The sequence below is a fragment of the Hyperoodon ampullatus genome (assembly GCF_949752795.1).
Source record: "Hyperoodon ampullatus genome assembly, chromosome: 8".
NCBI lineage: Eukaryota > Metazoa > Chordata > Mammalia > Artiodactyla > Ziphiidae > Hyperoodon > Hyperoodon ampullatus.
This window is the reverse complement of record NC_136921.1, coordinates 36,135,750-36,253,494: the sequence shown is the minus strand read 5'-3', so window position 1 is coordinate 36,253,494 and position 117,745 is coordinate 36,135,750. Positions and strand designations below refer to the sequence as shown.

The following is a 117,745-nucleotide window of genomic DNA, read 5'->3' as shown; positions in this document are numbered from 1 at the left end:
GCCCAGAGATAAACCCACACACCTATGGTCAACTAATCTATGACGAAGGAGGCAAGGATATACAATGGAGAAAAGACAGTCTCTTCAATAAGTGGTGCTGGGAAAACTGGACAGCTACATGTAAAAGAATGAAATTAGAACACTCCCTAACACCACACACAAAAATGAACTCAAAATGGATTTAAGACCTAAATGTGAGACCGGACACTATAAAACTCTTTAGAGGAAAACATGGGAAGAACACTCTTTGACATAAATCAAGGAAGAACAGTCTCTGACATAAATCACAGCAAGATCTTTTTTGATCCACCTCCTAGAGTAATGGAAATAAAAACAAAAATAAACAAATGGGACCTAATCCTTACAACAATCCCTATGCAGTTGCTATGTTTATCTCCACTTTATAAATGAGTAACACAGAGGGTTGAAGTAACTTCCTCAAGGTCACACCGTTCTTAGGTGGCAGAGCTGACATTCAAGCCCAGACTGTTTAATTAGTGGCATAAGTTACATCAATGATATCCATTAAATTGTGGATGACCAAAGTGATGTGTATAGCTAAAATTGTAAAGTTATAGATTTGGTATCCAAAAAAAGAAAAAAGAAACTCTAATAGACTGGAAAAATTAGCCAAATGAATAAAGATAAAATTAATTTGAGTCAAATATAAACTCATACACTTAAGTTCCAAATAACTCAACTGCAAACGTAAAGATTGGGGAGATGGGACCTACTAATAGATCAAATGAGGAAGTCTTGGGAGTTTCATTTAATACAGGCTCATTATGACCGATGTACAGTGTGATTATCAACAAAATGCAATCTTAGAGCAAAATTTAAAAACGTTGTTCTTCTTCCCATTGATAATTTTCCACCCCATTTGACTTTCTTTTTTAACCAAGTCAGCTTTACATTTTTTTTTTTTTTTTTTTTTTTTTTTTTTTTTTTTTTGGTACGCAGGCTTCTCACTGCCGTGGCCTCTCCCGCCGCGGAGCACAGGCTCCGGACGCACAGGCCCAGCGGCCATGGCTCACGGGCCCAGCCGCTCCGCGGCACGTGGGATCCTCCCGGACCGGGGCACGAACCCGTGCCCCCTGCATCGGCAGGCGGACTCTCAACCACTGCGCCACCAGGGAAGCCCCTAGCTTTACATTTTTTATTCTAATTCTAGGGAATACTAAGGTTTCTAATTTGGAATGAACCCACTAAATACTTTTCAGACGATTCCCTTTATTTTCATTGAACCAAAATAATGGCAGCAGACTAGTGGAATAAGCACAAGCTTGGGAGTCACTCCCAGAGGTTGAGTCCCCTCCTTGCTGTTGACTGGCTCTGGGGTCTTGGCCTTAACGTCTGTACGCCTAGTTCCCTCATCTAGAAAATGGCGATAATAATGCCTACCTTGCAGGAGCATCCTGAGGACTCAGGGAAGTAGACATAAAGAGATAAAATCATCAAAGTGTGGTGCCCGAGGGTGTTTCATTTGGTTCACTGTTGTAGCCCCATCATGTAGGCCAGTGCCTGGCACAGAGGAGGTGCTCAGAGGTGTTTGCTAAGTGAATACTGAATGAATGAATGAATGGATGAGTGAATGAATGTGTTCAGTAGAGAATAGTTCTTACTAAAGGCATGGCAGTGTTTTCAGATGTGAGAAGTCTTTGTAAAGCAAGAGACTGATTATTCACAGGTTTGAAGAAGGGGAATGCTTTGCCATAGCTAAGTTTACTTTTTCCCATCATGCAGCGTAGCTTCAGGATTTTTTGAAAATTAAAGTAAAACTGTGACCATTAGGTCGTCTTTGTAGTGTTTCTTCAGTCCTTACAGCATTCTTCCATGAGGTATCTAGAGAGGTCTCATTCTGCCTAGTCAGATATTGTTTGAAAGCTTGAAATGAAAAATGAAACCAAGTTAAGTCTGGCTGGTAGCCATTCAGAAATAGATTTTTTTTTTTTAAAGTAGATTAATTTTCAAAGACACTTTTCCTCTTTAAGACTTCCTTGTTTTTAAAGAAGCATTTAATAAAACAGGAATATCTTTTCAGTGTCTGGTTATCTCTTTTTCAAGACTGAGTTTGGTAAATTACATAGTATTAGCTGTTGGTCATCTTCCGGGTAAAAAATAAAACCAAATGAAGTCTTTAATGTAATTTATGAGTTTCTCTCCTAGAGCTAAGTGAAACTCAGCTTCATAGCTTTTATTTGTTTTGGGGCCTTTAATATTAGTCAGATTAAAGCTTATGTTTTTATAAAACTGTAAGGACAAAGAATTATGTTAAAATAGCTAAAAAAACAAAAAAAAAAATCTCCAGTGTCTGATTCAGCATGTCAAGAATAACGGAGAAAATAGGGTCTGGTTTCAGAACCTTGTAACCAAAAATGACAGTGTGGTGGGATGGGGAGTTGGTGTGGGGTTCGGATGAGCAGAAACTCTCGCATTCGCTAAAAGGAAAACGAAAGAAGGATGTTAACTCTTAGCTGTATTATGAACAGGACACGTGTATAATTGAAACCAAATTGTGAACACCTTTTCACATACTGCCTTCTGATGTCATCTAATTACTTACTGCCTGCTAATCTTATCTCCCTCAGGAGCCGATCTTAAAATTACACTGCGTTGCAATTAGCTAAACACATTGCACGTAGTCAAGGCACATAGTGGACTCCCAGTAAATATTTGTTGAATGACTTCTGTGCACTATGCAGGTGGGTTTTCTTTCTGATCTCATGCATGACTTACTTGTTTCCACCAGAGAGGTTTCAGTTTTGCTCTTTCTCTTACCTGAAATGGCATTCCCATCATTGGCAATACTGCCTCAATGCAGTGCAAAAGAACACCTCCTCCTAGAAGCCTTCTCTGATTAACCCACCTGAACTAAAGCCATCTCACCCATCGAGAAGCCCCTTTTATAAACATGGTTGTAGTCATTTCAGAATGATTTAAGATTCTTATTTCTCTTGGCTCTGACATCCCCCATGCCCCACAATATACACACATCAAGAATAGGCATTGAGTCTTATTTCCCACAGGGACACCCCTGCACATGCAGTGTCCACCTATGGAAAGCACACTCAAAGGATGTGTACTACAGCTAGGTAATGAAATTTTTAACATTAGTGTAGAAAACCAGGCAACCGTGATTGCTTGTCTCTATCGGTCTGCCAAGAATGGGTATAAATGGAATCAAGGCTGTGAGAGATGGATCTTTTTCATCAGACAAGTGATCAAAACCTAATACATTTACACCTCAAAATTGCTTTAAAGGAGATTGGATGACTAACAGAAAGTCTTCCAAAGGGAAATAATATATGGTATTATATTTAATTGAGAGACCTGTACAATATTTGAACTACTGTACAAAACCCAGTTTCAATTCATTCAATCTTTAGAAAAATGATTTGGAAGAGATTAAACTACATATTGCTATGGCTTATAGACCATCATAAGCCTTTGGTACCTTCCAAACTTCCCCCAGTGTGAGTTGAGCCATAGGTCAGGCTGGGACTCAGAGCAAGGTGTATGCTTTCAGGCAGGATTTTGATTGCTGTAAACTAAAGGGATAAGCAGACAGGTTGTGAGAAGGTTTACAAAGAACCCATAGAGTGCATAAGGGTGTCAACAGCAATAAAAATCCCTATGTATAGGTGGAGTTACAGGGTATATATTGGTGAGGTTAGTGGTTAAATGTGTTTAGCATTGGGTTGGAAACCACTTTTTTCCCCTTGTATTCCACAGAAAGGATAAATTTTCGGCCTATCTCTTTTAGACAGAGCATAGGCTTTGGTGCAGGGGAACTAGAGGGCTAGCCTAGTGACCTGATTATCCCGAATACGAGGCTCTGAGTTAAGAAATAAAATAAGTAGGAGATGCTGGGGAAGTTACCTGGTTAAAGACATGGGCTACGTGGGGTCCAACACAGGAAGATGTAGAGGGCTTCAGCGCTCATGATTCGACCTTGACTCTGAGAATGACTGAAACACTACTGGGTTGGAGATATGGGGGGAGGAGGCAGAAGGGGTGGATTGGAGGGGTGTAAGGAGATGTGGCTAGAGCAGCATTTGACAATGCTGGTTTTAATGGTGGCATTTAAAGTGATACTCCAGCACTAGATGTTGAAACCTGGGGAATAAATTACTGAAGACTCACTGAAACCAAGAAAGGAAAAATAAAATGAGAGGACATTCACTCCTCTTTTCCACATGTCTTTATTGAACATTTAAAAGGCCAAAGGCACTCTCCTAGGTACTTTGGAAAAGGGAAAGGAGAAGTGGAATTGATCAGAGACAGGCTTTTTAAAAGGAAGAAATTCTTTTTGTGATTCATTAAATCTATTAATATCTCATATATTTGAAGCACTTTAAAAACAGTTATTAATTTCCCCAAAACAGCATATATTTCAGGTGACAAATTTCTATTTTTTTATTATAGTTAGAAATTGAAATAAAATTCACTAAGGCAGTGAATATGACCTCTAGAATTTTGACCATATCATAAAATGGTCAAAATGAGTTTTATTATCTGTGATTGCGTTAGAATAAATTCAAGGGCATTAAAATCATGTTAATTCTCTTTTATCCATCTTGATACAATTACCTGAAATCAGCACGTATGAAAGGAGATTTTGTAATTTTTAGGCTGTTCTGTTATTAGCTCTAAGACTTTATTATACTTTGTTCTTTCCATGTTATAACTGCTTATTGTCTTCTAAAGACAAGTACCTTAGCTGTGAACTTGGTCACTAGAGCACTGACCACATCTGGTAGCCACAAGACAGGAAACCGTGACCTGGCATGGGTTTCTGAGCCATTCTACAAGGAAGAGGTATTATAGTCTTGGATTCACTTTTGCCTGTGCTGAAAATTTAAGAACATGATAAACAAATGACCCTGTGGACACTGAGCCCTGGAAGTCTCTATCTCTCTCAGCAGTGCTGCAGTCAGGCCTCAGCCTTGGACTGCTACCCACACCTCTCTAGAATTGCCCTAGGCTTCCCTTAAGGTGGCAGTGTCCATGGTGAGGGAAAGGTGTATCCAGATGAGGGCAACTTGTGGTCAGAAGGTTGTGTTTCAAGGGCCAGTTCCATCACTGGCTAGATGCATGACCATAACTTCTTCCACCTTAGTTTCTCACCTGCAAAATGAGGATGGAGGGGAAAGCAACCACATAAGCTATGGAGGAATCGAATGAGATTATTTATTTATATTTATTTTATAGCACATAATGTGTGCTAAGCACTGTTTTAATCGCTTTACAAATATGAACTCATTTCATCCAAATTACTACCCCATGAGGTAGTTACTATAATCATTCTCAGTTTACCTGTGAGGAAGTGAAGATGTAGAGAGGTTGAATAACTTGCTCAAATCCCAAAACCAGTAAGAGGCAGAGTTGAGATTCAAACTTGGCAAATTGTAGTTACTTATCTTCTATCATAAGAGGATAAGGAAGAATTTGAATAGCAGAAATGGGCAGTGTTTCCTGTTTGCGATCATTTGGGGGCCCAAGATCCTGTGTGGTGGTGACAGAGGCACAGTAATTAATGTAGATGTCTCTGCCACAGGGCTGGCTCTAGGGGCTCCCGGGCTGACTGCCTGTGGACGGTGAGCAAGATGGTGGGTGAGAGGCCTGACCCTAAAGAGAAACAGTGCCTTTCTAAGAACATGTTGAATTTACGAGTTAATTTTTTTTAAGAATCAAACCAGCAAACAAACATAGATAGGACTGAGGTGCCTGTAGGTGGCGCAGGGCTGACAGGCCTTCTCCATTCTGCTCCCCCAATGGTTATCCCCACTCCCGTGCTCCTCACACTAGCTTTTCCCTGGTGAAATTCACCATGAAAACTTCCTTCCTTTGGGTGAGGGCATGACCCCTAATAAACTGTATATAACCCTGGACACAGTAGTACATTATTCATTTAGTGTAAAATTAGCCAGCAGATGCAGATGCCTCTGGTTAGGTCTAGAACCAGGAACAGGTTTTAGAATGGGGAGGGGAGAGAGAAAGGTTCAGGGTGCAGTGCTAGGAATGTTTGCTAATTGATTGATCTGCCTGTACTGCTGTCACTGGACGATTAGAAGCCCTTGGCTGACTCCCACTCTCAGGAACTGACCTTTGGAACGATGACTGCGGTCCCAGCCCATACTGTCTCTTAGCCTCCGGGGCGGTCCGTGTAAAGTTCGCAAGTGCAGTCTTACGGCTATGTGATTCCCAAGAGGAGAAGAACGACGAACTGGGCATTCGCTACCAGGGGCCTGAAGGCAAAAGCACGGGGCAGTTTTACAAAAAGGAAACAAGTCTTTTCGAAGTAGGTGAGTCCCTCTGAGCCTCAGGTGGCCTCAGCCACCCCCAGGGTCCTGCTACCTCCCCCAGTCGCTGACTCCACCTGCCTCGCTGTTGAGATAACTTGACGCAGTAAAAGCAAGTTGATAAGGTGGCCAATTCAGGGACAGGCCATCTGTCTATCTGTCTATCGAGAAAAGGCAGGCAAGCCGTGCGCTGGAAGCCCTGATTTGGAACACCAGGACACCTTACCAAGTGAGTCGAGATGGATTTTGTTGGAACGGCTTAGGAGCAGTAGTACTGGGTCGGGGGAGGAGGCGTGAGAGGGGCTGGCTGCCTGTAGTTCTCTTCTGCCTCAGTCCCCTAGCACTGCTCTCCCAGCAAACGCCAGTGCCTGTAAGTTAGAACATCACAGACTGTTTTGATTCAGCCAGTGCCAGTGACGGACGTTTCAAGGTAGTAGAAGGGACCTGACTTGCTCTGCTGCTTTGAGAAAACCATTAAATGTTTACTAGGAGGGTTCTGACTTAATGAACCAGGGATATTGTGAGTACCTTAGAACAGGGGTTTTTGAAACCAGAATATCCTCAGGAGAGACCCTGGCTTCCTTTACCAGGTGTTTATTCCATGACATGAGCGTGCTTGCCCAGAGTTGGCTGTGAACGTAGAGCTTTTGTTTGCCAGGTTTTGTCAGGGTTTCTCTTTGCCAGGCCAGAGCTATAGTGCAGAACCACAGTTCATGTTTTCTTTGGAGATGAATATCAGTGTTTTCCTTCAAAATTTGCCGTAAAATCTTTTAAAAAGTATGCAGCCTCCACTTCCAGCCCACCCCCTCTAACTGCGAGCCCACCTCTAACCCTCTGGGAAGCCCGGTCTTTGGGGTGAGACTGGCCACCTGGGCAGATCACAGCACCAGCATTGCTCTGCCCAGAGCCTTGAATTCCTAGTCTAATTTCCTGAGTTCACACGCTGATTTCCTTTCCCACCTCCTCTTTTCTGTGTTTTTGCTTGTATATCTGTCTTCATCAGAGGGTTTAAGCTCCTTTGGGGGCAGGAGCGCTGCAGTCAGGAGGTCCAAGTTCAGATCTCAGCTCAGGCACTTACTGGCAGTGTGACTTGAGTAGCTCGCCTCTCTGTGCTGGCATTTCTTTTTCTATAAAATGAGGGCTGACATACTCCATATGGGTCTTTATGAGAATTAAATGCGTTCATACATGGAAGGTGCCAGGTATACAGCAAGAGTTGCATAAGTGGTATTTTGTAACCATTGCCAGCATTCCCCTTAGAGCCCGGCACATTGTAGGTGTTTAGTAAATGTTTGTCACATACTAATAAAAATCATTGCCCTTTGTGTAGGAATTGCCATAGCTGGTTGAAGAGCTGGGGGAAAGGAAAAAAAAGAAAGAGAAGGCATGGTATTTCCTTTTCAACGTTTGGGGAGTTGGCATGAGGTAGTTTGGTGCTCAGAGGTGTGAAGGAGAACTGTGCTTAGTCTTTTGTCTAAACCCCTCTGGAGTTTGGGATTTGTTCTGCGGGCGGGCAGTAGGGGATGGTGGGCAAGGCGGTGCGATCTGTGGGGAGAGAGCCTATTATGGCATGCTTGGAGAGAGTGGAATTTATTCCTCCGAGCCTTGTAACGCTGGCCACTTCACCTTTCCCGAGGCGTCTCTGAGGATAGGCCTGTTTTAAAGACTTGAGCTGACATCATCGCATCTTAAAAGAACTGAGCATAATTGAATTGCTGATACAAGTGGGTACTTGCATCGGGCCCAGGTCACCCACATCTCTATGGAAACACATGTTTGCTTGAAAGCCCAGCAATCAGAAGCAGAGCCTTCCAGGAGCCAGCATCGGGTCACTTTTAGAAAAAGGCATTTATTTATATTCTCGAGCTGTCAGAGACCTATGCAATGAAATAATTTCAAATTAAATAGAGAAATCAGGCCGCAGATGAATGCTAATAGAGCCTGCCGTGCGCCCTCCCCCTGTGCGCCCTCCCCCTGTGCTGGCGGTGCCTCAGATCTGCACGTTTATTTTAGCTGTCCTTTGCTCTTTTCCGCCCATTTGCATTCTGCTGCCTTGGGGAGGTGGTTTGGCACTTTATGCAAAAATGGTTAATCTTCATTCATACGCGTGTGCCGGTACTAAAATGGAAAATGCAAAGCCGGGCCTGCCGTAAAGTGTGCGTTGTGCTCTTCCCGGCGGCTCTGTGTGTGCAGCATGTCCAAGGGCGCACAGTCCCGATGACCCTGCTTCCTAGGCAAGCACTCGGGGCTGTTGAGTCAAGACATTCTCTCATAAAGGTCTGAAACTTGCATCAGCACATCTTGCCCTAGATGTGCTCAAGTGATATCCTAAGTGATTGGAAGCTTTTATCTGCCTCTGGAAGCAGGATTTTTCGAGTAAGTATTGACTGTTAATGACCTGTTTAAAGAAAACATTCAATTTTCTTTCTTCCCCCCACAAAGAACTTAGTAGGCAGTGACATTTCTAAACCAAAGGCTAACCCTGCTTTTCAAAAGGGGCAGAGACAGGGCTTTTAAAAGTGAGATTTTTTTTCCTGACATTTGCCCTTAAAATGCTTTTCAGTGAAGTTGTTCTAACAGTGGGTTTAGAACACTGAAGTGTCTTTGAATAAAAATGCAACCTTGAGATTTTTTTTTCCCCCTTCAAATTAAACAAAAAAGTTTAGGTAAGAGTCTTCATATGAAATTCATATTTCAGTCACTATTCTCTGTTTCATTGTTTATGTGTCTTCATTCCCAATAATTTTTTTTATTAGTTTCTGCTTTATAACAAAGTGAATCAGTCATACACATACACCATTCCCAATAATTAAAGCAACTTTCCTCCGAGGAGCAAGGCACTGCACAAGAACCTTTATTAAACTGTGGGAATTAAACCACAGAAAAAAGAGCTGAAGTACTTAGATTATGAGAGACCTCAGTAATTACAAGACCAGATAAGGAACAGCTAAGGTAGGAGTGAAAGGGAAGAGGACACAAAATGGAAGAGAGAGAAGATTAGGCAATGGAAGAGTTAAGCAACAGAAAACCTATATGATGTTATTGATACATTTAGGCAAAGTCCCAGTTTTATAGAGGGAGCACTGTTTTCCTCTCCAGCTGGCATGTAAGTGCCCTTGACTGTGCTTAGGGGACTGGACAGTTAGTCCTTGACCAGTTTAAAGGTGATCTTTACAGAGAAATAGCCTAGTACATGGGAGACAGCACCCACGTCTTTTTTTTTTTTTTTTTTTTAAGGTGAATTTTCAGCTTTCAGCTACCCTGGCTACTAAGTGCTTGCATCACCCCCAGGGCCCTTACAGACTTGAATACCTGAGAGCTGAAAAGGACCACAGAGGTCCTGTGCTCTGAAGGCTAGAGAAGATGCCACCCCAAAATACGGCAGTGGTGGTTCAGGACATGGTACCCCAAATATGCCGCTTTGGCGTATTGATGATTGTGAGATGCGGGCCCTTGAAAAACAGCAAATGCGGGCTTCCCTGATGGTGCAGTGGTTGAGAGTCCGCCTGCCGATGCAGGGGGCGCGGGTTCGTGCCCCGGTCTGGGAAGATCCCACATGCCGCGGAGCGGCTGGGCCCGTGAGCCATGGCCGCTGAGCCTGCGCGTCCGGAGCCTGTGCTCCGCAACGGGAGAGGCCACAGCAGTGAGAGGCCCGCGTACCGCAAAGGAAAAAAAAAAAAAGAAAAAAACCCCCAGCAAATGCAGGAAGAGGCTTTCCTCCCCTTTTCTGCTTAAAGACAGATCGTCCAAAAGGAGCTCAGTTGTCATAAATTCCCTCCCCGGGAGTTTCACCAGCCAGGGAGGATGTTGACTTTCATCACAGGAGGGGAGACTAGAGAATGGACACCACACTCAGCAGACCTTGTCACAAGCTACCATACCTCCATGTGCTCTTCTAAGGGCTCATTCATCTTTCCTAAAAGTCATTTACTCTCCCCTCTGCTTGTCCTGTTAAGATGGTATTTAATCCTGATTCTAGGCCACCTCGGGGGCGTTCTTCATTTTTCCCTGAGTATCTCCCATGTGTATGTGAGATATACATGCTAATAAACGTCTGTTTGTTTTTCACGTATTCATCTTTTATTACACGGGTCCCAGCTAAGAACTCAAAGGGTAGAGGGAAACTTGTTTTTCTTCCCCTACAGCTCCAATCTCTTTTTCTGCAACTGAGTGCCTGAGGCCCTCATGCTCTACTCTGACAATCTAGAACCTTTACTCAGATGTTCCATCAGGGCAAATGGTGGCCCACATAGACAGATGTGCAGGCTTCCCCAAGCTCTCTGTCAACATTTCCCTGTCCTGTTTCCCATTCTCTCAGAGCACCACTGTCTGCTAAGGGCCAAATGATGGCAGTAGAGAATGAAATAAATGAATGTGTGAAATTGCACCTTCTTCCAGAGGTGGTAGTAACCCATAAGCTGAGTAAAAATGTAGACATCTCTTAAGAAGTTTCCCCAGGTGAGGAGCTGGCTCTCTGGGAGACTGTGGGACGCTCTGTTTTGACGGAGAGGCTTTTTGCTGCTTCTCCAATCACATCGCATAATTGACTTCCTTCCCACAAGATCAGTCCCGATTCTTCCTCTCTGAGGCAGCCATGAGAAAATGTCTCAGGATCTATGTGATCAAAACACTGTCTAGGCTGTACCAAAATCAAATACAGAGGCACTTTAATTACTTTAACTTAGAAAGATGGAGTAGTTAAACATTAGACCCTGGAATGTCGTGGAGCCTCTGGGCAACGTTGTAGAACCAGGAAAGCAGCTTGTTGGTCAAGGGCCCACTAAGTGAAGCTTCTAACATTCTCATCTGAGGTAGAAGCCACAGGAAAACAGCCATCTCTTTATAATAGGTACATTCCCTCCCATTCCTGTGAGACTTTAAGTGCTTTGCTCTGCAGTCTGTGTGCCCTGCGAATGTACAAAGCATACGTCACATGCCTGACCGGCTGGAGAAGGCAGCGCCCGGGACCGCTTTTATTCTCCTTGCAGAGTTCTTACTGCAGTTCTTATACAATGAGCCCCATGACTTGTTTATGATGCTTTTTTGTTGTTGTTGTTGTTGTTGTTTTATTAGTTTCTGCTTTATAACAAAGTGAATCAGTCATACATATACATCTGTTCCCACATCCCTTCCCTCATGCATCTCCCTCCCTCCCACCCTCCCCATCCCACCCCTCCAGGCGGTCACAAAGCACCGAGCTGATCTCCCTGTGCTCTGCGGCTGCTTCCCACTATCTATCTACCTTACGTTTGAGGTGCTATCAGCACAATGGCTCTGGGCTCCAGAGCTTCAGACTGCCTGGGGTTGAGTCCTGGCCCTGCCACTTACCGTGGGACCCTGGGTGGGTTACTGAATCTCTGTGCCTCAGCTTTCACGTGTATGAAAGGAAGATAATCACAGTTTCTACTTTATGGGGGTATGAGGGTTAAATGAATAAATACGTGTCAAGCACTTAGCAGAGTGCCTGGCACAATCTAAGTGCTTCATATTATTATTATTATTAATATGTTGGTGAAAAGACCATTCCCTAACGAAACTAGCTCCCCACCCATTTATCTATCTAGGCATCTGGAGAACCTGTTTGTTGTGTGTGGTGATTGGGATCAAGGAAGTGGCCCATTCTTAATATTCCCAGGCCAGAGACTATAAAGCAGTGGTTCTCACAGTTTGGTTTGCGTGTGTCTGAATGCCCTGGAGGGCGGGTTAGAGCACTGACTGCTGTGCCCCCCTCCCAGAGCTTCCGATCCAGTCCTTCTGGAGAGGGGCAGGGATTTACATTTCTAACAAGTTCCCAGATGCTGCTGTTGCTGCTTCTCTGGGAATCCCACTTTAAGAGCCACTGTTCTAGGACAGCAGTTTCCAGTAGAAGTATGATGTCAGCAACATAAGCCCTTTAAAATTTTCTAGTAGTAACATTAAAAAAGTAAAAAGAAATGGGTGAAGTTAATTTTAATGTTATATTTTATTTAACTCAACATGTCAAATATTATCATTTCAACACACAACTGACATAAAAATCTATTGAGACAGTTTACATTCCTTTTCTGTAGCAAGCCTTTGAAATCCAGGATGTATTTTACGCTCCCAGGACATTATGGTTCAGACCAGCCACATTCAAATCTGACTTTGCAAGAAAATGACCCGAGGAAGTTTCTTTTTTCTGGCCTCCACCTCCCCCCCATACCAACTGGCATTCTCTATTTTTATGTTTTTTATAAATCATGGGAAAACTTTGCATAAATGACCTTGAAAAAATTGTTAAAATCATTATTTAAAATTTTTTCTTATGTATTTCCTCTGGCTCTCTAAATTCCATTCAAGAAAAGTGATATGACACCTGAGAACAGGAAAGTCAGTCCAAGAGCAGTAATAGGTTTCAGAGAAACAAAAGTGAAACTTTATTACTGTCTACATAGTGAAACAGGAGGGAAAACGGAGATTGGTAAATCAGAAAGCAATTGGCATTTCAATATACTGTTTTAACTTTTTATAGTTTATATGATTGCATGAGAAATATAAACATATACATATCTTTTTTAAACTCCAAGCTTGGTAGTTGATCAGATTGTGGTATATATTAAACTTCTCTGAATTGTATTAATTAGAAATACTGAAACAAATGTATGTGCCGGAATTTGCACTATTCAGGTGTATTTTTCATAAAGAATATTTGTCTTTTTTACAAACTAATAGATTTTCTGACTAGCATTAATGCATATTAAGATCTTTGCATAAGTAAGTTCAGTTTGATGGTAACTATAGTTGTGGATTATTAATTTTACACTGGAGACGTGTATAGATGATATATTGGTGATAGATTAATGGTGAAATGCTTTTCTTTGGGATTGACATCTTTCCTAATAAGTTTTTGACTATGGAACATATATCTAAACTGAGGTGAGAGATCAATCTGAGATTTCATAAATAAAATTTCAGTCAACAGTTTCCTTGATCTTTATTTTTCTCTAGGATATGTGTAAAACTTAGATGATGTATATGTATGTTTGTAATGTTATTACTGAAGGCTGAGGTGTAATTATAGGGAAAAAATTTCAAACAATACCTAAGCTGTTAAAATGTTGCACCAATATCAGGACTTGTATTTCTGGCAATCTTCATTTTCTATTGATTATTTATATGCATGGGACATGTATGTGTGGATTTGAATAGTTAGGCCCCAATTATTTATATGCATGGGACATGTATGTGTGGATTTGAATAGTTAGGCCCCAGTAATTGGTCTGTTCTAAGAACAATCGTAGTGATAATAGGAATTAGAAACCAGGTTCTTCCCCAAGAAGTCAGAGATCGTTGTACCTTTCTTATGGACTTAAAAGCTCTTGAGATCAAGCTGTGTTAGAGATAGATCATCAAGCATGGTGACCAAGCGTGATGAGAAGGAAATAGGAGGTCCGTTGGCCCCAAACATGTCAACTTACTCACAGCCTCAAAGGCTTCTCGGGTTAACCCAGGGGGTCTGCAGCTTTGAGGGATGGAGTTTCAAGTTGCTGAACTCTGGGCCTGTCATTTAGGAGGAGGTGACAATATATTGTTTCTTAGAGGAAAAGTTCCTTAACTATTTAAGTTAAACAGTTAAGATTCAGATTAAGTGGATCTGGCTTTCCCGATATAGTTCAGAGCAGAGAACAGAATCCCAGAAGAATAGGGGCACAGCACAGTTTCATTTTCCTAGGGGTGAGGGAGTCAGAGGAAAGGTAATGGGCATGTGATGCCATGCCAGGGCGAGGTGTGCTTCTGAATATTCTGGAAGGGCTAGTGCCAATCTGAGGTGTGGACACTCAGGAAGGGCCTTTGACGCTGAAGGTCAATCTTGTCCCTGTTGTTTGTCCTTATCAATAGAACCCAATTTAACTATCTAGCCACTTAAATTCTCAATTCTTAAAGCAAATCAGATTTATTTTCTATTTATATTGAAATCTTTCATTTAGTTTCCATAACTGGAGCTGGAGCTGATTTCTCAATCTCTCTGTTATATACCAGCCAGCGGAAAGCCTTGATGTGCAAAGGCCATAGGAATCCAGCTGGAAGGAATTGCCTGTAGAGATAGCACACAGGGGGGGGAAATAAAGAGTAAAATGGACAAAGAAGAGCTCCCTACCAATTATTTTTATCTTATCTTCCCATCTGAGGAACCTGTAATAGCCCCATTCTACTCTCACAGCCAGCCTTTTCCTTCCACAAAAAAAATAATATTGTAATCAATCTTGCTGGCATCACAACCAAAGAAGAGTCTTCCTTGACTTAGACACCGAAGCAATGAGAAAGGGAATTGCCGAGGAAATATATGTATTCCTATGAATCTAGCTCAGTACTGCCACTTACTCAGATCTCAGAAATTTTCTGTCCCCTGTGGAATTCCTCCCTGATTTCTCTATAGATTATAACACTCCAGCTTTAGAAAATGCTGCACACCCAAATCCTAGACATCAAAGCAAAACAAAAACAAAACCCTTTCTCTATCAGATTTCACACATCTATAATGGCAGCAGTTGATGTGTCCAGAAGATGCAGCTAATCCAGTCTAATGAGAGGAATTGTGGCTCAGATCCATCTTAACAAATTGCCGCAAGTGCTGCTATCTCCTTTGAGCCTTCCTCACTCCATAGCCACAGCCTGTGTCTCTTTCTCTGTCTTCCCCATCTTCATTCTCTCACATACATACATACACTATCACATGTAGAAAAATCTATGTATATGCAGTGTATGTTTACATAATGCCAGAACTTCCATTTGAATAAGGAAATCAACCATTCAAATGTCTTCAGATATCACGCTTATAGACTACCTTGCAGGCATTGTGATGACTGATCAAAGGTTTCACATCTATGGCTTGTAAACAAAAACACCTGATTATTTGTCCTTATACTTCACATACCATCTCTATTCACTGTTATGGATAATCAGAAAATAATCCTAATGTCTTTTACTAGTAACTCTCAGGGGCAAGAATAATGAGAATGAAATTCAGACATTATTTGCCAGCTAGCATTATTTACTTTCTCCCTTATGCCAAGGCAGAGGATATAGCATTTACCATTGGGAAGAATTATTTAAATGGAAGGTGTATCCAGTGGGATGGGCACTCTTTGCACAGTATATGGGAAGGAGCTGTCTTACTGGAGATTGAGTATGCAGGGTCTCCCCTGCCACCGTGCCCAAATGCATGTATCAGTGGCAATGTCATTTGGAAACTTGTAAAAATAAAATTTTACTGTTTCTAATATTTAACAATATAGTAGATAATAGTATATGGATTCCTATTTGAGTGGTAATAGAGTTAAGATTACATATTGCCAAGCTTTCATCCTAAATCAACAAAAGGTAATGGATCTGAATTTATGCTTTATTTAAGACCTAGGCTTAAAAGAAAATGGTGGGGAGAAATCAGAGAATTTTTGCAAGTTATCCCTGAAATGTTATCAATTCTAGATACACTCTTTGTAGCCAAAGTCAAAAAGGATATAAGAAAGAGTTTCAGTGGTTCTTGATTGACAAAAAGCATTAAACATGCAAATAGGTAATATACTGATATCTTGGCCTGTCTAGCTGCTAACTTCTGAACCAATCTGTTTGCCCATTGTAAGTCAGTTATGCCCTATTTCAAAAAGAGATTGAAACTATTAAAGACTTAAGATGTAGCTTCTATAATAATGGTAAAAGATTTAGACCGGATGAGAAGAAGAAAAACAGCTTGATATTAAGAATACAGATCTTCTCATAGTGGGCAACTTTTCAAAGAAGATTGGACGCCAAAGGCCGAAAACCTAAAGAATTTAGGAAAACAGAAGGGTTATGGGCAGTTTTAAGAGTACATTTGAGACTACAGATCATGAATTTATGGTCATTAAAAATATGATACAGGTATATATGTGTTGACCTGGAAGAATGTGCATATATTGATAAGTGAAAACGCAAGTTTAAAAACTATTATGTGTTTCTTATGTTTTAATCTGGAACCTTTCTCTTGTTTCTTCCTGGAGTGTTTTGGTGTAGTTACATACATGCAGGAAAGACTCAATCAATGTTTGCTATATTGACTAGAGACTAATAAAAACATTGGAACAGTAAAGGTTGTGATGACAATGCTTAGTTAAAATAGGTACACTTTCTTCCTCTCACCGTTTTTGACCACCGTTCTTTTACATAATAAGAAACAAAGTTTAGGTCCATACCCATCTGTGTTTGTCATTTTCCATGTTGGTACAGTATGAATAAAATATTTTACATTGTCATCTGGAGTTATCATAACATGCTTTTAGAGCATATCTAAGACAAGTGCTTAGCTTGAAAGTATTTTTATATTCTAAATTGGTATTTATGATTATGGCTGAATGAAATTGTTTACTATATTGGAAGAGAGCATAAAAATAACACATTGAGAAATCAATTTTAAAACTTTAAAGTTAATCATTTTTTTTTCCCCCTTCTTGGTAGGGCTTATTCCACTAGAAGCAAGATGGCTGAACTCAATACTCATGTGAATGTCAAGGAAAAGGTAAGATATAGTTAAATATTGGCTTGCAGATACTCCAAACTGGATAATGTAGTCTCTAGCTAGTAAAAACTCAATTATAATGGAAGAAGGGAAAAATGGTTTGGGAGAATACATAGTAAGCTTGACACACGAGAAAGCCATTCCACAGAATCATAAGTAGCATTTACTAAATGGGTGTTATGCATATTATATTCATTTTCTCATTTAGTCTTGACTATAACGCCATGTAGTTATTTTCATTTTACAGAGGGTGGAATTGAGACACAGAGAAGGTAAGTACTTTGCCTGAGGTCACACAGCTAGGAAGCAACAGAGCTGGGATTTGAACCCAGCCGTGCTATTCTACAGCTCATACTCTTAACCACCATGCTGGGTTCCATCTAAGAGCGGGGGCATTATGCTACATCTCCAAAAACAGCCTCGTAGAGATATCCAAAGCATTCCCTAGTGGTCGTGCTGGGTAGCCTTTACAGTTTCTTTCAACACTGAGGGTTCATGACTCTGAAAATCCTCCCTCCTCATTATTCGTTGGAGGCTGAGTGTACTTCAGAGCCCTTCCAAGTCTTGTCCTCCTCTGTGAATTTTCTCCGCTTAGGGTCACAACCCCTCCCTTGCCATATATGCTCCCTTGCACTGTTAGCTTTTTTTTTTTTGCGGTACGCGGGCTTCTCACTGTTGTGGGCTCTCCCGTTGCGGAGCACAGGCTCCGGACGCGCAGGCTCAGCGGCCATGGCTCACGGGCCCAGCCGCTCCTTGGCATGTGGGATCTTCCCGGACCAGGGCACGAACCCGCGTCCCCTGCATTGGCAGGCGGACTCTCAACCACTGCGCCACCAGGGAAGCCCGCACTGTTAGCTCTTAAATGATCATACACTGTAGATCCCATGAGACCAGGGAGTTAAATTTGTCCAAACCATTCGTCTGGCACCAGGGGAGCTGAGGCCCTAGAAGGGGTTTGTCCATGGTCACAAAGCAAAGTGAGAGAGCCTCACCTGGAACTCACTCCAGCCTTCCACAGGTCCACCTCCCACCTCCATTAGGCTAACTACTTGGGGGCTGGAGTTGGTCTTTCATCTCTTTGTATCCCACAGTGCCTAAAACCCTGAATGAAGGATGAGAGAAGTAACATTACTGGAATCCTCAGTAATTTTTCTTTCCTTTAGCCAGGATGTATCAGACTCCTGTTTTGTCCCAAACACTATTCTGGATACTGATGATGTGGCACTGAACGTGTAGACGAGGTTCCTGCTCCCATGGAGCTTGTTTTCTAAGGCAGGGAAACAGAAAGTAAACACAAGAACATATAAATGAACATGACTACTTCATATAGTGACGTCTACGATGAGGAAAATACAGCAGGGCGGCACGGGCAGGTGGCTACTTTAGATGGGGTTGGTCAGGGCAGCCCTCTCAGAGGAGGTGATATTTGATCTGAGATAGAGAAAACAGGAAAGAAACACCATGCAGTGATCCAAGGGCAGAGCATTCCAGGTAGATAAGCAAAAGCAGGTGCCTGAGGAAGACTAAAGTTCATCGTGTTTGAAGAGCAAGTGGTTGAGTGGCCGGTGTGGCCAGAGTGTGGTAGGCAGAGGGGTGGTGATGGGAGATGAGGGCAGAGAGTACGCCAGGAACCGGAACTGGTAGAATACTGACCCTTCACCTGTTTCCTCATCCTCCACAGCATCCAGGGGTGGAAGCCAGGGTTTCACAAAGTTGGATGAAAATAAAAAATGAATTTTCATCTTTACTCATATGTAAATGATATTTAGCATTTCCTTCAATCATGAATCTAGGCAAGGGAGAAAAACAACCCACAGGAGTAGCAGGAGTACCTGTGACTTTCACAACTAGAAATCACAGGTGTCTTCATATCAAATTACATTGGTTGCAGATATCCTGAAAAGCTGTTTGTTCATCACTACTTCAAAATTACTGTAATTACAGAACCTGCCTCTGTGTTGTGTTATTTGATGTTGACAGAGAAGCACGTACATCACTGTAGCATAAAATTTTTTATTAATACTTTAATGTTATTTCAATATGAGTGGTTTCCTCTGTAATCGTGCATGTTTTATTTAACCATTATTCTGAGAGGGACCCCCGAGGCTTCACCAGACTGCCCAAGGGGGTCTGTGCCCCAAAAGGTTTAGAAGCTGAGACAGAAACATGTAAGGTTTTATTCAAAGGGCGAAAGTAGCTGTTGAAAGGAATTAAGCAGGAACATGACTTGGTGTGGTATATTTTTAAAACGTCCCCCAGCTTTGCCAGCTGCTGTACTACTTATTTTATAGATCTTCATATTAAATAACTTTTCTGTTGGATGAGGACACAGAGGCTTGAGATAAAGTGATTTGGTCAAAGTCAGAGTCTCAGGGAATATGAAACAGCAAGGATTCAAACTCAGCTCTGTCTGGTTCTAAAGCTCATGCTCTTCCCACTGTATTACTGCTTCCCAGAGTTTTCCACCAAAATAACCCCAGGGCACAGAAGAACAAACTTGCTACTTTGGGACATGGTCAAAACCAACTTCCACATATAATTTCTTTGGAGTCTTCTGTGTGATCTTAAAAATGGATGCAATCTTTTTATCCATTGTATTCCGTAATATATTCCATATATTATATTAATACAGAACTGTTTTCACTTATCGACCATTGAGCAAACAGTGGCAGAAGTCTGGGCCCTTTTACATTGTGGCTTCATATTCTCTGTGACTCACAGTCATACACTCGGGTGAGACTATGTGTTCCCAGTTTGAGAAGCTGGGTCCGGCACCACAGTGCTGACCAAATATTGGCCCCTTTCCAAGTATCTGTTGATGGATGGGTTGAACAGCTCCTAAAGTTGGGTTATGGGAAGGAAAAGCACTTTAAAGAATCAGTCATAGTAATTGATTCCCTGCAAAACATGGCCAGTGGACAGACCAGTATGGTAGGCTCAGCAGATAGAGTGTCTTATTCAAAACAGAGGTGGCCTCGAGCCAAAATGGGGAAGGAGGCCGATCTGTGATCTCACAGACCACAGAGGTTCAGTGTGAATGCTCCGTGCATGGGCTCAGGCGCCACATTCATCCACTTGTCATGACCAGTGTCACATACACATACGAAGAGTAACAGGAGATGGTGTTTTTGCCATTGCACTTCAGCAACTTATCAAAATGTTGACATCGTTTTGAAAGAGGGTGATGTTTAAGTTGTAAATATTATCCATCTGCATGACAATGGAAGTAAAACTCCTCTAACTCAGTTAGTAAATTCCATCTTCCCGTATCAAAAGGTTAATAGATTTCTCAGCTCAATAAAATAAATCATAATAAACAACGGAAAATTCTGATCATTTGTAATTTTACATTGATTTATTTTCGTACTTTTATTTCCTTTAGTGATTAGCTTTTATGGCCTTTTTATGATTAGTTTGTTTCCCAATCTGTCACACAGCAATGACATTTTAGTTCTGAAAATTAAGAATAATAACTGTTATGTCTTAAGTTATAAATTATAAGCTTTTAGAGATGTGAGAACAGATCCATGTGGTGTTTTTATACACTAGCTAGCCAAGCACTGTGGGAAATTAAATACTTAGTAAAAAGTCTTGCAGTGAAATGAGTTCATCAGTTATCTCTATTGGATGAATTGGAAAGGGAGAGGTGCTTTGGTGAGAGAATCATTTCTGTCCTCATGTGGCTTAACTTAAGGTCTCTCATATCCCAGAATGAAATTTACAGTTGACACTCTTTGTGACTCTTTTAAAGTATCTCTATATTATTGGACTATAACTGAAAGGATTTAAATTGGAAATATCCTTGAAGTCAAAGTTTGATCTCCTTAGGAGTGTGACACCCATCCTCTGTGTGAGCTGACCCTGTTTACATTTCCACCTTTATCAGTAGCCACTTCTCTTCTCTCCCTTCAACACAGCCATCCTGACCATGAATGTTGCTGCCTCCAGGCCTTTGCAAAGGCAGTTTCCTCTCTCTGGGACATCCTCCACAGGGACCCGAGCCTCACTCACCTCCCTTTTAGGAAGCCTTTCAGATGGCTCCTTTCTCTGCCCTCCTGCCTCTCCTGAATTATTGGCCCTGCCTCTGTTCTCCTTTGTGCTTCAGTGAGGCTCTCTGCCTTCTGCCTCCATACCATGATGGTTAGTGGTCTGTCTCCCCAAGGGAGACTGTGTGCTCCTTGGGGGCAGGCACTGGGCCTTTCTCATGTTCGTACTCTTGGGTTTGACACATAGTTGACCCCAGTTCGATTTAGATAAATGAATGGATAACGAATGAATGAACACACCTGCTTGAATTGTTACGTTCTTTAGGGACAGATTTCCCATTCACGATATTTTGCAAAAACTTCAAGCCTTCCTTTTTTTTTTTTCTTTTCGGTACGCGGGCCTCTCACTGTTGTGGCCTCTCCCATTGTGGAGCACAGGCTCCGGACAGGTAGGCTCAGAGGCCATGGCTCACGGGCCTAGCCGCTCTGCGGCATGTGGGATCTTCCCGGACCGGGGCACGAACCCGTGTCCCCTGCATCGGCAGGCGGACTCTCAACTATTGCGCCACCAGGGAAGCCCCCTCAAGCCTTCTTGAAAACTGAAATGTAGGTTAATGGAAGTGTCATCTTATTTTGGTACTCTCTTTGCTATTAAATAAAGCAAGTTTTAAATTGCTTCTAAAAACAACCTTAGGTTACTTAGGTTGACTACCTGTGGTTCTGCAGAAAAGCAGCGTCTTTTTCAGATAGTTATCAAATACTGGTGCTCTCAGGTAGGTTTTGCCAATAGCAGATGAGGTCCTTTGGTGAGTAACCAGTCACATCCCACTGTACCCCCTCCAAAAAAAAAAAAAAATGAAAAAAATCTCTATATCTCATTTTATTAAGGAAAGATACCAGAACAAAACCTTCAGGCTAATCAGGGATCCCATATTTAGGGCCAATTCAATTTCTACAGCTCTTTTCTAAGTAACGTATTTTTTAAAAAGAAATTTAACACTAGAACCTCATAGATGAGTTAAGGATAGGGCTCAGTAGTGACTATTACATTATTCTCATGTGAAGCACTAGGGTACGAACCTAAATTGATTTATAAAGTTTTAGATGTAATTCTCAACTGAGTAAGAAAGGATTATTGGAACTGTCATGCACGAAATAACATTTTCAGTCAGATATTTTCATGCATTATTATAAATCAGTTTATATAGAATACAATTCAGCAGTACAATTTGGTGATGGAAATCCAAGGGTATCCTTGTTTGTAAAACGGGATTACAAATGGAGTTACAAAATAATATTTGCTGAATGTCTAGTTATGGTCTGATAACTAATTCCAACAAAAAGTGCTCCTTAAGCCACTGTAGGGAATCAAGTATGCTTGGGAAGTGATCTCCAGCAAGGTAAAGTCATGGAAGGAGCTTGGAGTTTGGAGACAGTAGCAGAGATAAGTAGCTCCCTGATTACTAGCTGAGCAGCCTAGAGAAGTCACTTAACTTTTCTGGGCCTCAGTTTTCTAATCTGTAGATTGGACATGAAAACAAAACCTACCTGACAAAATCATCAAATACAGTAATAAAAGTAGAGCTGCTTTATGAGCTCTTAATCCTATAAACTATAAAGGATCTGGGGGAGCTCATCTGTGTATTTTACAATTAAAAAATGGAAAAGGAGCCCTAGTTAATGTTTTTGTTAGTAACTCAAAATATAAATTCACATAGAACTGAGATTAGAAAGAAAACACAATAAAAAGCCCACATGAGAAAAAGAACATAAAACTGGACTTGACTTTTTCAAACTTTTATAGCTATTGCTGAGCCTCACACAAAATAAGTGGGATTAGAAAATATGATGATATGGAAATGGGGAATCACTTAGTCTATAATATCCTCGCTGCAATGTGCCACTTATTATGAATAGCTTTTTGAGCTGTTAAAGTTATGGAAGTAAATTGGGTTGTAAACAATAATCATATAGACTCATGAAAATGGATGGGACTAGACAAGGGAAGAGGAGCCTTTTGTCCACAGTGGGAACAGGGAGGGGCCATCTCAACATTTGTGCAGGTGACTGACATAGACTCTGTGTCCTGGAGTCTGTCCTCAGCAGGTGGACAGATGTCCCATTTTATTTTATTTTTTCCTGTAACTGTCTTGATTTATGTTTTATAAAGTACTGAAATATGGCTCAAGTCTTTATGTGGAGGAGTGTTGTCAGAAAAACCCAAGAGTTTGATTAAAGAGATTTTTAACAGGATCAGAGAAAGTACAAAAGAAACCCATCATCAAGCATCTTTAAAATATTAACTCCCTTTGGGGCCTCCCTGGTGGCGCAGTGGTTGAGAGTCCGCCTGCCGATGCAGGGGATACGGGTTCGTGCCCCTGTCTGGGAGGATCCCATATGCCGCGGAGCGGCTGGGCCCGTGAGCCATGGCTGCTGAGCCTGCGCATCCGGAGCCTGTGCTCCGCAACGGGAGAGGCCACAACAGTGAGAGGCCCGCGTACCACAAAAAAAAAAAAAAAAAAAAAAAAAAAAAAAAAAAAAAAAAAAATATTAACTCCCTTTAATAGTGAACTCATTTTATGGGAAGTGGTACAAGTTTTAATGATATGCAGTTGTTTTTAAAGACCAAACCATGCAAGCTTTGGAGCGAGTCTTAATTTCATCATTTTGTACGAGTGTTTACTTCACTTTAGCCCAGTCCTTGGATTCCAACAGCAAAAACACAAACCACACACACAGCTTTTAGGTTTCACCATGAATAGGTTCTTGTCATCATTTTCTCATAGGAAAGGGTCATTAAATTTCCCTTTCAAAGAACGGAGAAACACTGACAATAGTTATTGCCTAATGCTTATGTACAGAACTGCTGTTATTGTTGCTTGGCAACTAGAAGAGATCTGACAAGGAGTCTAAAGGAACTGAATGAATAAATGGAAATGTCAGCATCAGTTTCTGCAGATAAGAAGAAATTTACTATTGTAGGATTAGCATCACATTGTTTTTTTTCCCAAGCTACACAATCGGAATTCACAGTGTTTCTGTTCTGCTTCTCCTGCCCTCCCGCCCCCACTGCTTCCAGCCTTTCATCACAGCCCCTTTTGCACTCTGGCTGAGAGTTACATACAAGGTAGAGGGTTAATGCTAAACAATACAAGAGCATGTCAAAATTAAAACCTTTGGTGACAGGAAAAAAGTTACCTCTGTTGGCAATCCCTTGGAATTTATGTGTACTTTACCAATATTCTAGTTATTTTTCACAGTGATCCTTCCTATTAAATTATCCAATTTTTACAAATTAAAAAAAATGATAAAGCTGCAGTGGTTTCTTCTCTTCTGACCTTGAGCATTAAAAATCTATCCAGATGGATTAGATAGGTAGTTAGGTGGACTGATTGAGTCACCACTTAACAGTATACTGCTTGTATTATTATTATTATTATTATAACAACTTTTTCTCTGTGATTTATCCACAACTTGATTACAAACTCCTTATAAGCACAAGTGGATTTTCAATTTATTTGTGTACTCAGTAGCTCCTGTAATAGTAATATCATAGAATTTATGCCCCCAAAATACTTGTGAAACAATATTTAGTCAAATAACTGAGCCAAGATTCTATAATGGTGATTCTCAGCCAGTAGGAAGAAAGGAGAAGAAAGTGGAGCGTGCCTCCCTGTGCTGGGACGAGCATTAGAATGTCAGTAGGGAAAAGACGGGAGTAATTAGAAAAAGCATATTTGTGTTCTTTTGAGTTTCCAAGAGCGGAGGCCAAGGTGGGATTAGATGATTAAGAGGTGCCTTGGGGGTGGGAAGCAGTGGAGGCAGGTGCTTGTAAAAGAGAAAGGGGAGGAAGGATGTGCGGGCAGGGAGAGTCTACAGACTGCCAAGCATGCAGGTCTGCCATAGCTGAAAGAAGGAGAAGGAAAAAAAATTGGGTAAGAAGAAAGAGTCTCCCTGGGCAGTGCAGTTCTAACTAAGAAGATTTGTGCAGGTCGATGGCGAGTCTTCATTCCCCGGCTGGGGAACTCCCATATCCCTCAGAAATGAGCTTTCACTAGCACCCCCTACCTGAGCCATTGACTGGGTGCATCCTGGGTGGAGTGAGGCTTGAGTGGACCCAGAGGGACGGTAGCTAGGCTGTCAGTCAACTCTGTTTCCCACAGAGGGAGATTTCTGTGCCACCACAATATTTGAGAGTATAACAAAATTTTATGTTTAAAAAGGAAATTGAAATGTCTATTTTGGAATTCAATCACATAAGAGAAAAGCATGAGATTTTAAAATTTTTTAATAAAAATTTCAAGAACCTCTGTTAATTAGTAAATTCAAATACAAACTCTAGAATTTCCCTTCCCTTAGCAAGATGAGCCATACTGCCACTAGTATATGGAGTTGTCTCAACTTTTAGGGCAAAGGATAATTTAGGAGTCTTATTTTCTATCAGAAGTATACTCTCTAACCACATTTAAGGAAACAAAGGGACACATTAATATTACTGAAAAACTGTGTGTCCTTTGGTACATTGTGGAACCTCACAGGGCTTCAGTTTCCTTATCTGCCAAATGAGGGGTCTCCTTTATGTAGAGGATCTCCAGAATCCTTTCCAGCTCTAATATTGGATGAATCCATGGTCTTTTCCACCTCATAGGCCCCATAAAAGACTGAAACGGGGAACTGTACCACGGATCAGAGAACCTGGGGGCAGCCTTAGTCCTGATACAAATCGCTGCCTCAGTTTGAATGTGGTACACAACCTGTCCATACTCAGTTCCTTGTTTAAAAAAAAAAAAAAGGGGCTTCCCTGGTGGCACAGTGGTTGAGAGTCCGCCTGCCGATGCAGGGGACACGGGTTCGTGCCCCGGTCCGGGAAGATCCCACATGCCGCAGAGCGGCTGGGCCCGTGAGCCATGGCTGCTGAGCCTGCGCATCCGGAGCCTGTGCTCCGCAGCGGGAGAGGCCACAACAGTGTAAGAGGCCTGCATACCAGAAAAAAAAAATTTTTTTTGATTAAACTATTTATAAGGTACATTTATGGCTCACTGGTATGTCATTTCTGATGCCTCCCTGTCTACAGACACTTCAGAACTCTGCTGCTCAGTTCTTGAAGATAACTATCAACAAAAATGTACTGAAATGATGATTGAGGAGCAATGATATACTTTAAAGTTAACGTTTTTCTTTTTTAAATTGTGGTAAGAGTATTTAACAGGAGATTATTCTCTTTAAGTGTTCACTGTGGTGTTGTTAGCTCTAGCACAGTGTTGCCTTGCAGATGTCTAGAACTTAATTAAACTGCATAACTGAAACTTTATACCATTGAACAACAACTTCCCATTTCCTTTTTTTTTTTTTTTTTTGCAGTACGCGGGCCTCTCACTGTTGTGGCCTCTCCCGTTGCGGAGCACAGGCCCGGACGCGCAGTCTCAGCAACTCTGGCCTGCGTGTCCAGAGCTTGTGCTCCGCAACGGGAGAGGCCACAACAGTGAGAGGCCCACGTACCGCAAAACAAAAACAAAAACAAAAACAAACAAAAAAATAAAATTCCCTTTTTCTTTTTGTCTTCACTAATAAATCCAAATATGGATTTCATCAGAGAAAGTAGCTCAACAGAACATTTACCTGAGTCCTAATACTGTGTGGGTGTAAAAGGCTGGCTGAAAATAGACTTCCAATGGACTCAGAGGCTCACCCTATCCTAAATTATGTGCAGGTCTAACTGGTAGTTCTGGGAAGATATGAAGAAGAATAAAGCACAGTTATGGAGAACGTGCAGGTACACACTGAATACAAGCTAGTAGCTAAGGGAATGAAATGTGTATTAAGTCCATTGCTTGTCTCAATATAGATTAGAAGGGCAGCTGCTACTAACAGCATTAAACATTAAACCTACATGTGCCAGATTAAAGACGAGAATTCTGATATGAAAAATGTGTCATGGACTAAATTAAAACCTTTAAGACACTCTATCTGACTTTAATTTTACTATTTCTTTACATAGGAGAAGCATTCACTTAAGTATCAGATACTCAACAAGTCAATTTATCAGGCTTATTTCTAGGAATTAGAGAAGTTATATAACTTCTTTAAGCTATCAATTTTCATTTAGTGTTGTAACTGTTACATTAATTTGCTTTTTTTTTTCTGCCCTCAAATGCTCAGTGACTTGAGAAAGTATAGACTCTGAATGGATGGAAAGAAGTCTGGGTTGTTGTTGCTTTAACCCTTTGAGCCAGATTGTATTCTTCAATGGCTATAAAATATCTCCCCCATTAAGAGGTGGGGTCTGAGCCCCTCCCCTTAACATTGGGTAGGCTTTTGGAACTGGTTGACCAGGATAGTGGAAGGAAGTGTCTCTCTGTGGCTTTCATCGTGGGTGATTGAGCTTCTTCCTCACTAGTTGGGACACTTATGTTGGAACTCTGGGCAGCCACGTAAACAATCTGACTGTTCTCAGGCCACCATGCTTTGAGGAAGCCCAGACTTAGCCCATAAGGACCACGTGGAGAAGACCTGAGAATAGCACAGGAAGAGAGAGATGGCCAGCCAGACCTCAGCTGCACCTCCCCCACTATACCAGCTGCTCTCTCTGTCTGCATGAAAGACCCCAAGGTAGACCCACTCAGCCAAACTCCTCTTGAACTCCTGACCCACAGAAACGTTGAAAAAATTACAATTGATTGTTGTTTTAAGCCACAGAGTTTTGGGTTGACTTGTTATGCAGCAGTAAATAACTGGAATACCCTCTCAAAAATTAAAACTGTTCAAACTAGAACTGATATTTTTTAAATGATGATGTTGCCTAAATAATACAGAGGCGTGGGTGTTTACATGCAGGTAAATTAGTTAATAGGTGAGCAGTTATACCTAAAAAGAGGTCTGTCCTAGTAGCCACCTTCTTTTCTCTTCTTTCCACACTATCCCTTAGCTTCCAAGCCTTCCCTTATATCTCTCACTCGCGGTTTTCAATTCAGAGTGGACATTAGAACCACTAGGAAAACTTTAAAAAATAGTGGATGTCCAGGCCCATATTTAATTGTTTGAGGTGGGACCCGGATGTAGGTACATTTTAAAACTCACCAGGTGATTTCCAGTTTGCAGCCAGGGCTGAGAACCAATGTTAGATGCTGACAGTGCCCAAATCTGTATCCCTGGCTCAGTTCTTCCTTGGAGCTGCAGATTCATAGATTTGACTGTTCTCTAGATGTCTGGACATGGATGCCTCCCAACCCCCTCAAGCAGAAGGTTCCATTTTCACCACTACTTCTTTTCTCAGGAAGTGACAGCACTATCAACAGAAATGCTCAAGCCACACACCCGGGAGTCATCCCGATTCCTTCATCTTCTGTCTTCCTCATTCCTCGCGACACAAATCAGTCACTTCCCCCCAAGTAATGTGTGAGTCATTCTCTCCACTGCTCCATCTTGGTCTACTTTCTCTCCCCTCGATACTGTATTAGAATCCTAACTGGCATCCATTTGCTCTCCTCCAGCTCATCCACATAGAAACCACAGTGACCTTCTTAAATACGCAAATATCACACTCCTCTGAGTAGATGCCTCCAATGGCTACCTTTAGGATAAGGCGCAGAATCATAAGATGGCTTGCAGAGCCTTGCACACTTTGCCTCATGCTTTTTTTTTTTTTTTTTTTTTTGCGGTACGCGGGCCTCTCACTGTTGTGGCCTCTCCCGTTGCGGAGCACAGGCTCCGGACGCGCAGACTCAGCGGCCATGGCTCACGGGCCCAGCCGCTCCGCGGCATGTGGGATCTTCCCGGACCGGGGCACGAACCCGTGTCCCCTGCATCGGCAGGCGGACTCTCAACCACTGCGCCACCAGGGAAGCCCTGCCTCATGCCTTTTTGATCGAGCTTCATCTGAAATCCCATTTCTTCTAGCATTTAATGCTCCAACAATCCTGGGTCTTCATTCCTTTGAACGTGCTTCTAGTCACTCAGTCCTGTCCGTGAGTAGATGCTGTATACTCTTCCTGGAATACTCCATCTCTTCTCCCCTTTCCCTCTCCTGGCTTGGACTTATTACCCTTCATTCTCAGCGTAAACAAACTTCAGTCCTCAGATGGAGCTTCCCTGATTCTCTGGGTTAGGATAGGTCTCCCTGTTACAGGTGCCCAACTCATCTTTACCTCCCCTTCTGTAACACTCATCAAACATCTGCCTCCTTAGACTATAAGCCCCAAAGCAGGTCAGGGAGTGTTTCTGTCACTGCTACACTCCAGCGTCTGGCATAGTCTGTTCATTGTGACTGAATGAGTGAATAAACAAGTGAATGTGGATTAAGAGAGCAGTATCAGCTCTGAGGGAAGTTCTTGTCATGATACTCTGGCCTCCGTACTTGGCTGTGGCCCATCTAAATTCAGATCAACAATTTGGATAAGATACAGATGATGGCAACTAATGTTTTAAATGATATAAAATTGGAAGGAATGGCTAATGCATTCCCTGTTGTGTTTTTTGTTGTTGTTTTTGCGGTACACAAGCCTCTCACTGCTGTGGCCTCTCCCATTGTGGAGCACAGGCTCCGGACGCGCAGGCTCAGCGGCCATGGCTCACGGGCCCAGCCGCTCCGCGGCATGTGGGATCTTCCCGGACCGGGGCACGAACCCGTGTCCCCTGCATCGGCAGGCGGACTCTCAACCACTGCGCCACCAGGGAAGCCCGCATTCCCTGTTTTTGATGGCAGAAAGCAAGGTTCTAAAAGCTAACAGCTGACTGGAGTGATGGGTCAGAACTTACAGACTGAAATTTAATAAAGGTGAATGCAATATCCTACCATTGCGTTCTAGTCACTATACAAGTATAGGATGGGCGACGCTTGTCACAGAAACAATCCAGGGTGTGTTACTAACATAGTAAGCTCTGTTTGAACCGGTAATTGATGAGGACCCTGAAAGTGCTAATGCCACCTTAGATTCCTTTAATGGGTAAGTAGGGCCCCACCAAGACAGGTGCAGGTCCCACAATCCTCTGCTCTGATCCAGCCACCTCTGGAACAAGGTCCATCATTTATAGGACCACATTTCACCAGGATGCACTCAGAGGAGCTCGACCAGGGTGGTGAAAGCTTGGGAAGCACAGCTTATGAAAAACAGAAGAGCATAACTGTTCCGTAGGAGATGGAATTCTGAGGAACACATTCGTTCCTTGGGAAAAAAAAATGAAGGGCTGGTCTTTAGGGAAAAGATTACACCAGAAGGCAGAACCAGGACCAAGGACTGGCAACATCTAACATCCCCTCTCTGGCCACATTCTTATCATTGACCTCTCTTATCCTCTCGTTCTGTTGAGCAGCTGCTCTGTGTTCTCAACAGGATCTCTCGTCCCTTAGTCTCTCCCTAGTCTCCCAATTCATTGTCCTCCTTCATTGCCCACAGACGCCTTGATCATCTACCTTATGATTCTCAGCCGCCGTATCCCCGAGTCCTAGGATCTACCACTATGTTTCTTAGAGTTCATAACCTTGGATCCTTCCTTTTGTCTGCTTCTACCTCTGGCTTGTTGAGGAAAGCCACACCAGTTGGCTCCATGACAAATCCGTGCCATCATCCGGCATTAGCGGCCCTTCAGTCCAGCTCGGCCCTCTTTCATTCATCTAGGCCATTTCCTATCACATTGCCATAAGGCAGCTCTAAACCTTTCTCCACATTTTAGCCCTAAGGCAAACTCTAAAACTCTCACTCAGAGGAAATACCTTCCTTCGGTTGTCCTCCTCAGGATCTCAAATTTCTTCTCTATCTTCACTCTTCCTTTCTCTCCTTTCTTCCTTCCTCAGAATTCTGAGAAAGAGAAAGAATCTGCCTTCCCTTCCAAAGCTTGCCTTTCCACATGGATTTTGATACCATTTTCTTTCATTTCCTCTGGGACTTTGTTTCATAATTTATCTCCCGTCTTTCCTCTCTTCAAATTCTTTCTCACTGCCGGCTCCATTCTCCCGTCACTCAACACACTCAGGCACTCTGTGGAGATGAATTGTGTGGTGATTGTTTTAAGATGGATTGGAGAGAACAGAAACCAAGCCAGAGAGTCCAATTAGGAGGCTTTTTCCAGAGTCCAGGTGAAAGGCAAAGGGAACCTGTCCAAGGTAGTGAAAGAAAAAAGAGAGAACAGGTGAGACTCAGAGAGGATTTTGTTGTCAGAACGACCTTGAGTTAGTTGTTATTTATGACGTTGCCTTATTTTTCTATGGCTTTGTCAGCTCCTTGGGGGCAAATACTGTGTCAGATTCATCTCACAGATTCATCTCACTTTCTCTCATGAAATCTGGCTTGGAATGAATGGTTAGAATTCCCTCAAAATGTTTGTGTCAGGGGGAGTGCGGGAGAGGGAGAGCAGCACTCTGGAAGGTATATTTTTTTTAAAAAGAGGATAGCTGTTGAGACAGGGAAAGATGGCTCCATATTAGGAGGAAGAAAAAAGTAGAGTTTGTTCCTCAGTGTGTGGTCTGTTGTAGTATTTTCCCATTGCTGTAACAAATGGGACTTGCTATTACAAATCGCCACAAACATAGTGGCTTAAAATACCACAAATTTACCATCTTACAGTTATGGAGATCAGAAGTCTGAATGGGTCTCATTGGGCTAAAACCAAGGTGTCAGCAGGGCTACATTCCTTTCTGGAGGCTCTAGGGGAGAATTCGTTTTCTTGCCTTTTCCAGCTTCTAGAAGCTGCCTGCATTTCTTGGCTCGTGGCCCCCTTTCATCTTCAAACCCAGCAATGGCTGGTCAGGTCTTTCTCACAGTGAGTCAGTCGGACACTCTCTTCCTCCTTCTACTTATAAGGACCCTCATGGTTATATTGGGTCCACTGAGATAATCCAGATAATCTCCCCTTCTCAAGGTGATTTGATTAACAACCTTAATTCTATCTGCAGCCTTAATTTGCCAGTAGCCTAACATATTCACAGGTTGCTGGGGATTAGGGGGTGGTTGGCTTTGGGGGCTATTATTCTGTCACCACATCCTTGGACAAGCAGCATCTCCATCACCTGGTAACTTATTAGAAATGCACTCTTGAGCTCCACCCCAAGCCTCTGAATCAGAATCTGCATTCTAATCAGATCCCCAGGTGAATATACTTTAAAGTTTGTGGAGCCACTACTTGACTATCTGTAAGATTCTCTCAACTTTAAACTTCCCACAATTCTGTGAAAACTGCACTTTTTTCCACCTTCAAATCTTCATTATTCCTTCTAATCCTGGTTTCCTGCCAAAAAAAAAAAAGTTAATTTTGATTTATATGCCTGGTGTTAATTCCCCAAAAGCCAGCCAAGTAGAACATGACAACACTTCTTGCATATTTTTTACTGGCAGAAAGTAGATGTTAGAAAAGGCAATTAAATTATAGAATTATCCATGATGCAAAGGTATTGGTCTGCAAAGAATATTTTCTTCCCCAAGAAGATTCATAGGCGAACTGCCTTCATTAGAGTGTAGATAATATTAGTGGCCCAGCAAGTGAAGCGAAACGTACACAGATGAGCTGTTTTTAAGGCATCTCTGAACTGCTCAGCATTTGAGAAATGTGACCAAAGCTGATTATAAAATTCCTTTCAGAGCTGCAGGAACGGCAACCCATAAATAACTCTGGTTCTCACTGGTGCAAAAAGGAGGTTGCAGGCTGTTTGACTGCTGTCCTTCTTGTAGGGGATAAGATTAAGCTCACCTCCAAGATTACAAGGTCCTCAAGGCTGGGACCCACGAGACACTTCATACATTTTTGGACTTGAATACTTTTTACTACCGTATAATATGTTAAGCTGAATTACAGAGATGCACTGGGGAAAAAAACTGGATAAATAAAAGTAATATTTCAATGATCATCTTACTAGACTCCCTACTTCCTTTTGTTCATTCATCTATCTGAACATTTATGAATCATCTACTGAATGCCACCCATTGTTCTAGGCCCTGTGGATATACAGCTATGATCCCTGTCATTTACAAGCTCACATTCCAGTGGGGCAAATAGTCATATAAGTAAATAATTAGGGCAACATTAGTGCTAGATGAGGTCTGTGAACAAGGCTCGTGGGCCTCTCTTCTCTGAAATGTCATTCCCATTCTATCAGGATTTATCTTTAAAATCGCCCATTTTTCCCCTTTGCCAGTTGGATTAGTAATCTGGCTTTATTACTTTTATTTTCAGCTCTAGTTACTAATGTTGCCCCTAGGCACTCGCTACTTGTTCTAGAAAATGAAACCTCTCCGACTCGTGCAAGTGAAAAAGAGGTTACTCTAAAGAACTGGTAGGGACTCATGGGACTTCAGGACAAGTTAAAGAAGCAGGAAAGCCAGGAAGTAAGGCAGCTCCAAACGGCCCCTCTTCATCTCCATTCTGGCTTCTCTCCCTTTGTGTGCAATAGTCCAGACGCCAAAGCAGAGAATCTGATTGGCCCACTTTGTCTTTTCAAACCTGACTGCTGCGATCATTGTCACTATACTCTGCTTCCTTCATATCACTCACTTAGCACGAGTTGCAGTTGTGTGTGTATATATATATATATATATATTTTTTTTTTTTTGCGGTACGCGGGCCTCTCACTGCTGTGGCCTCTCCCGCTGCGGAGCACAGGCTCCGGACGCGCAGGCTCAGCGGCCATGGCTCACGGGCCCAGCCGCTCCGCGGCATGTGGGATCTTCCCGGACTGGGGCACGAACCCGTGTCCCCTGCATCGGCAGGTGGACTCTCAACCACCGCGCCACCAGGGAAGCCCAGTTGTATATTTTTTTAATTTGTGTATTTTACATCTGTTTTCCTCTCTACCTTTGGTAGTGACTGTGTCTGTTTTATTACTTCTGTCTCCAGCCACTAGTGCAAGGCCTGACCATAGTAGGCATTTAGTAAATAAATAAATGAAAGAATGAGACTTGGGCAGGAGGTGGGGGTGGGGTGGGGGGAGTCTGGGAGTGCGTGCTATTAACCACCCTAGTGATGGGCTTCCTTGTGGTGCCACTCAACTTGCAGGAGAGAAAGAGATTGAGAAGAGCCTTGGGTCCACTGACTGCTCAGCAAGGCTGAGGAGGAAGGTTCTAAAGAAGGGAAGTATATGGGGGAATCTCCCCCAAATAAGTCTTGGCCAACACTCTAGACACACATTCTTTCCATTTCAAAGACACACCAACCTTTATACCTAGAGAGACCCTTCTCCTTCATGGCCCAATGTAAATGCTCCCACCCTTTCCTTTTTAAAATTTATTGAGCAGCTAATATATGCCAAATTCTATATCAGACACTTTACATGCATCATCTCTTTTCATTTTTACTGAGACTCTAGCTGGTCATATCCTCATTTTACAGCTACAGAACCAAGTTTCAACAATTTAAGCAGCTCATCCAAGGTCATAGAACTAGCATATAGCAGAGCCAAGATTGGAAAATAGGTCTGTTTAATTCCAAAGCTGCTTCTGCGACATTTGGCTGTTTCCTCTATATTCTCCCTTCCTTGGGCCAACTTAACTGCTCCCTTCTCTGTGATACTACAGCCTTTTTCATAGAGGCAGCACAGCGTTTTACGTGCTTTCAGGTGCGGACGGTTCTGGAACCACTGCTACACTGTCTGTCTTAGGGCAGGGACTGTAGCTGGCTCCCCTTTGTGCCCTCAGTGCCTGTTACCTTGTGGAGGCTCAACCAATACCTGTCTGCTGGGCTGAGCTTTGGAAGGATAGGCAGTTACTATGCTATTTTGTATTTTTAAAACTCCACAAAATACCATGAGTATCTTATTATACAGAAGTCTCATAAATATTCTTCCCATCTCTGTTGTTGAAAGTTAAAGAACATATGTCTATTCTCCATAACCATATAATGTTTAGGTCATATCACAGTCTACAGAGACTCACCTGCCTGTTATTGTGGGTGGTAAATACAGAGTGATGGGATGGTCCACACTGGCAGAATATTCCTTTGACTCAAAAGAGCAGCCTGAATAAGGACCTACCGTATAGCACAGGGAACTCTACTCAATACTCTGTAATGGCATATATGGGGAAAGAATGTAAAAAAGAGTGGCTATATGTATAACTGATTCACTTTGCTGTACACCTGAAACTAACACAACGTTATCAGCTCAACTATACTCCAGTGGAAAAAAATGGTTTTAGAGGGTAGAGAATGAAGGAGAGCTTTATAGCATATTTAGCAAAACCCCACTGTAGCACAATTTCACATATGAATTAATGGAAAAGTAATAAAAGTATTAGCATGACATGTCAAAAAAAAAGAGCAGCCTGTATAGGTACAAATTAGCATTCTCTCATTCAACAAATAGTTATTAAATACCTACTATGTGCACATTGTTAGCCACTCGGGGTGCGCTTGGCAACAATGCAAAGGCTGAGAGGAAGGTTTTGCCCACATGTTGCTTACCGTTTAGAAGACACACCTTACACAGACACTTAGGCTGTGACGTAGAAGATGCTAAGGTTAGGAGGCACCCACTGATAAGGTCTGTGAGAACCGAAAGGAGACAGAGATGACTTACAGCAGGGATGGTTGGGACGGACTTCACAGAACACATGGCATCTCAGCTGGAGTGTAAGATTTGGGCAAGTGAACACATCTCAGGTCAAGGGCAAAGCTCGCACAGAGGTAGGGGGCCAACACTGGGCTTGCACTTATCTATAAAGGGCAGAGCAAGAGGGGCACTTGGAAAAGCAAGTGGGTGCCCAGTTGTTGATGGCCTTGAATCCAGGTTGTAGACATTTAACTTTACTCTTAAGGAAGTTGGGGAAATAGTCATGATTATACTTGAAGAAGAGTAGTCTGGCAACAGCCTTGGGGTGAATTTGCAGGGGAGAGACCAGAAGCAGAGGGAGCTGTTATTTTCTGTTTATTTGATAATACTGGGTCTTTACTGATCACACAGCTGTGTAGGTGGATTGAAAACTTCTGTCAGAACCATTTTTTGAAACTCAGACATAGTCTAAGTGACTCATCAGTAAGCCAAGAAGAATTTCTAAGGTATCATCATAGACAGGCTCAAGAAATGTGCAGTGTGAATGAGGAAATCTAACAGCTCTTAAACCAGACAAGTCAGGTCCAGGGGAGGTAGGTTAATGTGGGAAGCTGAAATCAAACATGAAAGCCACACTGCCTTGCTGCTTACTGCAGTCAAAATGACGCAGGGCGGGCCTGAGGCAGAATGGGGCAAAACCTGCCAAGCCAGATAGAAAGCCCCAGAGAGAGGAGAGAAAGGGAGATTAGAATGCTGACGTTAAATCAAAACAATTTTTTAAATGTTTATTTTTTATCGACGTATAGTTGATGTACAGCATAAGTTACAGGTGTAAAATACAGTGAGTCACAGTTTTTAAAGGTTATACTGCATTTAGAGTTATTGAAAAATATTGGCTATATTCCCCACGTTGTACAGTATATCCTTGTAGCTTATTTTATACGTAATGGTTTGTACCTCTTAATCCCCTACTCTTATCTTGCCCTTCCCCTCTTGCCTCTTACCACTGGTAACCACTAGTTTGTTCTCTATATCTGTGTCCACTTCTTTTTTGTTATATTCACTAATTTGTGGTATTTTTTAGATTCCACATATAAGTGACATCATATAGTATTTGTCTTTCTCTGTCTGACTTATTTCACTTGGCATTGTACCCTCCAAGTCCATGGATGTTGCTACAAATGGCAAAATCACATTCTTTTTTATGATTCAGTAGTATCCCATTATATATATGTGTATGTGTGTATATATATATATATATCTCACATCTTCTTTATCCATTCATCTGCTGATGGACACTTAGGTTGTATCCATATCTTGGCAATTGTAAATGCTGCTATGAACATTGGGGCACATGTTATCTTTTCGAATTAGTGTTTTTGTTTTTTTCAGATATATACCCATGAGTGGAATTACTGGGTCATATTATAGTTCTGTTTTTAGTTTTTTGAGAAACCTCCATACTGTTTTCCATAGTGGCTACACTAATTTACATTCTCACCAACAGTGTTCGAGTGTTCCCCTTTCTCCACATCCTTGCCAACATTTGCTGTTTGTGTTCTTTTTGATGATAGCCATTCTGACAGGTGTGAGGTGATATCTCATTGTGGTTTTGACTTGCATTTCCCTGATGATTAGGGATGTAGGGATGTTAAGCATCTCTTCATGTGCCTGTTGACCATCTGCATTTCCTCTTTGGAAAAATGTCTATTCAGTTCTTCTGCCCATTTTTTAATCAGGTTGTTTGTTTTTCTCTGGAGTTGTGTAAGCTGTTTATATATGTTGAATATTAACCCTTATTGGTCATATCATTTGCAAATATTTTCTCCCATTCAGTAGGCTGTCTTCATTTTATCAATGGTTTCCTTTGCTGTGTAAAAGCTTTTAAAATCAAAACAACTTTTGATGTGCAAAAGGAAGATTTCTCAATAGCAAATTGAATTTGCCAAACTAAGTTTAAATTAGTAAAAGCAAAACGGGAATGTGATTTGGGAAAGGTAAAGCAGTTGCTAAATGAACCACTAACTAACAGGGCATATTGTCACCTGACATCCTGCGCCGCTGCCTGGTTGACCCCCCTGGAACGCATGTTTATGGCATGAGAACCTTTGAGGGATGCACTCACGTGCAGCTGCAAACAGTGGGCTTCGGGGTGAAGCTGCAGCAACAGACTCACCAGCTTGGGCTGTGGCAGTGAAGTAAAGGCCATGTATCTGAAGCATCGCCGCCAAAGACAGCCTCTGCAAAACAGCCACTGCAGGCGTGAATTTTATGAGTTCTCCGCATGCAAACTACCATTAGTCATGCATTGATTGATCCATTGCTCCAGGAGCTTCATTTCCAAATGCAAAGGCAGCTTTTCAGCACAACCTCACTATAACACTGCCTTTGTCATCCACTCCTTATATTTTAAACCTCCTTCATAAGGAGGTTTTTTTTAGATTTAAATGCTTAGACCCCTTATGACTGCTGCATCTTGAATAGTGACACTGTGAGGTTCCTGTATTTTTTTAATTTTATTATTATTATTATTTTTGCGGTACGCGGGCCTCTCACTGTTGTGGCCTCTCCCACTGCGGAGCACAGGCTCCAGACGCGCAGGCTCAGCGGCCATGACTCACGGGCCCAGCCGCTCCGCAGCATGTGGAATCTTCCTGGACCAGGGCACGAACCAGTGTCCCCTGCATCGGCAGGCAGACTCTCAACCACTGCGCCACCAGGGAAGGCCAGGTTCCTGTATTTTTATGCGTGCATATGAGTGCCTGGATTTCTGCATCTTTCTCAAACACAGTTTCATAGAAAAAAAATGTAGTGAATTTATAAATAAGAAGGTGTAGAAACAATACTACTCTCTTCACATTAGCCAAGTGCTGTGATTAAAGCAGAAACTTGGCCCAGAAATTCACTAGAATTCAACATTACAATGGAATATCTAAGAATAGGCAGAAATTATTTTTTTCCTTTTTTTTTCTCTTTTCTTTAAAACTCGACATTCCTGTTTTAACTGTGTCTTCCTCCAGGAGTTATATGCAATATTCATAGTTATATTTGATATCAGAACTCAGTTACTGACAATATTCTAAGGATATGTTCAGTGCTAGGATATATAAAGTGACAAGGATAGATGTCTTCTATATCCTACCGTGGTTGATTTTTTTTTTTTTTCTTTTAAAGAGGGACAGGCAAGAGTAGTATAAACATCTAAAGAAGAAGTATCTCTATAAGGTCGGGTTTCTATTATATTTTGCCTTAACATAATAAAATAAATTATGTTTTGCAGAGGAGAGACTGGAAACAGGGTGAACAACTATTTTATGTTTATTCCATACTTCTAGGTCTTTACGGATCACACAACTATGTAGGTGGATCGAAAACTTTTTTTTTTATTGAAGTATAGTTGATTTACAACATTAGATTAGTTTCAGATATACAGCATAGTGTTCAGTATTTTTACATATTATACTCCATTAAAAGTTATTACAAGATAATGGCTATAATTCCCTGTGCTGTACAATATATCCTTGTTGCTTATCTATTTTTTTCATAGTAGTTTGTATCTCTTAATTCCATGCCCCAATCTTGCCCCTCCCAGCTTCCCTCTCTCCACCAGTAAGCACTATTTTGTTTTCTATATCTGTGAGTCCATTTCTGTTTTGCTATATACATTCATTTGTTTTATTTTTTAGATTTCACATATAAGTGATATCATATGTGTTCTCTGACTTGTTTCACTAAGCATAATATTGTCTAGGGTCATCCATGTTACTGCAAATTATTATTTAGAAGGGCATGACTGATGTGGTAATAATGATGGTAATTATTATTAAGAAATTTTATATAATACTAACCAATCATAGTGGCTTGAAATGCTAGAATTTTATTTAAAAGAACTACATTAGAAGGACAACACGTAATGCTTATACATAACTCCGGCGCACTGGTGCCTGCTAGGCCAATTGTATTTAGTTTTGGACATGCACTGTTAATGATTCTCCCGGGTCAATGCAGGTGTTTTTGTTCTTGTTTTTGTCCCCATCTTGGCTTCTCTTAAAAAAAAAGAGATAAATGGGGAGATTTGGGTCAAAGGGTATAAACTTTCAGTTACAAGATTAATAAGTTCTGGGGATCTCATGCACAGTATGGTGATTGTATACTGATTCATATACTTGAGAGTAGATCTTAAATGTTCTCACCACAAAAAAGAAGTGGTAATTATCTAATGGGATGGAGGTATTAGCTAATGCTATGGTGGTAATCATTTTGCAGTATATAAATGTATCAAATGAACATACTGTACACCTTAACTTTCACATAACTTAAATATAATGATATATAAATATACATTTATTTACATATAAAATGTGTATATGACAAGGATAAATTAGAGAGAGAGAGAGAAAAGAGAGAGAGCTATCTTTCTAACAGGATGAATGAATAAGAAAGGACAACACAAAAGGATGGTTATGGGATGCTCACAAGACCTAAGTCTTTTGCATAGCCTTGTAGGCTGCATGATCTGGTCCCTGCCCGCCTCTGGCCTCATCTTTGTACTTTGGAAGCCTCAGCCTCTGCCTCCCTCTATACTCCCTCACCTGTGCCTTGCTCCACATTCATGCTCTTCCCTCTGCCTAAGATGCCTTTCCTCTTAACCTCCCACCCTTCTCTTCTCCCCTGTCCTTCAGATTTCAGCATACCTATATAAAGTCATCTCCCTGTCCTATGATTTATAGCATTTATCACAATGTATAAGTATGTATTTGTGTGATCATTTGAACAATTTGTGCATCCCCCTCTAGTCTATAAGTTACAGGAAGTTTGGTGCCTTGTCACACAATAGACATTCAAAAATTATTCACTGAAAGGATTTTTAAAGAGAGCAAGAGAAAAAGTGAGAAAGAACTTAGATTTGAAGAAGTTAATATTTTTTTAAAATAGAGGCTAGGAAAACTAAGAACCATAAAGTAGAGAAAAAAATCAAAGGACTCTTGTCACATATATACAACTCTGTGTGTGTGTGTGTGTGTGTGTGTGTGTATAATTAGAGTCCTTGAAAATCCCTACATATGTAGCATTTCTGAATGTCAAGATTCAAAGCCAGCTTTCTATAATGTCAGAACCTCTCCAAGTTATAAACTCATATCTTGTGCTGTTTTCTGATTATAATCTAAATACTCTTACATGTACATTGATATGGAGTAGGCTGTCTATTTTCTAACATAATTAGGAAATAGACTATGCTGCTTAATTGAGTGTTCTGGGCAATAGAATCACGTTACACATTATCATACACATACAATCCATAGTCCATGAATCTGATTACAATAAATTGCTTGTAACTCTAAAACTCAGTTTAACCATTGATGAAAACATGTAAGGATTGTGCAGTGCTTTTGTGGTCATCATTATGGATGCTACTCACCTTGGCACCATGCAGTACTCTCATATTTGTCCGTAGTGGCTGAAGTAATCCCCTTGATAGAAAGCTGGGTGAGCCAGGTTTTGCTGAAGTGGATAGAGCGTCCTGTAGTAATTGCAAGTTCTGTGAGATAAAGGTCAATTAATTCTATTAGGCAAGAAGAAAGAACATGTGCAAAATTTGATGAAGAAATACCTATAGGTCATTAAAAATTGAATATCAGCTTAACCTGTTGAAGTCCTTAGCTCTCATATATGTATTTACTTTTACTGTTTTAAATGTTTGATTTTCAGAAGTGTGTTGGGGAACGTTTTCCATATTATGGCTAAGATTGCTATTTCAAAAATACAATGCCCCACATTTTATATCTCTATAAAAATTAATGGAGTTTCACAACACGCTTCTGTGAACCTCACTATGACTGTCTCCACTGTGCAGATCAGAGAAGCTGAGGCATGAAGCTATTTCTGTAAATTTTCCAAAGATCTGCCCTGAGCCCACGGAGAAGAGAGCCTGAGACAGAAAACTATCTGTGTCCTCACTGAAAGCACACCTTGGGTGCATTTGGAGTCTTGGGGCTGGGTTGGTGGGGGAGTAGGTTGCAAAACCAGAGTTGGCTTTTCCCACGTGCTACTCCAGTCCTAACAAGGACGTCTCTGTAGAAATGTGTATTCAGGTAAAGAGGCTATCAAGGTGATCACCAGGATTAATTTTTAGTGGTCTGAAGTGCCTTGAGTATGCTTCATGGCAAGAAGGTAGATTAGTTGGCTTTTCAAGGCCTTTCTAACAGTTATTATTCTATCCAGTGAGAGACTAATATGGATGAAAAATATTCAAAATGTTTACCCTTCTTTTTCTTTTCCTCTCCTTTGCAGATCTATGCGGTTCGATCAGTTGTTCCCAACAAAAGCAATAATGAAATAGTTCTGGTGCTACAACAGTTTGATTTTAATGTAGATAAAGCAGTGCAGGCCTTCGTGGATGGTAAGTATACATGTCCCCTGAACCTGAAGATGTTAGATGATATTCCATATATTCTGTATTTTTTTCCTTGAATGCATTGAATACCAATTATTCACTAATACTTTAATTTTTATTAAAATGTGCTAGGTTTTAAAAACACATCTACATATTAAGAGCAGAATTTGGAACTTCTTTTTTCCTCATTGGGGAAAAAAAAAAGACAGACTGTAGATAGTTTGCAAAGGATAGATATTATAATGCTACTAATTCCATTGTCAACCAGTCTGTCCAATTTGTTACTAAACATGTCCTTTATTTGATGGCGCCCTTGTTAATGGAAGATAATGTACTTTACTCCTGATCTGGGAAGCCTTCTCAACTCTTCAACCAGTATGGTTCTACTTGGCCTTACGACTGGAATCCTTGAACTTGATGCTTATGTAGCCTGAGAGGACTGGTTTAGTCTTTAATATCCTTAGTTTATGATTTTGAGATTACCTAATTAATCAGAATATCAGTTCATCTTATCTACCTCTAGAACTTTTTGCTGTCTAAAGAAAAATGTTTTTTTGGACAGCCCATTGCCAGTGACGGTATAGAATCTAAAGTCTCAGGAATGTATTTATTCTATAAATGGATAACCTACTGCTTTAGATTTCCTATAAATTATGGGAAATTCTTCTCTCCTACTCAAATTAAAGTTCCATTTATGAACAGAGATCTCATACCTGTCCTTAGTTATCATATGTCTTCTGTCCCAGCATTAGTTTCTGTTTTGTCAGTGTGGACTAACTAAACATAATCTGACCGAAAGGTCAGGGAAGACCTATCAGCACATTCCTCGGGTTTATCCTAGTTACACTTTATTTGTTAAGGACAGTTTGATTTACTTACTTTCCTAGGAGTAGAATAATCTTCCTAAGTTTCTACATATAGTACAATTGCATTTCAGATAAGGTCTTGGAACCAGGCAACACACTTACATTCTGATATCTGCAGTCAGGGTTTAGGGTCCTAATTGAATTAAAAATGATTATCATTCAAAATAGACCTACAAGCAGACCCACGGTACATAACTTTTCTGACTGTTTTTCCTGCTTCATGTACAAGAATCTTTACTCACCAGATACAAATACAGAGAATGTGATTATTCCTCCACCTTTGCATCATTTAGTGCAATTCGTCTCAAGAAAAAATTGGGGGAAACATGCATATCCTGGCTCAGATAAACTCTTTTCAGGTTTCACTTGCCAACATCACTCACACGGAAAAAAGCTTTAGGAAAGGAAAAAGGTTATTATCCCCATGCCTCCCCAGCCTCAGTTGGATTGAGGCCCCGACATTCTCCATCATGAAAGTTTTTATTGCAGAGTGACCCCTGATGAGATGCACAGATACTCAGTAACTGCTGGACTGTCATCAAATCCGATCATATTTAAATAGAGCACCATGCTTGTCCTTCTTGACATTTTCACCTTGTCGGTATTGAGGTCTCATTTTTAAAGACTCCTCAATTGCTGAGAAACCTCATATCATTTTGGATGGGGAGCAGTCAGAAAACTTGTTTAAAAATCACTGAAAATCAGAAATAATTGTTAAGAATCATTTACGAGGCACACTAAAATCACTCTGTCTGAGCGGCTTAAAGACCTCCAAGCAGTTTCAGTATAATTAAAGTTTAATAACAACAATTTCAAAATTGTCTGTAAACATAGTTATTTCTTCTTCAGAATTACCCTCTAAAAGCTTGTTGTCCAAATTGCAAATAGAATTTATGTCAAAATATGCAAATTAGAGGAATAATTGAATATTGCAGTTGAAAGCAGTAAGCAACTCACCTCCCTCCTCTGATTAAAAAGAACAGTATTTAACATTTTTTAAAATTTAATTTTATCTGGAAAACTGAAGTTGAGCTATAAGTAAGAACTACCCTAATGATTATTAACCACTGGTGTGACTTACGAAGTAACCTAGTGAAAGTGACTTCCTAAAGTTCTTCAAAAGGAAAATACTGTGAAACATTAATTCTCTGGGCAAATTAGAAAAAGACCAGCCCAGTTAATAAAAAGACTGAATTATAGCTTACTTTTAAGTGCAGTCTTATTATTTCAAGTACATGTAATGCAAAAGGCCTAAGAGGGACATTGAATTGGAAACTGTGAATGGATAGGAATAATTAGCCTTTCTCAACATTAGTCTAAACACTATGGCCTTCTGCTTATCAACCAGTAACAGTAGACTCAATAATTGGGGCCCTACTAATTTGAAATGTGTTATAAAGACCTGCCTGAAGTTTATCTTTGTTTAGCCAACACACTCATTGTAGAGAACCATTAGTATAATGAGACTGTATGAGAATGCTTAAAATTGTTAAAAGGATACATTTAAGGGCTACTCTTTTAGAAGCACCTATTTAAATGAGAACAACTGGTCTACTCATTACCAATAACTTATTGTTGAAATTACCCCCAGCAGAGTTGGAATGAGTGAAGAACTTACTTAGACTACATGAAGATACTTATTGTAGCTGACCAGTGGTTAAGCATTTCTTTTAAAATGTTTTCTAATTTAATCAAGTTAGGCTTTTCCTGTGCATCTGAGCAATGCCACGTATGCATGTGAATGGCATTGACAGAACCTAGGACTCAACTTATTTGATGAGCTCCTTTTGTTTCAAAGTGGAACCTTGCAAAGACTGCATCCCATCCCTATTCACAGTGATGAGAGCAAAGCTAACATCAGATCATCTGGCCTTCTTATCACCCTGCAGGTTGTGAACATAATGAGTAGAGAGGCAGAAAATGAGCAGGAATAGCCAAACAAAAAGTTAGGATTCACATGGCTAATAATATTCAAAATCTCATGTTTAGCCCGGAAGATTAGAGGTATTTTGATTCATATATCAAACAGAACAATTTTAATTCTACCTATGGCAATGAAGCTATCAGAAAATTCTCAAGATATATTTCATTTTCTCTAAGACAACATAATGATAAAACAAAGTCACCTTCATGTAGTGGGGCTTAATACTTTGATAAAACCAAGATCATGCAGTGAATTTAATGCAAATCTGGAAATAAAAAATGAAACTGACATTTTTATTAAGGTAGGACGTATCAAAACAAATGAAAAAGCCGAAAAAAAAATCACTACCAAGATGGAAAGACAGAGATGAATTTTGTGTGGTGCTTTATTATGTGAATGCATGTTGAAGATTCTTTGTCTTTGTCTAGGCAGTGCAATTCAAGTTCTAAAAGAATGGAATATGACAGGAAAAAAGAAGGTAAGATTGATATTGATTGTAAATTAGTAGCGTCTTCCATCAGAACCTTCATGGCTGCCGATTTTGTGCTTCTTTCAAATATGTTAATATGTACACCCAGGAAGCTTCCAGATTCACAACTCTCTTAAATTACCAGCCACCCTCCCTACTAATGCCCTTGTTTTCTGTTCAAGTGTTTTTAACCACCAGGTGTGCTTTAGAAATCCCAGAGTTTTCTTTTTAAGTATTAAGGCGAGCCCAACCAGAGAATTCAAAGGATTCTAGACGTTAACTTGCCTGAACATATCCTGTAGCACAAAGGAAAAAATTAAGGAGTGTTTTTAAAGATACTTGAAAAGCCCTAAATATATTTTCACATGTTTTTCCAGCTGAGAGAATCTGTCCAGGGCTGCCCCGAGATACTTTTTTCCTGAGTTCTAATAAGCTAGATTTTTAATAAAGGAAGAAAAAAGGAAAGCGCCTTAAAGCCATAGTAAGTAAGGGACCTGTTTTCCCTTCTTTCGAACCCTGACAGACTGACTGCTCCTTGAGAACAGAGGGGAGATTTTACTCTGCCCCTCTCAAGTTATTTTGCTTTCTTGTCTAGTCACACAGTCTCGACTTATGGGCGCACGTGCATTATGCAGCGCACACACTGGCCTCTGTCTCTAGAACATGCCTTTCTGGTCTTGTGAGTGACCATGGAGCACTGGAGTGCTCACTAGCTCCAGTGAGGTGCAGCTTCCTTCTTGTTCTTGGCCTGTAACCTGTTTCATGACTTTCACAAAACGTCTGCTTCTCTTTGCAAAGTAACTTCCCCACCCATTCCCACTATTCCCAGAGAAGCCTTGTGTTTTGGGAATCCCAGGATATACCCTTCCCACTGAGGGAAGATCGCAGGCCTGTGGCACAGGTTTTAAACAAACACAAAAAACCAGTATTGCTTTCATAAAATCCCGAGATTACTGAAATTACTGGAATGATCCTTTCCTCCTTTTTCTCCTCCTAGCTTCATGGAGAATAGGAAGAATTATGAAAATTTTTTTAACCTCTGTATGCCACTGTCTTTGACAATCTCTGCTTATCTTTAATCATAGCTTCCCAGGCTTCTATGTGAGATGAAGACAATTTGCAGGTGATTGAAAGGCAGTATTTATACTTACCTGGAAGAATTTCAGATGTGTGGTTTGGGTATGAAATTTCTCTGATGTGAAAAACAGAGCAGACGGCAGCTGCAGACCCAACTCATTACTAAGCCTCCCTCTTAGAGGTTCAGTGGGAAAACTGTCTCCCCAGCCCAGGAGATGCAGGGCTTGCGTGGGAATAAGTGCCCCTGGGCCTTCCTTTACCCAGTCAGTGCATTTCTCTCCCCTGGAGGAGCCCTTACTCAGGGGCATGATTGTGGTTTCAAAGGAAAAGAAGGAGAGCGGGGAGGAGAATCAAGAGAAAACTGTTTCTTTTTATTTATTTATTTTTATTTATTTATTTATTTATTTATCTATTTATTTATTTGCGGTACGCAGGCCTCTAACAGTTGTGGCCTCTCCCATTGCGGAGCACAGGCTCCGGACGCACAGGCTCAGCGGCCACGGCTCACGGGCCCAGCCGCTCCACAGCATGTGGGATCTTCCCGGACCGGGGCACGAACCCGTGTCCCCTGCATCGGCAGGCGGACTCTCAACCACTGGCCACCCGGGAAGCCCTTCTCTTTATTTTTTTTCCAAATGTATTGAAGAACAAAGCCGGGCTTGATGTTCAGCTGGTGGGACACTGATGCAACAGGCAGGACAGTGTCTGCCCTGATGGGCCCCATGTCTGTTCTCATTGGCTGAGGCCTGCACCAGGGTCTAAAAGTTTTCAATTATCTAGAATGCAGGGTTGTGTTATTTTGAACTAAATGTAACTGAAGTCTTGTAATGCCGTTCAGGTAGCAGCGGAGAGATCCAGATACAGGTGCACAATGCGAATCCAGGTAGACCCACGTGGGTTCGGCGTTCCTTTGTAGCAGTTGTCCACTCCAGCTTAAATATTCATGGGGATGATTCCCGGACAGTGACAGCAATCCAGGGATCTCCTGGTTGGTTGGTGCCTTTTCCTAGACCCAGCCTGGACTCCCCCCCCACCCATCGTCTCTTTAAGAAATGAGACCTCTTCTTCAATAGCACAATAGCTGAATTCAGGTTCTTCCAGGGCAGTTATCACAAGACTCTACTGTATGACCATTCAAATATGTAGCAACTCAATGTGCTCAAATAATGTGTCAGCTATTGAAGCCATTTCCTGCTGCGTTTTCCCTTTTAAAGAAAACTTTTTGTTTCCTATGCTTACGAGGTAAAAGTTTATACAGCTCACTGTAGGAAAGAAGATATTTACATTGACTTGGGTGGTTAATAAAGACATAGGCGTTTTCACCCATTCTATTAGAAGAGCCAGAAAACAAAAAAAGGGTAACATATCTTATTTTGGTCTCTCGGGTTCACCTTCTATTTCAAGGGTGTGAGCTTCTCATTTGTTTCTCATTCTAGAACAATAAGAGAAAAAGAAGCAAGTCCAAGCAGCATCAAGGCAACAAAGATGCTAAAGACAAGGCAGAGAGGCCCGAAGCAGGGCCTGTGCAGCCACCTCCGCCAGAGATACAAAATGGCCACGTCAACGGCTGTGAGAAGGACAGCTCATCCACTGATTCTGCCAGTGAAAAACCAGCCCTTGCCCCCCGTGAGAAAAAGATCTCAATACTCGAGGAACCTTCCAAGGCACTCCGTGGGGTCACAGGTCAGTTATTCTTAAGTAAAGTTGCTTAGAAAGACATAGAAGAAAAGGATGCCAAGGGACCCACTGGGGCAGTCATTGCTACTGTTGATGTTGTTGGAAGGGAAAGATTGTTCTTTTATGGTGTCCACAGATTCAAGCGGTCTTCTCGCAGGATGGTTGGAGGCGGGGAGGAAGGTGACAAGGCTAAAGAAGAAGTGTGCAATCTAGCCCTTCACTAAGTCAGAGGGTTTTTTAATCTAAAAAATATAGTTCTAGTCTGTATTGGGATCATCAGGAAAAAGGAAATTCCAGTTTAAAGAAATTTTCTTTGTAGACACTTTTGCTGGGATAAGGGAGGGATAATTGGTGACCAAAGGAAATGTTATTAAAGGGTAGGCCAAGTTATTTTAACTCCCAGTATTTTGTATTATGTGGTAGAATATATATCCCAGGGTGTTAGAATCTGGAATGTTAATTACTTGTGCTATAGCTATACATTCATTACTCAACAAAAGGCTACTTAATCAACTGTATGACCTTGGGGGCATCATTTCATCTCTAGTGTCCCATTTCTTTTCTGCAAAATAAGGCAGCTGTACAGGAATCTACTAGATCAGTGGCCTTCAATACTGTCTGACCCAATGCTCCATTTTTATATCAAATACTAAAATAAAATTCATAGATAATATAATCTACCTAGAAACAAAATGTCAATAATATAAAAACATAAGAAATTCAAGAACAACTAAAATAGAAGGCCTAATAAAATAGCCAGATGTTGACACCCAATTATAATGAATCACTTTGCACTTAAAAGAAGGGAGACAGCAGTCAACTGGATAACATGAACACTGTTTCTTTATATGTGATATGTGAAGTAAGAACTGAATAAGTATATTTTTATGTAGACATGGGGTCACTGTGAATGCAGCTGCTACAAATACAGACTGACAAGTGCTGATTGTCAACTCAAATAATGTGACTGCCCATGTGATTGGCCATGGGATTTTCCAAATGGTGAAAAACTCTTGGGAAAGTTCTGAACACCAGAGTACAATTTTCTCTTAATTTCCACAGTAGTTGAACCCTAGAAATCCAAGTAAACCTTGGAAATCCATAGGAAAACTGTACAAAAAATACTTGGGTTTACATGTCATGTGTCTAGGAGGATGTGAGAAAGTTCAGGTCACAGGGCAGTTCTTCGTTGTGTGGGATTCCTGTGATTGTGAGTCATTTAGCATCCTGCCCCCAACACCCCCCCATATACAATCATTTAGATAAATTTTAAAAGGGCCCTGTTTTTCAAAATGCCTCCTAAGGTAAACCAAGGATGAATAAGACAGGGGCCCTACTTGAGAAGAGTTTAGTCTAGCAGAAAAGACAAGTGCAAACAGAAAATCACATGGTAACCAGTATTGAATCAGGGATACCATGAGGAAGCATTACATAACTGACACCATATGACACACTAGGAAGTTTTTTAATTGCTCACAAAGCTCTAATTTTCTTCCATAAACACCTTACCTAACAACACTATTAATAGTGCTATAATTCAGATAATCCTTACTACACAATGATTTCTTAAAAACAAACAACAACAAAAAAACAAACAAACAACGAAAATAACCTACTTCTATTTAGAATCTGGATTTTCCAGTAATTTTTTTTTTTTTTTTGCGGTACACGGGCCTCTCACTGTTGTGGCCTCTCCCATTGCGGAGCACAGGCTCCGGACGCGCAGGCTCAGCTGCCATGGCTCACGGGACCAGCCGCTCCACGGCATGTGGGATCTTCCCGGACCGGGGCACAAACCCGTGTCCCCTGCATTGGCAGGTGGACTCTCAACCACTGCGCCACCAGGGAGGCCCCTCCAGTAATCTTTTAATTCAGCTTTTCCTCTGCCTACAATTTTGAGAATGTTTTGATTTATGGTCAGGGCAGGAGAAAGAAATTAAATAATCGAGTGGCACATTCACAACTTTGCTTGTGATTTGCCTTCACACCAATTATTTCAAAAGCTAATTACTCAAGTTGCTGTTGTGATATCAATCATACACTAAAAGCCCAGCACATATAGTTGTTCATTTACTTATAATTTATACCTTCTTCCTAAAGCAATTTCAGTAACTCTACCAAGTATATGACATTAGAGCAAATGCAGTATTGAATCGCTTCACTTCACAGTGGATAGCTGCCTTGAAAGTACCCATCAGATGAGTTCTCTGTACCAGGGGGCTTTTGTGAACCCTATCATGAAACTTTTGGTGAAGAATACTTTATTGCACAAAGAGCCATCCCAATATCCCTTCGGTTTTATAAGCTTAGCATGAAGGCATTGAGGTATGTCAGTATTATTTGTTAATAATTAATAATACAAATCTATCACTCATGTAAATTTTTCTGTTAAAGAATAAAATGATGATAATGGAAGGTTATTAGATGTTTTTGCAAAAGGAAGGGAATCCTCCTGGTTGACCATTCATCAGCAGCTCACTTATTGTGATCATAAATTTTAAAATGAGTTTATAACTAGTTAAGTTTTCCTTCCCAAAGATAATGAAGGTTCATCAGGAAGTTGATGCCAAAGCTGTCAAATGACTCTGAAATGCTTATTCAGTCTATCAGAAATCCTGAGACCTCTGCTAGATATTTCACAGATGAGTGCTGGGTCTTGGGCATTCTGCACCCCATTTTGAGTAGACCTTTGGAACTGAAAAGGATGGGAACGATTACTTACTCCCCTCACTTTATAGCTGAGGAAACCAAGGCCCTTGGGTCGAGAAACTGAGAAGACCCACACCCGGGGGTAACTCTCTTTGGTTAGCAAAGTCAATGCAATTTTATGCACATGTTAGAGAGTTGTTGCTAAAACCACAGGCTCCCTTACTCCTAAAAGATGTATAATTGAAAAATTAGGAAAAAGTAATCATAACAAAGCTAGATAATGGTATTCTGTACTTGAATGAGTTTGAAGTATGAGCCTAAAAGAAATCTCCAGTCTGCTAGTGGTGGAGCATTTATCAAGCTTTCCAATAATGAAACTGCCTCAGGAAAGCCTGTTCTGAATGCCCAGCTGGGCAGCAGGCTGTGAACATGTGGAATGCATGTTTTATCTTTTTTTAACACCTTGACATTCAAGATCTCTCTTTTTAAAAGTTTTAAAAGGATCATTTTCTGGTAGGAGAAAAGTTAGCTTTAAGATATATGCAGGTGGTTCCAGGGTGTTAGTGTGACTTCCCACATGAAAAATAACCACCCAAAGCATCATCATTTCAGGCTGTAAATATAGTACTGTCGAGTGGGACAACACTGCATGTCAGCATATAGCTTTGAAGTTGGGGAGTTTGATTTAAACTTAGTACAAAATTACTTTTTTAAGCCTTGGAGTAGTTTTTTCTGTATTTCAGAATTTTTAATAACATCTCAAATTAGATCTTTTACATAATCCAATCAGGATCATCTGTGTCCAAGTACAAACTCAGACAAGGAGTAGATCAAGATTTAGTTTTACCAAATGTAATGCCAAGGATCATTTTTATTTCTAAGGCTCCATCTAAATGACTAAAGCACATTATACCCTTAGGGTTCAATTATCTTAAATGTTGCTCCTGCTCTATTTTTCTTAAGGCTCAGATTGCTGAAATGTATAGGTGCTTATCACCATTCGGGCCAGAATAGGAATTCAGATTCCTGTGTTGTCTTTCTCCCTCTGGACACAAGTCCCATCCAATAGGAAAGGAGCAGGATTATGCGCCACCAACTGGCTCCATTGAGATAAACTTGGGGGCGGGGCTTTCCTTGTCTTCAGCTTCTCTTCCCAGCAGGCTTCCTTTATACCCTCTCATCTTGTCAAGGATCCTGGGAAGCCAGCTCTTCTGTTACCTGTTACTTGTCTCAAACAGAAGGCCCCATGCAGTGTTCACTGACCTCCACAAACCAGACTTCGCAGTCTGCCCTGTATTGGAGGACAGTAGCAGCTCCATCGTTTTACCTTTGCAGTGCAGATTCTGTGTTTGGCATGCCTCTGGCACAGAACTGCTTTCTCATTCTCTAGGTGAACTGAACCAAATGTGAGAGAAAGGGTCCTGTTATTTTAGAATGTTGGCTGCTTGTCCTTCATTTGTGCTTCTTATTAAAAAGCAACAACAACAGACTGTTTTAAAATATTTTTATGGTGTGAGGTTCCCTGTAGGATTTCCAAGCAGATTTTTTAATGCTGTTGTTGGCCCTAGCTACAAGATTATCCCCCCTGCTTTTCTAAACCCTATATTGGACCAGAGGATTAGAAAAGATCAACAAGAAGAAAGCAGCTTGCCGAGAACTTTAATAGAAAAGCCAAACGTGTATATTCCAGGATTTCAGCCGCACCAGCTCTCAGATGGAAGCAGAATAATATCATAGCTAAGAACCAGGGCTTTAGCATTAAATATGTTTGGACTCAAATATTGGCCTTGTCACTTACTAGGTGTGTGACCCTGGACAAGCTAACCGCTCTGTGTTTTTCTCTTCACTTGCAAAATATCCTACTTTACAAGATTGTGGTGAGCAGTAAATGAGATACATGAAGTGATCAGCACAGCATCTGGCCCAAAGTAAACCCTCAAATCTTTTCTTATCTATCCAGGAAATGTTTTAAGCATCTAACATGTGCCAGGAATTCTTCTAGAGGAAGTAAACAAAATTAAAAAGTTTTTGCCCTCATGGAGAGATGCACAGTAAAGCAGAATACAGCTGAATGATTATAGATTATAGTAAATGTTGTGAAGCCAGCAAGTAGGAGAAAGACCGGGGCAGGAAGGGAAGTGTGGGTAGCAACTTCAGGTAAGGCCATACGTGACATGAGTGAATGAAGAGGAGATATGGATGCTGAGACATTGAGGCTGAGGATGCCCCTGTTCACATTCTGTCACATAAAGCTATCTTGGTCTGAACAGCCAATGTTTTATTTAAACTTTAATTAAGGATTATTTTAGGTGAAGCCCTTGTGGAGTTATAACCATTGGTTTTTAATTAAAGATATAGTACTTTATTCGTATATATAGCTGACCTTAAGTACTGTCATGTGAACAGGCGTTTCGAAGCTTATATTTTAGAGCACATTTATCGTTATTCTCACTCTATTATTTTGGCATCAGATCCTTGGTGTTAACTCTTGTCTGTAGTTGTGTGTTGTTCAGTCTCAACATCTGCTTCCGGCAGCACTGTGTCTGAACTGTTCAGGTAGTATTAGAGGTGGCCTTACGTTGTGTTTTCAATGGCTTAGGCCTCTGCTTCCTTTCTGTGTGTGTGATAAAGCAGAAAGAGATGGAGACAGACATAGGATGTATCGACATGAGGACACAGGATATTAAAACCCCTCGGGTGTTCTTCTGTTACCTGGGTACAGCGAAATCCAGAGCCCTCTCCCTTCTCTTTCTCATTTGAAAACTACTTTTGCTGCATCCTTAACAGCAAAACCACAAACCTACTCATCTCTGAATAGCTGATACCTTCGTAACTTCCCACTCAAACCTTGTTACGGCAGTTTCAGTTAAAAATAGACTTAATTAAATGGAAGGCACTCCTTGCAAAGAATAAAAGGCCTTCCCTTTTTTTTTCTTAATTTTGAACAAAGATCTAAATGGTTCTATCAGAATGCTATGAGAATTAAGCCTGTTTTTCAGAGAAATAAGTCTGCAAAACAAATCTAGTTAATATGCCTACCTTGTGTCATTGACAGCTTATTAATCCTTCGACTTTGTTATCTATTATCTTTTAATGTAAATGTAAATAAACCTGTAAAAGTATGAATGACGTATGAGACCTTGTAAAGACAATGTAAATTAAACTAAAAGATTGGTTTCCAATTAGAAAGTTTCCAGCTTTTATGACCTCTGAGCTGATCAAGTCTTATAGAACGTGAATGAAATAATAAAGTCTATCTGTATATGATAAAGAAGTTATGAAAAGGCAGAACTGACTGACATTATGTCTTCTGAATAAACCTGTTTTGGTCTCTGTTCCAAAGTTATTGGTTCCTCTGAATTTCTTTTAATTAGCCTGTCATGTAGAGATAGAAGAATGATGAAAAATGCAAATTAAGGTGTACAATAATTGTAATGTGAAAAGAGTTTTCTTGGGGCTTCATCACTGGACCGTTATTCTGTAACATCTTAAAAGAGTTGTCTTTACTCACGGTCTCCATTCCTTTACCTCTCTGTCAGTTATCAACCTATTCCTATGGCTTACAGCCCCATTACTCCAAGGAAATTGCTCCCACCAAGTTTACCTCTAAGTCTTCTCTTACTGGCTGTTAGTTGTTGAGGCTCACCAAGGCTGGGTTAGTTCCAAATCCTTTCTCATAGAGAGCTGTACTCTTTTTGTAGATCATTTCAGCCATACCCTAGCCTTAATTATGTGCCCTGGCTCACAAACTCATCATCCCAGTTGAGGCTACTCTCTGAACTCAGACTCTTACCTGACATTTTCACTTTGATAATTTCAAAGCACTTGAACAACATGCTCATAACAAACTCCTGATCTCCCTTCCCAGTCTTAGCTTTCTTTTATTGTTCCTGATCTTAGTGTACCGTCCATCCATTCTGCAAGCCAGAAATCCAGGCATCAGTCATGACATCTTCCTCATCACCAAGTTCTGTTGATTCTCCTTTTCAAATATTCCTGGAATCCATCCATTTCTCACTGTCTCTACCTCTACCTTCTGATCAAAACCATCCTTTCTTGCCTCTGCTGCTCTAAGGGTCCACTCTTTCATCTCCTGGCATTCACTCTGTTCCCCTCTAAATCATTCTCTATCCTGTAATCTTTTCAGATAACACATATTTGAACTCTTAAGATAAAGACCAAAAGTCTTACCCTCGCCTGCAAGCCCAGCATATTCTGGCCCCTGTGTCTCGTTCCAGCCTCAATGCACAGCATGTTCATTCTTGCTCTCTGCGTCAGCCGTACTGGTGTCCTCTTACTCCCACGTACTGGCCGTGTATAACAGTCAGGTTCAAGTCAGGAGACAGAAGCCACACCAGTTATTTGGATGGGAGGCATGTAATAGGAAGAACTGCTAACTAAAACTGTAGGAGGTGGCTAACTACTAGAAGGGGTAAGTAAGGACTCTCAGGGGCCTAGATGTGTCAAGAGAGCAGTCACTATCTCCAGGAAGACTGGACAATAAAGGAACTAGGACTGGGAGAGGCCCCCAGTCTAAAACTGAGACTGACCTCATCAAACAAGGTGTGTGGCTACCCAGAGGAACATGCATGCCGCCTTGCGGTGGCAAGAAATCTTGGCATAGGGCCTGGCCCAAGCTGTTCTGTAGAAGAAGCCCACCATTGCCATAGGGTGTAGATAGACTGGAACTGCTCAAAGCCACTATCAGGGCGGGGGAGCCAGGGAACATGGCATGAGAGTGCAGCTGGAGCTCCTCTGCATGGCTGCTGGCTCCTGTGGTGACTAATAATAATAATAAGGAAGGACCAGAACCTAGACGGGAAGTGTATTTCTGTCTTCATCGCCTTGCGGGACCCCTTTGTTGCCCTCTACTGACAAAGCTAACATTCTGCCAGTTGGCAAAACAGAATGGTTTACAGGGTCCAGCTCCAGTATCACAAAGTAGGGCAAAGAAGAGTGGATTTGGAGTTGAGAGACAATAACTTGATAACTGCCTCAAATACTGTCTCTGCCTGGAATGTACTTGCCTGCCCTCTTCATCTGATTAGTTTTTCATGTAATTTCAGGTGAGCTTAGTTGTTACTTCCATGGAGAATTCATTCTTGATATCCCTAAGTCAAATACTCCAATTGAGGATTTCATATACTGTGTACCTTTCTTTCATAACACTTAACACGGCTGTAATTCGACATTTTTTTGTGTGGTGGTTTGATTTATATGTCTTCCTATGAGACTGCAAGTTCTATAAAGATGAGAACCACAAATGTCTTTTACCACTGTTGTGTTTTTGGCGTCTAGAACAATAACTGGACATGATAGGAACTCAAACAAGCCATTTTCATGGTTGTATTTGAATTATTAATGATAAACTATGTGGATAAGTGTAGGTTAATTAAAAAGTTTAAGTTGCTGTGCTGCTTTTTAAAGATAATTATGGATTTTGTATTTCTGGTTTTAAAAGGCATTTATATTACTTGGAGAGATATGAAAAATGCAGTAAGGTTTAAGGGGAAAAATATCCTACCTCTCAGAAAAAAACACTGTTAAATTTCATTTCAGAATGTTTTAAATGCAAATATATATAGGGGTTGTTTTTACAAATATTATATAGCAGGTGAACTTTTTTTTTTTTTTTTTTTTTTTTTGCGGTACGCGGGCCTCTCACTGCTGTGGCCTCTCCCGTTGCGGAGCACAGGCTCTGGAGGCGCAGGCTCAGCGGCCATGGCTCATGGGCCCAGCCACTCTGTGGCATGTGGGATCTTCCCAGACCGGGGCACTAACCCGTGTCCCCTGCATCGGCAGGCAGACTCTCAACCACTGCGCCACCAGGGAAGCCCTAGCGGGTGAACTTTTGTATTCCGTTTTTTACTTAACATGACATTATAAACATTACCTTATCATTGTATGTTCTTTAAAAACATGACCTTAATGACTGCAATTTGCCATGTTTATTTTAATTATTCCCAAAATGTTGTCCATGTGCATTGTTTCCATTTGTTTGCTATTATAAACAATGCGGTAGCAAACATTTCTTGTATATAAATCTTTATGAACAATTATGATTATTTCCTTGGCATATTTTCTTAGAAGTGGAATTATTGGGCTCAAAGAGTATGGATATTTTTTAAGTGCTTAATATATTGCTGTCCAGAAACATTGCACTAATCTCATTGTTTTTATTTGTAAAACTGATTAGTAGAAAGATGGAACATTTTTAAAATGTTTAATTTCCATTTACATTTCTTCTTTTGTGAGTACTTAAGAACACTAAGATCAATGATTAAAGAACTACCAATTACTTTATTATTGGTTATTATAAAACACTATTGAATTCACTTAAGTATTGATACTTTTAAGAGAATGGTAATGCTTTAAATAACACAGATATTAGCAATTTTAGGCATTATTTTATAACAACAAAATTATTTTTTGTTTATCGGTTTTTTCTAGATAGAAATACTTTACAATACTAAGTTAATTGTCATGAAGTGATGTGATTTACTGAAATTACATTTGTGTAGGAGACTATGAAATCATCTTAACTCAATGGGTTAAAATAATTGTTTTAGAACTACTCTGTATTTAAGACATCCTTTAAATTTAGATTTGAACTCTGCTTATACTTCCTTCAGTCTACTTTCAAGTACATGAGGCTTTCACTAAAAAGTAAAAGCTAAAGAGAAAAAAGAGTTTTCAGAAACTTTCAAATCTGAACACATACATGGCTGTACATATATTATGAAAATCTTTGAATCTAAGTTCTTGTATTTCTCCCAAAAGGAAGATTTGTTTTCTCTGGTGCTGTTAACAAAAAATAACCACCACAGTTCATGTTTTGCTCTGTAAAATAAATCAAGTCAAGGACAAGTCCAATATGTAAGTTGATACTGAGATTTAGTAACTGGAAAATTGATAGTTCTCAGTATTGGCAAGAGTTAAGTGTGAGAACAATTGCATGCATTACAGCTGAATGTCAGTGGGTCCAAGTGACTGGAAAATAATTTGGCAAAGCATATCAAGAATTTTTTAAGAAAAAGAAAGGCATGAATTTATATCTTCTTCATCATAAACCCCACTGAATTATAGTAAAGGATTTTTAAATATAGAAATCCACAATAATGAAGAAAAGAGAGAAGAGGGCCTCAATTTCTAGAGGAAGGAAAGTAGGTGGAAGAGGATTGACTGATGAAGCAGAGTATGGGAAACTGCAGCATAGAATTCAGAGGGAGAGAGCTTTGGGAGGGAGGAGGCTGACTGCCTGTCAGAAAATGTGGAAACTCTGGATCTAGAGTCAGCAGATATGGGGGGCAAACTTAAGAAAAGAAATATAAAACAGGGTAATTAAATAAAGGTATTTTAAGGAACAGTCTACTATCCCCTTACCTATTTCCATTCCAGCTTGTTTTATAAGATGCCTAACATTTACCTTCAAGGCAAAAGGCAGGGTGGGGGGAGCAGAGAGTGATATGCTGGTATTTTAATGACCTATTAGAACAAAATACAAAACTCTTTAGAGGAAAATAACAAAAATCCAATGTTTCTCAATGTGTCATCCACAATATTCAGTATCCCGTTTAAAAAATTACTAGACATGGGAAGAAGAAAATGTGACCTATAGTGAAGGAAAAGATTAGTCATTAGAAGCAGACCCATAGACAACCCAGATGTTGGAATCAGCAGATAAGGATTATAAATATGTTTTAAAATTTTACCAAAAAAAGGTGAAGAGAGGAGAATTTTAGGAGAGATAAAAAGAATAAAATGGAAATCCTAGAACTAAAAAGTACCATAACTGAATTTTTTTGAAAGTCATCAGATGCCTTTGGCAGCAGTTTGGACAATAAAGGCTAAAGGATCAGTGAACCTGAAGACATGTCAGAAGAAATCATCCAAACTGAAGAACAGGGACTTCCCTGGAGGTCCAGTGGTTAAGACTCCATGCGTCCACTGCATGGGGCATGGGTTCGATCCCTGGTCAGGGAACTAAGATTAATTAATTAATTAATTAAAAATAAAAATAAACAAACTGAAGAACAGAGAAAAAGATTAAAAGAAAAAACAAAACATCAACAAAAAGCAGAGCCTCGGTGACTTAAGGGACAGTATCAAGCAGTCTCACAGATATGCAATAGGAATCTCAAAAGAAAAAAAGAAGAGAATGGAGGGAGGGCGCTTATGAAGAAACAATGGCCACAGTTTTTACAAACTCAGCATAAAACAACAACCCACATATCCAAAAAGCTCAGCAAAATCCAAACAGAGTAAATGATAGAAAATCACATCAAAGCATATCCTAGTCAAACTGCTGAAAGTCAAAATTGAAGACAAAAATCTTAAAAGCAGCCAGGGGAAAAAAAGACACATTGCAAACAGGAAACAACAAAAAGAATAAAGGTTGACTTCTCATCAGAAACAATATGGGCCAGAAAACTCTAGAATGAAATCTGTAATGTAATGGGAATAACTGCCAATATGGAATTGTATATCTAGTGAAAATATCCTTCAGAAAGGACGGTAAAGCTAAGATAATTTCAGATAAACAAAAGCTGAAAGAATTCATCACCAGCAGACTTGCACTACAAAACAAGCTGAAAGATATTCTTTAGGCTGAAAGTAAATGATACCAGATTGAAATTTGGATCTGCTGGAAGAAATGAAAAATACTGAAAATGGTAAATATATGGATAAAAAGAAAAGTTTTTTTTCTCTTATTTAAAAAAAAAAAAAACTGACTGTGTAAAGCAAAAACAATAACAATGTATTGTGAGGTTTACAACAAATGTAGAGGTAAAATATATGACTATAAATATACAATTGACAGGAGTGGGTAAGTGGAATTATACTATTGTATGGTCGTTACGTTATACATGAGGCAGTATAATATTGATTCAAAAGACACTGTAATAAATTAATGATACATACTGTAATCCCTGGAACAGTCTCTAAAGACAAAGAATGAAGAGGTATCACAAAAAAAGATAAGACTAACTATTACTTGAAAACAAATTCACCTAAAAGAAATAAGGAAACAGATCAAAGAAATAAAGAATAGACACAGCTCAAAATGGTAAACATAACCCAATAATACCAAAAATTACATTAAATGGAGATGGACTAAAAACTCGAATTAAAAAGCAGAGATTGACAGCCTGGATAAAATAGCAAGACCCAACTATATGCTGATTACAAGAGATGCACTTTACATAGAAAGAGAGACAGGCCTAAAGTTAAAGGAGAAAGGAAAAGATGTACTATCCAAAAGGTAAGCATAATAAAGTTGGTGAAGCTATATTAACACCAAAGAAGATTTCAATACAAGGAATATTACCAGAGATAATTAGGATCTTTTCATAATAATAAATTGATCAATTCCTTAAGAAGACATAACAACCCTAACTTTACATGCACCTAACAACAAAGCTTCCAGACCCATGAAGCAGCAACTGATAGAACTAAAGAAAGAGACAAATCCACAATAATTATGGGTTTTATCACCATTTTCTTAGCAACTGATAGAGCAAGTATATTAAAAATCAGTAAGAGTGTAAAAGATTTGAAAAATATTATCAACCAACTTGACCTAATTGACATTTGTAGTACACTACACCCAACGACTTCAAGAGCACATGGCATTTTCACCAAAATAGACCAATCACTGGACCATAAAATAAGTTTCAAAACAAAATTTAAGTTTTGAAATCTTTAGAGTATGCTCTTTGACCAAAAATAGAAGTAAATTAACAATTAATAGGAATAAGATATCTAGAAAATTTCCAAAAATTCAGAAGTTAATCAGCCTTCTAAATAATTCATTGGTCAGGAATTCCCTGGCGGTCCATTGCTTAGGACTCCTGCTTTCATTGCTGAGGGCCCAGGTTCAATCCCTGGTCAGGGAACTAAGATCCCGCAAGCTACATGGTGCGGCCAAAATAAAAATAAATAAATAAATAAATAATCCATTGGTCAAAGAAAAAATTTCACACACAAGAGATACTAGAAAATATTTTGAACTACATCATAATGAAAATACAATAACCCAATTACCAATATCGGTAATGAAATTGACCCTGACCCCTCATTCATTTAAAGACTAACAACAAACAGGATATTATAAGCAACTTTATGCCAAAAAGTGAAATGGCTGAATTTCTTAAAAAATACGAATTACTAAAATGTACATAAGAAATAGAAAACTTGAATAGCCCAAAACCTATCAAAGCAATTGGTAATTAGAATTCCAGGCCCAGATTGCTTCACCAGTGAACGCTTAAAAACATTTTAGAAAGAAATAATAGCAATCTTAAACATATTTTTATTTTCTGAAATAGTTTAGAAATAGAAGGAGGGGAGCACTTTTCAACTCTTTTAATGAGGCCAGCATAACCTTATCAAAACCTGACAAAAATCATTACAAGAAAAATTTAGGAACCATATTGCTCATGATTAAAAGAGCAAAATCCTCCACAAAATATTAGCAAACTGAAGTAAGCAATATTTAAACCCAAGGTAATACACCATGACCAGGGTACTTTTTTCCAGGAATGCAACATTGATTTAGCATTTAAAAACCAATCAATGTAATTTACTGCATTAACAAAATCAAAGAGAACAACAGCATGATCATCTCAAATCACTTGACAAAATAAAAACTCCCAGAATATAAGAGAATTTACTGATAAACATATGAAAAATATACTATACAGCTAATATAATACTTGATAATAAAATATTCAATGTAGTTTTCCTAAGATCAAGAACAATGCAAGAATGATTATTCTACATTGTACTAGGGTTCCTAACCAGTCCAATAAGGCAAGGAAAGATTGGAAAGGAAGAAATTAAACTTCATTTACAGATGTCATTATTGCCCATGGAGAAAATTTTAAGAAAGCTACAAAACAAAACAAAACAAAAAACTAATAAGGAAAGTAGCAAGGTGTTTTAGGTACAAGCTCAAATATATAAAAAGTTAATTTGTATTTCTGCATTCTAGCAACCAGCAGTTGGGAAATGAAATTTAAAAAAAATTATATACAGTGACATTTTGCATGTCATCTAAAATACCTAGGAATAAATTTAACTAAAGATGCACAAGACACTAAAAACTATAAAACAATGCTGAGACAAATTAAAGAAAACCTTAAAAAATGGGAAGATATATCATGTTCAGTGATCAAAAGATGCAAGATTGTTAAGGTACCAGTTATCTCTAAATTGATTTATAGACTCAATGCAAACCAGTCAAAATCTCATCAGAATTTTTTTGTAGAAATACACATATTGAAATGCAAAGGGCCTAAGATTTGGAAACAGTCTTGAAAAAGAAGAGCAAAGTTGGAGGACATTCATTACCTGATATTAAGACTCATTATATAGTAGTTAGTAAATAAGGTAGTGTGGTATCAGAGTGAGGAGAAACAGTTAGATTAGTGGAGTAGAATAGAGTTCAGAAATAGAATACCATATATACAGTCAATTGATTTTCAACAAAGGTGCCAAGACAGTACAGTGGGGAAAGGTCAACTCAGATTTATCATGCTGGAGTCTTACATTACTTTTTCAATTTTATATACTAGTTGTTAATGGCAGAGAGACTATGTCCCATTTAACTCCTGTGAATTAGCCAAGGCAAGCACATAGTGAGTGGGCACTCCATACAGGTCTGTTGAGTTAAATTGAATCAGAAACCAGAGCCATACTCAAGAAGTTATATAAATATTGGGATTTGATAAGTATTTTTAATAAAAGGAAGGCTTAGGTAATAGATTCAAAAACACATAAGCTTCTAGGAGCAATTTTTTAGATACATGGACAAGGATTAAATTAAAATATATATAATTTTTATTGAAGTCTGGGCAGATTGGGTGTTTCCAGAGAGAATTTTTCTTTCCAAGGTGTAGCTACTTTGGTTCAAGTATTTGATGACTATAGGATAAAGACACAACCAGAGACTCATATCAAACTAGGCTCCCTATAATTGGAAAGGCCCCAGGCATGCACAGTACCAAAGTAATGCTGATTCAATCATTCAGGCATCCATTCAGTATTCATCATGTACTCACAAGGCACCAAGCATGTAATGATGAACAAGATAATACATCACTGTCTCCACTTTTCTCATGTAGAAATTGCAGAGGATATTTTAAGTTTGCATTAAAATCAATACTCTCTTAGTCTAGAGAGACCAGCAATCTCGTGCTTCTTTTGGTGTATATTAGTGCTTTTCAATAGAAATGTAATGTGAGCTATATATGTAATTTAAAATTTTCTAGTAGACACATTAAAAAAAAGAAGCTGGTGAATTAAATTGAGTAATATATCTTACCTAACAACATACCCAGAATCATTTTGACATGTGATCAATATTTTTTTAATTATCAAAGGAATATTTTTAACTCTTCTTTTTTTTTTTTGTACTGAGTCTTCAAATTTCAGTGTGTAATTTACACTTACAGCCAACTTGATTCAGACAAGCCATATTTCGAGTGTTCAATAGCCACATGTGGCTAGGGGCTACCTTAATGGACAGTGATATGAAACAACTCCAAGTCAACTATAGTCTATTGAAGTTTACAAGTGGATTCCAGAAAGGTAGAAGACTGATGGTGCTTCTAGCCCATAATGTTAGAGGAAAATCACTGTATCCAGGAAAGAACTCTTGTTATTCTGTTGCTAGAAATATCTGGATTTGTGGTCAAGATGAACCTACTTCTATTATGATTCTATAACTCTCCACCAATTTTCATCTGAAAGAGTCCTAGAGTTTTACTATATCTGGAGACAGATCTGTACAGCAGGTGTGAAGATATATCCAAGTAGTCTTTGAGAATTCAGATCTTTCCAGCATTCAATGACCTCACTAATGAGACAGCTTTTCAGGACCTGAAAAGATACTACTACTCAAATTTCTCAATAAATAGTTTTTGGATGAATGATGAAATGAACCAGTAGCCCACATATCAGTTCTCTGATACACGAACAAAATATTTTCAGCTCTAGGTTAATGAGCCCAAGCTCATTTGCATGCTTGTCTTCATTTAAAATGTTTTGCATTCAACAGAATAATATTTTCCTCTGTTCTAAGGTCTTTATTTCCACTAGGCTATAATAGAAATCCCCTTATTTTCAAGAATAACAGTAATTTACTATACTATGTACAATGAGCTGTATTTTAGATTCTCAATTTATAATATTTCATCAAGCCTGAATCTCAGCTATGATTTAGAGAGGGAGTGAGGTGGAACCAGCCTATACTTAATTACTTTTAACAAAACATTTATAGATTCATCAAAAAATTAGTTTTTCGAGACTTCCCTGATGGTCCAGTGGTTAAGACTGCACGCTTCCACTGCAGCTTCAATCCCTGGTCAGGGAACTAAGATCCCACATGCCACGGGGCATGGCCCCCACCCCCCAAAAAAAATTAGTTTTTCATCTTTCACAATAGAGTTTCTCCTGGTGGGTGGTACTACCTAGGTACCACCCATCTCCATCCCAACAGAAATACCTAGGAAGTTGAATCCTGGATCTACTTCTGAATCGAAATCTCTGGAGGTGGTGTTGGGGAATTTGCATTTGCAGTAAGTACTAGGGGAAAAACTCATGCACACTAAAGTTTGACAACTACTGCTCTACAGGGAAGTTCCAAACTTTATTATAACTAAAGATAAAATTGTATACTACCATTTAAATCTGTTTTATTACTGGAGGAAATGATGTTTTCAGTACTTATTTACTTTGTTCACCACCTGGGCTGAACATTTCATTGGATGCTATAATTTCCCTTTAAGTAAAATTTAAAGGGCACTCAGTATTCAGCCCATAAAAACGTATGCTGTGCCTTTTTGATATATAGGTAGTAAATGATGGATTCAACTAAAGTCAAATTTACCCATCATAAATGGGCAAATGTCTAAAATCAAATTGACGAGGACCAGATCGTATTCTTTTGTACCTTCCAAGTGTAGTCTCTGTAATGTTTGTGACAGTGTCAGGAAAGGTATTTTTTGCTTCTTGTTTTTTTCCTGTGAAATCATTTGAAGAGTACTTTAATTCAGTCACAATTCTACAGATAGCTATTGACCTAGACACAAGTACTGGAGCTTCAAAAACGAATATGATTTTAGCACCTGCCTTCAAGTGCGTCATAGCCTCTGCAAGGAAGGGACAGACATGGAAACCCTGTGTTAGAGTATAATGCACGAAGTTTTTACAAGGCACCACGGAGTAGAGAGAAGTGAGGCAGGGTGACTGTCTGAAAGGGGGCTGGGTGTCGCAGAGATGATGTTGTGCTCTGTTTGGGTATAAGCTGCAGTTGGCCAGAGAAGTGCAGTCATTCCTACAGGGTCACCCAGACATTGGGAAGATCAGAATGTGCCAAACCTGCCCTCTTTCCACTACCCCCAGCTTTCTCTAAGAACCTGACCTGCAAAAGCATGCCGGCTTGCCCTTTTCTCACACCCAAAGCTCTCTCTGGTTGTGAGTAAGATGTTAATGGTGATACATTTCCTTTTCAGGCCACTAAGGTGCCATTTAATTCACTCCAGCAATAACTAAATCGGAACCTACCTTTAAAAGACGCTGAAAGCAATGCGCTGCTTAATTTATTGCCACATCTGTTAAAGCTCCAGAGAGAATCTGACTCCCTAGATTTTAAATATATTTGAGTTACTGTGATGATGTTTCCTGATTTAATCCTTCCATAAATTAGATGAAATGATCATAGAACCTGTTGTCACTGCATCCTTGCCCTATCTCCAGTCACTCTTCTGCCTTCATTAATTCTGAATAAAATACCACAAGACATTGATGTAGCACTTGGAGATGGGAGGGCTATGTTTTTATAGCCTCAATATGAAATCATACTTAAAGACGCCTAAGCCTTTACTGAATGGGGGAAAACAAACTGTTCACCTCATGTAAGGCTCCTAATGACCTTCCTGGGTGGTTATGGGTGAGGAAACTAAGGCTCAGAGATAAGTGGCTCGCCTGGGGTTCACTCTGCAAGTAATTACTGGAGCCAAAACACCCACCCAGGTCTTGTAACTCCAAGTACAAGGTTCTTTCCAGTATACCCTTTCATCTCCTGGGGCATCTATTAAAACAGTTTCTTGACTGTTTGCAGTGAAGGGCACTATTGCCAACATGTAAACAAAAACAAAAATCGCGGCATCCCCCATCACTTTATCATCAGTGTTTTTAGTTTATCACTTCACAGTCATTATTTGGTGTTTTCTTACAGAAGGCAACAGACCACTGCAACAGAAACTATCCTTAGATGGGAACCCCAAACCTATACATGGAACACCAGAGGGGTCAGATGGCCTACACTGGTCAGCTGAGCAGCCTTGTAACCCAAGCAAGCCTAAGGCAAAAACTTCTCCTGTTAAGTCCAATGCCCCTGCAGCTCATCTTGAAATAAAGCCAGATGAGTTGGCAAAGAAAAGAGGTAAAGTGATTTCTTTTGCACAAATGATTCAACATATTTTGTACACACAGAGGAGTACCCGAATGACAGAACTTTCCAAAAGATGCTGCTTAGTGAAGAGAGATACACATGAAACTGCATTTCTTTCTGTGAGCCACATAGATTGAAAGCCAGATGTGATTCCCTCACTGTTAATTAAAGGTCTTGAATGTTTAAGTGGAATTATATCCCCTTTTCCTGCCCCTCTGTGGCCGTTCTTCTCTTTGTAGGCATGGAGAAATTTGCACCACAAATACTTTCTCCCCTTACATCCTATAAAGCAAATGTTAATGCAGGAGCTCTTTTAGCAATGTGAAGGCTGAATGTTTCCCCAATATGTGAGTTTGTAAGTGCTGAACTTGCACTGAATGAAGATGAGTTTAGAGGCTGCTGTGTCTTCTTCTGATCTGACCTTCCTCACGTAAATTCAGTTCTGTGTTAGGACTTGCAGACAATATACACTGAAAGAGAGTTTTATATTTGACACATTATATTTTTATCACTTTTTGAGCTTTGATATACTTTACACATAACTGGTATTAAAAATGAAAGGGGCTAAATCACTTCCTTTCTGATTGCCAGAAGATTAAATAATACTCTTCTCATTCAGCCTCAGTTGCATCTGATTTCCTTGGCTTGGGTTTGATTATACCTTCTCGCTTTTCTTGAGAGAGATTTCTTTCTTCTAAGAAACATGCCCTTGTTGGGATAAGTACAATTTGCCTGTTTGCTCTGCACTGTCTGTAAACCCTAGTGACAGTTTCAGGAAATCAGGCAAGATTGGCACCCACAGGGCTGCTTTAAGTGCTGCTGCTATAATTACAGGCCTGGCTCAGGACTGATGGGGCCAGAGCCAGGTACCTGGCAGCGATGCTCTGTCCTCTCTCTAGCCCATTTGTACCTCTCCCAACCTCTCTGTCATTTTCCTCTTCCAAAAGCCCTGCTGGCTTTAAACTACGCAGAGTGGTGTCTATCGAGAGAGCCAGCAGCACAAATGGTCTTTAGACATATCAGATTCTAAGAAACTACAGTTTGCAATAGAACATAATGATCAGAGCCTTTTTCCAGAGGGCAGAGGAGACACATGTGCCCCAAATGGCCCATCCAGAGAGCCCACTGGTGAGATCCCAGCTGTCCCAGGGCCACACAACCACCCAGTCTGGGTTATAAACATCCTCTTAAAGGAACTTTTTTTTCCATTGAAAAACAAGAGACATCTCTCTCTTTTTATTGGAAGGGGGTGAGTTAGTTGCTTTTGTTGTTGTTGTTTAGCTCAAAAATAAAAAAATAAAGTGCTCGCTTTAACATGCTTTCTCTTGACATTAATTTTAGGCCCAAATATTGAGAAATCGGTGAAGGATTTGCAACGCTGCACTGTGTCTCTAACTAGATATCGCGTCATGATCAAGGAGGAAGTGGATAGTTCAGTGAAGAAGATCAAAGCTGCCTTTGCTGAATTACACAACTGGTGAGTAATTTGACTTAGAAACTATAAATTTATGGCACTTCAGCTATTCCTATAGGTAAAGACATCAGATGGAAAATGTTGTTTATTTAATCCATAAACATCACAGAACAACACTTCAGCAGATTTTCTTAAGCCCTGCAGACAGATGCATATATCTTGAGAATAAAAAAGAAGAGAAAATGTTGGAATAAAGAGAAACCTGATAGACATAATTCATTGGAGGTTGAAGTTGGCCCAAAAGTATATGAATGATGTAGAACACAACCTCAACAAAGAACAAAACATCAAAAATGATATTTTTGACAGATCTTTGGAAGGTTAACATCATGAATGCTACTCAGAAGAAAATACTTTCCAGCCTGATATCATCATAAAATAAGAAAAACTCCCTTAACAAAACTGAGAAACATCTTATGTAAGCTTAGTGATAGAACCCCATTCTTGGGTATCTTTAAGACTGGAATTAAGAAATGGTACACCAGTGTGGTTTTGGTCCTGCCCTGCCCTGCTCTGCAACAGATTTTGATGGAAGACATTTCTTTCAGCCCTATGCTTTTGCTCATGTCCACAACTGGAATGAAATACCTCTTAGTAAAAAGTTTAAGTTATTATCAGCAGAAAAGTGTTACCAGTGTATCCATCAGGACGCTTTCACTTTCAAGTGACAGAAACTCAAGTCACACTAGTTAATGAGAAAAGAGGATTTATTGACTGATGTACATGAAAATTCCAGGAGATTCCTTTAGGCAAATTTGGTTCTAAGCCCAATATGTTATCAGGATTCAATTTTTCTGTCTCTGCCTCCTTTCCTCTTTCAATGTCTCCCACAATCTCCTGGTTCTGCTTATTCTTGGCTTCATTCTTAGGTACTGTCTCCATGTAGCAGCCAAGATGACACGCTGGCAGCTCCAAGCTTACATAATCTTTAGCCCCTGTGATCTGAGAGAGGGCTTCATTTCCAGTAGTTCCAACAAAAAGTCCAAAAGGCCTGATTCCCATTGGCCGGGTTGGGTCATGTATCTGTCAATAAACCTGTCCCTGTGGCTAGAGGGACAGAGTTTTCCCACTAGCCAGGCCGGAGTCATGTGCCTACCACAGAGTTAGTGGTGGGGGGAGCCCCACCTGAACTCCATGAAGTGAGACTTGAAGAGCCATGGTTCCCGGAAGGAAACATGGTGTTAAAGAAGAAAATATAGAACAAAGAAAACACATGTCCGCAATGCCCAGGCTCACATAACATGTTCCCTATATTGGCGTCCTGTGATTCTAGAATTTGATCACATCTTCCGCATATTCTTCCCATTCTAAGTCGTTTCCTTGACACTGATGTGCTTTTTTGCTAATTGTAGAGTTGCGTAAAACTAAGGATTACGCCGAGCGCTAACCTAATCTAAAAATTCTTGAACTTTAAACCATCTGCTACATATAATGTGAGATTGCAAGAGTGCATAGACACCAGGGACTTGAAAGAAAGCCTCTCCTTCAGTTATTCAGTGAGGAATCATTTACCCTCCACCCCGTCACACCGTCTCAACCTTCGTGGAACCCTTCTCTGTTTGATCAGATTATAATCTCACTAATTGTTCAAAGCAAACTCCGAGAATACGTTTGAAAGTACTTGGAGAAGGTAAACATGCTATACAAATAAAAGGTGTTATTATTATCATCATCATCCTTGGTTTTTAAATTTTACAGTTATATGACTTTTACAGTTTATCCTTAAGCTACCCTAATATATAAAAGCACACTCAACATCCAGGCCTGTTCTCGAGAGCCGGAGTCAGCCCACTTCACCTGTACAGGGCCAGCTAGTAAAAATCTTGAGCTTTACGGGTGGTGAGGTCTGAGTGCGCCTACTCAGGCCTGCTGTGGTGGCGTGGAAGCAGCCAGAGATCATGCAGAGAGGCAGTGGGTCATCTCTGGCTCATGGGGGTCGTAGTTTGCCAGCCTCTGTCTGGAGGCATTAGTGAGCTGCTCACAGAAGACCACTCTGTCTTGTCCTTTTGTGTGGCGTTTTAGAATAAACTCTTCCTCTGAGGCCTCTGTATGATACCTTCCAACTGAGTGACTCACGCACTAATTGACAAAGTGTAGCAATGACCCCAAATTACCTCTCTCCTCCAGCTGCTCTGAATACTTCTCTTTTTTATTTTATTTTATTTCCTTAGTAAAATGAACATCACATGGCTCACGAGACTCTTGAGATTTAGAACAGAGCCTCTCAGTGCTTAACTCCTCAAGAGGTGGAAGTGTGAGGCCGGGAAGGTCAGCGCCCAGGGAAGTTGTGTATCTTGTCTCTGCTTGTAATTCATTTTGTGTTTTAAACTGATGGGAAGGATCACTTCTGAATGAGCCCTGCCAAGCAGTACGGCTATTTAAAAGTCACCTACTTGACAGAATGGAACTTTTCCTCCAAACTGAAGAAGAAAAACTTTAGATCAACTATTTTCTATTGCTGCAAAATGAGAAAACACCACCACTTGTTTTCTGACCTAACCCTTCATTAAAATGATCTCAAAATAATTACATAAATGCTAACTTAAAAATAAAACCACTTTTATCAACCACTTACATGCATTTATGCCAGAGGGAAAAACTTTGCCTCTGTTCCAATTAAGCCTGCAGCCCAGGCAACGGCGTGATGTGCTTGAATTAAGCCTCTTTCTAATTTTCTGAGGAGCAAAGGATGGATTTTAGGGGTTGTGGGGCTCTTGAGAAACAGCGGGTCACGGAATCGAAGGAGGCAGCTTACATGCTTAAAAAATGAAGCTTTCCTAGTGGTGGTGAAATCACAAACTCTAGGCACCAGAGAGAATTTTGAATATAGCCCTATTCATTTAATAGAATGGAAACCTCAGGATAACATCGTAAAGTATATCCAGATTTGGAGGATGTGGAGTCCTCTGGAGATTTCCAGAAAGAGTGCTGGTTCTGAGGCAGATGTTGACTCATCTGGTGCACAGGCGACAGGGAGGTGGCATACATCCCCCTGCAGGTTCTGTTCCCTTTCCTCGGGGCCATCCCATTCTCTCATCTAAGCACTCAATAGGCGGTGCATGTAGTTTAGAAATATAGACACCCTTGGTAAAAGAATTCTCCACATTCACTTTGCTACCAAAGCACCAACTTCAGGAGGTGAATCCTGTGTGACTAAATTCCCCCCAGATCTCACTGGAATTCATGGGAATGGTGATTGTGTGAGGTTGGGAGAAAGCCCTTGTTTGCATATGCTCAGTACTGAGTGAGCGGATATCTGAGTGAAATGAAGGAAATGCTTGTCCTTCCCATCTGGCTGTGAAGAATATTTTGCTCAGTATGTTACTGAAGAAAACCATTAAGTAGCTAAATTATAATATCAGAGTTGGCACTTAACCAGGACACAGTTACACAGGGCCAAATAACCATTACATGACTCCTTCTCATTTTTCCAGAAAGAACTGGGGATTTAAGAGGGGAACAAAGATGACACAATGCCCTCACAGTATGTCTTCACAGAAAATAAATTTTGCAACATGAGCGTCTATGTAAAAAGTCACATCAGGAACTAACATGAAACAGCTGGTTTCTTTCCTATATGATTGGCCCCTACCACAACTGGAAAATATTCATCCTTTTGAATCATAGCTGCCAGGTTTAATTGCTTTGTGTGCAAACTAGTCTAGCTTCTCACCACAAATCTGTGTGTGTGCATGGCCAAGTTGATGTTGACGGCTTTAAATGAGCAATAAAACATTAAATTCAGAAAACATTGAGGAAGGAGAGTAATACTTGATAGTTTTTCCATATGCTGGGGGAGAAAGGATTCCAAAATAGAGCTGTAAAAATTGCTAGGTGCTATTGTCAATTTAACATCTAATTAAAAGCACTCCTAAAGAAAACAGAAGATGGTAACAAGCCAGAGGGTTAGGGTGTGTGCTGGGGTAATGGGGGCCGGAGGGGATAATATTTTTAGGCTGCTTTGCTTTCAAAAAGGAGAGGGACATCGGTCAAAGCATGCCTTCTGTAAAAAAGGGGGCCAGAAGTGTTCCTGGACCCGGTCGGTGTTTATTTTCTCTTGAAGCAGTGCCAGGAAATTGGAAGTGGGTCAGGAGTTTCCCAGCTCCCCCGACCCGAAGCCCTCCCCAACCTCCCCTTTCTCTGCCGACTTACCCTCCATCTTGGAGTTTCCTCCCTTCCAGCAAAGGCAGGTGAGCCTCCTACTGCCCCCTACAGGCTAGGGGCTCCCCACCGTGACCCCACTCACTACGCCATAGGACCTTGTAGCAGACTCCCTGTATCCTTTTCCTTTCCTTCCTTTTAACGACTGAAACGCGTTTTCATGTAACTGGTAACCTCATCCTTTTGATGACCATGTGTCATCCGTCCCAAAGTGACAGATTTGCATGTAAACCAAAGTTGACAGTCTGTTGAGACTCTCCACCAGCCAAAAGAATAACTCTAAAAGTGAGAATTGCAGGCTGAAGAAAAAGCAATTTTTTTTTTTTTCGGTACGTGGTCCTCTCACTGTTGCGGCCTCTCTCGTTGCGGAGCACAGGCTCCAGACGCGCAGGCTTAGCGGCCATGACTCACGGGCCCAGCCGCTCCGCGGCATGTGGGATTTTCCCGGACCGGGGCACGAACCCGTGTGCTGGAGTCCACAGGCTGACTCTCAACAACTGCGCCACCAGGGAAGCCCAGAAAAAGCACTTTTGAGATAAGTATATCTTCTTCTGCATCCCTCAAATCCCACTCCAGAGGAGGGCTCTTTATCTGCTACTAAAGCCCTGTTGGTATCCAAGCAGAATCACACACAGACCACCAGATATCATTGCTGTGACATTTTAAATATTGTGTCTTTTTCTGGAATATAAACTCGAGAAGGCCTCCCAAAGAAGAAATTGTCAGTGGGGCTCTTGCATTTCAGAACAAGCCAAGCAGCAATCTGTCCCATATTCCCACTTTACTGCTCCTTGGGTACCCAAATAATATCAAATTCTTGGAGCGTGCAACCTTGGAACTACTTCAGTTTGAGTCCAAGTAAGACCATTTTTCTTCACTTTTGCAGATTTATCACATAGCAGGATTCTTTCTTTGTTGGTTGTTTCCTCCCTCCCCCCAAAATTCCCTAAACTTTTAGCTGTATTTTTTTTTTTTAATACCTGGCTTTCCATACGATGCTAAAAGCCTGGTTTTTCTGTGTTCTTTGGGTTTTTTGTTTGTTCTCTTTATAAGTAACTGAACATTGACTGAAAGATGATGTCTGTAAATGAATATGTACTTCTCTCCATACCAAAGTGTATGTGTCTGCACTGTAATTACACACTCTCAGAGCTCTGTGGTCATCCTTTGCCTCTCTACCACCCGGAGAGATGCTGATTTCACTGGGCATAAGTGAACCCAGAAAGAGGGTTTTTTTGTTTTTAAAGAACCCCAGGTGATTCTCTTGTGCATCTGTGGTTGAAAACCATGGACTGAGAATCCTGCAGAGGAGGTGATATGTCTGGGGCTAGAGCAGTGTTTTCAGCCAGATGAATTTGCCCCCCAGGAGACAGTTGGCATGTCTGGACATATTTGGGGTTATCACAGCTGTGGAGAGGTCGTGCTACCGGCATATAGTAGGCAGAGGCCAGGATGCCATTCCTTATCCTCGTATGCACGGGACAGCATCCCCCGCTCCACCACCACCCCCAGCAAAGAATGATCTGGTCCAAGGTATCGGTAAGGCTGAGAAAGCCTGGGTGAGAGGAGAGGGAGAGGAAGGTTGCACAGCCCTTCTGCGAGGTCTGCTGTACCTCCCTTTGCAACGCACCTGAGTGCCTCTCTGCCCGTCCCCCAGCCGCCTTCCTACCCACCACTGCAGACCCGAGGGGGGAGATTTCCTTCACATGCCCAGATCAGGCACGTACCCCAGAACACAGCCATAGTGTCTTCTCTTTCCACATCAGTGCAGTCGCGAGATATTTTCCCCATACTTCCTGAAACATAAACCTTCTAGCTACACATTTTAAAGGTCAAATTACATTTTTGTTTCCTTAAGACAAGCAAAAACAATTACACTGAAGTGTAGAAAATTGAGGGCTTTGCTTCTTTGTCTATTTTTCATTATGGAATGCAAGTCAGTCCTTAGGAGAAAATGGAACAATTAAGAACTGAAGGCTGTAGCTGGTGACGGGCCATCACTTTCATTCACCATTCTGTCTCTACCTGAGTCTTTTCTCTCATTTTGCAATAAAACCAAATATTACAGTGGGGACTGGGATCAGGATGAAGATCTGAGGCATGTGAAGATAAATACAGTAGGGAATTGTTCCATTAAGTGTCTCTTTGGGGGATTATTATTTTCCTCGGGCTTTCTTCAAGCAGCAATACTACTTGGTGTTCCTGGCTATACATGGTATATATCCATCTACTCTGATGCCAGTGACATCTTCAGGTGTGCCTACCCTTGTGCTATTTAAATTGAATGACAACAGAAGGTTTTTGTTTTTGATTTTGTTTTGGCTGTACTGTGCCACTTGCAGGATCTTAGTTCCCCGACCAGAGATAGAACCCGGGCCCCCTGCAGTGGAAGTGTGGAGTCCTAACCACTGGACCGCCAGGGAATTCCCAACAGAAGGTCTTTTTGCAATCTTATGGTGCGGTAGTGGTTGGGCAAATACTTGTTGACCATTGAATTACCCTCTCATAATTAGGAGAATATTGAAATTATGACAGTCTGTCTACTCTGATAGGTAAGTACCGGGAAAATATGCATTAGGTGAAACAGGTCCTAGAATCAGATCTGTGTCGCAGAATAGGTGCTGTGAAAACAAGCAAACGGGGTTTTTGAGTTCAGTCACGTGTAGGGTGTGGGTGTAAGCATGAGTGATGAGTTGGGCCTCCTTTGTAAAACCACGTGGCTGAAACAGCAAGCATTCTGAGCATGCCCACGAGCATCGAGTGTCTGGAGCAGTGTGTTGGCCAGTAATAAAGTGATGCTTTTCTCTGTGCCGTTCAACAAGGGATGTTACCACCAGTAGGAGAGCTGACGTCAGGAACCTTTGCAGCCACTTAGTATTGTCATGTGATAACTTCACCAGGACTTCGGTTCCCTATTCCCACGTTGTATCAACAACGTGTTAAATGATTGCTAGATTTTGCCAGCTCCTTAGCCTATACACGAGACACAGGCAAAATCAAGAGTCTAACATTACACTTTTTTATGGTTTTTAAAAGAAATTTAATACAAGGTCTCTACGTCCTTCTGCTCTGGAAAGGAATACATACTTCCCATTGATCAAAACCTATTGCAAACAAAACTTTCTGACTAATCTCTTTTCTTCTCAACAGATGGTTTTTCTAAGTGCCCACCTGCTAGTGACTTGTACTGTACAGTAGAAATTAAACAAACCCATTCCTTCTCCCAACACCCAATATTGGAGATTATACCAGCATATTAAAAGAACACACATTATTTAGATGAACATACACCTGCAAAGGATCAAGAGACAATAATAGAAGAGGCTAATAAATATAGTTATGCCTCAAGAGAGCCATATGTATGAGTTTTTGTCCCTGTCCTAGCCGACAAACTGCCCCAAATGGCTCTTTTTTCTTACTCTGCACCAGTCCAATAAACAGAAATCAGCTCCAGGAGCCATTCTGAAATCATGAAAAGGGTAAATACCTTATGCCAGGGAGGAACTCAAGGTCCCTGTGACTTTGGGTCTATGGCAAGTCCCAATGATACAGGGCATTTCATATCTTGCCTTTTTTGTGACTATGTGTCATTCTAAATAGGGGTAGCTCGCTCTTTGGAGGTGAAAGCTTCTCTTTTCCTATTCTCTTTCCTCCCCAAGGTTTTTCTCTGCATTAGATGTTTCCCCAGGGCCACTGCAAGGACCTAGTGAATCAGTCGACATGAAGGAAAAGCAGGCTGATAAATACAGAAAGTACAGAACTGGCCTTTTCAATTTGGTGTAGTCCCCAGGAAACTAGCATAAATAGCGCCTTGTATTAATAGCTTTTCTGAGCTCCATGTGTGATTACCTCTATACGTCATGTCAGTGCTACACTTAGCCTTGGGAGACAGCTTTCCTTCACTGTAGCCTTCTTGCAGAGTACTAAACCCACAAGAAGAGCTGGAGGATAAGAAGTTGATTCTGACTTCAGCTTGAAATCTGAAAAGATTGCTGAATCTTTTCAGCAAATGAAGGCTACCCGTCAAACCAGCTTTGTAACATGCTCCTGAATAGGAATTGTTAGCTTTCATCATAGAACAGAAATATAAAAAGGAATTAACCAAATTGTTCTAACTACACAATCCCAGAAGGAAAGTATGTATCATTTGTGTGTGTGTTTTGAATTTATACAGTATAATCCATTTTCACTGAGCAAAAAAGACAAATTTGTTCCTATACATTAGTAGAAATATAAATACATTATAGTTTGAAAAGTGGAATATCCTAGATCACAATTTCAGAATGGATCTTGGAGCTTATTTCTATTTATTAGACTAGTACAGAGTGAGATTCTGTAGTCTCTTAGAGTGAGACCAAGGAGAAATTTTGGGCAATTTGTCAGCTAGGACAGCAACAAATCATACAAAAACTGTACCTGAAGCCAGTATAACAGAATAGCCAATTCCATATATGTATGTTACATTATCCTTCTAGTGATGGTGACCTTTGATTCTTAGTAGGCCATATTCGAACAAAAGTGACATTTTCCAAGGTTTATTAACAACATAATTAAGAGGTGTGGGGTGTAGACTTAGACAGAATAGGGTTTAAACCTCATCTCCACGTGTTCTAGCTCTGAATATGGTTGAGTTTCTTAACTTCTACTCAGCTACAAAACAGGTGTACGGCTGTCACTTTCTGGGGGTTTTGTGAAGATTCATGGACAAGATATGCACTTCTCAGATTATTCTGGAAAATCTCTGGCCTGGCCCATGATCAAAGTTCAATCTAGGCTGGTTCTCTTCTCTTCCAGATAAGCATTTAGTAAATGTCTTTCCCTCTCTACCAAGACACTGGGAGGAAGTTAATCTGTTCCACCTTTCTGTTTATTTAGTTATGCAGTAGATGCCAGCTGTAAGATATGGTATTTCATCACAGCTTTTTACTGTTGACTGCCTGATGAAGAGAGAAGTAAGGCAAAGGGACCCCTGATTCTGAATGGCCACAGTTGTCACCACATCAGCCCTCTTTCCCCTTTCCCGTCTTGCCATGCCTTCTCTCTCCCCTCCCTTCCCCTCTCTTCATTCATCCACCCAACAGAGCCCAGGAGCTAGTGGGTGAAGACAGAAACAAGTGTGTAATGCACGATGGCAAATACTGCAATGGAGCTGGGAGTGGAGGAGGGGAAATCAACACTGGCTGGCTGGTTAGGGAAGGGTGCACCTCAGAGGTGACATTTGAGCTGGTCTTTGAAGGGAGACTAGGAATTTATCAGCCTGAGACAGGAGAAAGGATTCCATGCAGAAGAAACAACACAAGGAACCAGAAATAAGAGAGACCACAGCGTGCTCTAGGAGGAGTGCGTTCCCTGGGTCTCACTCCATCAATAAATGAATTTTGAGCACATCCCTCTCAAACCAGAAAATTTATTTATAAATCATATATGTGTGCTGTGGTTAATCTGTATACTAAAGATTAGGAAAGTCTACCTTTTAGAATAAAAAGTAAGTACAGGCTTCCCTGGTGGCGCAGTGGTTGAGAGTCCGCCTGCCGATGCAGGGGACGCGGGCTCGTGCCCCGGTCCGGGAAGATCCCACATGCCGCGGAGCGCCTGGGCCCGTGAGCCATGGTCGCTGAGCCCGCACGTCCCGAGCCTGTGCTCCGCAACGGGAGAGGCCACAACAGTGAGAGGCCCACATACTGCAAAAAAAAAAAAAAGTAAGTACATGGGACTTCCCTGGTGGTCCAGTGATTAAGGCTCCACGCTCCCAATGCAGGGGGCACGGGTTTGATCCCTAGTCGGGGAACTAAGATCCCCCATGCCGCATGGCGCAGCCAAAAGAAAAAAAACATAAGTCCATGCAGTTTACTGTTTTCTTTGTTGCCCCCGTTTGGGAGGCCACTGGCTAGGTCAGGTCCTAAAGAGGAAGGGTAGCAAGTGAGCCTGGAGGTGCTGGCTGACGAGAGCCTTTTGGCCCAAACCAAGAAGTCCACATTCTCTCCCCTCCCCTCTTCACAGGACAGCTAAGGAAGTCAGGAGACCCCAGGAGGCCAGAGCCGTGGAGGCTAAGCCTGGCTGCCTTGGGTTGGAAGTGGGCCGGCATTTCTGTGAATTTTTGTGCCACATCAGTCTCCTCTAGTCTCTGTTCCTGAGTTATTCAGGTTCAGTCACCGTGATGGCTTCTGCATAGATGCCTCCCATCACCCAAAATTGGAGGGAAAGGCAACAGTGTTCAGAGTGGTTGGCTCTATTTTGGGTATGAAACAAAGAGAGATTGTGCCTTGTTTTATTTTGAAATTTGGTTTATTTTATCCTGCTTTCTACATTCCCCAGTTTTTTTCATGAGCATGTAAAATGAAGTAAATGGAGAAGAATGTTACTGCCTTCATTGGTACCCTTGTGCTATAACAACACCCACAGATAGAAGTTTGCTTTCTTTTCTTTATATGTAGTTTGGTTGTTTTTTATTTTTTAAAAAAGAGATGGTGGTAAGTCATATCACTTTTATAGCTATAGAAACTGACATACAGGTTAGTTACTTTCCCTCAATAGTGATCTCCATGGAAAGAAACAAAACTGAAAAGTAATCAGCAAAGATAAGAAATTACATTATTAAGCCAAATATATGTAAAATTCTAAATAGAGGTATACAAGGAATACAGATTTTTCAGGTGAACGTGTGATGTTGTGGGAGTTGTAGAATTTGCAGGATTTTGTAACTCTGATGTCATTTTTTAAATTCCAAGAAGGAAAAGGAATCCCTGTCTGTGTTTGTTTGTTTTTTCAATCAACTGTGTCATCTGTGAGGAACTCCAGGAATTTACAAGCGTTGGGAGTTAGTCCTTATGCTACATTTGTTCGTGTGTCATTCCAGAAGCACACCTCGGACAGTGTGATGACATATTCATTAACTGTAATTTAAATCATTGTCAAATTCCAATATAAAATATGCAGACTAAGAGATATTAACATTAACAAGTTATATTACCTCTGACTAAAGAAATAGAAAGAAAATGGGCTCAACCTGATTGGCTGATTGAGTGCACTGGCCACATTCACTGGCAGCCAGAGGGGTGTAACTCTGCTGTATGTGTCAACAGTGATTCATGCTTAGAGGACACTCTGTTACCCTGAGAGTCATGATTACTAGGCAGCTTCAAAGAGTTGTGTCCCAACCCCAGCTGACAGGCTGTAGACATGTATGTTGGGTTTTATATGTTTAGCACATAACGCTGTGGAATTCAAGAAATCTTTAGATCAATTTGTCAATCACTGCTGCACTCAGAAAAAGAATTCCAATTACAAGAAGAACGCAGGTTGTTGTGAAACCGAAATGCAAAAGTGTACAGAGTAGAAGGTAATGGACCCAGGAATCCCAACAAAAAACATAAATACATGAGCATAGCCAGCTACTTGATAATGAGCCTGAGATAAATTGGCAAGTGGAGTTGGGTAGGAGAGACATTTCTGGGGTAGACTTGGGAGGACTTGATCACGTGGGAAGTGAAGGAAGGGGCGTCGTGGAAACTGGTGAGTAGTGAGATCAGTAACCAGCAGACGGGTGCAGGAGTGGGGACAGGATGGACGTGCAGGGGAGGAAGAATATTTTCCCTCTACCCTTCTGGGTTCTTGGCTGAGACCCTGTAATAAAAGACAGGTTAACAAGAGAGAAACAAACAGAAGTTTATTAACATGTATGCCTCGTGTACACATGGGAGAGACCCAGGGAAAACTGAAGGTGGCCTGGAATTCAGGATTAAATGCCATCTTCATAGGGAAAGGGGAGTGGGGGTGTAGGCCTCTGAGGGGAGAGTAAATGACTTTTAGGAAAGATGAATGGGTCCTTAGAAGAGCAGGTGGAGGTGTGATAGCCTGTGACACAGTCTGCTGAGTGTGGTGTCAGGTCTAGTCTTCTCTCCTTTGATGGGCGAGAGTCGGCATCCTCCCTGGTTGGTGGAACTTCTGGAGAAGGAATTTATGACAACTGAGTTCCTTTTAGACAATCTGTCTTTAAGCAGAAAAGGGGAGTTTGGAGAAAGCCTGTCCCTGCATTTGCTGTTTTTCACGTGCCCACAGCTCACCATGATCAATATACCAAAGTGCCATATTTGGGGTGGCATATTCTGCTATCCTTCAGGAAGCAGAACAGAGAAAGGAGGAACAGGGAATGGACAGCCATGCAAGAGCCTGGGCACCATTTGTGGGCACCTGTCATGTTAGTGCTGCCTGTCCTTCTGACCCTAAGAATAGAGAACCATACACAGTCTTGATGTATTTCTGCCTGTCACGCCAGGGATGCCTTTGTTGACAGCAACAATAGTTGAGAAATGGGTGGGCCGAAACCCCTGACTAGTTTTGCCCTGGGCCCAAGAATTCCTGGTAATACTTGGGAGATTGGACTAGACATGGTACCCATGGTAACAGTAGAGTAGACCCTAAGTATATAAAGACCTGGTGGGCCCAGTCCTCTCAGCCAGGGCAAGGGACGTAGATGCCTAAACTCCTGGGAAGTACAGGTGGCCTCTTCCATCAGTACCAGCTCCCAGCTCAGGATCCACATAGCGGCCCCTGGGTGCTACTAGGCTGCCAGGCGCTCAGCAGGCATTCCTCCCGTGGTCACAGTTCTTACTCCTGATGCAGCAGGTAAGGAACAGGGCCCACAGTGGGGGGAAATGTTTGTACATTACCCTCTCTCTTTAGTGAAAGAAATAGAAATTCTTTAAACAGGAAGTCTGGCTTTACAGCTTATCCCTCCTTCGCATGCTTTAAACTGTCTGTTACGGGCCAGGAGGGCTGAAACATCCCCTTAGCATTCGGTAGGATCCTTCCTCCCCAGCAATCTCCACATTCTCTTTCTCTCTAACGGGCCGGCGGTCTGGAGGCTCTGCCCCGTGATCATCCTGCCAGCAAGCGTGGGGCTCTGTCTGCTTCCTGAGGCTCTCCACCTGCTTTCTTCTGCTTGGCAACCGAGGAGTTAAGGAAGCTCCGCACCGAAGCACTTCGTCCACCAGAAGGTCCTGAAGCAAACTTGTCTGGGATCAGATAGTCGCAGGCCATTTCTCTCACTATGGCCTCCCTGAGGCCAGCTCAGGAAGATGAAATGTAGCCTAGTTTTAACTCTCTTAACGTCTGACTCTGGCTGCTGTTGCAGATTGATCTCGTTCAACTCCTATTGAAATCCTACTTTCATTCCTCAGTATCCGCCAGAAGCTTCTGCCCTCCAGCTTCTCACCCACTGACAGTCCTGTGGCCGCTCCCCATCACGGCATCTTTATTTATGAAGCACACCAGACTCGACGTGGCTCCTTCGAGCTGCCAAATGAAGCCGTTTTGTCTCTCAGTATCTTGTCTCCACATTTAAAGAAGAGTCTTTCACAGAGCAGAAAATGATAAATCTATTCCTGCTAAAGTGCCTTTCTGTTTCTTTTTATTATTGTTATTATTAGTCCTCTATAGAAAGGAATCAAGACAGTGGAAACATTTTTATAAAATGACACTTTATCTCTGTGATTAACAATATAATAAACCATGAAGGCTCTGCCATGGTCATCTCCCTCTCCTTACACCTTATTGCTTTAATAATAAAAGCTTTTTTATGGCAAGAGAATAAAATTTTACTATCCAGGCAGTTTAGATAAAATGAGAAGATGTGTTTTTGGAAGGATAAAGGGCACATCTGAAACATGTGAGGTCAGCATGGGTTTTATGTGAGCTCAGTTTATGTAGAACACGTTTGATGTGTCTTCAGTCTGGTGCCCTCCTGAGGACTTTATCCAGCCATTTAGAGAACTTTCAGTGGTCAGCGAAAAGCCGATTAAAGAGTTCTGTGTTTCTATCAAGTACGGAGGATCACCGTTGAAAAGCAAAAATGCCCCAAACCTGAATTGCAGAGGATTAGTGGGGGAAAGTACAAATCTCAGTAATTTATTACCATCCCAATTTACAAACAGAATCATTAACTACGTGTCCTGATTCTGAGCCAAACCCTGTGTGGTTTAGTGAATATCGTTGTACTTTTATTCATAAGCTTATGTCTCAAATGATTAGATTCTGTCAGTGACAAAAGTTATATAAATTTTTGCATAAAGATGATGCAAGCACCACAGTGTACCAATTAAGGAGTTTCATTATTGTTATGCCATAGAAAAATAAATATGCTGTCTTCCCTTCCATTCATCACTGTCAAGCAGTTTTTGTCGAGCAGCCCACCATGGTCGAAGACCGTAACATTGAACAGAAGTTTTCTAAAACTCTGTCAGAGCTTCTCTGAAGAAGGGATGATTAAGCAGAGACCTGAAGGAAGACTCAAAGTGAAGGAGATGAAGAAAGGCAGAGCTGTCCTCTAGCAGTGGGAAGGGCACGTGCCAAGGTCCTGTGGTGAGGGGGAATTAGAGCTCATACCTCCTGGGGTGTTGGGAAACTTCAATGAGATCATTCCAGTGAGGCACTGGTGCTCTCCCTGATGGCCTCGCACAGTAAGCACTCAGGAGGGTTAGTTACGAGCAGCTATCATTTTGAGGCTGATTACACAGTGGTATCTCGAAAGCCTGCATGTGACCTTCCTGCTTCTCCAGTAGGAATGGGGACAGTGACACTGCCTGTAATTTTCCTGTGACTCGTCTCCTCCCTCTGTGCCATTCCTCCCTCCTGACCTCCATATCTGCTAACTCCCTACTGGGTTTTGCCCAGCACCCTCCTCTTTTATCCAGCCTGCAGAGTTGTCCTGCGTCAGGCAGCACTTCAGTGCGTATCTCTGTCTTGGGGTCTCTAAGAAGATTCAGTGGGACTTGTAAATGGCACTGAGGAAGTGACTCAGGAAGCTGGGTGTGGCCCCCAGCACTGCGGGCATTTAGAAGGTGTGAGACACAGGGAATTCCCTGGCGGTCCAGTGGTTAGGACTCTGCACTCTCACTGCCGAGGGCAGAGGTTCGATCCTTGGTCGGGGAACTAAGATCTCGCAGGCCCCACGGTGCGGCCCAAAAAGGTGTTAGACACGGCCTTTCATCTTGGACATTCCTTTGGTCTGGCTCTCAGCTTGCTGTGATGCTGGTTCCTCACTGTCTGACAGCCTGCCAGAGGACCGGCCGGCTTCCGCTACTTCATTCTCTTCATCTTCCACATCCTCTTCCCTTAGTATTCCCTTCCACAAGCCTGCTGCCTTGAGAGGAAAAAAAAAAAATCCAGCGAAACTCTGAGGTGCACCTTATTGAGATTCTCATGGGAGGTCCTGGGGCACTGCCTCGAGCTAGCACCTTGATGCTGGTTTGCATCTAGTTCATAGGTTCTGAGCAGGGTCCTGACTCAGCAGAGATCCCTTGGATTGCTTTTATGCATGAGTTTTGAAAGCAATCATACATAGCGGTGCTTGAATTACTAAGATGCTTGAGGACAGTCTTTTGCTGAAATACCCAGAGGAATGGAAGCATGGTTTGTTTGTTTTTTTTGCGGTACGCGGGCCTCTCACTGTTGTGGCCTCTCCCGTTGCGGAGCACAGGCTCTGGATGCGCAGGCTCAGCGGCCATGGCTCACGGGCCCAGCCGCTCCGCGGCATATGGGATCCTCCCAGACCGGGGCACGAACCCGTATCCCCTGCATCAGCAGGCGGACTCTCAACCACTGCGCCACCAGGGAGGCCCGGAAGCATGGTTTGATGCCGACTTCAGAGGCTTTTCACATCCTCCAGTGGGCATTAAGCAGATTAACAATTTATTGTGTATAGCCTTCATCCCTCCTGTTGCTAGCCCAGGAGGCCTAAACTAACCATTGTGTGAATATCCACAATGTTTAATGTTTTAGACCTGGGGATATGGATTGCACCCCAAATATCCATCTTGTAAACTCTCTGGGCACATAATTATATTAACAAGTTTAATCAACAAAAATGCACTATAATCTTGTAGCTGGTAAAGAAATAAGCAAAGGCCCCTTCCTACACCATGCTTCTCATCCAGCACACACAGAGGCTGCAGGGTCCGTGGCCTTGTTTGGGGACTGAGGGCGTGGGGGCTACATGAGGCTGTCTTGGCACTCTCACTGCGGTCCACCCCCTCCTGCCCCCTGAAATCTAAAGGTACCCCATCTTGTATCACGTGCAGGTATTTGCTTTGGTTGTGCACCTTGCATGCTCTCAAATCCTGGAGAGTCTACTTACAGCCTTCTGGTTGATGGAGGGTGGGCAATCCTAATTTCTTCCTCCTGCCATCATCATTTTCTTCCCTCTCCATCTGTCTTACGCTATTTCCCCAGCAAGTTCGGCAGGTCCTCTCGCCTTCTTCCTCTCAGCTCACCCAAAAGAATGGAGGCTCCACAAGGATGGCAGGAATCTTTTTTTTTTTTTTATTCCCAGCTCCACCCTCGCCTGGCATGTGGCAGGCACTCAGCAAATGTTTGTCCAGTGGATGAATGTTTTGTCAGTGTCTCCAGAGACTGGAGTCTTCTAGTGCTTTGTGACATATTCTGTACCGTCACCCCACACTTGTGCAAGCCGGTTTCACTCCGTTGATTAAGAGAATGGAGCAAGTCTCACCTGACCTGTAGCCCATAATTCAGCAGAGTCCCAGCCCCTCGGACTCCCGTTTCATGTCCGCTGGAAGTCAAAAGACCTCTCTAAGATTTGTGCCAGTTCAGGGATGCGGGTGAGGCCCGACATTCTCAATGCTCACTCTGCCTTCAGGCTGTTGCTCTTCCCATTTCTCAGCCCTGCACTGACCCAGACGTGAAACCCAGCCACCTCCTCTGTGTGTGTGTGTGTGCGCACGCACCCACACACATTCAGACCATTCACACCAAGCGTGGTGAAGGTCTGGACATCCCAAGCAAGGCTCACATCACACACCTTACAGTGGATACCTCACAGTAGCATATGTGGTCCTCCCGCTTCTGGAAGCTCCTTTGCTCACCCCACTACTGGTGATTTCTCCCCATCTCTTCACCCTACACAGCTCCCAGCGTTCTGGCTGACTCTCTCTCTCTTTTCACCTCCTTTTCTATAGGGAATAAACATTCAGAACATTGTCTCAGGTAGAATAGCTTAGCCGTGTTGTTATAATCTGGGCTCCTGACTCCAAATCTCTAGGTTCTCACCTTATCTCCCTACCAGCTTATCCATTAGCCTTGTTTTTCTAAACTAACATAGAACTGCCCTCTCCAATCGCTTGTGGCTACATTTGTGAACTTGACAGGAAAGCTAAGTATACCGCATAATCACAGGAGCACAAGCCTATTGACTTAACTCAGCATTTCGTACAATTAACAAATATGTGCTGGTTTATGAATAGATGATCTCTGGAAAGAAACGCAAGAAGCTGGTGACGGTGGAGACCTCCAGGGAGGAGGACTGAGTAAACTGAGACAGAGTTTGGATAAAGACTTCCTTCTCGCTGTGCACCTTTCTGTATCGTGTATTTCCTGTGCTTAAAACACACTGACATCATATGTGTTTAATGTCAATAAATAAGGTACAATTCTCTTGATACGCTAGTTACACCAAAGTGGTTATAGCCAGTGACCTAAAGCCACATGCGTCATGGGGAGAGCTGATGTCTATGCTTGATGGATTAGGCTTCGAGCCCAGTTCTGGAGAATTTGCCGTTCCTTGTTCACGTCAGCTCTTTCCATGAGGATTTCCTGGTTGGAAAGCGCCAAGCTCTTCAACACACAGTCCTTACTCTCCAAGTGTTTAGTTTACATCATTTGGATGAGGAGACCCAAACTCCTAGAGATACATCCCAGGAGCCACTTCGTACCTTGACAAATGCTACAAAATATTTCCTCTTAAGGGGAAATAGATTTTCAACACACTTTAAATTTTAAGAATACATCTGATGGAGAAAAAAATGTACATCTGTTGGAACAATCTGAGTAGTAATAAATAAGGATGTTTTAAGGATAATAAATGCAGTGTATTGAAGCACATTAAATATGAGTTCACAATTAAACTATACAAACAAGCAAAAAAAAATCTCATTGGTTACTTTTGGAGGAAGCAACTATCGTTTTGAAAAACTGATAAATAAAAAGAGAGAACCAAGCATTTACCCTGCCTATGCAAACTGTACTTCATGATAACCAAATAGTTGATAAAGGAAAATTTCTCTTTATGGAAGTTTTCAGTAAATAAACCAAGGAGTGAGAGAATTTGAATATCCTCATTTCTCAAACCCTCTTGATCTAGGCAGTGATCACCAATAGCTGCTAATATCATAAAAAATAGAGATGTTCTTTGTATTTTCTGTACATTTATTTTGAGACGTACAAAGTTGAGTACCTTCAGGTTTAATTTTTTTTCAGGAGGAGTATTTATAAGTGTGTCCTGTCATGTGTCTGCTGATGGAAGTACATAACATAATTTCTCCTGAAATAAAAAACAAATCTGAATTTAATGAAATTTCTGTATCTCATAACAAATTTATAGAAAATATAAAGGAATGGGTTAAATAATACCATGGCCGTGGAGTCAGCAAAATTCAGACCTTGGACAACTCTACAGGACCTGGTTTCTTTAAAAAAGGAATTGCAAGGGAGGAAAAAGAAGAAAGAGAGATGGGAGGGAATGTATAGATTAAAACAGATTTAAGAGATAGTCAACAAATTGTCACGAACAGACCTTATTTAGATCCTGGTTCAAACAAACTGTTTAAAAAAAATGTATGGGGCAATTAGGAAATTTTGAATATTGAGTAGATATCCGATAACATTAAATTATTGTTCATGTTTTTAGGTATTAGAGTAATACTATGGTTATATTCCCCAAAAGTCCTTATCTTTGAGATACCTATATTGAAATATTATGGTTGAAATGAAAATTTTAAAAATCTGGCATCTGTGCTTATTTACACATAAAAATCTGTGAAAGGATACATAAGGGATTTGTGATGATGTGTTGATACTGCAAGGGGAGCGAAGAGTCAGGATGGGAGAGAAATGAACTTCTGGACAGAAAATTATTACTTTTGCAGGTAATACCTTTTCAAAGGACTAGCCAAAAATATATTAAATATAATGGAAAAAAGTTAATTTAACCTTGCAAGGCTTATTTGGGGGAATGAGAAGGCATAGACTCATTATACAGCATGTGGATGGATTGACCCAGAACCATATTTCTCCAAGTGGGTCCTAGGACCGTCTGCGTCAGCATTGGGCCCACCTCTCTCCCTTCCAGCCCAAATCTGGGAGAGTGAAGCACAGAGACATTTGAGAATTAGAGGCCTTGATAACCTGAGTGCCACCTTTTAAATACTTATTATATTGTTTTGGAACTTCAAAAATTCACAGGGCAAAAATACTCCCAAATTGAAATTCAAAGCAGTGCAATTCTGAAAGTCTGAAAAGCCTTTTTTTTTTTAGTTTTGCTGACAATGATTTAATCAGCAGATGTCACTATGTAACTCTGGGAGCATCCCTTCCATGTTGCCTCATTTTTGGAAAGGCAGAGTCTGCTGCTGGCAATGTAACATAGAAATATTTATGGTAATCTTGTATTTTGTTTAATGAAAATAATTTTTCTTTTACTTCCAGTGCTTATTAAAAGTTTATCTTTGATTAAGCATTCTTTGCTTTTGTTTTTGTTTTTTTCCCCCAGCATCATTGACAAAGAAGTTTCATTAATGGCAGAAATGGATAAAGTTAAAGAAGAAGCCAGTAAGTAGACACATGGTTGTTTGATTAGGAGTCTCCCAATCAGAAGTAATCCATAGGTCAGATTGACAATGATACAGATTCTGAGTGGGGTCCAACAGGATGGAGTAGCAGCACCCACTGAGCGGAGGGCAGAATAGGCATGCAGCAAAGAATAGGTGCCAGTTGAGTTTATTTAAAGTCCAGGGAGACTTTTGTGCCTATAGAGGACTACTTATAGTTAATTGGGTTTAAAATGACATTGAATGTAGTATTAAATTTTAAAACATAAATTTTTATGCCTTCGCAACTTACAAATCTTGCTATACTACTTATGCAATCCTTTTCACTTGTTCTTTCAACTAACTCAAGTTTACCAAATTAAGTTCCCCTAAAAAATGTGTTCTATTTGAAAGTTACTTCAATTCCCCTTAACATTTTGAATTACGTTTGTAAATTTAATATATCTTATTTTTTTCAAGCACTTCGGATACCTGACAAGGCAAACTCACAAACCTAACCAGCAAAGTATTCCAAGCTCTTAAGCAACTCTTATAAGATTAATAATTCAAACTTAGAGATGTACTAAATGAAGTTCTCTTAAAACACTCCAATTCTGTTTAAAAACTCAGCCAAATTCGCTAACACCTGCCAACTTAACACCTCAGAAGAAAATCAGTTACGTGTTTGAAATCACAAGTGAGATTGCATAATATACAGAATACTCTATATTTAAATAATGAACACACGCAGACAATCTTGATCATTGCAAAACTTTTTCTGAATTTAACACAAAATATTAGTACTCTGGGTTTGATTTATTTTACTATTTTTATACCTATTTCTAAACCTTTCCACTGCTGTAAGGTTACCCAACAGCCATTAGGGTGGATTTGCCATCTCAAATAGGCTGAGGTTCATGGGCTGGAAATTTCAACTGAGACAAGATTGCTCAGTCAGATTCAATGCAAGCGTACATGCTGATCCCTCTTTTATTTTTAAATTCATTTGCTATGTTAATGGGAGCCCTAAGACCTTTTTTTTTTCTTTTTCTTTTCCCTAAGACCGTATTTTTCGGCTGGGATTTAGTTTTACAATCCATATCTCCTAGGCATTTTAAATTCTTCATCCTTACCCAAATCTTATCTCATAAATTGGATAAATGGCAGTCTGCACCCCCAGTCAGGTTTCAGCAAAATTCCTTTACTTTTGACTTCAGTGCTTTCCTTTTTTATCAGTGAAGGATCAGACCAGATTCTTCATTCTTTTAAAAATATTTTTCTTGCCTGGCCCTTGGCCATAAATTCAGTAGTTATTTTATGGAAAATAGCTATCATTATTTTTGTTAGACAATTTTTCCAAATAATTTTAAACAACATTTTAGAATCTAAAATACAGCAGGTTTTATTAAATAAAACTAAATGTGATCCAGGGTTAAGCTGTGGAATATTTAGATAGTTACACAATTCCTTTGACTGTGAAATTATTTTATTTTATTGAAATTTGTTGATTTCTTCAGTAGCAGTAGATTACCCCGTGACTTGGGATCTTCCCTGTTTCTCAGGTACAGCTTATTTCCCTTTTCAGTTTCATATCCTAATGATAAAAATGTAACAGCCAACACAAACACAAATGTTTCTCTAGCACCAAATAGAAAGTTACTAGCACATCACTTCTCAGAGTTTTAACAGAGGGCCTCAGATTTCAAGGGCTCATTCTTCCTTCTTGGGACAGTAGTATTCAGTCCCAAGACCTGTGGAATTTGGGCATCTCTTGAGAGTATCCCCATTTTGAAAACTCATTCAATCAGTAAACATTGACTGTGTGCTTCCTTATGTGCTAAGCACTGGCAGAGAGAGGGACAAACAGCAAACAGATAAATCTGGGACCTGCACACATGGAGCTTTCAGGCTAGCTGAAACAGCTAGCTTGGTTGACAGGGTTCCCCTAACTTCAGGAATCGGTCCTGGTTTAGAACTGCCCAGCACCCTGGGGAAACCAATTTGCTTACCTTGGAGGTGAACAGAAATGAAATCAAATCCAGGTTCCACCCATTTACTGGCTGTGTGACATTGAACTATTTTGTGAATTTCTAAAGTCAGGTTCCTAATCAGAAAAGAGGGCATAAGAAGAGTGTCTATATCAAATAGTTATTAGCACAGTGCCTGACACGGTGTGTATAAAAAGAGAAAAGCTCATCTTAGTAGAGAGGTTAGTCCAACCCCTCAGAAAACAGAGGTCAGAGGGGTTATGCAGCCTCTCTCAGGTGACACACCTATGTCAACTGTAAGTCTTCTCCATCGATAGAAAGAACCATTGAATTTCTCCCCACAAAGTGCTGAACTGTCTTTACAACCACCATTTTGAGCTTCCTTATCTATGGTCTCAAGAGTATTTTCCACGTTTTCCATTTCCTGCACATGATATAAACCATATTTCCCCAATTATAATATAAGCTCCTATATCCCTCATGGCACCTAACACAAAGCTGAGAAGACTGTGGGTACTTCATTGTATTTCTTAAAAGAATTATTGTAATTAATTCAGTATCTACAGGCTGTGGGATCCAATATTAGTGAACGTGAACGTAATTGCAACAAGAGGGAGGTATATTCTAGATAAATATATCTCACTTTAATAATAGTATTTGTGGGCTGCCCTGGTGGTGCAGTGGTTAAGAACCCACCTGCCAATGCAGGGGGACATGGTTGGAGCCCTGGTCTGGGAAGATCCCACATGCCGCGGAGCAACTAAGTCTGTGCGCCACAACTACTGAGCCTGTGCTCCAGAGCCCGGGAGCCACAACTACTGAGCCTGTGCGCCACAACTACTGAGCCCACGTGCCACAACTACTGAAGCCCATGCACCTAGAGCCCGTGCTCCACAATGAGAGAAGCCACCACGATGAGAAGCCCACACACTGCAAGGAAGAGTAGCGCTTGCTCATCGCAACTAGAGAAGGCCCACGTGCAGCAACGAAGACCCAGTGCAGCCAAAAATAAGATAAATATATAAATTTATTTTTTTTTAATTAAAAAAAATAATAGTATTTGTAGTTAGGGTTTTTTAGGGTACTATTCTAAACAATTCATATAGGTTATTTCATTCAGTTCCACAATAACCCTGTGAGGGGTATATGATTATTACATTTTACAGATGAAGAAAGTAAGGACGCTGTCGTGCTATGATCTCAAACTTTGCCTGCCCAGGGAACTGGAGGCCTAGACAGGTGTGTTCTCAGAGTGTCAAATTTACTAGAGATGGGAAGAAAACATTACCTTATATTAACAGGAACATAGATCTATTATGAAGTAAAACGCAAAATTCACAAGAATTTTTAAGGAATTAAAAGGATTTCAAAGAACCTTTGTGCTTGAAGAGCTACTTGGGCCCCAGCTCCTGGCCCCCCACCCCCCAGGATTTCAAGTATACCCTCTGCTAAGACACATTATTCGAGAAGCCCTAAAATTTTCCATGGTTCAAGTAATAAGAGCAAGCTTCTAATGTGTTCCAGAAACTTGAAGGAAATTATAAATCCTACTGAGCGAATGGATTTCAGCATACCAGATACTGTTTATAAAACTACATAAATAATACTAATCGAGTGTTGAATGCAGTGAAAATCTAAAGCCATATGGGACTGTCTCCCTCTACAAATTTCCAAAAGGATGGTGCTTTCAAAACATACTTATTATTCTATTTTAAATTATAGGATCAATGAATTTTAGGAACTGATCTGTTTCGGTTTTGCTTTCTGTTTCTGTAATTGATGCTTTTGAGGTGAAAATGTTGGCTTCCCCCCAGAGAATATTGGCTTTGGATCTCAAGTTTTAGGACTTTTTCATAATGAAAGTCTTTGAAATGTTAATGAGACTATATGTAAAACTCATCCCAACACTTGCTGATGCAAAGTATTCATTCCCATGCACATTTGCATGAGTGTAACTCGGAATTTATTGGTGATCTTGCACCTGCATTTCTATTTTAGGGCCCATTTATATCTATTTCTACAAAATCTTTTGTTTGGTATGAATGCCCAAGTTCTACTTAATCAAAAAGAACAATTACCCCTAATTGTCACCAGTCCCACAAATGATCTGTTACGAAAAGTCAGATCTGTTTATCCATGTAGTCACTCAGGGTCTGTTGACCCCTTTACTAGCTGCTCATCAAAGCTGGGCCCTCAGCATTCTTATTTATCTTACTTTGCAAGAGGAAAGTACCTCATTTCATCTTCCTACTCAAGAATCATTTTCTTATTCTCCAGGCTTTAGTCCCATCCATATGTTGAATTATAATGGGAAATAAATAATCAGTCAAAGGTATGAGTCCTAGATATTCTCAAGTGGCCCCTGTAGAAAAGGAACTTCTGCCTTTCTTTGCATATTCCTTTTAAGTAATGCATTGATTCATTCTTTGCATATTCATTTTAAGTAATGCACTGATCCATTCGTTGGAATCCTTCATTCAGCAAACATATTGGGCACCCACTGTGTACCAGGCCCTAGGTATCCTGGACACAAAGAACTAAATGTGCAGTTTTTGCCAGGACTAGAGATGCCTGCTGTAGCCAGAAGTAACAATATTTTAAGAGCAACCAGAAATCCAGCTTTTGAATGGAATCACTTAACTTTCAAGTGTGGGTGATTTATTTGTAAAAGTAATGTGTGGACCAAACAAAATATATGTACCCTGTCACTGAAAGTGATAGCTGGCTACCTTTTTGTGACCTCTCGTCTGACTGGGTAACCTGGGACATCACTCAGTAATACATTTTCTACGTTCAGATGAAAATTCCTTTCGCTCCCATCATCAGGACAAGTTTTTCACTAGCTTCTCTGTACTCTGAAATGCTACCAGGCACAATTCAGTCTCTTCCCAGCTACCTGGAATTGTAAATGGGAGGCAGGGGGCGTCCCGGTAAATAATCAAAGCATGATTAGAGTAGTTTGGCAGATGGTTAGGCTTTATGAGTTATAGATACTTATTTTATTGACATCTCAACATTGGTATCAGCATAAAAAGATATTTCTCATCCTGTCTGAGGAATGGATTATGGTTTGCAGGAAATCTTAACTTTTGATTGATTCTGAACTTCTTTTGGGGCTTTTGAAGTAACTATTTTTGACATTTATAAATTAAGAACTCTTAAAATCAGAAAGCACCTTGTTTGGGAATTGTGCTGTGAATCTGGGCATTGTGCTGTGAATCTGGTCTAATAAAGCAGTTGACCCTTGTTCAGCCAAGAATGGAATGTGAATTCCATGTGCATATCATATTAGTTAGGTGGACTTTTCTTTTGTTATCACTCAAAATCTTTGTCCAAAAGAAATGAAGACAATTCATATGTGACTGGAATGAGAGAACTACAAATCTTCTCTATTATAAAATCAAACTTCTTGTTTAAATCTCACCCAACGTATTTGTATTCATTGCCTTTGAGCTCCATGGTCTTTTGGGAAACACACACACACACACAGACAATTAACCTGTGGGCTCCTACATCTACTTGAACCTTTAGTAGTTCATCTGACAGGTGTGTGAAATGTGATGCCAAGAATTCCCTTGTGACTTCGCTACATGTGCAGATGCTAAAGAGTGCACATGAATTCAGCTTAAGCAAGCTTTGACTCACCCTTGAAATTTTTCCATTGTGGACACTTATAACAAAAACTCTGGTCTGCAACTTCTCTCTGGTTGCAAAATGGAAACATATCTGTAGAGTAGCAAAAGCAGAGGCATTTTTTAGCTCACAAAAAGCTAATAAAGGAAAACTTTTAGGTCATCTTTCAATAACACAGCTAGTTGCCCTAAATGAATATGTGTTAAAGTTCAGAGGGTCTGATGTTGTTAGAATTTAATAGTATAGCACCTACAGAATAATGGTTTTTGCTTAGTGGACTCACTGTCTTTGCATTATCATTCAGATAGGATTTTAATGTTTTTTTTTTCTTCTTGGAGATAGTTGTTCTGAGTGATGCACAAATCTGAAAGTCCAAACTAAGTAAGTGAGATCAGATGCCAGTGGGGAAAATGAAGAAGATTGTGGGTGTACAGTGAATCAGAAAGGACCGTGTTTGGTTTGGGGCTTGGTGGATAAAGACATAAGGAAATGAGTGGTTGGTGATGAGCACCAAGGGCCAACCCAGCTTAGTGACCAACTCAGAAAACAGCCATGGCCCAACAAAGCGATCAGTCTGCGGAGAGAGAACCGATCCAAGAAATTAGGTTGTTGAATATGTTTACATCTTTGGCCTTAATGTATTATTCCTTCTTATCTGGCAGTGGAAATCCTGACTGCTCGTCAAAAGAAAGCAGAAGAACTAAAGAGACTTACTGATCTAGCCAGTCAGATGGCAGAGATGCAGCTGGCCGAACTCAGGGCAGAAATTAAGGTCAGTTCTAAAATATCACAGCCTGAACCCTGAGCCAGAGTTCTGATCCCCATTATGTCTGTTCTGCATCCACAGAGTGCTGCTCTCTGAAGATGTAACATCAGACACCCAGCTGTCTTTCACAGGGTTGAAATCGAGAATACAGAAGGGTTAAAGAACCACCTTATCACTATATTTATGTATACTATGTGTTGAAGGGCTATATCATTACAGAGGAGAGGTACAAGCTATTTTTTTAGCCAGTGGAACTAACCCAAATAAAATGTATTCGACCATAAATTATAGCTGGGAAGGGGAACATTATTTTCACCATATGTAATTTATGCATATGTATATAAACACACACACATGTGAACACACACTAAGTATGAACTTAGTATAACAGTAAGGATTCTAAAGAATGTACAATATGTAGAGACTTCTTTCCTATATCCTTTTCTAGCTTACTTGCCCTTTTATTAAGAATACCACCCACAAATACGTATTTAGTGGATTTCTTCAGTTGCACGCAACAGAAGCTGACCCTGGCTAACCTCAAGAACAAGTAGAATTGGAAAGGATATGAGGGTAGCTCACCAAAGCAGAGTGTGCTCTGAAGACTCCAGGTTATAACTGGGCAGAAATGTTGGCAGTAGTAATTACCAGACATTCTTCAGGGCACCATCAGAGTAAGTGACCTCCAGCTGTCATCACCCCTTGGGCCACCCCACTGGATTCGAATCCCAAACAGAGAGATTCTGATTGGCCTCCACTTGGGTCACATCCACCATTTGGCCAAGAGAGGTCTTGATTGAAAGACCCACCAACACTGTGAATCTTGGAAACTGCATTGGGGTACAGTTACCAGAAGGAGAAATTGTTACCAGAAAGGCAAAAACAAGTATCTACAACAAAATAGGAAGTTACAGTTTATAAATCTTCCCTTATCCTCATTTTCCCCAATACAGTAAACATACACACATGCACACGCACTCCAGCTTCTGACCGACTTCTAGGGAACTAGCGTACTTTGAAGTCATATTTGTTGCTAGCTTTATAAGTAGGATTGTCTGCTCATCCCAGCATAACCACTGGTTGGGTATGGTAGAAAGTGGCAAGTGACTTTGGTCCCCTCCATCCTGGTTAGGCATAAAAGAGAACCCCGTGGGGATGAGGATTTCCCCTGAAGGTTCTGAGAAGTTCTACAGGTCTTTCCCTTCTCACCTGCTCTCCTGGTCTTTGTTTCCTCCAACCCAGTCAATTGCAGTGGCCTCCTGACTAGTTTTTCTGCATCCACTGTCTCCCTCCAGCCTGGTCATTCACCCTGAGACCAGAGTTATTAGAACAGGTCTGGTCTCCCCCACTATGGTCTCCTCTTCCCTTCAAAATAAAATCCACCACTGGAATCCAGTATATATTTATTATGGCCAGTGCTAATTAGTTTCAGTAGAACAAAACCCTTCGTCTTGTGGGCACAGATGCACTTCTAATGTCACAGATGTTCCCTGGTCCCAAAGGAGATTAGAATGGAGAATGGGGCTGGTTGGCAGAACCCATCTTGATACCCAGAAAAACATCCTGGAAAGCAAAACAAACAAACACACACTTGCTTTGATAAATATGAAGTTGCCAGCTTCCTGGTCAACTGAAATTCACTCATCTTCCAAGTTTCACTTGTACCTATCAAAATCCCACTCATCATAAAATGGTTGATAGCACAGGCTTTGGAGTGCAACAGTCCTGCTCTTGCAACCTTGGATAAATTACATATTCTCTTAGCTTCTTAGAACCTCGATTCCCCCTTTGTAAATTACAGTTAATGATAGTACTGGGCTTCCCTGGTGGCGCAGTGGTTGAGAGTCCGCCTGCCGATGCAGGCGACACGGGTTCATGCCCCAGTCCGGGAAGATCCCACATTCCGCAGAGCGGCTGGGCCCGTGAGCCATGGCCGCTGAGCCTGCGCGTCCGGAGCCTGTGCTCCACAACGGGAGAGGCCACAACGGTGACAGGCCCGTGTACCGCAAAAAAAAAAAAAAGATAGTACTGATTTCATAATAATGTGATCAGCTGAAAATGAGATTAACTGTTAAGAATTTGGCCCATGTCTGGTAAGTGTTCAATATTTTTTTAATGTCCCAGCTCAAGTGCTTCCTCTTACATAACTCTTTACCCATTCCCCTCAGTAGGAAATAATTTCTTCCTCTTTCTTTTAAAGCACCTACTACATTCTACGTTACATTGTATTTTGTGGTATCTGTCTCTCTTGCCATGTGGTAAACTCCCTGGTAGATCACAGAGGGACTGACTCATAGTTATTTCTGTATTGCTCACTCTGTCATCTACACAGAGATCTTAATTTTAAATGAACTGAAAAGTAATCTCTTTCCCACTTCCTTTAACAGCACTTGAAATTCTACATTTCAAGATAATGGTTTCTAGTTATCCATACTGAAGGCTTTTTGGACTTCCTGGCACCCTATTAAAATGGAGACGGACGTCTAGGAAGGATGACATGCTTTCTCATGAGGGGTGATACCTTAGGAGGCCATTGGCCAGATTAGGAAGACTGCCAGAAGGCAATCCCGTAACTTACAATAGGACAGGAAGTGCTAGAAGGAGGGCGTGGGGTGCTAAAAGGTTTAAGTAGATGAGTCCAGACACACATTTTGCCTGTACAGACAGGACCCACACGTGTTTCCCAGAAGAAGGAGGTGATTGTGCTCCAGGCAGGTCAAAACCAAGCCTGCTTTAACAGAGCCTCCCAGTGACAGAGCTGGCATGCTTCCCCACCTGGGGATGCTTTCACGTCATCAGTGGTGGCGGGAGACCAGAGAATGGATCTGCAGCATGCCTCAGTCATTTCTGTAATCATGGGGCTCCTGTCTCTTCCCTACAGCACTTTGTCAGCGAGCGTAAATATGATGAAGAGCTTGGGAAAGCTGCCCGGTTCTCCTGTGACATTGAACAGCTAAAGGCCCAAATCATGCTCTGTGGAGAAAGTGAGTTTTGCATACTTGCTAAATAATTCTGTGTGCATATAAGCCTGGTGCTATTTGGAGTTGATATCAGAAATGTCAGGTGTGCGGTCCCCCACGGGGCTAAAGTGAGGTCTAAAGAGATTTAATGATCTAAGGTCATGACACAAGTCGCTAAAAATGTCAAGATCCGAACTTCGAGTCTTCAAATGCCACTGCCCATCAGTAAATCCCCAGGATTTATTAAGCGGAACAGAACAGGTCAACTAGTTTATACCTTTCGGAAACTTTTCTTAAGCACTGCCAGATCAACTGCCTCTCTGATTTCAAACAGCCTGGTTCTATAGAGACCTGTTACAGGGAGAGGGAGTCTCCCTAACGAGTCTGAGAACAATGGGCTACTGTCGTGAAGGGCCCAGCTGTCGTGTGTGTGTGTGTGTGTGTGTGTGTGTGTGTGTGTGTGTGTGTGTGTGTGTGTGTGTGTGTGTGTGTGTGTGTGTGTGTGTCGTGAAGGGCCCAGCTGTCGTGTGTGTGTGTGTGTGTGTGTGTGTGTCACACACGCTGCTCAGCAGTGCCTGACTGAGCCTCTCCCTTAATTAGAGCAGTTAACATGCAACAAAATTGGCTGATCCTTTTTCCCCTGCTCCAGCCCACCCACCAGGGGAGGTGGGAATTAGCACTAAAGTGGCTTCAAGGACGCCACAAGGAGGAAGGAACAACTGGTGAAGGACATGCAATATCTACAGCCTCGTAGTGAGCTGAAAAATTGAGATTTGGCTTCACTTTTTTTTTCAAAGTAGAAATTGCGTTTTTTTCTGAGTATAAAAAAACATAAGCTTGATCTAAAAATTACAAACTATATAAAATAGAACATGACATTACTTTTGTGGCTCCATCACACTTTTTATGCACATATAATCTACTGTGTAAATTATATAGTATACTTAATTATACTACATCATTTACTATACTATGCAATATACATATATAGTAAGAGAATTTGTGCTTTTATCGTTTCACAATATATGGCTAACATTTCTCCATGTCCATATATTTAACCCGTAATTTATTTAAATATAATTGGCATAATCAGTCCCTTGATTGTGGACATTTAGGTTGCTTCCAGTTTTTCACCATTAAAATAACACTGCTGTGAGCATCCTTGTTCACATATCTTTGGCAATTATCTGAATTTTTGACTGCATTTCTTTCTTTTTTTTTTTTTTTTTTTTTTTTTTTTTTGCGGTATGTGGGCCTCTCACTGTTGTGGCCTCTCCCGTTGTGGAGCACAGGCTCCGGACGCGCAGGCCCAACGGCCATGGCTCACGGGCCCAGCCGCTCCGCGGCATGTGGGATTTTCCCAGACCGGGGCACGAACCCGTGTCCCCTGCATCGGCAGGCGGACTCTCAACCACTGCGCCACCAGGGAAGCCCGACTGCATTTCTTTTAAATTATTATTTTTTATACACTCCCTCCCTTATGAACCTACCCCCACTTGCCATGCTCCATCCCCAGATTTTGCCTCACCTCTAAAAAACCAGACTCTCTGATTCACAGTTGGAAATTTAACTGCCCATCCTGGTTTCCACTCCAGCCTGATAATGGGCCAGACCCTGACGCCAAGTGACTCTGCCACCATCTGAGGAGGGGAGGGCAGTGCAGCATCACCTGCTGTCCTCCAGGGCGCTCCAGTGCCACCTAGTGGGAGGAACCGTCCCTTACCAAATCCCAGGTGTCCACATTGGAAGCCAGCCTCCCTTGTTGGAGACAAGAGTCCTTGAAAGCCCCTTTGCTTCTCAGCTTTGTTGAGAGCACATGGAAAGCCCACAGCTACTGAACCGGAAATAGTAATGACCCCTATGAAAGTGAATCTAGTTAGCAAAGAGCCACTAAAATCCCCTCATCATGTTTGGACAGTCCCCGACGTGCCATCACACCTTACCTGTAAAATGAAGGGACTAGAGATACATCCCTGTCCTTTCCATTTCTAATGTTCTGGGATTCCTACTCACACTCCAAATCCTCAGGAAGAATGCTAGGATTAAGTCTGATCCAACACAGGTAGCAGAGAAAATTGCTTTTAAAAACTGGTGACAATTTTTTAAGATTCAGAGGTCTTGCTGTCCAGACTGGCAGTCAAATTCTGGTGAACTATGAGAGGAAAGTCATGATTATATCCTTAAGTTGATTCCCTCCGGCCCTGATTCAGCATAATCACACAGAAACATCCCATCAAAAACCACCCCTTTCAAAACCAGCGGGAAGGGTGATAATAAAAATTGAACAGACCTGTCCGAGCCCTGCCGGGGATCTGTCTGATTAGCCTGTGTGGACTTTAGCATTGGAATTGTTGCAGATTTGCAGTGGGGCTGTAGAAAATGGAGTTGATAAAAGGGCAGATAATGTAACTCTAATGGAATATAGAAGATTCTTTGGGGCATCTTTTGGGCTGGAAGGCCTGGCCGTAAGGTCAGGGGATATATACCACCCCGGGGTGACAAAATTCCTGACACCTGGCATCACCCCATTCTGAAGCTCTCAAAATATTGTGGCTCTGACCAGCCAAGTGTCCGTGTACCTCTAGGTTTTTCTGCATCTCTGCAACACCAACTGGTCTAGGGATATGACAAGATCGGCAAGAACAGGTTTGGTAATGGGGAGCCCAAGAGGCAGCGTACCTTTGTGGACAGGGCTGAGGGGGCACTTCGGGGTTTCATTAGCCCTCTTCCCTTGGTGGTTCTGGACCTAAGGCATAATATTAAAGGTGCTCAGATCTGTCTTGTTTCCTACAAATGTCTCCCAACCTGAATGATGATGCTATTCAGTCTATTCAGTGATTCTCACAGAAGACATTTGTTGGTTTCCAAGCACCTAGGTGCTTTTTCAAACGATATCTTTCTAAAAAAAAAAAAAAAAAAAACTTAATGTTTTTATGAAACTTCTGCCAATTTCTCCATCTCCTAATGGGTTACTGAGGCACAGCCCCTAACACCAAGTGCTTTCTTGTTGCAGTTACACATCCAAAGAACAACTATTCCTCAAGAACTCCCTGCAGCTCCCTGCTGCCACTGCTCAACGCTCACGCGACCACCTCTGGGAAACAGAGTAACTTTACCAGAAAATCATCCAATCACAACAAGCCCTCCGAGGGTAAAGCAGCAAACCCCAAAATGGCGAGCAACCTTCCCAGCACCGCTGACAGCTCTCACCAGGCTGTGCCAGCTAATAAGCAGGTAAACTGCTCCAGGGAGGCCACCTTGCCCTGCTTCCAGGAGTCCCGCAGACCCTAATGCCTTGCCTGGGCAAGAAAGCACTCGTTTGCAGAGGAAGAAAACAGCCACCACTGGTCACACCCAGGCTCCGCCCACCCCCAGCAGCAGCCCGACCTCCAGAGCCTCCATCTGCCTGTCCGGCCTCCCAGAGCTCCCCTGGTCCATCCGGTCCCCATTTCATAGACGCTGTCCCCTGTGGAGGAAGTGGTCTTCACACACTTGACAGCATCAGCAAAGAGTCCACCTAAATGAGACGGTGCTTCTCATGCCCTGAGTGCCACCCAGGTCCTCGTAACTGGCCCACATGTGGAAGGGACTCACACAGACATGGGAACAAGATTCAGAACCTGGCCACTGACACCATTAGTGAGAAGAAATCTGGCATGTTTTTTATGATCCTTTAACTCCCATTTATGTCTAGTTTTTCTGTAAGAGGCCAAAGTTAGTTCAAACTGCTCTTTCTTCTCTTGGGCTTTCAGTAAAGAGAATACATTTCAAAATGACATTATTAATTCTTATCTACTATGACCCTTAAAAATAGAAGTATCCAGAGGACAGGCTTCTCTCCTTCTGCTTCTCCACTATATCCTTGAGAAGTGATTTCCTCCTTATCATTAGAGAATGACCAAGAAATGGGATTTGATGATTCAGAAGCTGGGAATGCTATAAAGACATTTTTCCTGAGATCTCAGAAAGGGAGCTTGAATACAGAGACTTTTTTTTTTAAGCATTCCAAAATGCTGGTTTTCTAACAAGTGCCCTGTTGGATTTTGTGGTCTTGGTCTTTTAGAATTCTCATTAGTGACTCTGACAGGCATTTCTCTGGCCCCAGATGTCTTCATGAACTTTAAAATAGCACTTGGACAAGGAGTATTTCATACAGTCATAGATTCAAGATCATAATCAAATCTGTTTCACTTGTCTAAATACAGCTTCATAGCTTTTTTCTTTGCTTATCATTAAACCCTCTGCTAAAATTAAGTCCAAAATTTAGTCTGAATTTCTCTGTCACAATTTTTTAAAAGTAAAGGGGGCCAGATTAAATGCTGTCCATGTAGATACTTTTTCAGTTCACTGTTTCATCATTTTCAGCAAAGCATTTCAGGCGATGGCCTGTTTAACCTTAAACATATATCTGAGCCTCAGAAGGGCCCTTGTGCTGGGTCCTGTGCTTTAGCGTAAACCCTCATGGCCCTCCCTACGGAGTGAGACCAAGATGTGACTACCCAAAATCTGCACTCTCCCTTCTGGAAAGTGCTTCAAATACTCGAGATCCTGGAATTCTATTCCTGGATAGCCCCAAGCCTACTCTCAGGGTCTGTTTGGACTACTTCCCTGGATGCATCACCTTGAGGGCCGAGCTGACCACACTACCAGTTTGCACACCCGTAGGTCCAAAGGGTGATTATTTGTGGAGGTGGAGACGACGCTTAGGTGAGCAGGCTGGAGCGTCCACATTCCTGTGGGCACGGCCCCTCACAATGTGGGATGGAGCCAAAGGTAGGAAGAGAAAATATTCAGACACATGGTATGTGGGCCTCTGCCTATGTACTCTTGCCCTGGGCCCTGAGTTACTAGGGGTGCATCTGCCCTAAACCAATACCATCCAGTCACAATGCACAAATTAAGAACTTGATATATTTGTAACTCAAAAAATTACACATTTTAGTAATAGAGGTTTGATTTTCAAAAAAAGGTCTGTGTTCATGTAACAACCTGCTTATGAATCTTGTCTGGAGGGAATATGTGAAGTGAGAATGGCTCCACCACTTTCTAACTGTAGACCTTGGGCAAGTCCCTTAAACTCCTTATCTTCATCGATAAAATGAAGTGCATTATAGAAGCTCTCTTAAAAGGTGATGGCAATGACAAATGAGGTGGCACAAGGTCAAGTGCCTCGCTTGGTGCCTGGCACACTTAAGCACTACATACCTGTTGGCTGTTATTGACCTCAAGGAGTTCAGACATCTTTCCCTTGTATGAAGACACACAGGCTGGCTAATCCACTGCTTCCTTTTTACTTATCCATCTATGTTCTTGGTTGCTGATTTGTTGAGCGTTGCCAGTTTTTCAGTCTGATGCTTCAAAATTCATTAGCTGAGAACTGCAAAAAGTTTAGAAAAAGAACTAATTATCTCTTTGAAAATACACATCACCTCTACATCTCACCAAGATCTACCAGAGACACCTCATCCCTGTATTTACCCAAGATAAGATTTCTGAACTATGGTATTTGTTTTGAAATAAAATAGAAAAGCTGCTTCAGAGATGAAAAATGACAAATAGAATTTTATGTTTTTCTTCATATATGTCATGAGAATTCATATACATAGTCTATAGAGAATGTCCTAGAAATGTTTATGGTAGAGAATCATTGTTTCCCTGCCTCTGTGTTACACTTCACTCTGTTTTATTTCAGGCATTCTTTATGGGGTTTATTTGGCCTGGTTCTGGAATTGTCTCTCTTACACTTCCGTAACCTCTCTTTCAACATCAGTGATTTTATTTTCTTGGAGTTCCATTTACAAGACAGTCCGCTGTTCTTTTAAGCTCGAGGATTCTATCAGCTTGACCTCATTTGCATGTTGTCACATTCTTCTGGGGTGTAAAAAAGCTTACCTGTGACTTAGAGATTTGGTTTCCCTGATGTCTACTGATGTCATCTGAGGTTTGTTGGCATCTAAAACTTACGTCTTTTTTTTTTTTTTGGTAGAATGGGTCTTCTAGCCAAAGACGAAGATTTAATCCGCAGTATCACAACAACAGGCTAAATGGGTCTGCGAAGCCCCAGGGCAGTGGTAACGAAGCTGATCCGATGGGGAAGGGCAACAACCGCCATGAACACAGAAGACAGCCACACAACGGCTTCCGTCCCAAAAACAAAGGCGGCACCAAAAACCAAGAGGCCTCTTTGGGAACCAAGACCCCCGAGGCCGCAGCCCATCCGGAAAAGCCCCGACGAAGGCAGCACGCTGCAGACAACTCGGAGGCCAGGCCTTTCCGGGGAAACGTCTCCAGGGTTTCACAGTGCAATCTCTGCCCCACGAGAATAGAAGTTTCCACAGATGCCGCGGTTCTCTCTGTCCCAGCTGTGACGTTGGTGGCCTGAGCTAGGAGAGGAAAAAAAAAGCCGTTTTCATTCAGTTTCTGTTCCCTGCCCGAGGTGCTGACCCAATTCGCTGCCAAAAGAGAGTCAATCCGAATATCCAAACCCTGTACGGCTGTGTCATCCTCTCTTAATCATTTTTTCTAATTCTAATAATCAGCTCTAGCTTGCTTCATAACTTTCATGGCTTTGCTTGATCTGTTGGCGCTTTTTCTCATCAAGACTTTGCAGCATTTTAGCCAGGCAGTATTTACTCATTTGTTAGGAAAATCAAGATGTGGCTAAAGATCAGAGGCTCAGTAGCAACCTATGTTGTAGCAGTGATGTCAGTCCATTGATCGTCTTTAGAGAGTTAATGTTGAAAACAAAATTCTTATTGATCAGACAAACTTGATCTGCTGAAGACACGTGCGCTTTTCTAGAGTTTAACATCTGGTGTTTTTCTGAAAAATATATATATACATATATTGCTTTATTTGAAACAAATTAAAATATGCTGCATTTGACACCTGGCTTGTTTTTTTCCTTTTTAATTTATGCTCACTTTATCATCCAGTGTACTAGGTAGTACTTTCAAGAAAACTTTAGAGACTAGAAGTTGTGGCACAGAGCTCTGAACAATACTGTTTCTCTAGGGACAGGTAACCTTTTGGAAAAAAACAATGCCTGACAATGGCCCTGCCAGTTCGTTACACACATATAGATCGATGTGCACCCCGATCGTCTTAGATGAAACCTTGGTTGCAAGTAATATAAACCTTAGCCTCATTTAAACAATAAAGAAAAGGTATTGGTTTAGTGGCTGCAAAGCCCAGTATCAAAGTATGCTTGGGTCCAAATGGATCAGGACTCTAGCTCCTTTCTCCTGGTTATCTCAGCTCTCCCTTCCTCCTTAGGCTGACGTTGTATTCAGAATGGTGGCAAATAGCTGCCTCACTCCTAAGAGTCATGTCCACCCCTACACTGTCCAGAAGAAAAGAGAAGCTCTCCAGGTAGCGTCCACGTGGAGCAAGTGTCTTTCTCAAAAGTCCCAGCAAGGGTCTTGCATATCATTGGCCCAGACTGCTGGTAGGCTTGTCCCTCAACCAATCAGCAAATGACATGTGCTAATTAGCATAGACTAATCAGAGCCCACCCCCAAGCTGGGTTGTGGCCAGCTGCCTAGAAGCACAGGGGCTGTGTGCAGCAGGGCTCCTGTTATCTGAGGAAGGGAGAGGGGATACCGGGGGCCCACACCCCAAGGAGCCCCAAGTCCCCTGTCTTGGAGGGCAAGGCAGCTCAGTTTGGCCACTGCTTCCATCGAAATTCCGTGTGTCCTACAGATGTGTTGGCCTCTTTCAAGTTCAAATGCTTATTTTCAACTCAAAGTTAACATTTTTTCTGGCAGCCCAGGTTCAGTGGTTCTCTTCCACAGAGCAGCCCCGAGCACCTGAGCCTGCACACCACGCAAGCATCCGTTTCTTCTTTCGCCAAGGGCAGGGAGGATGTTTGCTCTCTCTGGAGAGAAACTTCTGAGGTCTCTGGGTGTACCCAGAGATTTAATAGGAATTTTATTTTATTTTATTTTTGAATTTATTTTATTTTTTTATACAGCAGGTTCTTATTAGTTATCTATTTTACACACATCAGTGTATATCTGTCAATCCCAATCTCCCAATTCATCACACCACCACCCCCCACCGCTTTCCCCCCTTGGTGTCCATACATTTGGTCTCTACTTCTGTGTCTCTACTTCTGCCCTGCAAACCGGTTCATCTGTACCATTTTTCTAGGTTTAGTAGGAATTTTAAATGTGAATTCACATTCCAGGAAGGAAGGAAGGTTTGTTCGTTCAAATAAGAAAGGTAAATGTTCAGGACTGCAATCTCCGTTTATTCCATCTGAGGCCCTGGATTTATATTTTATAAGACAGGAGGACTTTGCACAAATTTTGTGTACCAAGATTTGGCTCACCACAGAAAAATGTCAGTTCAAATGTAACAGCTTTAAAGATGAGTCAAATGATTATTGCAACAGGAAAATGATGGGTTTGCCAGGTCAGGAGCACATCTGCCTTTGTCAGGGTGGACCCTCCACCCTCAACCTTGATGCACCCATTATGCTGTTCTTGGGGTTAAGAAAGCTCAGCCACATTCCTAAGCACGTAGCAAATGCTCCGGGTCACTGAAAAGAAACAAAAAAGAATGCTAAGAAATATTCAGACCTGTTTACATTTTTTTCTAGATTTTTGCCTTTCTTGTAGACCCTGGGCATGTAAGCATTCACCAATGTGCATCTTTGAAATAGTCGTTTCAATATTTTAGTGCCAGTGTCAGTCCATTGAAATACTATATTACATATCTACATCTCTTCCGGTGGAATCATTGGTGTGATCCTAGAAATCTGGGTTGAATTTTGCCATTCTTTTAAGATATTTTAAACTTCTTCAAAAAAAAATCCATGGGCTATGGGCACTCTAATCTCTCTACTTAATGCACAGTAGCTAGAAGAATAGATTCTTTTCTCTTAAACACTTCTCTAGTAGAGGTTAAACCATTTTGATACCTGTGAAGATTGAATAACTTCAAAACTCACCTACATTGTACAACCAAGGCTCCATCCGTTAAAGGCAAAACCTCCCTGTTGGGTTCCCAATTACATTCCAAATTTGCATTTCGTTTGAGAATCTCTACATACTCCAGCTCTGTGCCGTTGACCCTATTCTAGGGGTGCTGAGTACAGCAAGGCTCAGAAGGTTAAACATAAGTTGGTGCAAAATTCACCCTCAATAAAGGCCATACAAGAGTTTGTGGGGGGGTTTCCCTGGTGGCGCAGTGGTTGAGAGTCCGCCTGCCGATGCCGGGGACATGGGTTCGTGCCCCGGTCCGGGAAGATCCCACATGCCGCGGAGCAGCTGGGCCCGTGAGCCATGGCCGCTGAGCCTGCGCGTCCGGAGCCTGTGCTCTGCAACGGGAGAGGCCACAACAGTGAGAGGCCCGCATACCGTGGGGAAGAAATAAGAAACCCGTACTATATCCAATTTAGAGCTCAGTTCAATTCTGCTGGCATCAGAAAACGAGATTTTAATTTAACATTCTTAGGGAAGCAACATCAAATGAAGTTAATGAGGTGAGTTAGCAGAGGAAAGCAACATGCAGATTTTTACTGAAGTAAGAGATTTGGGAATTCTGACTCTGAAAGCCTCAATCTCGATTTAACCATGAGAAGAGGGAATCCAAGGCCTGGACAGTTCTTTTCCCAGGGCAAGGCGGGGGTGGGGTGAGGTGAGGGGCGGGGAGAAGGGGGAACAACGGAGACAGCTAGGGAGATGCCTGAATTCAATAGTACCTTTGACTAAGCTTCCTCCTTCCCTCCATCCCTCCCTTTTGATGCTGTAACCTACGCTGTCTGTTTAGAGTGCCCTCTTGTGTCTGGAGATGGTAACATTTTCATTTCTCAGCAGACGTTCTAGTGACAGCATCCGTAAAATATGTAATGGCACTTTTTTTTTAACCACACTTGCTTCAGAGCCTATACCTAAAATTCAGGCACAGGTGGGCTAGGATTCCACATTGCCCCCAGGTGCCAAAAAAAATGAAGCAAAGGAGAAAGAGTCACTCCCAAATTTCCTAAACAAACCATAAAATAGCAAAAGATAATAATAATAAATAATAATTATTCAACTGATTAATACATTGCTCTCGCATTTTCCTGAAAGTACTGAGCCATCTTAACTGATCTAATTTTGTGAGAAAAAATATGAAGAGCTGCTAGGCCCCAGGATTTCCCTTGTTAGCTCAAGAATTTGAGGCACAATTTTAATATTATTCCTTGCAAACTGTTAAAAGGATTTTTTTTTCCATCCTTTTCCCAACAAACCTTTTTAACTCCTAAAGAAGTTTTCTGTCTGTTCCTTGTTTCCAAGAACCAAGTCCCCAAGCCTTGGAGGCAGATCAGCCCAAACCAGAGTTTAATCTCATTACAGCCCCTCAGGCAAAGGAACTCCCATCTGTACCCAGTCATGCTATCTGAGAAACACACAAGTTTCTCACAAATTGTTTTTGGTGATTGATTTTCAGAAGTCCCCTTGTTTGTGAACTCTACAGCTCAGAAGAGTTTTCAGTGTTACCACTAAGTTCAACTTTCACAGGAGAAATTACAGCACACAGTTTTTAGAGAATACATAAATTCAGTGGCAAATTTATTTGCCTGAGAGAGTATGTAGATTCTGCCAAAAAAAAAAAAATATATATATATATATATATATATATATATATTTCAGAACCATGACTGCAACCAGGACCAAAGACTCTCTATAGAAAATAAGTGTAAAAAAGCACTTCCTGGAGCAGTCCTACCCCCTGCGCCTAGAATGGAGCCCGCATTTCCGCAGAGCTGGAATTTCTGGCTCGGGGTCTCTTCCCTCCACCGTCACTGAACTGCCCCGGAGCCCAAGGGGAGGACAGCCTCACTTAGGCTACTGGCTCTGGAGGGGCCTCAGCAGCGGAAGCCGTGACAGCCCTGGGGACCGCGGGCCAGGCAGACAGCAGAAGCAAGAACTACAATCCTGCAGCCTGTGGAACAAAAACCACATTCACAGAAAGATAGACAAGATGAAAAGGCAGAGGGCTATGTACCAGATGAAGGAACAAGATAAAACCCCAGAAAAACAACTAAATGAAGTGGAGATAGGCAACCTTCCAGAAAAAGAATTCAGAATAATGATAGTGAAGATGATCCAGGACCTTGGAAAAAGAATGGAGGCAAAGACCGAGAAGATGCAAGAAATGTTTAACAAAGACCTAGAAGAATTAGAGAACAAACAAACAGAGATGAAAAATACAATAACTGAAATGAAAACTACACTAGAAGGAATCAACAGCAGAATAACTGAGGCAGAAGAACGGATAAGTGACCTGGAAGACAGAATGGTGGAATTCACTGCCACGGAACAGAATAAAGAAAAAAGAATGAAAAGAAATGAAGACAGCCTAAGAGACCTCTGGGACAACATTAAACACCACAACATTCTCATTATAGGGGTCCCAGAAGGAGAAGAGAGAGAGAAAGGACCCAAGAAAATATTTGATGAGACTATAGTCGAAAACTTCCCTAACATGGGAAAGGAAGTAGCCACCCAAGTCCAGGAAGCACAGAGAGTCCCATACAGGATAAACCCAAGGAGAAACATGCTGAGACACATAGTAATCAAACTGGCAAAAATTAAAGACAAAGAAAAATTATTGAAAGGAGCCAGGGAAAACGACAAATAACATACAAGGGAACTCCCATAAGGTTAACAGCTGATTTCTCAGCAGAAACTCTACAAGCCAGAAGGGAGTGAAATGATATAATTAAAGGGATGAAAGGGAAGAACCTACAACCAAGATTACTCTACCCAGCAAGGATCTCATTCAGATCCGATGGAGAGATCAAAAGCTTTACAGACAAGCAAAAGCTAAGAGAATTCAGCACCACCAAACCACCTCTACAACAAATGCTAAAGGAACTTCTCTAAGTGGGAAACACAAGAGAAGAAAAGGACCTACAAAAACAAACCCAAAACAATTAAGAAAATGGTAATAGGAACATACATATGGATAATTACCTTAAATGTGAATGGATTAAATGCTCCAACCAAAAGACACAGGCTTGCTGAATGGATACAAAAACAAGACCCATATATATGCTGTCTACAAGAGACCCACTTCAGACCTAGGGACACATACAGACTGAAAGTGAGGGGATGGAGAAAGATATTTGATGCAAATGGAAATCAAAAGAAAGCTGGAGTAGCAATACTCATAACAGATAAATAGACTTTAAAATAAAGAATGCTACAAGAGACAACGAAGGACACTACATAATGATCAAGGGATCAATCCAAGAAGAAGACATAACAATTATAAATATATATGCACCCAACATAGGAGCACCTCAATACATAAGGAAACTGCTAACAGCTATAAAAGAGGAAATCGACAGTAACACAATAATAGTGGGGGATTTTAACACCTCACTTACACCAATGGACAGATCATCCAGAGAGAAAATTAATAAGGAAACACAAGCTTTAAATGACAAAATAGACCAGATAGATTTAATTGATATTTATAGGAAATTCGATCCAAAAAGAGCAGATTACGCTTTCTTCTCAAGTGCTCATGGAACATTCTCCAGGATAGATCACATCTTGGGTCACAAATCAAGCCTCAGTAAATTTAAGAAAATTGAAATCACATCAAGTATCTTTTCTGACCACAACTCTATGAGAATAGAAATCAATCACAGGGAAAAAAACATAAAAAACACAAACACATGGAGACTAAACAATACGTTACTAAATAACCAAGAGATCACTGAAAAAATCAAAGAGGAAATCAAAAACTACCTAGAGGCAAATGACAATGAAAACACGATGGTCCAAAACCTATGGGATGCAGCAAAAGCAGTTCTAAGAAGGAAGTTTATAGCAATATAAGCCTACTCAAGAAAAAGAAAAGTCTCAAATAAACAATCTAACCTTATACCTAAAGGAACTAGAGAAAGAAGAACAAACAAAACCCAAAGTTAGTAGAAGGAAAGAAATCATAAAGATCAGAGCAGAAATAAATGAAATAGAAACAAAGAAGACAATAAAAAAGATCAATAAAACTAAAAGCTGGTTCTTTGAGAAGATAAACAAAATTGATAAAACATTTGCCAGACTCATCAAGAAAAAGAGGGGGAGGAATCAAATCAATAAAACTACAAATGAAAAAGGAGAAGTTATAACAGACACTGCAGAAATACAGAGCATCCTAAGAGACTACTACAAGCAACTCTATGCCAATAAAATGGACAACCTGGAAGAAATGGACAAATTCTTAGAAAGGTATAACCTTCCAAGACTGAACCGAGAAGAAATAGAAAATATGAACAGACCAATCACAAGTAATGAAATTGAAACTGTGATTTAAAATCTTCCAAAAAATAAAAGTCGAGGACCAGATGGCTTCACAGGTGAATTCTACCAAACGTTTAGAGATGAGCTAACACCCATCCTTCTCAAACTCTTCCAAAAATTTGCAGAGGAAGGAACACTCCCAAACTCTTTCTATGAGGCCACCATCACCCTGATACCAAAACCAGACAAAGATACGACAAAAAAAAGAAAATTACAGACCAATATCACTGATGAATATACATGTAAAAATCCTCAACAAAATACTAGCAAACAGAATCCAACAACACATTAAAAGGATCATACACCATGACCAAGTGGGATTGATCCCAGGGATGCAAGGATTCTTCAATATACGCAAATCAATCAATGTGATACACCATATTAACAAACTGAAGAATAAAAACCATATGATCATCTCAATAGATGCAGAAAAAGCTTTTGACAAAATTCAAGACCCATTTACGGTAAAAAAATATCCAGAAAGTGGGCATAGAGGGAACCTACCTCAACATAATAAAGGCCATATATGACAGACCCATAGCAAACATCATTCTAAATGGTGAAAAACTGAAAGCATTTCCTCTAAGATCAGGAACAAGACAAGGATGTTCACACTCACCACTATTATTCAACATAGTTTTGGAAATCCTAGCCATGGCAATCAGAGAAGAAAAAGAAATAAAAGGAATACAAATTGGAAAAGAAGAAGTAAAATTGTCACTGTTTGCAGATGACATGATACTATACATAGAGAATCCTAAAGATGCCACCAGAAAACTACTAGAGCTAATTAATGAATCTGGTAAAGTTACAGGATATGAAATTAATGCACAGAAATCTCTTGCATTCCTATACACTAATGATGAAAAATCTGAAAGAGAAATTAAGGAAACACTCCCATTTACCAATGAAACAAAAAGAATAAAATACCTAGGAATAAACCTACCTAGGGAGACAAAAGACCTGTATGCAGAAAACTATAAGACACTGATGAAAGAAATTAAAGATGATACCAACAAATGGAGAGATACACCATGTTCTTGGATTGGAAGGATCAATATTGTGAAAATGACTATACTACCCAAAGCAATCTACAGATTCAAGGCAATCCCTATCAAATTACCAATGGCATTTTTTACAGAACTAGAAAAAAATATCTTAAAATTTGTATAGAGAAACAAAAGACCCCGAATAGCCAAAGCGGTCTTGAAGGAAAAAAACGGAGCTGGAGGAATCAGACTCTCTGACTTCAGACTATACTACAAAGCTACAGTCATCAAGACAATATGGTATTGGCACAAAAACAGAAATATAGATCAATGGAACAGGATAGAAAGCCCAGAGATAAACCCATGCACCTATGGTCAACTCATCTATGACAAAGGAGGCAAGGACATAAAATGGAGAAAAGACAGTCTCTTCAATAAGTGGTTTTGGGAAAACTGGACAGCTACATGTAAAAGAATGAAATTAGAACACTCCGTAACACCATACACAAAAATAAACTAAAAATGGATTAGAGATGTAAATGTAAGACTGGACACTATAAAACTCTTAGAGGAAAACATAGGAAGAACACTCTTTGACATAAATCACAGCAAGATCTTTTTTGATCCACCTCCTAGAGAAATGGAAATAAAAACAAAAATAAACAAATGGGACCTAGTGAAACTTAAAAGCTTTTGCACAGCAAAGGAAACTACAAACAAGATGAAAAGACAACCCTCAGAATGGGAGAAAGTATTTGCAAACGAATCAACGGACAAAGAATTAATCTCCAAAATATATAAACAGCTCATTCAACTCAATATTAAAAAAGCAAACAACCCAATCCAAAAATGGCAGAAGACCTAAATAGACATTTCTCCAGAGAAGACATACAGATGGCCAAGAAGCACAAGAAACTAGCTGCTCAAAATCACTAATTATTAGAGAAATGTAAATCAAAACTACAATGAGGTATCACCTGACCCCAGTTAGAATTGGCTTCAACAGAAAATCTAGAGACAACAAATACTGGAGAGGGTGTGGAGAAAAGGGAACCCTCTTGCACTGTTGGTGGGAATGTAAATTGATACAGCCACTATGGAGAACAATATGGAGGTTCCTTAAAAAACTAAAAATAGAATTACCATATTATCCAGCAATCCCACTACTGAGCATATACCCTGGGAAAACCATAAGTCAAAAAGACACATGCCCCCCAATGTTCATTGCAGCACTATTTACAATAGCCAGGTCATGGAAGAAACCTAAGTGTCCACTGACAGATGAATGGATAAAGAAGATGCGGTACATATATACAATGCAATATTACTCAGCTATAACAAGGAACCAAATTGGGCCATTTGTTGAGACGTGGATGGATCTAGAGACTGTCATACAGAGTGAAGTAAGTCAGAAAGAGAAAAACAAATATCGTATATTAACGCATATATGGGGAACCTAGAAAAATGGTACAGATGAACCGGTTTGCAGGGCAGCAATTGAGACACAGATGTAGAGAAGAAACGTATGGACACCAAGGGGGGAAGTGGTGGGGGAGGGTGGTGGTGGTGTGATGAATTGGGAGATTGGGATTGACATATATACACTAATATGTATAAAATAGGTAACTAATAAGAACATGCTGTATAAAAAAATTTTTGTTTTGCCAATAAAAAAAATAAATTTTTTCAGCTTCAAAAAACAAAAAAGCACTTCCTGTCAAAACCAGAAAACTATTCTATTTTTTAACTTAAGTTTGAGTTAGATTTACCTATTCCTAGCCTTTTGAGAGAACACACTTTTTGTAAATTATTGTCATCAAGCTGGCCAATAATGTCATTACCCCTCTGCTAATGCCTGACACACAGTAGGTACTCAGTAAAAAGTAGGTACTTCTCTCAGGAAGAGAGAGCAGCTATGAAAGAATGACCCCTAGTATTTCTCTAATACCCTTAGAAAATTCTGGACTCTAAGTGGCCCGTGCAAAATAATCCAGTACGTCAATTCTAGAGAAGGTGGGAAGAGAGCAGCAGCTAAAGTTCCGACCCTGGTGCAGACTGCCTGGATTCACAATGGGCCTCACCACCTGCTGGCTGTGTAAATGCGTTTCTAAACATCTCAATACCTCCGTTTCTCCATGGGTAAATGGGACAAATAACCATACCTACTTGGAAGGATTGTTACAAGGACTGAATAAGTTAATCTTTGCAAAGCACTTGGAGTAATGCCTGGTACTTTGTAGGGAGACAGCAACCACAGAGCAATGTGAGTGGAGACACTTTATAAATTTATATGGGGAAGCTTTATGGAGAGAGAAATGCATGTATATATGAAGTAATTATTAGTAAGGGGATTAGCTACTAAAGAAAACAGGAATAGCAGGTACTGGGATGGCTATTACTAGAGTTTGAGGCAGAGGAAAGGACAAGTTTGGGAGAACTCCCTGCCCCACCCACCCCTGCCCCCAAGGCTGAGACTCTGACCTTGTGAGGGAGGGTGACCCTGTGGCCCCAGTAGAGGCCAAGAAGCCCCCTGAAGTACTGGCAAGGGAGAAGCCCCACCCCCCAGGGCACTGGAGAACCGAGGAGCTTTCCCCAGAGGAGCTGGCCGACTCACCAGGGGGCCACCTGCAGGGGTGCCACGGAACCCACTGGGAATCCTGCTGGGGCGCCAGCAAAACTTGCCAGGAAGCTTCCTGCAGGTGTGTTGTTGAATTATCTGGGGAGCCAGCCAGGAGGCCCATGGGACGGGAAGCTGCTGCTGCTGAAACTTGGGCCCGTTGGGGTTCCCATATCCCAGCCAAGCACTCGTTGCAGGAGCAAGAACACAGGGACACTCATGGAACCAGGAAAAAGCCCCCTCCTGCTGCAGTGTCCCTCCAGTGACAAAGCCAGCTGGCTAAAGGGAAGTGCTTAGGGGGGTCCAGCTCCAGGATCACAGCAGGGCAGTGAAGAGTAGATTTGGAACCAAGAGGCAAAGAGTTGATACCTGGCATACCCTTAGAAAGCACTAGAACAGCATTTGATAAATAAATCTAAAACAAATAAACAGTATTTGATAAATAGCTATGAGGCACACAAATTTTCTAAGTCCTGGCTAGCTCATCTCTGGGAGGAATGTCAAGTTCCTATAAGAAGGGGCCTAAAATAGTGCTTAAAGGCCTGGACTCGATTAAGATGACATACACGTGAATCCTGCCCTTGCCTCATACTAGATGCAAGGCAGCTTACCAAACCCCTCTGTGCTTCAGTTTCTCCATCTGAAAAATGGGGATAATAATAATATACCTACATTATAGGGTTGCTGTATTAAATAAGTTAACATATAAAGGGCTTAGAAGGGTACATCTTAGTTTTTATTAGATAGTTGCTTGGTTAGAACAGCAAACAAAAATATTTCTAATATTATACCAAAACCAGAAATGTAAGTGAGAGCTAACAGGATCGAATTCTTTAATTGGCAGGCCTGCGACATCCTTTAGTATCATCCTCCCCCTCAATTCCCAGGGTTCCACTCCTGCCTGTGATTGACAGCTCTAATGTTCTCTTACTCATCCACACCCCCCAATTAGGAGAAATAGTTACCAGTATTTTGCTCAGGTTAAGTCACCCAGCTAATGCAATGGTTCTCAACTGGGGGTAACCGATTTTGTGTCCACCCCCCAACTCCAGGAGACATTTGGAAAAGTCTGGAGACATTTTGATCGTCACAACTGGGGCAGGGATGCTGCTCAATATCCTACAGTGCACAGTACAGTCGTCCTCAATAAAGAATTATCCAGTCCAAAATGCCAATAGTGTCACAGTTGAAAAACCCTGATCTGGAGGGTCCAGGGGCTTTGGAGAAAGAAAACAGAAACGGTGGATGAGCAGAGACACTGTGCCTTGTTCCTCCAGTTACGCTGGGTTCCTGGTTGGTTCAGCCTATGTCATGAAATCCAGACTGTCTGGCCCACAGCTGGAGTCTAAATATACAATTTCTGATGTCCTTGGGCTATTCATGTCATCTACATAGAAGCTGGGTTTCCACATCTTCCAAACCAAGAAATTAGGGCATAAGTTCTTGAAAGAGCTGCTATTGAAGCAGAATGTCCAAATTTTTAAGAAATCTTGGCAGAAGGAAGCAATATTTGTCTTTTTCCAACTTTAGCAAACCTTTCCAACTTTTTCCAATCTCTTGCTTTCCATAAAGTGCTGTTTAAAACAAGTTTCTCTTCTAAGCTTCAGGTCCTCAGATTCATTCCTGTAGCTGAGCACAATTTTACTGAGGTAATGAAGGTTTTAGGGTAAAAGAGAGGAAAGTATGAGAAGCAACATTATAAAATGAAAAGTTGTTAAATAAACAAGTAGGACAGAATATTGATTGACAGTTACTGTAAAATTATGTTTGTCTTAGCCACAGCTTACATCAGGAAGTGTCTAGCCAGCAAACATGAAATGTGTATGGGCTGTCTGAGGCAACATATGTGAACAAAGAAAAATTAGCTTTTCTGTAACAATATAAACCATGTGTAGCTCATGAGGCTGACAGGACTATAAGTGAAAACGGTTCTTTGGCTGCTCCACCAACCAAATTCCATGGATATGAAATTCTGAAAACAGCTGGAAACCAATCTTTCTTTTCTGTTAGTTATTCATGATGTTTCCTTTTCTGGCTGTACTACATGCTTGAAATCCTGCATTTGATTTCATCTGAGTGAAAACTGCAGCCCTCGACAAAGAATCACTCATCCACTCCTCACTGGCTGAGGAATTCAGCAACTTGTTGACAGTTTCCAAGGGAGAGTTTCCGCATATGGGAAAATGACAGTATTTTCCATAATTAAAAAGTTCCTGGTTAACTTAGGAATACACATATGTAAATCATTTAAAAATATTTTTCATTTGCTATAGTAAAAGCTCTTTCCCTTCATTTTATTAAGTGCATATTTTCTACTTAGTTTCTAACCAACATCCTACCAAACGTAGATTAAAGCTGTTCAAAGGGATTGCAGGTATAAATAAGGCAATCCTTTATAAGGCACTTCATGCTCATATAAATGTTAGCATTTTTCCCTTTACTGAACAATTTACTCCCACAAGTTTTTGTGCACATTCAAAATGCTATTTAAATAAAAATTCTTCTATGAACAATTTCTCAGGAAAAGCCAAATATGCTTGTACATTAATTCCTTCTTTAGAAATCAAAGTATAGTTGATAATAATTACACTGTATTTAACCATAGATTGGGAAGTGAATCAACAACTTTTTCAGTGTTAGCACTCGCTAAGGAAGCAATAGGATTCAATCTGTGAATGAAAAAGAAATTGCATCAGCAAGTCTAGCAGGGGCAGTAAAGCAGGAGGAGAGGGGCCAGACTGCTTTTTTCCTTTCTCAGAAGTCAGGCAGTATCTGTCTGACCTCTCTGGGGTCTCATGAGCCATGTCTCTGAATTACTTTAAACAACTTGACAAGTTATATAACTGTTACTGTCATTACTAATGGTAATTGTGGTCATTAGCAACCACCACCAAATTAAGGGATTTCCGCCAGCATCTCCTTTGTTCTGACAGGATAAATTTTCCAAGGTCGGAAATCAGTTTCTGCGCCCCCAAAGACCATACCAGATACAGTTTATAAAATAATTGGGGGAGGGGGCGTTGCCCTGTCAGCAATTTACCGGAGGCCTACTGTGTACCAGGCATTGCAAGTACAGGGGTGGCAGTCACTCTCTAGTAGAAGTCAGACATGTCATCCTAACACCATAATACCTTCCTGTTCAAAAACTTTAAATATTAAACAAATCCACAATTTGACATCTACTTCCTTCCTCTGGCTTTTCCTTTGATCAGTGCTGCTGTGGCATTCTGTGAAATTAGATTACGTGGCTAAAATGTGTGTGTGGAGGGGGGATCATTACTGTACAGCCTTTACGTTACTGAACCTCATTTTCTCGATCTCTAAAGGACTGGAAAAGACTACTTTCATTATGTTGTTCTGAAACTAAAAAGCAAACTGAACACAGTGAAATAAAATATATGAAAATACTTCATAAACTAACATAAAGCAATATTGAAACAAAAACTTATTATTTAAAAATACAAATGAAACAAATCCTTCAGTAGATTCCTACTGCCAGCCTTAGCCTCTCCACCTTATAATTAACCAGTTTTAATCAGGGCAAACCAGTTTTCAACAGATTGCCTGGAGGGGCATAGTCAATTATCTTTTTTAATATGAGCAATACCTAAATACTCTACTTACCATTCAGGATTTCTGTTGCGTCCTCTGATCCAACAACTGCACAAACCTACTTTTCCAAAGTAATGACACTGAATCACTGTTTATAAAGCATGCTTTCCTTTTAAAAAATTTTTATTTTCCAAGAAGACCAATGGCTTATGATGAGTTACCAACTCTTATGTTTACAGAGTCTGGTATTAGGAAAAATGTGTCTTCACACGAAATGAACCTAATCCCCAGGGAACCACACCCAAATAGAGTAATGTTCAAGTTACTGGAGCATTCTGAAGTTGATTTTGACTCCTGATACCCATAAGGGATGGTTTGTCCCTTTCCACCTCAGCTGAACCATGGCCCAATAGTTATTCCAAAAACTCTCCTCTTATAAAAGCCAAATGTGCTCAATAGACGTCCCTTAAACTACTTGATGCAAAGAAATGCAGGCTGTTGACTGAATCAACCATGATTAACCTTCAACATGTTTCCTTTCCAGACAAATGTTTATTATGTGTAAAATACACGTCTATTAGTATAAAATTTTCTTACATGAATCAGCAATTCAAAATGTTGTAGATCAAGCAATACCAATAATATCCTAAACGGAAGTTCTCAAAACTCACTATGGTCTTTAATTTTCAGAAGACCTGGATTCTATGTAATAGTATTTTTCAAGGTGACTGAATATTTTATATATTCCCCAGGGGAATATCATTCATGAATCTTTAGTTTTAAATATTCACTTTTTCTAGCCAAATAAACCACTTATTTTAAAAAGGCTGGTGGTATTTGGATAGCTATCCAAAATCGGTGCAACGATTTCATACATTAACTAGAGAAGAAAGCAATTTTGTGAGCTGAAATAGG

At 41.0% G+C, this 117,745-nt stretch overlaps 1 protein-coding gene across 1 annotated transcript; it reads left to right on the top strand.

Annotated features, from left to right (window-relative positions):
- The first annotated feature begins 16,761 nt into the window (after nucleotides 1-16,761).
- Nucleotides 16,762-103,253, top strand: SPATS2L (spermatogenesis associated serine rich 2 like). Its single transcript, XM_079709711.1, has 11 exons — nucleotides 16,762-16,818; nucleotides 41,566-41,674; nucleotides 44,887-44,936; nucleotides 47,441-47,687; nucleotides 65,572-65,778; nucleotides 67,129-67,264; nucleotides 86,985-87,043; nucleotides 93,305-93,414; nucleotides 96,290-96,392; nucleotides 99,382-99,602; nucleotides 102,355-103,253. The coding sequence occupies exons 1-11, from the start codon at nucleotides 16,780-16,782 to the stop codon at nucleotides 102,748-102,750; spliced, it is 1,677 nt and encodes a 558-aa protein (XP_079565837.1). The 5' UTR covers nucleotides 16,762-16,779; the 3' UTR covers nucleotides 102,751-103,253.
- The last annotated feature ends 14,492 nt before the right edge of the window (nucleotides 103,254-117,745 follow it).

Excerpts from the sequence above, each read along its gene's own strand:
- SPATS2L (XM_079709711.1), top strand. The coding sequence starts at position 16,780 with ATGGCTGAACTCAATACTCATGTGAATGTCAAGGAAAAG. Across the intron at positions 16,819-41,565 it reads ATGTGAATGTCAAGGAAAAG|ATCTATGCGGTTCGATCAGT; the intron begins GTAAGATATAGT and ends TCTCCTTTGCAG. Across the intron at positions 47,688-65,571 it reads GGCACTCCGTGGGGTCACAG|AAGGCAACAGACCACTGCAA; the intron begins GTCAGTTATTCT and ends GTTTTCTTACAG.